Source organism: Phoenix dactylifera, chromosome 7, assembly GCF_051530095.1.
Source record: "Phoenix dactylifera cultivar Ajwa chromosome 7, Ajwa_hap1_PhDact_Kaust_v1.1, whole genome shotgun sequence".
Lineage (NCBI taxonomy): Eukaryota > Viridiplantae > Streptophyta > Magnoliopsida > Arecales > Arecaceae > Phoenix > Phoenix dactylifera.
In genome coordinates, this window is record NC_143196.1 from 8,450,758 (window position 1) to 8,575,700 (window position 124,943).

The 124,943-nt window shown below is 38.6% G+C and overlaps 3 protein-coding genes and 2 non-coding genes across 8 annotated transcripts; 2 read left to right on the forward strand and 3 right to left on the reverse strand.

Moving 5' to 3' along the window:
• Positions 1–23,602: 23,602 nt before the first annotated feature.
• LOC103715914 (1-acyl-sn-glycerol-3-phosphate acyltransferase PLS1) lies at positions 23,603–41,715 on the reverse strand. The gene is made up of 11 exons (XM_008803708.6): positions 41,276–41,715; positions 40,697–40,819; positions 40,280–40,319; positions 40,078–40,151; positions 39,920–39,979; positions 31,254–31,331; positions 30,988–31,146; positions 29,488–29,613; positions 25,102–25,194; positions 24,644–24,727; positions 23,603–24,132 (listed from the first exon to the last, which is right to left on the reverse strand). Exons 1-11 carry the CDS (start codon positions 41,354–41,356, stop codon positions 23,926–23,928), a joined length of 1,125 nt encoding a protein of 374 aa, XP_008801930.3. The 5' UTR covers positions 41,357–41,715; the 3' UTR covers positions 23,603–23,925.
• A 20,916-nt stretch (positions 41,716–62,631) lies between these two features.
• LOC148702674 (small nucleolar RNA R71) lies at positions 62,632–62,740 on the forward strand. Its single transcript, XR_015968496.1, has one exon. It is a non-coding gene; the product is annotated as a small nucleolar RNA R71 (small nucleolar RNA).
• An 11,569-nt stretch (positions 62,741–74,309) lies between these two features.
• Positions 74,310–76,519, forward strand: LOC103715933 (uncharacterized). The gene is made up of 6 exons (XM_017844907.4): positions 74,310–74,674; positions 74,767–74,822; positions 74,913–74,974; positions 75,086–75,577; positions 75,680–75,911; positions 76,188–76,519. Exons 1-6 carry the CDS (start codon positions 74,527–74,529, stop codon positions 76,344–76,346), a joined length of 1,149 nt encoding a protein of 382 aa, XP_017700396.3. The 5' UTR covers positions 74,310–74,526; the 3' UTR covers positions 76,347–76,519.
• Positions 76,520–80,346: 3,827 nt separating this feature from the next.
• On the reverse strand, positions 80,347–103,820 carry LOC103715915 (origin of replication complex subunit 1-like). Of its 4 annotated transcripts, none has more exons than XM_088701185.2 (17): positions 102,946–103,820; positions 102,614–102,749; positions 98,442–98,594; positions 98,212–98,352; positions 97,982–98,130; positions 97,797–97,896; positions 97,512–97,634; positions 97,262–97,423; positions 97,056–97,113; positions 96,791–96,969; positions 87,842–87,974; positions 87,555–87,625; positions 87,317–87,412; positions 86,585–86,661; positions 85,914–85,997; positions 81,793–81,934; positions 80,347–80,801 (listed from the first exon to the last, which is right to left on the reverse strand). In XM_088701185.2, exons 1-16 carry the CDS (start codon positions 103,674–103,676, stop codon positions 81,871–81,873), a joined length of 2,457 nt encoding a protein of 818 aa, XP_088557311.2. In that variant the 5' UTR covers positions 103,677–103,820; the 3' UTR covers positions 80,347–80,801; positions 81,793–81,870. The 4 variants fall into 4 exon arrangements, with proteins under 4 accessions (XP_088557311.2, XP_088557312.2, XP_089780395.1 ...); XM_088701186.2 differs by having other exon boundaries at positions 80,456–80,801; positions 96,791–96,942; positions 102,946–103,819; XM_089924269.1 differs by having other exon boundaries at positions 80,456–80,801; positions 96,791–96,942; positions 97,982–98,148; positions 102,946–103,819.
• On the reverse strand, positions 98,457–98,534 carry LOC113463304 (small nucleolar RNA snoR28). Its single transcript, XR_003387331.1, has one exon. It is a non-coding gene; the product is annotated as a small nucleolar RNA snoR28 (small nucleolar RNA).
• Positions 103,821–124,943: the final 21,123 nt, after the last annotated feature.

Consider the following 124,943-nt stretch of genomic DNA (forward strand, 5'->3'; position numbering starts at 1 on the left):
TGAAAAACTATGATTAAGAAATTGAGTTCTATAAATATATATACCTCAATGATCATCTATATGTTTTTCTCCCCTACATTATTAAAAAACTTCCATCAATAGAGTGAATGATCTTAAAACTAGAAATATTTCAGCTCACTCAAATAATTCTAAAAGAAAGAAAATGTAAATGCGGTTGAAAGAAACTAAGCTTCAAATGAATCATTTTCTGATTGATATTTCTATACATTTTCTCTAAGATTAAGAGAAAGCATAACTTGTTCGTAAAGGATTAGAAAGAGTAATTACTACAAATTTTGAAATAATACTAGATTACTCTACATTCTCGATATTACAGGATTTCAGTGTTATTCACGTTTATCACTATAATCTGAAATTCAACAATTTAAAATGATTAAAGAAGAATGCATCTTTTGAGGGGGAGCTTTAGATATTCAGTATCCTATCCCAAAGACACTTTATTTTGATGCATGCTTTGAATTTTATGGATTGATTTTGATGAACCTCCTTATATTGCAAGACATGCTTTAATTACCTTAAGATGAGTTCTATAAAGGTTGTCTTATCTCAAACCTTGAGTCTTATGAAAATAAGCTGAAACTTATAGAAAATATATTTTTGAGATTGACAATTTTGTTGAACATTATCTTAGGATTCTAAACTCTTAAATGGAATGATCAATTGAGGGGGAGAAAGAAAATTTCAGAAGGAGAGGTCTTATGGAACTTAATTACATGAATCTATAGGAGAGGAAAAGAATACTAAATGAAAAGTGATCCTAATACTCTCCAATATGTATCATCTGAAATTTAAATCTGAAAATCTTTATGATACACCTTGAGGCGTGTTATTTGGTTAGTATATCTTATGCATCACTCATGAACCAAATTACAAATCTTAAGAGCCTCTAATTTAATAAAACAGGGGGAGAACAATGTATTAAATTTTCTTGAGTATCTCTTAGAAAATCTATTTTGAACTACACTAATGAGTTTTAATTGGCTTGCTCTCTAGAACTTCTATTTTGTGCCAATTCATTATTTTATGTATCAAATTGTGCTTATTTTCTAAAGGAATAAAAGAAAGTCTTTAAAAGAGCTCAAAGATGTATCAAAAATTGCATAAACTCATATTTTGGTATTTGTGCCCCCAATGCTCTTATTATCATAGAAGAACTTTGAAGTCATTAAGAATTAATGATCCAACATGATGATATGTTTTTCCAAATATATAAGTTTTGATCTTTTACTCTGAAAATTAATTAAATTGCTCTCATGTTGATAAAATACTTAATAGATTGGGCAAAAGGTCTTAAATGAACAAGCTTTCATACTTAGTGAAGAGAGGTTAGATTTCCACTCATATTTTTCCTTGAATATCATTTGTGGTACTTCTTGAATTAACCTAAGGAAGATTCCACCTACACTTGATTAGAAAACTATCTGTGGTATCAAATTAAAAAAAACCTCTTGAATTCACACTCGATGTGTTCTGCTCTGATCTTTGTACTTAATGTTTCACTATCTTTTTGATGATGTCAAAAAGGGGAAGAAATATCTAAGTATATGCTATATACTCAGAATGCTTTATTACTTTGAATTGAATACAAATCAGCTTAAAATTTAAATATGTTGATTGTGTTAAGCTGATTAAATCTAAAGCATTATCATGAAGTATGTTTTTAAATATATATGTTTTCTACTTCATGCAACTTAGCTATGTATTACTTCTAGAAATCAATATCTTTTATATTGCATATACTCCAAGTTTTGTCATCATCAAAAAGGGGGAGATTGATGACCCAAAGATTGATTCATAGATTGATTTTGATGATCACAAAACCTTGAAGTATAGATACTAATGTTTATGTTGCAAGGAGAAAGATATTTATTTTGCAAGGAACATAGCAAGTTGGGAGAACACAAGAAGGCCTCCAAAGCTCTCAAGTTGGAAGAAAGCTACAATTTATTGGCCCAAGCTTAAAGTTCAAAGGATTCAATTTGGAAGAGTAAAATCAAAGAAAAAATTCAAAAGAATAGTCTTCGAGTCGACTCCTGAGGATTTCGAGTCGACTCCAATGTTCAACGAGTCGACTCCAGGGTAGTAAGAGTCGACTCCAAGAGGTACACAAAGAAAAGTCAGAGAGCAGTTTTTCGGGTCTGAGATTCGAGTCGCCTCCAGTGGAACACGAGTCGACTCCGATGGTTGGCAGGTCGACTCTAAAGAAAGCAAGAGTCGACTCTCAGCGGAACACAAGAAAAAAGTCAGAGAGCATTTTTGGGACTCTGAGATTCGAGTCGACTCCCGCATTGCACGAGTCGACTCCGAGACTCCGCGACCATCAACAGACAGAAAACCAAGTTACTCCCTCTGAGATTCGAGTCGGCTCCCAGACAGTTCGAGTCGACTCCAAGGCAGCGCGACCCCAAAAATGCAGAGGATCAGTTTTCGGGCTCTGAGAGCCGAGTCGACTCCAAGAGAATCCGAGTCGACTCGAGGAAGAAAATCAGAAAGTATGTCCTCTGGATTCATGGGATGAGCCGACTCCGAAGATGCCAAGTCAGCTCCAGATGTTGGCGAGTCGACTCCGGGTTAAGTCGAGTCGACTCCCAGTCAAGGCATGCACTTTAATTCAAATTTGGAACAGTAGCCGAGTCGTCTCCAGTAAAGCACGAGCCGACTCCTGCAACAGGCGAGTCGACTCCTGATCGCGCGAGTCGACTCCGATCCCAACGGTAATATTGTCAGAAAGTGCAGACTGTGTCCAACGGCTCTTTTTCTTGTCTCTAACGGCTATATTCTTGTTTCCACGCCATCTAAAGCTATAAAAACAAGAAGAGAGCTAGGGGAGAAGTCATGGAAGTGGGAGAAAACATTTAGGGAAGAGATTTGGAAGAGATTACAAGGGAAATCTCCCATAAGCACAAAAGGGCCATTCAAAGTAAAATAGAGAGAAGAAGAACATCCAAGTGAATCCCAAAGCTTCCTCTCCATCCGTGTGCTGCCTCGGAGATCCTCTACTTCGTGCAAAATCAAAAGAGGGGCAAGTGAAGAAGAAGCCGAGTTCCTCCATCTACAAATTAGTTTGAGGGCTTCTTCTCTTTTCTTTACTTATTTACATTTGCTATATTTGCTTATTTGAGAAGCTTGTATTTGATTTAAACTCTTGTTCTAATATCTTGTAACTTGATTCAATCAAGGGATTGAATCAAGGGGATAAGGTTTGTTGGTGAGCCAAAGGGAAAAACCAACGTTGTAAGGTTGTGGTTGGTGAGCCTTTGGGGAAAACCAACTGGGTTGATTGTGAACCCGGAAAACAATCATTGTAAGGTTGTGGTTGGTGAGCCTTTGGGAAAACCAACTGGGTTGGATTGTGAGCCCGTGAAAACAATCGGTTGGTTCTAGTCGGTGAGCCTGTGAAAACCGACCGAGTTCGTTGTGATCTCGCAAAACAACAAGTTGGGTTGTGAGCTTGTAAAACAACCGACTGTAATCTAAGGGATTATAGTAAAATTCCCAAGAGGTCTTGGGGAGTGGATGTAGGTGCTGGGGTGCACCGAACCACTATACATCTTTGTGTTTGTGATGCCTTATCTCTTGTATTTCATGCCTTCCATTCATGCTTGAGTGTGTAACATCTCTAGCTTTGTTTTCTATAGAGTTATAAGTGATTTGCCTAGCTTCCACTCCATTCTCACCATACACATAGATTAAATTTGATCATACAACTATAAGTTAATTTTAGATCAATTGCACCCTAAAGCCATAGTATAATTGCTCTAGCTTAATCTTCTACTGTTTTACTTGTAATTGCCTAGAGCTTAAGTAAATAACATCTTATTATTCCGCTGCATTCTATTCAAAGTAAAAATTAGGAAACATAATTTTTGGAAAACCCAATTCACCCCCCCTCTTGGGTTGTCACCTTGGGCAACAGAGGCAGACTTCGCCTTCTACTAAGACTGGGCGAGATGGGGGAGGGAGGATGGATGTTTGGTTAGATGTCACAAAGCTCTATTTAAAATTCTCTAATTTTCTTTATACCCTAGCCTTCTGTTAACCATTTGCTATCAGCTGTCACTGCCTATTGGCCGGTCATAACCATTAGTACCACCACTAGCCACCGCCAGTCCTCTTCCTTTTCCCTTTTTTTTTGGTGAACCGGTTTCTTACTACACTCGGCCGTGAGAGAGCCTAGACCCATCACAAGACAAAAAATGATCTAATGCCAGCGGCACACGATCGAAAGCCCCTTATGTGGAGTGATTGATTAAAACCCCGTTTGATTTTGATGAGCTCAAAGCATTTGAGTATATCGTGTGATTACTAATGAATTCAATTGAGTGTTTCAGTGAAAATCCTGCTCAAGTGTTTCTAGACATGGTTTACAGTATTTTGGATAAGTTAAGAAGTCTGCTGAACCAATGTCTGAGACTCGAGTCGACTCCCGAGTTTCACGAGTCGACTCCAAGCGTATCAAGGTCACTGGCACGAGCTCGAGTCGACTCCTAATCAGTATGAGTCGACTCCGACTGAAAACAGACAGAAGGATAGAAGAGCAGTCTTTCAGATCTGAGATTCGAGTCGACTCCAGTGGAACGCGAGTCGACTCCCAGCGGTGCACAAAGAAAAAGTCAGAGAGTGTTTTATGGACTCTGAGATTCGAGTCGACTCCAGTGGAACGCGAGTCGACTCCCAGCGGTACACAAAGAAAGAGTCAGAGAGTATTTTATGGACTCTGAGATTCGAGTCGACTCCAGTGGAACGCGAGTCGACTCCCACCGGTGCACAAAGAAAAAGTCAGAGAGTGTTTTATGGACTCTGAGATTCGAGTCGACTCCCGCATTACGCGAGTCGACTCCAAGATTGTGCGACCATCAACAGAGAAAACCATGATACTGCCACTGAGATTCGAGTCGACTCCCAGACAGCTCGAGTCGACACCAAGACAAGCTTCACGTCAAAAGGCAGAAGACCAACTTTCGGAAACTGAGAGCCGAGTCGACTCCAAGGAAGTTCGAGTCGACTCCAAGACTGGATGAGCCAAAAGACAGAGAATCGGGAGTTCGGGCTCTGAGATTCGAGTCGACTCCCAGGACAGTCGAGTCGACTCGAGAGGGCAAAATTCAAATTTGTATCCACGGTCTACAGAGGAAAAGCCGACTCCAAAATTGCCAGGTCAGCGCCAGAAGTTGGCGAGTCGACTCCGGGCCAAGACGAGTCGACTCCCAGTCGTGACGGCAACTTTAATTCAAACTTGGAACAGTTGCCGAGTCGACTCCTGAAAAGCTTGAGTCGACTCCCGCTACAGCCGAGTCGACTCCTGATCGCGCGAGTCGACTCCAACCCACCAACGGTCACATTGTCAGGCTGCGCAGAGTGTGCAGAACGGCCAGAAAAAGTGGAGTAACGGCTAGTTTCCGTGGGGGTTGGCTTAAATAGCCACAGAAGACTGTAGCAAAATAGAGAACATACATTCCACTCCAAGCATTCAAGTCTTCAAGCTTTGCAAGTGCTCTTCAACGAGAAAAAGGGGAGATCAGCATTTACTGCGCCACCAACTTCTCCCCAGCATTCAAAGCTTCCTCCTCCTACATTCAAGTCGATCACTCATCCAAGAGGAGACCAGAGTCAAGAAGCCATTCCTCTACTTAAGCTTAAAAGCGTTTGAGGGCTTCTAAACTCATCCTTGAATATATTGTTTCATACCTGCTTTTGAGAAGCTTATTTTCTGTTTTCTTTCTACTACGTGTATTTACTTGGTTCAATCGGGGGATTGAATCAAGGGGATAAAGGTTAGTTGGTGAGCCAGTTTTAAAACCAACGTGTGAAAGGGTTTGATTGTGAGCCCGGGAAAACAATCGGGGTTGGTTCTAGTCGGTGAGCCTGGGAAAACCGACCGAGTTCGTTGTTAGCTCGTAAAACAACAAGTTTGGTTGTGAGCTTGCAAAACAACCGGCTGTAATCCAAGGGGGTTATAGTGTATTCCCAAGAGAAACTTGGGGAGTGGACGTAGGAGCAAGGGATAGCTCCGAACCACTATAAAACTTGTGTTTGTGATTGATTGTCTCTTCCTCTTCTCATTTCATATTGCTCACAGCACATAGTAATTAATTAAATAACTTGGCATAGTTTTTAATTAATCATCCATAACGTTTTAAATTATCCAAATTGTTTTAAAACCCAATTCACCCCCCCCTCTTGGGTTGTCTATCTGGGCAACAGGTGGTATCAGAGCCAAAAACTCTTCCACTCAAGAGTTAAAAGATCAAAATGACAACCCCATTTGGATCTTCTCACATTGAGGGTCAGTCCACCCAAAGACCCCCTTTCTTCAATGGATCCGACTACTCATACTGGAAGGCTAGGATGAAAATATTCATCCAAGCCCAAGACTATGAGATGTGGACCATTGTTGTAAATGGCCCATACATCCCATCCATATATATAGATGGTGTCAAGGTACCCAAACTAGAAACGGATTGGGATGAACATGACATGAGGAAGGCACAATTAAACTCTAAAGCAATGAATGTCTTCTATTGTGCCTTAGACCGTAATGAATTCAATAGGATTTCAACTTGTAATTCAGCAAAAGAAATTTGGGACAGACTTGAAGTGACCCATGAGGGCACGAATCAAGTCAAGGAATCCAAAATAAACATCTTGGTTCATAAATATGAACTATTTAAAATGGATTCAAATGAAACTATCACATCCATGTTCACTAGGTTTACTGATATTGTCAATGGCCTAAAAAGCCTTGGCAAGAACTATACTAACAGTGAGCTTGTCAGGAAAATCCTTCGATGTCTACCGAGGTTGTGGGAAGCTAAAGTGACAGCGATCCAAGAAGCTAAAGACTTGAACAAGCTTCCACTTGAGGAGCTCCTTGGATCCCTGATGACTCACGAACTCACCATGAAACAACACGAGGAAGAGTCTTCCCATAAGAAAAAGGTAATAGCTTTAAAATCTACTTCTTCTAACAAGGACTTATCTTGCAGCAGCAGCAGTGAAGAAGAAGAAGATGAGGAAGATGGTGGTGAGGCTCTTCTTGTGCGCAAATTCAAGAAATTCATCAACCACAAGAAGTCCTATCATCAAAGGAGAGGGCCCTCAAATTTCTACCGGAAGGACAAAGGTAAGGAAAGAGAAAACGAGGGGATTGGATGTTACGAGTGCAAGAAGCCGGGTCACATAAGAGCTGAATGCCCCTTACTGAAGAAGGGGAGTAAGTACAAGAAGAAGAAAGCTCTTGTCACTACACTATCCGACTCCGACTCATCATCCTCCTCTTCTGACGAGGAACAAGAAGAAAAGGCCAATTTCTGCTTCATGGCCAACGAAGACGAGGTAACTTCCGATACGCATCCTGATTTTTCTTTTGATGAACTTTATGATGCGTTCAATGAATTAATGATTGAGTATAAGAATATAAATGTTAAAAACAGAGAACTAAAAGTAACTAATCAAACTTATATTCATAAGCATGATTCATTAATTAAGGATAAAGATAATCTTACCAAAGAAAATCTAGAACTTAAGACAAGCAATCAACTTTTAATTAAGAAGACTAACACCTTAACTAAAGATAATGAAAAACTAACTAAGGAACTTTCAAACCATAAACAAGTCTTAAACAAGGATCTAACAAAAGAACTAAATGATTTAAAAACAGAAAATCAAACATTAACTAAAGAACTTAACAAATACAAACCCTTAGTTGAAAAATTTACATATAGTTCAGAAAAGTTAAACATGATACTAAATAGTCAACGTGCAGTATTTAATAAAGCAGGCTTAGGGTACAAACCAAGGAATAAGCAAAAACTTCTTAGTAATTTCTTTGTTAAAGCTGGGGAAACAAAAACTAAGAAAATCACCTGTTTCTGTTGTGGAAATATAGGACATAAAGCAAATACATGTGACTATAGGAAAAGGAAAACTAAAAGAAAAATTAAAAGGGTATGGGTTCCAAAAGGAACCAACTTGACTAACCATGAAGGACCCAAGAAAACTTGGGTACCTAAGATGACATGATTTGCTTGTGTAGGAGTGTCTTGCAGCCAAGGTCAACAAAAATTGCTGGTATTTGGATAGTGGCTGCTCAAGGCACATGACGGGTGATAAAGACCAATTTTTCACCCTTGAAGCTAAGAAGGGAGGTGTTGTGACGTTTGGAGACAACAACCAAGGTCACATCATTGGCATTGGTAAAGTTCAAATCACCCCTTCTACTTTTATAGATAATGTTAGATATGTTGATGGTCTTAAACATAACTTGTTAAGTATTAGTCAATTATGTGATAAAGGATATGATGTTATGTTTAAACCATCACTATGTATTGTAACAAATCCTAATGATAATAGTTTGGTCTTTAAAGGGATTAGACGTGGAAATGTATATGTTGTAGACCTAGAAGATCTTGCAAAACATAACCAATGTCTAGTTGTAAATGAAACCAAAGAAAATGATGCTAGTTGGTTATGGCACCGTAAGTTAGGTCATGCAAGCATGGACACAATAACTAAACTAGTTAAAAGAGACTCCGTGATAGGTTTGCCAAAATTAAAATTTGAAAAGAACAAAATCTGTGAAGCATGTCAATTTGGCAAACAATCTAGGAATTCTTTTAAATCCATAAAATGTGTCTCTACCTCTAGGCCTCTAGAATTATTACATATGGACTTATTTGGTCCTACTAGAACAACAAGCCTAGGTGGAAATAAATATGGTCTAGTTATAGTAGATGATTACTCTAGGTACACATGGGTCATGTTTCTAGCGCATAAGGATCAAGCATTTTCTATGTTTAAGAAGTTCCACAAGGAAGTAACAAATGCTAGAGAATCCTCAGTTATAGCTATTAGAAGTGACCATGGTACCGAATTCGAAAATCAATTATTTGATGAATTTTGTAGCAAAAAGGGGATAACCCATAATTTCTCAGCACCTAGGACACCACAGCAAAATGGAGTTGTTGAAAGGAAAAATAGAACACTAGAGGAAATGGCTAGAACGATGTTATGTGAAAGTAACCTCCCTAAGTATTTTTGGGGAGAAGCCATTAATACTTCTTGCCATATATTAAATAGAGTTCTATTAAGACCCATCATAAAGAAAACACCATATGAACTGTGGAAAAACAGAAAACCAAAGGTTAACTATTTTCATGTTTTTGGATGTAGGTGTTTTGTACATAATAATGGGAAAGATAATCTAGGGAAATTTGACCCTAAATCTGATGAAGGAATATTCCTAGGTTATTCTACAACTAGTAAAGCCTATAGAATCTTTAATAAAAGAACTCTAGTTATAGAAGAATCCATACATGTTGTTTTTGATGACTCTAGTGACATCTCATCTAGTAAGAAGGTTAATTTTGATGATGATATTGAAATACTTGAAGAAAAGATAGATGAGATGGGATTACGAGATGATAATCAAAAGTTGATTGAAGGAGAATCATCAAACCAAGAGCCTATAGTGGATCATGGGCTAACTAAAGCTTGGAGGTATGCTCACGGGCATCCTAAGGAACTAATTCTAGATGATCCATCACAACCGGTTAGGACTAGAGCATCCCTTAGGAATATGAATAATCATCTAGCCTTTGTTTCACACTTTGAGCCCAAACATATAGAAGAAGCCGAAAATGATGTAAATTGGATAAATGCAATGCAAGAAGAACTAAACCAATTTACTAGAAACAAAGTGTGGGATCTAGTAGAGAGACCTTCTGAATATCCAATTATTGGTACAAAATGGATATATAAAAATAAGCTAGATGAAAATGGAATTGTTATACGGAATAAGGGTAGACTAGTAGCAAAGGGTTATAATCAAGAAGAAGGTATAGACTTTGATGAAACCTTTGCTCCCGTAGCTAGACTTGAGGCTATTAGACTATTATTAGCATATGCATGCTCTAAAGATTTCAAACTATTTCAAATGGATGTAAAGAGTGCATTTTTAAATGGGTATATTAATGAGGAGGTGTATGTAGAACAACCTCCTGGTTTCGAAAATCATCAATACCCTAATCATGTGTATAAACTAAACAAAGCACTTTATGGGTTAAAACAAGCACCTAGAGCATGGTATGAGAGACTTAGTAAATTCCTATTAGAACATGAATTCTCTAGGGGAAATGTAGACACAACATTATTTCTGAAAAGACAAAATAAGGATATGTTGTTAGTACAGATTTATGTTGATGATATCATTTTCGGTGCCACTAACAATCGCCTCTGCGAAGAATTTGCTGATTTGATGCAGAGTGAGTTTGAAATGAGCATGATGGGAGAACTGAACTACTTCCTCGGGCTTCAAATCAAACAATCTGAAGAAGGCATCTTCATCAATCAAGTAAAATATATCAAGGAGATGCTCAAGAAGTTTGATATGGAGGGAAACAAATCAATCAGCACCCCCATGAGCTCATCATGTAAGTTAGACCAAGATGAATCAGGTAAATCCGTCGATCAAAAACTTTATAGAGGTATGATAGGTTCTTTACTGTATCTTACTGCAAGTAGACCTGATATTATGTTTAGTGTGTGCATGTGTGCTAGATATCAGGCTAATCCTAAAGAATCACACCTAGCTGCAGTTAAAAGAATCTTTAAATACTTAATAGGAACTAAGAACATAGGACTGTGGTACTCTAAAGAATCTAGCCTAAACTTAATAGGGTACACAGATTCAGACTTCGCTGGATGTAAACTTGATAGAAAAAGTACCAGCGGGTCTTGTCAATTTCTAGGAGAAAACCTAATCTCATGGTTTAGCAAGAAACAAAACTCGGTTGCATTATCCACTGCAGAAGCTGAATATGTTGCAGCCGGGAGTTGTTGTGCTCAAATCTTATGGATTAAACAACAATTAGAAGATTATGGCATTAAACAAGATGAAATCCCCATTAATTGTGATAACACAAGTGCCATAAATCTAACTAAAAATCCAATTCAACACTCAAGAACTAAACACATTGAGATAAGACATCACTTCATAAGAGATCATGTATTGAATGGTGATGTGTCACTCCACTTTGTGTGTACTGATAATCAATTAGCAGATATTTTCACAAAACCCCTAAGTGAAGAGAGATTTAGTGTGCTTAGAAGGGGATTAGGAGTGATTGATCCATCCTAGTGGGAGTTACCACTAGATTAATTGATTTTGATGATGAGAATGAGGTTAAAAGAGAGTTTCTATTCAATGATCATCATATCAGTCCTTAATTAGGTGATTTTCCCTCATTTGGCGCGATTATAGCAAGAGTTTTAAGTGCGTGCCAAGGTTAGAGACGACTCGAGTAAGTTTCAGAGCCGGCTCCTAAGGGGGAGTCGACTCGCGCATTTGCGGGAGTCGACTCGCAAAGCTGGCAGCAAAAGGGGAGTCGACTCGCGCATATTCTGGAGTCGACTCGAGGTCGAGTCGACTCGCGACTCAGGGGAGTCGACTCGCAGTCGGGATCCGACTTTTTAACCCTAGGTTTGTCGTTTCGCAAACACTTTTCCTCAAGCCGCCACTGTTCACAAAGCCCTAGAGCCGACTCCTAGGTCATCCCCGATCGTCTCCAAGCCTTTTTCCCGTCGATTCTTCGCCGGACATTGAGTTTCCATCCGTTCCTAGGTCATTTCCGGTCCGTCCCGAGCTTCCTCTGTCCGTCCTTCATCGTCCTCAAGGTATTTTTATTCCCGTTTAGGTCAAGATGCCTCGTAAGGCCGTCGTTAGGAAGAGGTCCCGTCCCGCGGCCGTTCCCGAGCGGCGCTCCAAGGCGCGGCATGATCCCGCGAGGCAACCACCTCCGGATCGTTCCCCGCCTAGGGAGGTTCATGTTAGGCCATTGGCCGGGAAGGCCGTCTCCACCGGGAGGTATGTCGATTTTGACTTCCTCTCCCGGGAAGGGTTCACCATAGGCGATAGGCTTAGAGCCCAGGGTCTAGAGTACTTCCTCACCTTGGACCTTCCCACCTATCCTGGCCTAGTTCAAGAGTTCTATAGTACCGTCCATCGGGGAGATGGAGGTATTGAGGGCACGGTATTAGGTGTCCCATTACGTGTCACGGAGGATCTCGTTGCCCATATCCTCCACCTCCCACTGGTAGGGGTAGCTCCTGCACATCCTGAGGATAGATTTGAGGCCCTTACGATCGTCTTAGGGCAGCCACCTCAGTCCCCCCTAGATGAGGTATCTGCTAGCTCACTTCCTATTGAAGTGAGAATCCTCTTGAGCATTCTATCCAGGTCCATCTTCCCTAAGACAGGAAGATTTGATTTTGTGAATGAGAGGGACCTAGCTATTATGTCTTACATTCTTCAGGACACCCCGGTCAACTTCCCCAAGCTGATTTATAGGTATATGTGTGAGCCTTTAGATAGACCTAGGCTCTCCCTCCCATACGGGATGATATTCACTCTCCTGTTTAGGCAGTACGAAATTTCCATTCCTGAGAGGGAACCCTCTCGTGCCTTGCGATGGACTGATCGCTTGGGTACGGGGACCATGCACAGGATGGAATTTCGGAAGAAAGACGGGATCTGGGTTAGGAAGTCCACTCTCACTGCTCAGACCACCAGACCATCACCCAGTCCTGAGCCAGACTCTGATTACCCAGACTCTCCACATCATCCAGACCTTCCATCCACTCCTCCTGCTCCTACCACCTCTGCCGGACCTTCCTCCTCAGCTCCACCATCTATGGAGGTCCGTATTGATCCAGAGCAGCTCCGAGAGCTGCGGCAGGAGATCGTCCGAGATTTGAGGGACGAGCTGCTCCGGGAGCTCCGAGGTTCCGTGCCAGCTGCCACTCCTGCACCCACTCCTGCACCCACTCCATCCTCCGCATTGGTGCCATCCTTGACAGCCGTGACAGACATGACGGCTAAAGTGCGGGAAGAGATATATAATATCAGGGATTTGATGCAGGCCCAGTTCCGCAACATGAGGGAGATCAAGAGCACCACTCGACAGTTTCGAGAGGAGATAGGCCGTGACATGCACACCACTACCGAGGGGGCCGAGCGCTTGTCGAATGTGATTGTCGGCAAGCTGGACGCACTTCAGACCTCAGTGACTGGGCTTCAGACGTCGGTGACTGAGCTCTCCACTATGCACAGCAGAGCCACCTCGTCTATCATCACACAGCTTAGCCATGTCACAGAGGCAGTCGCCCTCCTCATGGAGCGGAGCAGATTGGGAGGAGGAGCCACATCCTCCAGAGGAGGAGACGCATCCTCGAGAGGAGGAGCTACATCCTCGAGAGGAGGAGCTACATCCTCGAGAGGGGGAGCTACATCCTCGAGGAGGACATAGATGATTTTGAGTTGTGTTTTATCTTCTTTTGTATTGTTTTTGCCTTACTTATAGTATGCTCAAATGTATTCACCTTCATATCAATACAATGAGTAGACATCTTATCTTTATTTCTGTGCCAATTGACTGTGCCATTTGATGTTTGATTGTGCCATTTGTGCCATTGATTGTGTGTGTGATTACCTCCTTTTTGATATGATGACAAAAAGGGGGAGAAATATGTATAAAATATGTAATAAGGGGAGAAATATGGTTAAAATATGTAAAAGAACTCTTAAAAACACACACAAATTTGTTCTAAGTGGATTCGGTACCTCGAGGCTCATTATCTCTCTTTTGGGGCTCCTAATGGAGTAATCTCCAGAATCTATTCAAGGGATATTCGGAGATTAGCTTAATCGTACTCAAGAACAAATTGACAGATTTTCCCTCTAAAAACAAAAAATTCAGTTCAAAAATTTCAAAGCATTAAAAGGAAATTCAGAAAACTAAAACTAGTTGAATGCATATGTTGAGGGGGAGAATCTGAATTTTAATCAAGATAAATCATTGATAACATATAAGCCAAACAATTGATTGCATAATATGGAGGCTTATATAATTCCAAATGAAAGGGGGAGCTTTAACTCCGAAATTTAAATGTTTCACACCTTTCAAACTTGGATAAATTAAATTTTCAGACATTTGAATTCACTTGTGAATTTTATTTCATTATTTATTGAGCAATTCATTTTACGTATACTCAAAGTTTTGTCATCATCAAAAAGGGGGAGATTGTGGAGTGATTGATTAAAACCCCGTTTGATTTTGATGAGCTCAAAGCATTTGAGTATATCGTGTGATTACTAATGAATTCAATTGAGTGTTTCAGTGAAAATCCTGCTCAAGTGTTTCTAGACATGGTTTACAGTATTTTGGATAAGTTAAGAAGTCTGCTGAACCAATGTCTGAGACTCGAGTCGACTCCCGAGTTTCACGAGTCGACTCCAAGCGTATCAAGGTCACTGGCACGAGCTCGAGTCGACTCCTAATCAGTATGAGTCGACTCCGACTGAAAACAGACAGAAGGATAGAAGAGCAGTCTTTCAGATCTGAGATTCGAGTCGACTCCAGTGGAACGCGAGTCGACTCCCAGCGGTGCACAAAGAAAAAGTCAGAGAGTGTTTTATGGACTCTGAGATTCGAGTCGACTCCAGTGGAACGCGAGTCGACTCCCAGCGGTACACAAAGAAAGAGTCAGAGAGTATTTTATGGACTCTGAGATTCGAGTCGACTCCAGTGGAACGCGAGTCGACTCCCACCGGTGCACAAAGAAAAAGTCAGAGAGTGTTTTATGGACTCTGAGATTCGAGTCGACTCCCGCATTACGCGAGTCGACTCCAAGATTGTGCGACCATCAACAGAGAAAACCATGTTACTGCCACTGAGATTCGAGTCGACTCCCAGACAGCTCGAGTCGACACCAAGACAAGCTTCACGTCAAAAGGCAGAAGACCAACTTTCGGAAACTGAGAGCCGAGTCGACTCCAAGGAAGTTCGAGTCGACTCCAAGACTGGATGAGCCAAAAGACAGAGAATCGGGAGTTCGGGCTCTGAGATTCGAGTCGACTCCCAGGACAGTCGAGTCGACTCGAGAGGGCAAAATTCAAATTTGTATCCACGGTCTACAGAGGAAAAGCCGACTCCAAAATTGCCAGGTCAGCGCCAGAAGTTGGCGAGTCGACTCCGGGCCAAGACGAGTCGACTCCCAGTCGTGACGGCAACTTTAATTCAAACTTGGAACAGTTGCCGAGTCGACTCCTGAAAAGCTTGAGTCGACTCCCGCTACAGCCGAGTCGACTCCTGATCGCGCGAGTCGACTCCAACCCACCAACGGTCACATTGTCAGGCTGCGCAGAGTGTGCAGAACGGCCAGAAAAAGTGGAGTAACGGCTAGTTTCCGTGGGGGTTGGCTTAAATAGCCACAGAAGACTGTAGCAAAATAGAGAACATACATTCCACTCCAAGCATTCAAGTCTTCAAGCTTTGCAAGTGCTCTTCAACGAGAAAAAGGGGAGATCAGCATTTACTGCGCCACCAACTTCTCCCCAGCATTCAAAGCTTCCTCCTCCTACATTCAAGTCGATCACTCATCCAAGAGGAGACCAGAGTCAAGAAGCCATTCCTCTACTTAAGCTTAAAAGCGTTTGAGGGCTTCTAAACTCATCCTTGAATATATTGTTTCATACCTGCTTTTGAGAAGCTTATTTTCTGTTTTCTTTCTACTACGTGTATTTACTTGGTTCAATCGGGGGATTGAATCAAGGGGATAAAGGTTAGTTGGTGAGCCAGTTTTAAAACCAACGTGTGAAAGGGTTTGATTGTGAGCCCGGGAAAACAATCGGGGTTGGTTCTAGTCGGTGAGCCTGGGAAAACCGACCGAGTTCGTTGTTAGCTCGTAAAACAACAAGTTTGGTTGTGAGCTTGCAAAACAACCGGCTGTAATCCAAGGGGGTTATAGTGTATTCCCAAGAGAAACTTGGGGAGTGGACGTAGGAGCAAGGGATAGCTCCGAACCACTATAAAACTTGTGTTTGTGATTGATTGTCTCTTCCTCTTCTCATTTCATATTGCTCACAGCACATAGTAATTAATTAAATAACTTGGCATAGTTTTTAATTAATCATCCATAACGTTTTAAATTATCCAAATTGTTTTAAAACCCAATTCACCCCCCCCTCTTGGGTTGTCTATCTGGGCAACACCTTATAATACAAATCCGGAGTGGTGGGCTGCAAAGGAGGCGACCCAGTCTGCAACACTGTTCGCCTTCGGAAACACATATGAGATCCGAAATGAATCTAGCTCCTCCACAGGCGCTAAATGTCCCGAAGTAGTGGATGTGAATCTAAACTGGCCTGCCGGCCTCGGATCCAGCCGATCACTGTGGTAGAGTCGCCCTCAAGGAATATCTGTCAAACACCCAAGTGTACTCCAGCATGAACGAGGCCCTCCCATGCTGCGTGCAACTCCGCCACAAGAACGGAACCACCAAATATACGCTGACCTCCAGCCACAATCAATCTGAAGTATTGGTCCTGATCACAAAACCCAAGCCACTTCTGCTACCGCCCTCCGATACACTGCCGTCGAAATTCACCTTGAGAAAACCAAGGAGTGGGGGCACTCAGGATACCATCAGTATCATCGCATGCCCAGGCGCTATTGGAGCCAAAGAGGAACCCTAGGTGTCCCTGTAATCTTCAGGCGAAATGTCAACTACAGTGCTCACTAGCTCGGTTGCATGTGCAAGAGCTCTATCGGCCACTGATCTCGGATAAAATCCTCTACCCTCAAAGATCCTCGCATTCCTGTCTAGCCAGATATGATATGCCACATAAGCCCATACTACTCCCCTATCTGCCATGTCAAGTCTCCGAGCTGAGTCCCTTAACTGCCGCAGAAAACACTCCATCAAAGTGAAGTTCTGTCAGTAAGTAGATGCAAGGCCCCAAACCTGAAGCGCCCGCGGACATGTAAACAGAACGTGACTGACGGTCTCCTCCTCCCCAGGGCATCTCTCGCAGTCGACTAGTATCCGAAGCCCCCTCCTGGACCAACTCTGGTCGGTAGAATGCCCCTTGCCACCCTCCACAAGAACATAGCCACACGTGGATGTACTCGTAACCGCCAAATCCAGCAGCCCTCCAGCCGGCATGCCATCCCTGGGTCCACTATCTCCTGGAGATCACTGATTGTAACTCTTATCCTCCCTGTCGAGCTCCATACCCTCCTATCTACCATCTCCTCGAGGGGTAAAGGTGTGGCCAGCACCCTCTCAGCTAAATCATTGCTGAAAAGCAGATGAATCCGATCAATATCCCATCTGGTCTCTCCCAAAACAAGAAGGTCGTTCACTCTGCTCCCAAACGTCGCAATTGGACCGAACATGGTAGGCCATCTGGATAGCGACAATCCGGCCATCCAACTATCCTCAACAACATCAATACTATAACCATCCCTCACTGCCTAGGAGATGTAAGGAGGTACCTAAGGAGCTCGAATGCACATCTCACGCCAAATGTAGGAGCACTAACGCCCTGGTCTGAAGGAGTCCCCGGCGCACCGCTCCCCGTACTTGGCTTTCATCAGGATGCTCCAAAGCCCATCCGGCTCCAGAAAGAATTTGACCACATGCCTCGATGCCAATGCCTCCCGCCTAGTGATAAGGGAATGAATACCTAGACCCTCGGTGCTCGTCGACTGACAAAGGATCTCCCAAGCAAGCAAGTGGATACCGGCCCCACGTGCTTGCCTACCCCAAACAAAGCTCCGAATCAATTGCTCTAATTGTCTTAGAAATGCAATCGGAACGGTAGTATTAGAAAGCATATAGAATGGTATAGAACTCAACATTGACCTAACCAAGATCACCCTGCCCATCATGGAAAGAGTGCTTGCCTGCCACCCCTCTAAGCGCTGTCAGAAACTCATCTCCACCCTAGAGCAGTCTACCCTACGTAGTCGCCGACCGGTGATAGGCACCCCCACGTACCGTATGGTACCATCCTACTCATCAATCCCCAAGATCTCCGAGATGGCACCTCTCTCCCGAGCATCAATCTTCGGGTTGAAGAAAACGGCTGATTTGGCCAAATTGACCCGCTGCCCGGATGCACTGCAGTACTCCACAAGTATCTTCCGAAGAGTCTATGCCGACCTCCTACTCGCGCATGCCATCAAAAAGCAGTCATCAGTAAACAATAAATGGAATATCGGGATGGTACCTAACCTCGGTGTATAGGGCTCCAGCTCATGAGTCTCAGTGGCACATCGAAGAGCTCGAGATAGAGCATTCAAGCAAAGGATGAATAACAAAGATGACAACGGGCAGCCCTGCCGTAGACCCACTAAGGGTTCGAAGAACCTTGTAGGTGTGTTGTTCACTAGGATAGCAAAGGATGGAGCCCGGATACAACTTAATACCCATCTGATCTACTGATGATGGAAACCAAATCTCTCCAAGGATTGTGCTACAAAGTGCCAGTCCAATCTATCATATATTCTCTCCATATCCAACTTGATGCCTATCAAGCCCCGCCTACGTCAAGCCTGCCTTAGCTCACACATGAACTCCGGGTAATCAATACATTATCAAAATACATTGGCCCTCATTTCACCCTCTCTCCTCTTCTTTCTTTCTCTCTCTCTCTCCTCTTCTCTCTCTTGTGATTGGTAGACCCATTAGTGGATCCCTCCCATTCTCACTTCCTCTTTTTGTCCTTAGATCAATCCTAGTAAAGGTTCCTAAGTTGATCTTGTGCCCGCGCAGCATGTCAGCTCTCATGACAGCCCTCGTTGGGCATTACTAGACTTTATCATCATCGATCTCTCTGTAGTATTATCATTACCCAGATCTGATTCTCGTTTTATGAATTGACCAGCTAGATTACCCAATTACATCGACCTAGGTCACTGATGCCGCCACTCAACCAGCCCCATTTGTGGGAGGAAAGTATCCCGTGAGTTTCCAATAGTTGCCATTGAGTATTTGGGAGGCCTACGACTACCGATGCTAATCGTCTTGGCATAATAAAAGCGGGATGATTGCATCGGTGCACCTCCCAATTAAGATTAAGGCCGGACAGCAGGATGGCCTACGTTCCTGGGTTTCGGATTCTTGCCCCCGTTCAAGTTCCCATTATCTAATAGGAACAAGTCAGGTCGGTTGGGACACCAACCTTTGCTTTGAAATAACCCTAACGTGCACAGTCTGCAGGTTCACGTGCTGAAAAAAAAAACTCCAGCTTCAGAGGAGACCTTTGGCGTGAGAATCGAGAAACCTAAATTCTTACATTAGTAAAATATATAAACTTCACCATCTCAATCTACTGGAACCTTAACTGTGGACATCGAATGCGTTTGAGGAAAGAGAAGAGAGAAGTTGTATTAAAGAAATAGGTATAGATAAATTTATTCATGGAAGAGGTTCCATCTGATTGGGAAAGAATGAAAGAGGGTATCCGGTAGTCTGGGTGTCGGAATTTAGAGTTCTGATTGGAAGGAAATAGCACATTAAAAAAAGACACAAGCAAAAGAGAATATTCCCGTCAATTTTGTATGTAGTATAGGTATTGAATCTGCTGCCAGCTCCTGTTTTTTAATTTCGAGTAATTGCACGTAGATGAAAATCCAAGCATTCTACAATCAACTATAATCTACTGTGCATTTAGTATAGGAACTGTTAGGGGAAAAACCAAATCACCCTAGAACAACCCGAAGGCGCCCAACTAGCAGGCGCCCGACCAGCGGACGTCCGACCAGAGGGCGCCCGACTAGAAGGCGCTCGATCAGCGAATGCTTAACCCGAAGGCGCCCGACCACCGGGCGCCCGACCAGAAGGTGCTCGATCAGCGAACGCTTAGCCCAAAGGCGCCCGGCCTGAAGGCAACTAGCCCGGCTCGGCGTCCGACCAGATGCCAGTTTTCGAGACGCCCCATCAAAGCAGCCGATCACAACCAAATCTCCTTCGGGAGTTCAACTCTTAAAACCCGATCTCTCCACTCGCCTACTATCGTCACATCCCTCCGTAACTCGGTCAGGGCCATACCCTACTTCGCCGCCTACAATTAATGCGTATGATCTCTGTTGATCTCCGGCTCACTCAACCATTAAAGCGTATGGTCTCTGCTGATCTCCGGTTCACTCAACAATCAATGCTCGTGTCATCTACGGACCTCAGCGCCTCCACGGCAGGCAGTTGAACCACTCCACCACGTTTGATCAGCCATGACGACTCACTGGCTCCGGTCTGACTCCAGTTTGATCTCCCACGACACCATTAATGCGTATGATCGTGTTCAATTATGACAAAAAGGATAATCTGCCCCATCACTTCACAGGTAATACAATGCCCCTCTATAATAGGGGAACCCCTCCACCTTGGAGGAGGGGGGACTCTGAAACCCAGGAAACACATCTCCTCCCTCCTTCTACATATTAGCCCCCTCTGACTTATCGGAGGGCCGATGCCGGAAACCCCGGCCACCGGCTTCTTGCAGGTCTTCTGGAGGACGCCGCCCGCCAACCGACCGCCGCCCCCCGTCCGAAGCACCGGAGCTCCTCTTCCTCAGCCGACGGCCGCCCTCGGGTCTAATTTCCAGCAACAAGAACAGATATTGCTTGGCTGCTGTACTCCATTATTTTGCTCCTGCAAAGACATGCACGAGGTAACAGAAACTCAAGAAAAGAATAAGCGCAGATCCTCATCTAGAATTGTGTGCAGGATGGTGCACATAATGTAATGAGAGCCGAACAGCCGAAAAGTTTTGTTCTCATGTCCTGCATTTGTAGTAATTGCACATGGATGAAAATCCAGAGGAAACTTCAAACAACTATAATCTACTTTATATTTGATATTGGAACAAAACTTGGCTGTTCTACTGCATCATCTTTCTCCGACGCAGCTGGAGAAGCGCATGAGTTAGCAGACAGACAAAAGAACAGTATGGGAAAAGGTCTTCCCATCTAGATTTATGTCACGCCCCAGCTCGAGATCACGAGCCAGGGGTCCGCATAGGGGTGGCAAAATATGACCCGACCCGCCAATCCGACCCGTATTCGACCCGCCATAAACAGGTTTGGGTTTGGCCTAAACAGGTTCGGGTCGTAAACAGGTCGACCCGTTTAACCTGTTTATTAATTGGGTCGGATACGGGTTTTAGATGTCTGACCCGTTTAACTGTTGGGCAGGTCAAACAGGTCTAAACAGGTTAAACGGGTTAAACAGGTCTAAACAGGTCGGGTTGGGCAGGTTAAACAGGTTGGGTTGGACAGATTAAACAGGTCTAAACAGGTTAAACGGGTCAGGTTGGACAAACAGGTTAAACAGGTCGGGTCAGGTTGGGTAAACAGGTTACCTGTTTATTAAACAGGTTAAACGGATTGGGTTGGGTTACCTGTTTAATAAACAGGTCAGGTTCAGGTTTGTAATTCCTGACCCGTTTAATAAACAGGTCGGGTTCAGATCTATAGTTTTCTGACCCGACCTGTTTATGCCTGATCCGACCTGATTGCCACCCCTAGGTCCGCGCCAACCGCCGCACATCCGTAGAAAATTCTCCTCACGAGCATGCAAGGCATCTTAACCAAATCTAAAAAAATGTAACTAAAATAATTCAGCTGAAATAAATGCAATCTTATTCCATTGACTGACACAAATTATAAAGTCTCACAATTCTCAATATGCAGCGGAACAATAAAGATAGAACATTGATTTAAATAAAACCTAATCTAAGATAACTTGTGTCATAATTCTTTTATTCGCTCTCCCATATTGTAAAACCCCGGATCGAGCTAATTCTTTGGATTTGTAAAAACAGTAAGAAATCGTCTAATAAGCTAGACAGCCCAGTAAATAATAAACACCTTAACTAATCAATTCATATAATAACATAAAATATGAATACAAATTAGGATGGATCAGCATAATAACATAATCAATTCATTTTCAAATACAAATTCATTGAAATCTGTATCTTTCAAATATCCATATACATAATCGTAAATCTGATTCGAAACAAATCACATTCATCTCAACAGCCTTTAGCTACGACCACACTTATACCCTGTGGCTAGGCTAGAAACAGAACCGCACTTATACCCTGCGGTGTGGGCCAGAATACCGCACTTATATATCCAAAAATCATATTTTTCTTTTAAAATTAATCACAATATATATAAAACTTAAATTTTAACATTCTCCTAGGGCTGACCCTGCCAAGGTGTCTAGCACCCCGGTTTCGGATTCGGATTCGGGTTCATACCCGTAGACCACCCTCTTCCCTTTATTTTATTATTATTATTACTATTATTTTCTTTTCTTTTCTTTTCTTTCCTTCTCTTTTCTTTTTTTTTCTTTTTCTTTTCTATTCTTTTCTTCTCTTCTCTTCTTCTCCCGAAGCTTCCTCTCCTTTCTTTCTTTTTCTTCTTCTTCTCTTCTCCTCTCTTTTCTTTGGCAGAACAGGGGACCCATACCCCCATTTCCTTCCTTCTCCGTCAGATTCAAGGGTGACCGCGGTGGCCAACCCCGTTGGCGGCAAGGGGTGGCGAAGCAAAGTGCGACCACCCCCAACGGCTGGCGGCGGCGCACAAGGCCGGCGGCAAGAGGACATGCCCGAACAGGGCTCTTCTATTTTTGGGTAAAAATCCCAACGATGGCTAGCTCAAAACCATGACAAATCATGGCTAAATATCACGGAAGGAAGGGAGGAAAGCTAGGAGTCCTTACCTCGACCCCGACGATGGTCCGATGGCTTCTTTCTGGCGGCAAACGGAAGAGGAAAAGACCACCCGTGCGGCCGTGCCAAAGCTATCCCGGTTCTCTCCCCCTCTCTCTCTCTCTCCCTCCCTCCCTCCCTCTTGGGCGGCTGCACGAGGAAGAAGAGGAGACTCGGGGTTTGCGGCTACCCTTCATCTAGCCTCAACGAGAAGGAGAAGAAGCCCCAAAACAGGGCTTCCTTCTTCTTCGGGATGGATCCTTCCATCCCAGTGCACGTGAGGCCGAAACCTGGGACTGGGCCGGTCAAATGGGCCGGGCCCAGTTCCAGGGTCTCACAATTTATATGCAGGATTCTGCAGAAAATACAATGACAGAGAATATTTTAAACCAACATCAGTGCAGACAAAACCGCCCTGAAAAAATCGAGGTCAGCACCTATTTGACTGCATTCATGGATGACATCCCCCATACAAGTTTTGAAGTAATAAACCTCATTCTTCAGGTTCTTTGCCTACAGTGGTTTAGTTTGGCATTGCCTGCAAGTCTTAAATAGCAAATGAGTCTTTTATTGATTGCAGAACAAATGCCCTTCAACAAGTTTCGATAGGCACATCCAGCAAGATCATGATATAATGAAATGCTTCTGTTGATACTCGGCTAGCTAGAGGCACAATCCAAGGGTTCGATTACAGAAGTCTTCTGCAGAAATATAAAATCATGCATCCTGATATTGTAAGGTAGGCAGCGCTTGTCATAAAACATTTACATGTTAATACTCAGCCCACTAGGGTAAAATTCAAAGGGTCGGACAGATGGGAGTTTTCTGAAAAAAGTACAAAGGATATTTACAGGAAGCGTATTGTGGGTAGGACTGCATCATAGTAATGTGGGTAGGACAGCATCATAGCAATGTACAATTTAGAGCAATCACTAGGTAAGCAGGCCATAATTCAAAAATTACCTCTTGCAAAACTCAAGTAAAGCTGGCAACCATCATGCTGAAGTTATCCACATGCAGTTCAAGGGTAATAGATGACCGTGTTATTCGATAATTACACCATAAAAATGTAATCAAGACCCAATTCATGGCAAAGAAAGTAAAGAATTGATACACATGTGAACCATATCCTGCTACAAATGCTTCTCCCAATAACAAAATATAGAAAATAAATGAAGCTTGCCAATTTGCAATTCCCTACATTCCTATGATAGTGTACTTCCAAGAATGCACACTTGATTGGTAGCAGATACATGGCTCTTGTTTTGCTGATGACCACACAGTACATCAATTTGCAATTCCCTACGGGACTGACTAAATCCACTGTAAGATCTGTTGACCCTCTAATCTCTATTTGTTTGTCTGCGTGCTGCTCTGGCCATGCTTGAACGTTCAGCCTGAGAAAATAGAATAAATACGTGCATGACTATTGTGACCAGTAACAGTCCCGCTGTTGAGAATGCAACTCCTTTCCATGTTGACAAGAGCGCAGACCATTTGAAGAATCTGAATACAACATATGATAGCAGAGATGACCAAAATGCAACCACCTGTCCCGATAAACTGATTAGATGTAGAAAAGGATGAAAGAGCACAGAATAGAAAATCAGGGTAAACCCAGCATATGCTTGGAAAAATCAAATATATCATTTCAAGTGTGCACTTACTCTGAAAAAGAATGGGAATTAGACCTTTTATTATTGATTTTACATGAAAAATCCTGCTGGACCCTAGATTACCTTGAAATGATTAACAAATGTTACTGCAGTCATATTATAGCAAGTCATGATTTGTAATTGAGACTTCAGTAAGTAGTCATTTTCGCTTCCAATATTTTCTTCTAGGTTTCCTTTATTAAAAATGCTGCATGTGAAGTTGGTTTCCAATGCAGCTTTTGGAAACAAATTTCAATATAAAAATAGGCAGTCAAAAAAAAGAAGAAAACAATGACTATACATATTAGAAACATCAAATTACACATGTTAGCTTCCTTGCAATCCAAAAAATTGTTTTTTTATCATAAATTTGTTTTCCATGTTTTTTCAGTAAGTAAAATCTTACCAGCAAAGACTTAATTGGCCGACCAATTGGTCTTAGTTCATCACCAAAAGTGCCCTCAGCAATATGTTTATCTAGTAAAGCATCCTGTCCAGCAGACACACAAAATTAAATAAGTTCATGGACTAAATTTGGAAAGTAAGACAATACAGATATAGTAGTGACATGAGGATGAGTCTTGGCACAACAGTAAGGTTGCCCATTGTGACTTGGAGGTCACAAGTTTAAAACATGGAAACAACCTTTCTGCATATGAAGGCAAGGCTCATGCACTAGGCTTGCCCAGACCCTGCAATGGCAGAAGCCTCATGCACTAAGCCAACCTTTTACAGATAAACCAGTGACACGCATAGCAATGAAAAAGATTGCCCAATTACATCGCACATTTTAGTATAAGGCACAACAGAAACAGAAGCTCCTCATAAACTCTAATTCGGCATTGTAACAGTACAGTAGCATGCCTTTGCAACAAATATGTCTCTACACCACTGCGCTACTCCATCATCTGTTTGAGGCAAATCCTTCATCGAATGTCGTTTCATGTGTACATGTACCTGTGTACAAAGGAAATCTTAGAAGAAAATAAAAATTCAATATAAAATGTAAAATACAATAACTCTATTTATTTGTTGTATGAATACATTGAACAATAGTTAGCTTCTTTTTTTTTAGTGGGGGTGGGGGGTCATGTGAGAATATTATGGTAGACATTCACCAAGGAATTAGTGAAGTCCAATGAAACTTCTTCATTATCACATCAATAAATATGCAAAAACATTAAGCAGAACCCAAATTCAATAGAACTTAGCCTTCAAAAATAATCTCATAATAAACTGTGATAATGAATGACAGAAATAACAAAAGTGTGCATATTCTTTGCACAAAAGAACGCAATTTAAGAAAAAAAAGTCCATGCATATAACAATATAGTAGCTAGTCTCTAAATGTTCAGACTCAAAAAGCAACGTCACCAGACAAATGAAGTGAACCAACACAAAGGCTTAAAATGTTCACCCTGGTGAGCCGACTAAATAAGCATCAATAAGATTTTAATCGTCCAGAATGTTAATTGTATGATCCTTCCCAAATGCAAGCAAACTTGTCCCAACGTCTCACATACAGAAAATTATATCTTATACACACTGCAATTTTAGACCCTGTGGAGGCTGATAACATCTTAGGCAAAGGGGAGGGACTGCTGCCATTGTCCAAAGGAGGACGATTGAGGTGCTGGCGAAGAATGGTGAAGATGCTGCTAGCTGATCAGAGATGGCTGGAGGTCCAGGCATCACAATGAAGCCCACAGGGAGGATTCAGGGCTGCCAATGGTGGGGTGAACCTGACAACTGAGCAAGATCGCACAGGTAAGAGTGGTTCGGGAAAGGAAGAGCAATGCAAAGGGAGAGTCCGACCAAGGGAGAGGAAAAAATGCAGGGTACTTTATTGTCAAAAGAAAAGATTGTTTGCATGTATCTTAAAGCCTATTCGTATGGAAGAAGAATTAGGAGTATTTGAGGCAAATCAGTAGGAAGCAAGAGTAGCAGCGGGAGCTAGATACCAAAGCAGGCATAACACCCTAGGTGGAAATTTCAGGTACTGAGGCCAGGACTTCCATTCACGATGATTGTGTGCCTTTAATGTCGATGTAAGAAGAAAGGCATGACAAAGTAAATGTTTGATGCAAAACATCGATCAACCATTAATTTAATCAACTTGGAAACATCAAAACTAGCAAACACCTGGCTAGGAGCCCCAGGTGCCAATACCAATGGGAAGATGCCATGATGATAATGGAGAATCCTTGAATCATCAATCAAAGACCAGAATCAAACTGTTAAGTACCATAGGAAGATATCATAGGAATACCAACCATAGTCCTTTTGAATGAGAGAGGGACTGTCATCCAAGAAAGCCTTTGACAACAAAAAATATACTAGGGCAAATGAGCAGAAAGTACAAGGGGGAAAAAGAGAGAGGCTTTTGTCGGGCAACTTAAATAGTTGTTACTTAACCCGTGGGGAAAAATGGTTGTTTGCCACTTCGATAAGTAGCTAACTTAAATTTGGTTCTAGTTCCCGCCAATAGTTGGGTTTATGTGAACAATGACAGAACCAAAGTATACCATCTCAGTACCAGACTCTGTACCAGTACCACATTATCACTATGTCGGTACGGTATGGGGCCGGCTCAGCATACCGAGTGTCAATACGCTCTTCGTACTGTATACCGGTACCGAATCAATACAGTACGACACGCCCCATACCCTCTAGTTTGGTATGGTATGGTGAACCTCGAATAGAACCATTGATTCAAAAACTACCAAAACAGAACAGTATGATCAACTGATATCATACCAACACCAAGAATGTATGATGCAAGTTTACAATAACAAAGTAATAATTCAAAATTCCATCCAAATTAGGTGGACATTATACATATGAGGTTAACAACAAGAAATAACAACATAAAGCATAAGATAATCCACACAAAGAACTAGCTCTATCCCACCTTTATAGTTTTTAGAAAACTACAGCTGATATAACCAAATGACTCAAAACATAGAAAACATAAATGATAAACCTAATCCCATCAGTTTGAATCAGCTTCATGAAGTACATCATGACTGCCAAAAAAACGACCATAGGATCTGATAAAACTTGACAATAATGATATTATCTGGACTTTTCTACTTAAATGATGTATTACTGTTGGTCAAGTATCAAGAGTCATGGATACAAACATAAACTACTTCAAATTCTTCTAAACAAAGAATCTGATAGGAAAGAAACTCAGGATCCTATAGACCAAATAAAAGTACATATGGTAGCTTTTGATATTCTTTTGCCACCACTAAATTCATTAGTAATGCAGGATCGCCTAAAGGAGGAATTAGGATCAAGAGCATCATCTTGCTGTCCTATTGTAGGAAAGGGAAAGAACACATTTTTGGCACTTATGTAAATTAAAAGGGTAAAAAATCCTGTTTTAGGCATGGTCTGCCATACTAGTTGGTACCGATGCATATCAACCATACCGTACCTATACCAAACTAGTATGCAGTACAGTGGGCGTACCGAGTGTCGATAACGCCAAACCGGCTTCCGTACCGGACAATTTGACACAGTAATAGGATGGTACAAGCAAGGTATGTCGTACCGGACCGATACGGTTTCGGTTCGAACCAGCTTGAAGCGATACCGACAGAGCTAAGTGCGTGCACGGAAAAAAGCCGCGAATACCACTCTATGGCATTAAACCTCCTGCACAGGCACGGGGAACCACGCGCGGGCACAGTTCCCAGCACGGGAAACCACGTGGGCGCCCTGCCCCGCATGCGGGCCGATATGAACCGGTCTAGTTCGCACCGATATGCAGCGGAGACCGGTCACTTCCGGCTCCATAGAGGCCAAAACCGTTTTCCATGCTGAACCGTACCGGTTGGTGCTGGTACCGTACGGTACATGCTGAACCGGCCGGTAGGGGCCGGTTCAGCAGACCATGAGTACAAGTATACGGTCTGGTACCAAGACGGCAAACCTACTTTTCGGTTTGTACAGAAAGTATGAGTCCCAAGCAAAAGAATTTAGGGTAGATTAGAAGATTAATGATCATCAATAGTGAAAATTTTAATCAAAACTCAGGTCATAGGAGATTGATTTCAGTATAAATGGCATTAAACTGATGTACAGATAAATCTAAAGAGCTATAAGTAATAGGTGTTGGATTGTCTCCTAGAGTGACAATAGGCACTGATGAAGGCTTATGATTAAGGTTCTAACTAAGCCGAGGCAGATCTATGTTTAGATAATTAGATTTCTACTAAATAATAAATACACAACAGCAAGTGAAAAATAAGAAAAAACTTCAAATATATAGATAGATAATAGCATAAGTTTTAAGAGACAGACGGGAGGACGAGATTGGAGATAGGAAGCAAAAGTGGAACTAACAATTAACTAATTCCTATTGACTTACGGCTCCCAGCCAATTAATACTAAAGTTGGACCATTGTACACTGGTCCTACTCAAGATAGGGAACATCAACGCCATATAAAGAAGAAAAATAAAACTAAAATAAAATCTAAAAGTAAACAAATTTCTTTTTTCATCTCCACCAACTAGGTTTTCCAAAAACATAATTAACAGATGTTAATAATATAGCTAGGAGATCACCTTATCTTTGGGTCCAAATGGATATATATGGATGTACATGCGTGTGTGTGTGTGTGTGTATGCACACACACAGAGAGAGAGAGGCCATACATAGCTGATGGTTATTGGAAATTTCATGATTAACTAAAACTTACACAGATTCTTTGGGTTTTTCTTTGAGTTTATTGTGGCAGGATGAAGAAGAGACAAATAGAAAGAAAGAGGAGGGAGAAAGAAATGAACAGGGTTTTGGAAGAAGCGGAAGTCAAGGTCAGCTTCAAGTGCTGCAAAGTGTTGTATTTCCAATGCAGTGGCCCTTCCTCCAACCATTCTTGACTCTCACTAGGGTCATTGAGTTGATTGATATGCATGCGGAGAGAGAAAGAGAGAGGAGAGATGTTAAGTTTAGCAGAGTCTTGTTGTTGTGTTATGAGGTGAATGTAATACACTTGCAGGCATGGTAGAGTTGAGCTGATTGATTGTTTTATAAAATTCATAACAAGATTCAATTCTTCTGGAGAAACCATCATAACAATCTGAGATACCATATTAGTGCGGACGGTAATTACATACATACGCTTCAAGATTAGTAAACTAAATGCCATGATATAAGGATACTTTGGCAATAAATTATGGATGCCAAACATAGATGAGGGAGAGAAAAAACTTAGCAACAATGTATCTGCAGGGCTTACAACTGAAGATTGCCCTTTCAAAATTCTAAGCATCGTAGGTGAAGGTTGATCTTTAGGAATAGCTACAGTTACATCATATACAGCTGGGACGAAAGAGCGCATGACATTTACAGCTGAAACAAAACCCTGAAATCAGGAATAAAATTGTCAATATAACACTAAAGAACTCAGTTTAAATTATAAGAAAAAAAAATTAAGTGCAAAAGAAACAATTAGAAAGAGATTATTGTGGAATGTTCTGCATTATTTTGTCATTCAAATTTATAACCATAATTATTTTATCTAATAATTGTGACAGACAGTAAAAAGCAAGTTAGATATATGGAAGATTTAAAAGAAAAAACTCAAAATGCTGAAGAGTTTATCATGTCTAAAGCTACCATCCAATTCTTATTCTTCGCCAATGATGAACTCAATGATAATCGTATCATTCTATCCAAATAGATGAGGTTGCATAAACATCTAAGATTTACACAATAGGGCAATCATGTAAAACAGCTGGGCATCTACAAATGGTAGACAAGTTTAGCCCCGCCACTGGGTCCGATAACGTGTAGAATGTATATCATGTCATTTTGCACATTAATATGTAGTCCAAAATTGTTGTTCAGGAGAAATAACTACCAAGTGGGGTACTTCATCGAGATGCCAAGCAAGGTTCGTCGTACCCACCATACTGACATATCGGTGCGGTCTGGTACCGATACCGAACCGAGCCGAACCAGTACCATACCGAAAATGCCACACACGCTGTCTCCCGTGAAGAACACCCCGTATCGGTACGAACCAAGCCGGTTCGCACCGATACAAGCCATGAACCGATCGATTCCAACCCAGATTGGGTCGGAACCAATTTCAATGTAGGCATTGGTACGGTACGGACTGAACCGACCGGTTCAGCAGACAACGATGCCAAGTACTAGTTAAAGAACCCTTTTCTTTTTATGAATGCAGCAGTATTCTGCTTAATAATCAAATGCCTGAACTAATGTTAATAATGCTCTACGACATTACATGAAAATGTTGATCTTAACATGCTCCTATTTCAAGACATCTCATTGTATCATGTGTTCACTTCATTACAAAAATAAGTTCTATTTTTCTCCTTTTTTCTTGAGCATGGCATAAGGACTAGTTTTATTTTCGTTACTTATCATACACATGAATGACCATACATCAATATTTATATACACCCCCTTACCATTTTAAATGTGATGTTTGACACCCCTATACATTTGTCATCATGCAACGCCCATATCCAAGTCAACCATATAATTGAGTTCCAAAGCATTCAGCAGATATAATTAGATAAGCCTCTTGAGAAAGCCATACAATTAATTTACGGCAAGGTATACAAAACAACTTGGGAAAGTCATCAAGCAAGTTCAAGTTTCTTAAACAAGCAGATGAACTTAGCAGAAGAAAAAAGGAAGCAAGAAACAATATGCTTAACTAAATAAACTTTTTTTAAAAAAGGAGCAAAGTTGTGAACTTTTAAACCTTGGTACGAGGGATTAGAACATTTCTCGGGGTAGGCAAACCCTGTGAAGCTGCATATTCTTGTGCTGCTAAAAGCTTTGCTGGAGTAAAGCGAGTACCCTCAACAAAAAGAGCCAGCCAAAATGGCCTGGGGAAGTCCCTGAACCGTTGCAGACCTAACTGCAAGATACAATCATGTACACAAAATCAAGAGGAAAAAGGTGGAAAAAAAAAATCACCACAGAGGCTCAGACACAGACTTAGACTCATCAGCAAGTAAATAATACCTTTAGCGTGTTCTCATCCTTGGCCCAGCTTCTTTCCAGGAAGAGATATTCAGCAAACCACATTGACCAACCAATAACCTGCACTCAAGTGATCCCATATCCAAGTTATGAAAACCAGCAAACAGAGCTTTACATCTCATACACTAAATACAGTCTCATATTAAAATATGAATGAATTGAGTAAGAGTCAGATCATAAAAATAGTAAGCCGTGCAACCATGGCCAAACAGCTTCTAAAGAAGCAAGGTAGCATGAACAAAGAACATCATCCCTATGTAACAAATCAGTAAAGATAACAGCTTGCAAGTAAACATGTTTAAATTTCAGATACAATGAAGAATGAACAAGACCAGTACAAATTGGGGGATGGGGGGTGGAGGTTGTCTTAAAAGAAGATTAACTGATGATTACAAATTTGGCGGACAAAGCAGAATTAGATTGTATCCTCAAAAATTATTCAATTATATGGTTTTACCAAAACAAGACAATTAATAGAGAAGAATAAATTGGACTGCATTCTGAAGTGGCAAGAAATTAAGTTGATCTTAAAAACAGTCTGCCACTCCTGAAAATTTGATAATGCGAACTTAGAGCCCTTTTTCGCCCATTAAATATAATTGCATCCAGTTAGCCATTGAACACATCAGTTCTTCTGTCATACCTAGTGAATGCCTCATGTAATAAATCACGGGGTAGGACAAATTCTTTTAATCTGCTAGAACTCAGGAAATACTTTTTAATGATCATCCCAATGATGTCATCAACTTGTCAGAATAATCAGTTGTCATTTGCTCCTATCAATCTGAATTGGTTGTAGTTGAAAGGTTGTACACAAAACTGGCCATCAGTGGTTGGTAATTAATTCCAACACACAGGACCTCTTGCTCCAACAGCTCACTTCCTAATTATGTTCCTATTTCTACAGCCACCAGTGTGTTGAATCACGCTTATACCATAGTTCACAAGCTTAATCCCTTATAGACAAACCATAAAAGTTTTTGAACCATTAATCATATTCCTCTTTCTAGCATAACCTAAGCCCTTTGTATCTCAAGTAAATACAAGAAAAAACCTTAACTGACTGAGAGAGGAGGGGTGATGGTGTTGAAGATGTCCACACAAACCTCAAAAATATACGTTTCAAATTTTTTTCATATCTATAAACTGCAGCATCAAAGACCTGAAGAGTAAGAGTATTTCCTACCATGCGAATTACAAAAAAAAACTCATAATCTTCCCCAGCCACCTCTAGGACATTCTTCTGCTAAACCTTCACAGCATCTAGAGTGCAGCCTACCCGGCAAAGAAAAACAAATTCCATGCCAAGCCTATCCAGTACAACTCACTCACCAGAATGCAATTAAAATTACAAAACCAGTATCATGACCAGGGGAAGAGAGACTGCGGTCAAAAGAAGAGAATGAGAACCTGGTGGCTGGATGGAAGGGCTATATTATTACATCCCTTGATTAAGCAAGCCACAATTTCTTGCACAAATACATTGAGAGTATCAAACATGCTACTAGGATAATTCGGGATACCTAGATGCAACCATATTTATTCTTAAATTCCCTCGGTTTCCTAGGTTGGATTATATGTAGAGAATATGAACAATCCAAGTAGTCAAAAGGGGATGGAGGGTAAACCATAACTCCCTTACCAAGAAAATGACATAACTAATTAGCATTTGTATGTGAATATTGCCCATTTTAAACTGTTGATACAAGATTTCTAATTGGTAAATATTTCATATTTAAATTTAATTTATTATCCAGCTATCAAAAGACCCACACCATTGGGTCAGTCACTTGCTCCTGAACCTGGGACAAGGTTTTTCTCTTTAATAGTCAAGGGGTAAATCCCCTAGACCCATCACACTTCACTGTTCTTTGCAGAACCTGGACCTTGCACATCCTATCCAAGCCTTGCTTAATCATTGGACCCTTCAGTCCATGGACGCAACTAATTAGCATCCACCAAACAGGATACCAATCTCACTACAAAGCAAAGTTACTTAAGAATATAGGATACTCGTGATGTTGCTGATTCGATCATGAAACGAAGGTCTAACCATGGTAAGGCATGATCAAGATCAGAACAAAGAGTCAATTTTTTGTATTATCAACTTCCACAGCCTCTCAAGTCACGAGAAGGTTAAGTTGTAAATTACATAAAGATATAATGTAATGCATGAAGGCCTTTATTACCACCAAAAACAATGAGTCAACTTTCTGAACCACTTCAAAGGAAGAGAGAGTTGATTAGAAAATCACTTTAAGGACTCCTCTCGGCTCCACCTCATCTGCATTAGACAGTTTCTCATTATCAAAAACCAAGCAAAGAGTTGAACAGCAGTAAGACTTCCCCAATGACTCCTCTGAGAAGTTATTACTGGCAGCATTAGCACCAAGATATAGGCTACCAATCAGCTTAACAATCCCAACATGCTATCAGTTGAGTCCGCATATGACAACTTGTACCTGAAGACCCAGCCTTTGACGTGCCATATACCCTCATAACAGAGTTGAACTTTTGTTATACTTGAAGGAGGCCATGCTTTCAGAATGAATAACCACACAAAGTTCTGTGAAACCAACAAGTGAGAATTATTGCAAAAAAATCCCAGAATGCCAATGAATGTTCTACTGTAGACCCTATTAAGTAACTTCAATTACCTCTCCTAGAAATGCCTCATTCATCATCTCCATCTTAAGAGGTACCCTCTTCATTGGTTCAGATGCAAGCATCTTGTCCTATAGCTTCAAAAATGAAATTTTTCCAACAACTTCAAACCCATATCTGTCCTTTGTTCTTTTATCATCATAACATAAGTTCCTCTTGAAGTACATTGCTTCTTCCTAAACTCAGTAAGGGGTTCATGATAATAAATTTATCTCTACCACAATAATATGTTCATTTAGATTTCCAGGAAGGATATTCTAGAGCACCAATTAAGCAGCAGCATTATTGGGCAATCCCTACCATGTCAATATAATGTTCATGCTCCTAGGAAGCCCTTCAATTCTAAAACGAGGCCAACTGAACAAGAGATCTCATTAAAGAGGCAATGATGACTAACCCAAACTAGTCTCAGCCACCATGCTTGTCATGAAAACTAAGATTATCATTCCTTATTATGGATATAAGAAACATATTCAATGTGGATATATGCTCAGGTTTCATCTTATCTATTCTACTATATAACCCAAAATTGAGAATGAACCGTTAGCGAACTTCCACATTTTCATGCGTGCATCACAGTATCATATCCATTCTACTGTATGACCCAAACTCCAGGAAGAGCATCAATGAAGCTCCACATTTTCATGACATTCCATCACGTGCATTGCATGTGCTGTACTCTACTTCTAGTATACTTTATTAGAATATATAGCAATCAGAGGACAAATAAGCTTGAGATGTGACATTATAACAGTACAATCCAACTATTGTGCTTTCCTCATAAATGCATGATTATTTTGGAGTACTCCACACAGGTATCAAGAATTTGCACCAAGTATCTACATGCAATATTCTTCAATAGGTCAATTTTCTCCAAGCATCTTCCTTTCTTCTCTTTGACTGCTATGGCACCTGACTTCAATAAGGAAGCTTGTGGAAAGAATAGCATCCCCATATTTCTTATTGACCTATGGACTCATTTGATTGCTAAGGAACAAAGAAAAGAGAAAATTTTAAAAATGCTGCTTAATAAATTTTTGATTTTTGGTCATATTTATATGGAGTGTGCATAGAGAACACGGTTTAGAATCTCGTCAGAAGAACACATTTCAGCAAACAGTTCCTAAGTTTTTATCTTTTACATCTGATGAACAAACATAAGTCCACTATGTATATCTACCAATTTCCATTATAAATACATGAATGTTAGTCAAACCAACACGATTTCATCCCGAATATACAGACATACCCTATGGCTGGTATCGATTAAGCCTTGACACGTTATCATATACTATCTAGTAACACATATTTACTAATATACCTATGTTTAATTAATTGCAATTATTTTAGCATCTCAGCATTTATTACTTCATGAAAATGTTGATTTCCCAATCTAGAACACAATGGTATGTCAATTTTAAAAGTTATACAAATTGTGCTCAAGAAAATGCCTTGTACATTCCTACGTTTTCCTTTTTTATATATCATTTACTGTACTCCTCGTCTTCTATTTAATGAACTTTTTTCCCAGTGATTTGGCTTGTTTGAATGAAACCCTCCCAAAAATCGAAAATCATCCAAAACATATTGGTCTCGTAATTCGGCCAACGTCTCATGTAAATGTAAAAATCTAAATCTTATTGAAGAATACGATGGCAGCTTGTGCTTGACAATTTTGTCCACTAGTAAAGAGACATAGCTCCCCTATTTCATTGCAGTTGAATCTCATAGCATGCAGGTTCAAGTTTATTGTCTTGGTGAGCATGTTGAACAAATTTCTAATATAAAGAAAAGAGTGATAGAAACCGAATCAACCACCAATGGACTAACACCTTCCATTACGATAAAGTTATTTTGTTAGACTGAGTAAAGATTTTGTCTCCAGACTAGGCATATTAAAAGAGAAGCCCAATGAACTAAACCTTGTGGATCAACATAGTTTATGATATTGAACTTTCCTTAACTAACCTAAAATTTCCATTTGAACATCGGATCAAGATTAGGAAACCAACATAGCAACACAACATTTCAAAAAGCAAAGCAGGCATCATTGGCCCATTCCAAGTGCCAAAAACGAATGTAATCTATACAAGCAAATAAGGATGAAAATAGGTCATCTTGTGGGCCCTTTTTCTTATATTTATCAGGCCAGGTACTTGGGATGACCCATTGTAAATTTTCAAAATTTTGGCCCAGGCTCAGCCAATTTGCAACCCTATAAACAAACCAGCAATAGATAGTACACATATATATAGACTAGTAATGTACCTGCATCATGCAATTTCATAAAATCTCTTGCATGTATTTCTTAACAGTTAACACAACTAAAATTAATGATTTGATTTTTATGTAACAAATATGTACATTAAAATTTTATATTTTACAATATTTAAATTCCACTTTATTGAAGTTTATAAGAAATATAAAAAAAAAAATAAGAAATTTAATATCTTCTACTTCTTCGGTTCCATGAGGGTTCATTCCAACAGCATCCTTGCAAGTGAATGCAATATATTCAGTAGGCAATCATAAGTTTATCATATTTGTTGCAAGCAAACTGAAGCAATATAAATCATATCAACAAACATCTTAAGATATTCAATGATCTTATAAAACTAGTACTTTAGCATGTTGCACGTTTAGGGGAAAATAGTGATTTATGAAAAACTTGACTAGGTTTGGAGGGATAAATTTTGAACTGAGATAAAGTAGGAAGAGAGGGGCAGACTAGCATGAAAAAGGTCATTTAGAGAAGTTCTTAGAGAGGAAAAGAGACATACAAGCTAAACTGTCCCAACACAAATTTGAAATCAATATGATTCTTATCTAATAACAGATGCATGTATTGTCCCCAATTTACATATGGACACAATCCACATAATATAATTTTTAAGCAAGAGTATTTTCCAATTTGTAAAATTTGATAAATCCATAGATCTCTGCTCACTCTTTTAACATGGTATAGATTAATAGATGTTGAAGAATGTACTTAAATATAAAATGCACTGAACTAAAGTGAAAATTAGAGTTACAAACGTAAAACAAAGGAAAATAGGTTTTGTTCATCTTAGATACATTTTGCAAAGCCCACACGTATCTTGACTTTATTCTGATATTTAAAGATGCCCATAAAATTTATGCAAGGGCCAATTGCAAAGACCAACCTAGGATAGTATGCAGGAAGCAGGTACATTGTAGAGAGATAGAGAGGCATGAGACTTGGAACAGACTAGAGAGTTCAAGAAAGAGAGTTAAGATGTCACATGATCAACTAAGGTTATTTTTAATAGTTAATAGGTGTAAGGAGAGCTCCAATAAGAGAGAAAAGAGGCTGCAGGAAGACTTTCAATACAGCGAACAGGACAGACAAAGGCATTAAATTAGCCATGATTTTCAAATGGAATGAAAATAGGATCCATAGGGGCACTATTATCAGAATGAGTTGTAATCATGAGCCTATCAAATCTTCTGAGCATGTAAGGAGACCGGAAGTTAATCATTTTCACAAGGGAAAGAGGACAAGGGATTAAAAAAATGATGTGGAGATCAATGAACAATAAATTTTACTTGCTACATGATGACTTGGCATTCAATGATTGGAAGGTTGCAATCTTGGGCCACCACATCCAAATATAGTGTAAGCACTTAAATATGTAAGTATATATGTAAATATGTACATATACATATATATGTATATATCTATGTATATGTATATGTATATCTATATACATGTATATATACATATATATATATATATGATATATATGTATATGTATATCTATACATATGTGTATGTATATGTGTGTGTATGTGTATGTATACGTATGTATATATGTATGTGTATGTATATGTATATGTATGTGTGTGTGTGTATATACAAATATGTACAGATATCTATATATGTATGTACATATACACAGATATGTATACATATACACATATATGTATACATACACACATACACATAAATATAAACATATATAACCATGTATGTACGTACATCTATCTATGTGCATGCATACACATACACACACACACATATATATATATAGATATGCTATTGTATGCTCAAATGGACTGAGAAATCAGTCCACCCACCTTCAAAATCAGTGATAGGCTATCCAGATTCAAAATCTAAGCTGTTGAACATAATCTACACTATAAAAGAGACCTAGAAATCAAAATTCACATTTTGATACATCACTAACCTACACATCAAGTTGGTACTAAAATAGATAGTATAAAACATATAAATTGAAAATCCACTTTATAGATCATGATCTACACATCTTGAAATATGGGCAGATTTACATTCACTAGATTTTGATGATTAGATCATAATAAAACATAGTATCATGCCATTAAAAATGTTTATTTTGACAACAATTTGAAATTATTTAGAGACGACCAAAGAACATGAATTTTTTTTTTGTTTTAGGCCTTTTATAGTATAAATCATATTCATCAAGTTGGTACTAAAATAAATAGTATAAAACATATAAATTGAAAATCCACTTTATAGATCATGATCTACACATCTTGAAATATGGGCAGATTTACATTCACTAGATTTTGATGATTAGATCATAATAAAACATAGTATCATGCTATTAAAAATGTTTATTTTGACAACAATTTGAAATTATTTAGAGATGACCAAAGAACATGATTTTTTTTTTGTTTTAGGCCTTTTATAGTATAAATCATATTCAACAATTTGGATCTCAAATTTTTGGATGGCCTGTCTTGGTTCTGAAGGTGACTAGACCAATTTTTTGGTATATCTATACATATATGTATATGTATGTATATATATACAAATTATATGTCCATATATATGTTTATATTATATTATATATACGCGTGTGTGTGTATATATATGTATGTATGTATGTATGTATATATACATATATAGATATATAGATATATATACATAGTTGTGTTTATGTTTGTGTATATGCATATGAGACTGTCATAAAAGGAATGGGAGAATCAAGGCATGAGAAAGGTAAATGAATAATTTAAAACAAATGTTGGATGCATTTGGTAGCTTGTGTTTGGTAGACTAATGATATACTAAATATCAAAAGGTAGTAATGTATGCATAAAAAAGATAGTGGATAAAACATTTAAGGATGGCCAAATAACGATCAAGGAAAAAGAGTGGGGTTGAGTTGCACCAAAATGAAAACAGAAATTCACAGCATATGTTTATTAGCAAAATGGGATATTAGGAATATTAAAAATGTACAAGAAAGCTAATAAATAAGACATGGTTTGCTACGAAACATTAGGAAGACGTGTGTGCGTGTTTGTGTGTGTATGAGAGAGAGAGAGAGATTCTGAACGGGAACCATTGGAACTCCCTTTTCAGGGAAGAAGTTAATTAGATGCCTAGTTGGTTAGGATATGTATGAAGGAGCTTCACTTTGGGAGATGGATTGTAAGTCCGAAACATTCAGAGTCCAGTTCTCTTAAGAAAGAGATATATTCATCAGCAAAATTCCTTAATTAGTCTGATCAGATTCACAAGAGACATGAGGTAGGCAGTTAATCAAGTGCATAAGAAAGAGATTATTCATAGAAAAAAATATATAATATAATAGAAGACTTGTCATTATTTCACATAAAGAACTCCATGAAATTGAGCCTAATTATTTTAAAACAAGAATTCACTAATTGAATATCCGTAAAATATTTCTAAAACTCAAATTTTCTTTTTATAATATAGTACAGACTATAGACAATATATTGATGCATTATAAATACATAAATGTTTAGCTGCAAAAATAGCAAAATAGCTCTCCACTCTGTAGGCTGATCTAATGTGAAAAACATAAAAACTAGAATACTAAATGACAAAGAAATTATATGATTATTGAAATGACTCATCTTTTCCAATCTTTAACCCAGTAATTTTAAAATAAAAAATGGTGGATGTACCAGAAGAAACATAATAATGGTATGGCGCATAAAAGACTTACTGGCAGGAATTTTGATGTCTTTTTCATGACAGCTATCGCGCTACCAAGGCAACCAGAGCGCTGGGGTAGGAAAGTTGAAAAATCAGGTAAGTAAAGAAAAATATGCATGAGTCAACTACATTTCAGAACATAAGCTAATGCTCATTTCCAGTACACACCTGAGCTAAAATCCATCCAACAAGCCAGTCAATGTCACTTCTATGATTGCAAATGACCAGTGCATGTTCTTTACCTATAAAAGTCTCCATATAAGCTCAAATTGCAAACTGAATATGTTCAAAGGTCAGCTTGATTAACAATATCACCCCTATCAAATCACATTTAGTTCGCACAATCAAAGTTAAAAATTTTGGTCCTTACCCAGCGATGCATATGTTTCAGAATCAGCATATAACTGTACCTGTAACCAGGAGCAGCAGCATATTAATCTTCAAATTCTTGGTGAAATATATAGTATCAGTAGACATCTTGTCACGTTCCAGTAACTTTTAAAACATTTTCTAAGTCGATAAATCCACTATACACAATTTGGAGCATGTAATTCTAGCGGTGGAAACGAGAACCAGAATATTAATAATAGTGCTGCTTGTGTTAGACACTGCATATCAACCAAATCAAGAAGTGGCTCTAAATTGGTGGTTTGCAGTGATAGTTACTAGGTCATACAGAAAAACTGACAATCTATAGAGATCAGAAAGGACATAAAATTAACAAGTTCCGCAAGAGCTAAAGCAGGAATTAGTACAATGATTAATTTTTCTTTACTAAGAGATTTACCTTAACACCTGCCCACCAATCAAGAAGCCAAACGAGCTGGAGCCACAACAATTCAGCCACGACTCTGTTGATCTTCCTATAGAGATTCTTTGACAAAGGCCTTATCATAACAAAACAAGTAGCCTGTAGCAAAACAAAAATAAAAAATTTATTATGCCAGGAAAATGCCTAACAGCCAAAAATCAGATCTTTCCAGAAATTACACAAGGGTGGATCAATATTAGACGATGAACCAAAAAATCAAAATCAAAATCATAACTTGAGCAAGCGCTAAGATACCAAGATAACAGCACAGGAAAATACTGACTCAAGAATCAAAAATGAGAAACAAAAAGGGAAAATATAACCAGAAAATGGCAAATCTTAGCACAAAAATTGGACATCCCAGTGCCGACAATCAAAACCTAACAATAGAAACAGTTGATATCGAGAAATCACTACAAATTCGAAATATCCATCGATCCAAGAAACCACCAAGTTCCCAAAAACCTCAAGTAGCATGAGAACCAACAAAACGAGGTCAAACAACCAAATCCACATCTAATACAGAATGGGCCTCCTTTTCGCTCCATATCCTACCTGAATTAGGTTTACGACCAAACCCGACAAGAGGAAGAGAAGGCCAATAGGAACCACCACCAACGCCGCCACGATCGCCATGGCCGAGAGAGAGGAGAAGGAGGAGAAAGAGGGAATTTGTTGGGAGAAAATCAGAAAATGGACAAAAACGGATAAAAATTTGGCTTCTTTTTCCCCCTATTTCGAGAAGGGCTTTTTATCGAATTTCGGGAGGTTCTCAGGGCCTGCGTCCGCTAGCAACGCGGTCGCCGCTCCCAAGCCAAAATATGCTATTTATGGCGCCCGAATAGGTTGGCAGGAGATTTATGAGACAACGGAAAGGGAGGCGGGCCTTTTTCCGGAAGAGTTCTTGTGGTACAGTGACTCGCGAAGCACGGTGGCTGTGCGGATTGTGCCACCGCATGGTGATTGGGACGACAATTAAACCAAAAGGGGAGGACAATAATAGTGGTGGCTTTCGGTAAGCAAATCATAGTGGTGGTTGAGATTATGGGCAGAACTACCTGCCTACCTTTGAAGTAAGATTGCATTAATAGTCTAAAACCCTAGCACCTGCTTTGCAGGTTGGTTGTTGAAGGATGGGCAATTTGATGGATAGTTTCATTCTACGAGCCAACAAAATTTAATTGAAGGCTAGTGCCGGAGACATCGAATCATCAAAGTTTTAAGAAATATACTTGATTTTGGTATTTTTTTAATGAAAAATAGAATTTATTTTTGCTACAGAAAGGATATGCATAAAAGACCTTATGAGCAGGTGACAATTGGTGCATAGTTAAAAGTTGCGACTTATAGAAAAAGACCAAGCAGTTTATTTAATATAAATAGAAGGGAAAATTATATTTTTGTACTAATGAACTTTTAACGTATTAGCAACTGAGTCAATGAAGTTCGAACAGTTGTAATTTGGTCAATAATATGGAGAAATCATGTAAAATCAGAAAATTGGATGACTATACGTGAGTTGTAAAAAAGCTAATATAGCAAATTAAAGAGTAAAAACATTGAGATTAAATTGCTAACATGGCATCTTATAGACTATAACTAATGTTAATTTGGAATGCAGGAATTTCTTTGCTCCTTTTATAATTCTCGCCTAGGAATTTAAGAGGAAAGGAAGAGAAATACAGATAGAGAGGGGACGACATAGGAGAAGCATATCATTCTAGGCATGAAAAGAAAATTTCATTCTTTATTATGATTTTGTTTATCGAGTTGTAGTTCGGGCTCTTCATCAACAAGCTATATTCCATCTCCATTTCAGTGCTATACGCCATTCAAGATGAGTAAAGTTCCTCATCTAAAATGCTAATGTGATATTTATGCTCGATAAGGGATCTCATGATAATCCTGATAGGAGGTTTGTAGGCTGCCCCGGCTACCATGTAAGTATGATTTAGTAGACCTCAAGAATCTATTTGTCAAATAATCAGCCTCATTCAATTATTGAATGGATTGATTGTGTAGGATGAGGAATAATATTGTGGGTATTTTGATTGCATAGATCCTCATATGTGTGCTCGATCGATGGTGGTGATCCTTGAATTACATGATGAAGTGCAAAGGTTAAGGAGACAAAATGTAAGTTTGCAAGCTTCTGCTTGTGAGACAAAGCTTATTGCAGGCAATAATAAAGCAAATAGATTTCGTCAAATTGATCAGGACCTGATTCAAATGTTGCAGAAATTAGAGGCTTAGTATAGGAGGTTCAGAAAAATGTCTGTACTTGCAGTATTTTTGTTATGGGCTGTATTTTTTTTGTGATAGTCCTGATTTGGAATGATGATGGCAGTATGATGGTGTAATTCATGAACTTAAGGATGTGTAGAGGTTGGGTTGTTGTCAATCGTCAAGAGACAGATCTTACTAATTATTATCTTATGAAAAAAATGTTAATGTTGTAGCTAACCTTCTTCTGAGCTTAATTTGTGCATTCATTTTTTTAAATTTTGTTACAATAACTCTTAAGTGAAAATCTTATATGTATGACTGATCAAACAGACTCTAGCACTAGCCATACAGCCTATATGTACAACTTCACTAAGTTCAGAATAAAGTATTCAAGTTGCTAAAGATATATTATAGTTCATATTTTCATTTATTAATTATTTTGTTCTTCCTATTTATTAATATTTATTTTGTTTATTTATTTTAGCTAATTTTTGGTATTTTTTTGAGATTTTTTATCTTTTCTATTCAATAATATTTTACAATTTATATTTTGATCTTTAACATGCATTTAATAATGTCCATTTTCTATTATATGATACATAATAAACCTTTAAGGAGTAGTTGATATAATATAGCAATGCATGCTACTTGATATTTTCTCTTTTATAATAAAATAATACTTTATTCTCTATTATATATCATAATTATCAATAATTAATTCATATAAATTTAAATCATTTGTTACTATTTTATACTAAAAATATTGTTTATAAGTTTATTACTAAAAATATCATTTACTTTTATGGGAGTGATTGTTCCTTCCATGTATAAGTGGCACTATCATTCTGTCAAATAAAGAATCATGATTCCAAAAGAATTATAGTTTTATCCTTACCACATATGGGATGAGGGCAAAATTGGAATCCCAATTCTACTTCAACACTTATTCCATGAACCAACTGTAGCTTTCCTACATCAAACATTCTTAATCAAGGAAGTACTTCAAGTCTTTACGTTTCAAAATATTCTTGTTCACTATCTTCTATTTATAATATACATTGTAGCTATGCCCTTTAAGCCTCTCCTGTAGGATGAATTTGACTTGATCAATCATAGAATTAGTGGTGAATCCCTTATCTCTTCAGAGATGTACCAAATCTATCTTTGGAAAAGATTTGTAACCCACACACTCATTAGTCGATCTTTCTTTGGTGTATGTTATTTCCTTTAATGATCAAAAAAGGGATGATCAATATGTGCTTGTTTTTATTAAAGTTGTAATTATTTTACTCTTACAATATTTGAAATGGCTTGAAATTATTTTATGGACAAAGAATATAGCTACTTTGATTGGTGTAATATATCGGATGGTCCATGATTTATTTGAACAACCATTTAGTGAGCATGGACCTTTTGATCGTGTTACATTTAGAATGTTGGTTACTATTTTTTGATAACCAGTATGGCGAGCATGAGTATGAAGTAATTGCTAGATTTTGGTATAGAGCACATCCTAATATCCCTATCTGACTTAAATATTAAAAATAACTTGCTTATTTTTGGCATATTTGGCACTACTTTACTAGACTCTTTTTATTGGATGGCTAGATAGTGCATATTGATTAATATCTTTGGTTTCCTAGCAAAAATATTAGCATTTATCAAAATAATTTGTTTTCTCTGTGCTACCATCATTTCAAATTTAGTTGTATATCTTTAATGATTTAGTTTTTTAGATGATGAGCATTATAGTTTAGTTAGTATTGTCAACGCAAATTGAATGGCTTAAAATTTTCACAAGCAACTACATATAGATGTTAAGCATTTGAACAGAATTAGAAGCTCAGTGAAGCAATGAATATAAATATAATATGATCATATTTCTTTTAATCTTTTCTTTTGTTGTTCTATTTATTTTATTTTATTTTATTCTTTTCAAAGGTTAAATCATGAACTTAATTATATACAATCTACCTATCAATCTACCTATAGATACATACACATGCACATACATATACATACATACATATATGTGTGTGTGTGTGTGTGTAATTTAACAAAGACGAGAGATGTATGAAAACAATGTAAAAACAATGGTTGCACTTTCTTTTTCCTCTCCTTTTGAGACCCAAATTTGAACTGTTTTGTTGTCCTCTATTTTTTGAACAAAGATTCTCTCTCCATTCAAAAAAGTGAAAAAAGTAGAGGGAAAAATGAGAAAGAGATGATATAGGGTAAAGAAAAGATAAACCACAAAACCCATTCATGTATGTATCACCTAATGCAGCTAATAAGAAACTGGGCCTAGTCCACTTAACCGACCCTACTATAAAAGTTGGAGTAGGAGAACAAAGAAAAAAGGATAAAGCCCTATTCGGCTTGAAGTAGGAGATAGACTTCTTCTCCATCCCAATTTCTTACAAGAGCTAGAAAATCTAGGCTCCAACGGCTAGTTGAAGATCCCGACACTCCCTTTCACCTCACTGCTGATAGATTTTATCGATCATCACCGCTAAACCACTGTTAGTTTTTTTCTCCTTCTCCTCTTGGCATCCAGCAGCCTTAGCTCACAGTGCTCATCAGAAATTTTAATTAAGCACTCGCCGAAGTCTTAAGTTCTGAAAGAGATTTTTGAAATTATTTATATCTGTAGTTTGGTTTCGCTCACAAAATAAGTAATATGACCTTATTTTTTAGATCTATCAGCAAGTAATAAAATTATTATATAATAAATTTGAATCATTATTATTCATGATGCATAAATTTGATGAACGGTAATTTATTACTGAATATGCTTTATTTTTAAATATTATGATGATGCATCGTTGGAAATATTGAACTCGTTCGATTAATTTTGATATCGCATGATTTTTTATATTTTTGTTAACTGAGATATGAACTACATAATTATTTTGAACTCTCAACCTGACTATATTGAAAATTCTACTGATAGGGGCTAATACATTGGTACTTGATGTCCTAAAAGATTTATATCGCAAGAAGATACACGATATATTGCAAGTAGATACGCGGTCCTGAAGGACTTTACTGCAAGATGATGCACGGCATACTGCAAGATGACGCACAGCATATTGCAAGATGACGCAAGAAGATTTGCGGTATTTGACCCTACTATAGAAAAAAATATGATCATAGCTCATGGTCGACGAGATTAACTTGACGATTTGAAAGAATTTGGACCTATGAACAAAATTTGACTTTGAGAAATATTGGATTTAGCATGCGCAATATTTTGATAATAGTGCATACTAGGATTTGGTTTTAAATTTATGAAGTCCATATGCTTATTTTTTATAAATACTTATTTAATTTATTGCATGATTAATCTAGTAAAAGTTTTTATTGCTTACTAGTTTGTTTAGCTCATTATTATATATCTTACTATTTTTACAAATTTTAAGAACTAAGACGGCATGGGGTTATGATCGGAAGAGTGATTAGAGGCCGAATTTGATATATTTAATTTAGATCAAAATTTGACTAGAGTTTAAAATAAGATTTTTCAAATATTGTTGGTTATGAGAGATATTAAAATTTAATTCTAACTATTTAAATTAAAGTTTGAACATTAGTTATTTAAATTTATTCTACTGTTTGTTTATAAAATCATGATGAGACGTCTTCCTTGCTTGTAGGAAGAGTTTTCTATGAGTTAGCGATAGTTGTCGTGACCCTGAGCTCACGATCTTAGGTCGGGGGCGCGACAATGTATTTATACATAAGGTTGAGTGAAGCTTGGGGACAACCAGAAGAATCCCTTGTAGCATGTACATGTCATAAGAAAGGTAGGCCCTGGTTTCCTAGTTGACATCAAGGTGTTAAACAGCTTCTGATGTTGTCATTCTTGTGCCTTTAAACTCTTGATGGGTCTAGAGGAAATGCTTAACCAAGGTGACACAATGGACCGGTTCTATTAGCTAGCGCTAACCCAGGCAAATATCAAAGCATTTTGTTTGATGCAGTCACTCATCATAATGCGAATAATTTGTGAAGAAACTAATTGATGCAAAAGGTTTTAGCTGATAAGGAAAGAGTCAAGGATAACAAGGAAGCAGCAATAAGGAATCTGGACTCACCTCATTGAGGAAGATGTCAACATTTTTTTTGGATCAATCTTGCTTTGTGCATTGTTAGTATAATTTTAGCAAACATGTAACAACCTGTATGAGCCCATATATTTTTTCTTATTACCGTGATCCTATATCAGCTTGTATTATTTTTATTTGTTAGCATAATTTTCTTAGAGTGATTTTATAGATCACGTAATAACTTGGGTCACCCAGTAATATTTTTCTTTATTAGCGTGATCCTATATCGGCCTATATTATTTTTTTGTATGGAGTTTGTACACTAGTAAATATAACTTTTGAGATATACCAAATATGATCAAACATAAATATAAAATTCTTTCTCTCTCTCTCTCTTTCTTTTGTTTTTCTTTTCTTTACAAATATTTAAATATGATATTAGAGCCAGTAATTCTTTTCTTTGCCAAACATATCAGTTCGATGCATTAGCTTTTTGATCTACTGCATCGGTTTTTAAGCCGCTATGTCAACTTCTATTCTATCATGTCAAATTCTATATTATCACATCAGTCTGCCATATCGACTTTTGAGTTGCTATGTCAACTTCTAATCTGCTACATCAGCTTTTGAAATACTATAATAGGTCTTGATCTGTCACATCAGACTCTATACTGCCACGTCGGCTCTTGATCTATCACTTCACCCTCTAAGCTGCCACGTCAGCTCCTAGTCTATGACTACATTAGCTTCTAAGCTACTATGTCAGCTCCTAGTCTATCACGTCAGCTTCTAAGCTACTACTTCAACTCTTGATCCGATACATTAGTTTTTAGGTACATTAATGATCTAGTTTTCAAATTTAAGTTGGCACCTATGGTACCATCTTGAGTTTGAAAAAGGATGTTAGCATAATTTTAGAAATCACCTAACAACCTGTATCAGCCTATAATATATTTTTTTTATTAGCATGAACCTGTATTGGCCTGTATTATTTTTCTTTGACAGCATGATCCTGTTAGAGAAATTTTAGGAATCACATAAAAACTTATATTAGCCAGTAATATTCTTCTTTGTTAACATGATCCTATATTGGCCTATATTACCTTTTTTATATGGAGTCTATACACTAGTATATATAACTCTTGAGATGTACTAAATATGATGGAATAGAGATATAAATTTTTTTTATCTCTTTCTTTGTTTTTCTCTTCTTTTGCAAATATTTTAACATGCACCCTTATCTTGCTAGAGTGGAATTTTGGACAATATAGGCAAAGCCCATGGCTGTAACTGTTGCCGCCATATTCGGACCAAGATAGGAGTGCAGCTTGGACAGACCGAAGGTCAATTGGAGATGGGCTAAGAAGGTTGGTTGAGGCGTTGGGCACTGAACTCCTCCGTTAGGTGGTCTGCAAGAAGTCTACTTGCTAGATAATTTCCGACGGAGGATCCTCCGATGCCTAAGTCAGAACAAAGAGGCAACAATATAGATGAGAGAGATTTTAAGGGCTTTATGAGAAGGGTAGCATATTACCTTTCTGAGGTCCGTCGGGGTGCTTTTCTTATATAGGAAAATCAATTTATCGTTACCTAGGCCGACATAGAGTACAATGATAGCCAAAAAATTACGGTGGTACCGCTGCAATGTGGGTGCCCACGTGGGTTGGCAGAGTGTGCTAGCAAGGCACACGATGAGATGCCATCACGACTATAGACTGCTAGGATTGTCGGTTGTTGGGAATGTTAACCCTTATCAATGCATGCCGATTGTTCTATGTGACCGGAGACTCCTCGATTAGAGCTGAAATCGTTTGCCTCGGTTTACATCCGAGGATAGACAGGTCAACCAAGCCTAAGGTTAGGGTGTCCAGTATTTTCTCCATCACTTGCCTCCCACTTTCGAGGCCAAACAGTACTCTAGTTCTGTCAATAAAAGTTGAGCAGTTACCTCGATCGAGGGCGAGACCTTCGTGTAGTCCTTCACTTTGATTACCGACTCTTATTCCCCTTTTCGGCATGCCCATATGGTCAGCAAGACAGAGGGGCTAGTCGAGAGATCCACGAAGCATATTTCGACACTCGAGGGGAAATGAAAAGTGGCCTTTGAGCGAGCCAAGTTGTGCGAGGCGAAGATCGTGGCAGCTGAGACGAATGCCATGTTGGTCGAGGATGAATCCAAGTTGGCAAAAACCCATGCTTCAATGTGAACCTAGGCGGGGGTGAACGAGGCCCAACTGTCTGTGACTGGGAAGGCCCTCAAAACTATCGATCAGAGAGTGGCAGACCTTTCCGTAGGGTTGGCCCAAGCCGAACAGGGGGGCCAAGAGGCTGAATGGCAGGCCGCTGAAGCCGAGCAATGGGCTGGCGAGGCCGGGTAGAGGGTTGAGGAGGCCAAGCGGCGGGTCAATGAGGTTGACTGACGTGTTGCCAAGGCCAGGAAGAAGGCCTTTTGTGCCAAGGCGAAGGTCATGAGAGCGGTTGAAGAGTACCACGTCTCAGACGAGTTTTGAGAGGAGGCCTTAAAGACTACGATTGACGCCTTTGGAAAGGGCTTCGAAGCATGTCAAGCTCAGGCTCAGCGGCCTTTTTTGTGGATGAACTTCTCCATCCTCAATGTCAATGATGGCAACATTGGTGAAGGTGGTGACCCTGAAGGCACCAATGGGGGCGAGGGAAAAGAATGAAGTCTTCCACCTTATTATTTTTGTTTACTTTCTTTTTGCTCGAGTGAGCTGTGCCTGATGTGCCTTCTTTTTATTTGGCCTTTGCTAGGGTTAGTGTAAAAGGATACAAAGCAAGAAGTTTTCTAAGTACCTGACTTCGGTCCTAATTCACGCAATGTTATTATTTGCTCTTTTTTGAGCCCATATCATTGTCCCAAGCTTCAACCTTTTGTTGCAACTATTTTTGCTCGATTGCTATCAAAATTATTGTACGTATCAAAAGATAATAAAAACAGAGAAATCTTTTGAAGTGCCTGGCTTGGGTTTTTACTTATCTTTGAGCCTTCAGCATAATGGCCGGTTCTCCTACTCAGGCCATTGCCGACCTGAAGAGGCCGATAAACTCGCCGAGCCTTCAACACTGCAATCGGTTCTCTTGCTTGGGTTATTATGAATCTAAAGAGGTCACTGACTCACTGAGCCTTCGGTGCAATAGCCAGTTTTTCTGCCCAGGCTATTATGAACTTAAAGAGATCGCTTGACTCGCTGAGCCTTTGGCATGGCGACCGGTTCTCCCCGAGTCATCATGGGGTTGGCAAAAAAATTCGAGTGGGCTAGGTCTTCGAAAGATCGCGCCTCCTTTTCTCTCTGGATTGGGGTCTCGGAGGGATCCCAAGAGAGCTCAGTTTAGGGATTCCCCAAGCGTCCCCAAGCTGTCTCCTTTATCGGGGCCCGTGCATCCTTGGAGTGTCCTAAGTCGAATATAATTGGTGCAGTCATCCGATATAAAAGACAAACACAATGAGAGGATTTTTATTGAAAATAAGTTCGAACTTTAATGAACCTTACTAATGATAGGCGTGGTGGTTGTCGTAGTCCTAAGCTCGTAGGAACAAGGCGCTGTCAAGATCCCCCGACATGTATACTGAAGATCCTCAATTGTCGGATTCCAAGATTCTTCAAAGGCTTGAGTCAGGTGATGAGCGCCTTGCACTTAGCTTCGCTACTCGGAGGAGGATTCGAATCGGGGGGAGTACTCCACTAGGGTCGGTAAGCATGGGACTGGCTTTTCTACCCCCCGAGCTCGATGACCTATCCATGTGCATGATTTATGGCGGCTCTATGGTCATCTTTTATGAAGAGTTCGGCTATCCGAGAGACTTGGGGGGCTCAGCAAGCCCACCTGCGATGGTTTTGATGGCGCTCGCTGTCGGACAATTGTCGATCAACTCTAAAGGTGGCAGACCATAAGAAAAAGTTGGCGCTTCTCGGTCATACTAAGCATGGACATACCGACCCAACCGCCAATGTTGAATGAGCACCTCAATCTTATCTTTGATATGGAGACACTCCTCCGTCATTACCGTGGTTCTAGTGGAAATGACAGCACTTCTTTTTGTTGAACGCCCCGACCTTCATCCGACGAGAGGGGTGTAGGTAGCCTCGACCTTCAATTTTCATGAGGACCTAGGTCCTCGGGGCGGTGAGAGGGGTGTACTTCTCGAACTTTTGAGAAGGGCTCTTGAGCCATTGTGGGCCCCTCTTACGTCGAGGTGAGACACTCCTTGGCTCTCTTCGCTCCTCACATCTCCTCTTGGTTCCTTGAGGGAGTCTTCCATCAGCAGATCGTAGTGAGAGGCCATGGCTTCCTTAACGTTGACATACTTGTCGACTCGTGCCAACATTTCGATGAAGTTGATGGTGAAGCACTTCTCGGGGGAGAAGGGGAAGCTCGATGGCTACAGACAACTGTTCGTCCTTTCCTGTTTAACTAAAAATACGCTAAACAGATCGTTGTTAGAACCGACGAACAAAAGTTAAATTTAATTCTTTACTCTTACCTTTCCTACTCGAAGAATAGCGGTTGTAAGAGGTCGATCCACAGGGAGGCGATTGGAGTTGCATAAAAATGAGAACGTTCACTCGGATTTGAACTCGATTTTTGAATGATAAAAGGAAAACATTATTTTGAGGATGTTGAATGTTCTCTAATTGAAATTAACTAAAAGACAAGTACTTAGATTCGAAAAGCATTTATTTAATTAATCAAAATAAAGAGCTTTGGCATAAATTAAAATAGACGACACTAAGAAGATTGAAGCCTGAAACATAAATTTCATAAAAGAAAATTAAATATATTGCATCAAAGAAAAATTAAAAGATTTCATAAAAAAATAGAAATTAATTTGAATCTAGAACAGGGATTGCATGAAAGAAAATTGATGGATTTCATAAAAATAAATTGATTACAAAGGTAGAAATGAAGATTGGTGCTTGATGCTGCCTTTCTTCTGCAAATAAAATAAAAAAAAGAAATAACAAAAAAAATCAAAAAAAACACTTCTCCCTTTCTCTCCCACGGTAGAACAACATAAAATATTATTTTTTTCTTTCTTTCTTCTCCAAAAGAACAGAGCAATGCTCTGTTTCTTTTTTTCTCTCTCCCAAGCCGATGGCCTCCCTCCTCCCTGGTTCTTAGCCTCCACCGAGCACACCGCTCTCCTCTTCCTCCTTCTCCTTTTATAGCTGCGGACGGGCGCTTGATGCGGAAGGGAGATGGCAGACGCGGTGAGGATGCGGGTAGGAGTCAATCACGGGATGCTTGCAGTCGGACGCGGGCGTTGCTGGCATGTGGTGGAGACGCGGTGGCGACACGGTGCAGACGCGGTGCGGGATCGCCGGATGAACGCGGATGGGTGCTTGAATTACGGAGGGGGCGCGGACGGTGTAGCTGGCTTCACGGGCTGAGGCGTTGAAGACGGGAGGAGGCATTCACGGGATCACGGGCGGCTGGGACGCGGAAGAGGCGGACTTGGACGGGCGCGAGCTTCGTGGGATGCGGAGGAGACGGATGCGGCTGCTCGCTGGCACGGTGGCTGGCACGACGCGGATGGAAGGTGGGATTTGCTGATGGGCGTTATCCGTGGACGATGGGATTCCGGGAGGTGGGGACGCGCGGGATGATGCCGTTGAAGATGCGGACGCGCTGCTGGCACGCGGTGCTGAGGATCCGACGGAGGAGGTGCTGGCGTTGAAGATGCGCCGTGGAAGATGGATACGGACGGGAGATGGGATGCTAAAAATGGACGCCAGGGGACTCTTGGGCTGCTGGGATTTGGATCACGGGTCACCTGTTCTGACTGGAGGTCAATTGCAAGTTTCAAGTCATGGGTCACCCGACCTCATAGTTATGATATGACCGAATTAGATTTGCCCAAAAATTCTTTTCCAAAAGCACAAATAAAATGGACCCGATTCGGACCCGAACCTGACTCGGACCCCACTCGATCTTCAACCGGGTCGAATCTGGGAAGGGATCCTTCTTTAGTCAAATTTGAACTCAATGTGCATTTTATTTCTAATTTATGAAAATATGTGCGAAACCCAAATATAATATTAATCCAGTGAATTTATCATTATCGGTTAGCAATAATACTAATTTAGGTGACATGTGGGTCGCACTTTTGTGCTCTCATCACACCCCCCAACTAGCTTATTGCTAGTCTCTAGCAATTCAGTGCGAAAATGATAAAATGAGAGAGCAAAAGTGTTATTTATTATATAAATATCCTAAGATAAATACTCACTTTCGTAGAGCATTACGATTGCACTTAGCATGTGCAACAAGCCGTTAAACCCCTAGGTTACCCTAGTGGACGAGTGTTGTCTCGTGAGGGTTTGCAGTGAAGTTACCCACAAACTTCATCAGTTAGGGAATTCCAAATTTTAACTCGAAATTTGAACAAGTATTACTGTATGAAACTAGAATTGCAAGGACAATAGAGACTTGTTGTTATTATATTTAAACAGACTCTAACTCAAGTTTCATTACACCCCATCTATCTGCTAACAAGTCAAGACTGTAGTGAGGTGCAAGATAGTATCATATAAATGAGTGGCTTTCACTTACTTCCAACATGATCACTCCAATTTTCAAGACTTTCTAGAGTTAAATGGTAATGAACACCCCGGATTTATTTATTCATTTTTTCAGACTGAGTGCTAAGAAGAATGACTTGTGCAATATCTAGCCTTATTAAGCTTTCTAGCTAACCCATGTAGCGAGTGTTAGGCCAATGACTCCCGATCCAGATGGCTCAGGGCACTAGGTGTAGAGACACCCTAACAGGCTTAATAACTCAGGTTAACTAGGCTTCAAGGCCAAATTAGTCACTCAGAGTTTAATCTCAATCATCCTCACCTTTTTACGCGAACACTCGTTGCTTGCCAGGCAAGAGGCCCGATTACTCAGTGAGAAGACTTAAATTAAACTCATTATTTTATTTTATTTTATCTCTTTTTTTTTTTTTTTTGGTTAGGCTAGGGTGTTCATCACACATATAACTCTAAATTATCCCAAAAATTAAAAGTATTCATATTAGTCGTAAGTTTACATACCCCACTATTCATGTGCTTACGTGTAGGTGCTAACTCATCTTGTATCATGTTAGCAGAAGATAGGTGGGATGAAAACTTAAGCTAGAACTGCTATCATATTTCTTAACTCAAAGCTATTGTCAGAGCAATTCCTAGTTTGTACAGCCAAAAAGATTAGAATTTGAGTTAAAAATTTGAAATCCCCCTTTTTTATTTTTTTTTGAAATTTTAATATTTTTTTCCTTTTTTAATAATTTTTTTTTTTAAAAAAAAAATCAAAAATATTCTCTCCCTTTTTTTTTTAGAAAAATCAAAAATATTCTCACCCCCATACCTAAATCTAACATTGTCCTCAATGTTAAAGAAAATTTAAAGCAGTAAGAGGACAGAGGAGAAGGTACCTGATATGGGCGGGTAAATTGGGGTAAAATACCCCCAAACCTGCATTTTTTTTTTTTTGAGAATATTTACATGTTGGGTTGCCTCCCAAGAGCGCTAAGTTTTATGTCTTCAGCCAGACAAAATGTAAATCCCCATTTTTTTCAACCATTATCTAAGAATGGTTTTGGAAGAGTCCAAGGAAGAACAGTTGGCTGGTTGATGCAAAAATAAAACTGTTCTCCCAAGTGCAGGAGAATCGCACAAGTAGTATAACTCGGAAGTCCGAGGTCGATTCCTCAGGGAACGAAATATGGATTATTAGTTTAATTTCAGATTAATTGATTCAATGAACTTGTGGATTAAGATGATGGTTTGCAAATAGAAAATAAACTAGTAAATAGAGAGTCGAAGTTTGGATATATTAAAAATGGTGTAGGGATCCAGAATCTCCTTTAATAATATCAAGTTCATGCAATAAATTCTATGATTCTTTTGTTTTCTTTTAAAAAGTATAAGCAGATAAAATTTAATTATTGAGTATGTTCTTGATAACATGAATTCTCTTTTTAAGCATTCAACGTGCCTTAGAACGTCAACGATGAATCAAATAATTGAGGAAGACATGTATCAATAAGCATAAATCATAAAAGAATTTTCAACATATGAGAATCATAACATAATCAAAAGATAAATCGTATAAAACAAAGGATTAGAATTTACATCATGAACTCGGTACACCAAAGGATCCTCCTTCACCCACCACCAAGGATTTTAGCTCATCATCTTCCTCTCTCTTTCTCACTCTTTTTTTTTTTTTTTTTAATAACAGAAACAGGGCATCCCCTGTTTCTATTTTTTTTTTCTTCTTTTTCTTGCTACTGCAGCAGCCCGGCTCTCCTTTTTTTCTTTCGAATGAGCGCTCCCCTGTTCTTCCTCCCCCTCCCCTTCTTATAGATCGCCGGAGCATGGCGTGGAGGAGAAGCGGGTGCGGAAGGAAAGAGGCGCGGGCTGAGGCGGAGGAGGAAGACAGCTGCGGTTGGATCGCGATCTCTTCCGGATGGCCGCTGGGAAGCTTGTGAATGGCTGGGAGGTGAAGCGGAATCAGTGGAGGAGCGTTGCAGATCTGGAGGACGCCCGGAAGGGAGAACGGCTGGGTGATCGCCGAGATAATCATGAACGGCTGCTGGCGGCATCAACGGGATGCTGAGGTCTTAATACGGGAGCTGGGATCATGGAAGAATCAGTGGAGGAGCATTGCAGATGCGTGGGAGATTTGGGAGAGGCGGATCCCGGCTGGGCGCGGGTTGCTCGGATGCTGGGATTGTGCACGGGAGTGGAAGCCGCGGACGGATGCTGGGCGTTGATCACGGTTGCTGCGACGTTGGAGCTGAAACGGGTCCGGAAGAAGGGATGGACGCGTGAGCCGGTGGGAGACTCGGATGGATCGCGGACGGCAGGGGCGTGGACGAGTGAATTGCGAACGTCAAGGATCGCTGGGACTCAATTTCCGGAAGCTGGGATTACGGGGGAAAGAAGATCATGTGGGAGAAGCTTCACGGGCTCGGGCAGGATCAGAACGGAACTCATCACGGGTGTGGACGACCTGGAGGGGACTCGTTGATCACGGGATGATCGCTGATGTGGCCATTTCGGATGTCCCATTGCGTGTTGTCTTAGGATGGCTGGCATATACCCCTCGAGTGCAAGTGTGCTTGAAGATTGGTGGGTTTGATCACCATGACCAGGTTGGGCGTATGTGGTCTAAGTTATGCATTTGTCTAGGCCCAATTTATTCTAAATACGCATTGTAACTTTGATTTCTGATCACCTGCACCCAATCAAAAATATAATATTAAATTAGTGATAATATCGTTATCCGTTGGCAATAATACTAATTTAAGTAGTATGTAGATCGTACTTTTGTACTCTCATCACACCCCCCAACTAGCTTATTGCTAGTCTCTAGCAATTCAGAGTAACCAATAACATGAGATTACAAAAAGTGTTGATCAATCCTTTGACTTTTTATTAAGGCTAAAGACATAAAACTAAGATATGTACCCACTTTCGTAGGGTATCACGATTGCACTTAGCACGTGCAACAAGCCGTTAAACCCCTAGGTTACCCTAGTGGACGAGTGTTGTCTCGTGAGGGTTTTCAGTAATGTTACCCACAAACATCATTCATAAAATGATATACAATGAAATCTAAGTCAATACACATGTGATATATATATTTTTCTAAAGCTTGGCAACTATCAAAGCAAGGGGAATACTAAAGTGTAGTATGCATAAACAGAATGACTTTCTTAGAGCACTAATACCTCCACCACAACATGGTACCGCTTGAATTTTAGGTGCATACTCAAGTTCGCAAGTGTTTACTACAGTTTATTAGAACCTGATCTATCAAATTTTCAGAATATCATATGTTGTCTACATTTGTCAAGAATGGTTCGTATGTAAAGAAAGAGCTATCAATCCCAACTAAATATCCAAAGTACACAAAGGTCCAATACAATGGAGTCAAACCAGCCATTACCACATGTCACTGGGTTCAGCCCAACCAACCCTATTCATGCTTTTTTTTTTTTTTTTTTTTAGCATAAATATTGGAAACACATATGGTGGTTACAATAGTCCAACCCCCTTAGGCTCTAGCAAGGTCCATGTAGCGAGTTTTCGGCCAATGACTCTTGATCCAGTTGGCTCAAGGCATTAGGTGAAAACACCCCTCGGGCTTAATTACTCGAACCAAACTACACCACGAGGTTAGACTTGTCATCTCCTCATTTATTTATTTATTTATTTATTTATTTTATTTTTTTTTTTTCAAAATAGAGAAGGTAAACTGAACCATATAACATGACTGCATCGTGACTATAGGTCAACCAAGGTCGGAACATAAGGCACTTAGGTGATCTAGCCAGGGTATTCAACCTCTATCTTTATGTGAAAACCAAATCATGAACCTTATAGTACGGACAAGGATACTCGTACTTCTTTTACAGATACGGCTTAATAAAAATGCATTAAACAAATATGAACTCCTGAGGCCTTCCTATAATCATTAAATACATGTGCGGGGATCTAATAATAGGTCTCTGATCAGTCATAATATGCATGTGTTCCTTGCCGTAATAGTTGCACAAACTCAATATGAAAATACATGTGCATTTGCTTAGAAAAGAATGCAATTTTTTTTTTTTTTTAAATCAAAATACTTCCCTCCCCCCAACTTAAACATTGCATTGTCCTCAATGTAATAGATACAAGAAAGCTATAATGAAAGACAGTAGAGAAAATAATATTGAAGAGAAGAGGAATACCTTGAGCTGTTGATATCCAGAAAATAAAACCTACAAAACTAGAAAAATAATCCTAACTAATATACACGTACCTTTGCCTTCATGCTCAGTCATAAGAAGGCTCCCCCAAGAAAAAGGAGTCCTCTTCATCTGCAAAATTCTCAAGAAAAGGTTTTAACCTGTGTCCATTTACCTTAAAAATTTTACCATCTCGTGGATTCTCAATCTCAACCGCCCCATGTGGAAAAACAGTTTTTATAATGTAAGGACCTGTCCATCTCGATCGCAACTTACCAGGAAACAGATGTAAGCGGGAATCATATAAAAGAACTTTTTGCAAAGGTTCAAAAGATTTTTTTAAAATTGATTTATCATGTAAGATCTTCATTCGTTCTTTGCAACTTTTAGCGTTGTCATAAGCATCTCTGCGAATCTCATTAAGCTCGTTTAATTGCAATTTTCTAGCTAGACCGGCATCTTGTAAATCAAAATTTAATTTTCTAATTGCCCAATACGATTTATGCTCTATTTCTACAGGCAGATGACATGCTTTTCCGTAAACTAGCCGGTAGGAAGACATACCAAGAATGGTTTTGTATGCAGTCCGATAGGCCCATAATGCATCTGATAGTTTCAAGGACCAATCTTTCCGTGATGGGTTCACCGTTTTCTCTAAAATATGTTTGATCTCTCGATTGGCTAACTCTACCTGGCCACTGGTTTGCGGATGATATGGGGTAGCAATTCTATGGGTGACACCATATTTTTTCAATAAGGTTTCGAAAGGTTTATTACAAAAGTGTTTTCCACCGTCACTAATTATGATTTTAGGCATCCCAAATCGTGAAAAAATATTTTCTTTTAAAAACTTCAGGACAGGTTTGTGATCATTGGTCTTACAAGCAACAGCTTCTACCCATTTGGACACATATTCGACACCGACTAAAATGTACTCATATCCAAAAGATGGTGGGAATGGGCCCATAAAATCGATGCCCCAACAATCGAAAATTTCGATAATAGTAATGGGTTGAAGAGGCATCATTTGCCTACGAGTTAGACTTCCAATACGTTGACATGGATCACATGTCCTGCAGAACTCATGGGCATCTTTGAACATAGTGGGCCAATAGAAACCACATTGCAAAACTTTTGCAACAGTTTTCTTAGAGGCAAAGTGTCCACCGCAAGCATCAGTGTGGCAGAAAGAAAGTACGCTTTGTATATCACGATCCGGTATGCATCGTCTAAAGATTTGATCGTTGCAATATTTAAATAAATAGGGATCGTCATAGTAATAATTTTTTACTTCGCGCAAGAAAATTTTTCTATCTGTCGACCCCCAATGCTCTGGCATCCGGTTTGTAACAAGAAAATTTACAATATCTGCATACCATGGTATACTAGAAAGTGCAAACAACTGCTCTTCAGGGAATGAGTCCTTGATGGAAAACTGTGGCACTGAATCATGAAAAACTAATCGTGATAAATGGTCAGCAACCACATTTTCTACTCCTTTTTTATCTTTGATAGTGATGTCAAATTCTTGGAGTAGAAGTATCCATCGTATTAAGCGTGGTTTGGCCTCTTTCTTATCCAACAAATATTTTAGTGCCGCATGGTCCGTGAAGATAACAATAGGAGCACCAAGGATATAAGAGCGAAATTTATCTAAGGCAAATACTACTGCAAGCAATTCCTTCTCGGTGGTGGTGTAATTTATTTGAGCATCGTTTAAGGTTTTGCTTGCATAGTAAATGACATATGGCTTATTATCCTTGCGTTGTCCTAAGACAGCTCCTATTGCATAGTCGCTAGCATCGCACATAATCTCAAAAGGTAATGACCAATCGGGTGGTCGAACGATGGGTGCAGTGCTAAGCATAGACTTTAACTTCTCGAATGCCTCCTGACAGGTTTCAGTCCAATTGAACGGTGTATCAAGGGATAGGAGGTTACATAATGGTCGAGCTATGACACTAAAGTCCTTGATGAACCTCCTATAGAATCCGGCATGACCCAAAAATGATCTAACATCTCTAACCGTCTTGGGTGCAGGTAGCTTAGCAATTAAATCAGTCTTAGCTCTATCTACTTCCATTCCTTTTGATGAAACAATGTGTCCTAGGACAATTCCCTTTGGCACCATGAAGTGACATTTCTCCCAATTCAGTATCAAATTCTTTTCTATACATCGAGCTAAGACTGCTTGTAAATGTGACAGGCAATCATCAAATGAGTCGCCAAAAACGGAGAAATCGTCCATGAACACTTCCAAAAATTTCTCGTTCATGTCTTCAAAGATGCTGAGCATGCATCTTTGGAATGTTGCAGGTGCATTACACAACCCAAATGGCATTCGTCGAAAAGCAAATGTGCCAAAAGGACAAGTGAAGGTAGTCTTCTCTTGATCTTCTGGTGAAATTTTAATTTGATAATATCCCGAATAGCCATCGAGAAAACAATAGAAATCATGCCCTGCAACCCTCTCCAATACTTGGTCTAGGAAGGGTAGAGGAAAGTGATCCTTTCGTGTGACCAAATTCAGCTTTCGGTAGTCAACACACATGCGCCAACTCGTCGGGACACGAGTTGGAACTAGTTCACCTTGTTCATTTTCTACTACCGTCAAACCCGACTTCTTAGGAACAACTTGAATAGGGCTTACCCACTTGCTATCGGAAATTGGGTAAATAATACCCACGTCAAGCAACTTGAGGACTTCTGCCTTAACCACATCTCTCATTGTAGGATTTAACCTTCGTTGCATTTGCCTTGTGGTTTTGGCATTGTCCTCCAAATATATCCGGTGCGTGCAAATTAAGGGGCTAATTTCCTTCAAATCGGCAATAGACCACCCTAAGGCTCCTTTATGATTCTTTAAAACATCAATTAATTTTCTTTCTTGGGTATGATCAAGTCCAGACGAGATGATTACAGGAAAAGTATCTTCGGGTCCAAGAAAAGCATACTTAAGTTCCTTTGGTAAGAGTTTCAATTCGAGCTTGGGTGCTTGCTCATGGGATGGTACTATTTTCACCTCTCGAGGTGACAATCTCTCAAATTCTTCTTCTTTTGGTCTCCACCCATTGACCATCTTGATATCTAAATTATCCACAATAGGTGTGACTGACAAATCATCATCATTGGTTCCATTAGGACACCAATCAATTAAACTATCATTGAATGGGTCGTTAATTGCTTTAGCTAACAAATAATCTTCTGCGATGGTTTCAACCCAATCAACCTCTTTACTCTCTTCGAAATCATTGGGTTGTTTGCACACATTAAAAATGTTCAGTTCTAAGGTCATGTTACCAAAAGAAAGCTTCATGACGCCATTCCTACAATTAATCAATGCATTAGAAGTTGCAAGGAATGGACGTCCTAAAATGACCGGAATCTGAGATTGTGAGTTCGAAGCCGGATGTGTGTCCAATACAATAAAATCGACAGGAAAGTAGAACTTGTCTACTTGGACTAATACATCCTCGATAATCCCCCTTGGAATTTTAACTGATCTGTCAGCTAATTGCAAAGTGACGGAGGTTGGCTTCAACTCACCTAAACCAAGTTGCTCATAGACAGAATATGGCAACAAATTCACACTCGCCCCTAAATCTAACAATGCTCGCTCTATCCTAAAGTCGCCTATGATGCATGAGATGGTTGGGCAACCTGGATCTTTATACTTAGGGAGAATGTTATGCTGCAATATAGCACTCACATTTTCAGTTAAAAATGCCTTCTTCTTAACATTTAATCGGCGTTTGACAGTACACAAGTCCTTCAAAAATTTGGCATATGAAGGTACTTGTTTGATTGCATCAAGAAGAGGTATGTTGATTTTTACTTGCTTAAAAAGCTCAAAAATTTCAGAATTAGGTTCGAGCTTTTGCAACGGCTTTAATCGTTGTGGAAAAGGTGGAGAAAAAGGGCATTCAACTTTCTCGGTAGAAGTTGGGACCTCAACTTCATCTTTGTCCCTTTCATTGACTTTAGGAGCATCAGAATTAAAAGTAACTTGCGGTTTCAATTGGACGGTTTGATCAATGACTTTCCCATTACGCAAAGTCATAATGCTCTTTGCATGCTCTGTATGTGAACTAGAAGGAGCCGTATTATTACTACCGTGCACTTGTGGGTTAGGTTGGGGTTGAGCTGGAAGCTTACCCTTCTCTTGGGTACTTAGGACGGTAGTCAACATTGACAATTGGTTCCTTATGTCTTCAAAATTTCGAGTATTTTGAGCATTGATATTAGCTTGACCTTGTAGAAAAGTTTGTATGGATTGCAAGGTATCCTCGATATTTGGCTTTTGAGAGGGTGGTGATGCAAAAGTAGGATGTGCAGGTGGAGGAGCTGAATGGTGTGACTGTTGAGGATGATCGTTTCTCCACCTAAAGTTTGGATGATTCTTCCAACCAGGGTTATAGGTATTTGAGTATGGATCGTTATAAGGCTTTTGGTAGGAGTTCATAGCATTTGCTTGATCGTGCAAGACTTCTTTGAATGCCGGTATGGTGGGACAATCTGTAGTGGTATGACCCGACATATCGCAGATACCACAACACTCATTTCTAAGCTCTATTGTCTTGACAGGCTCAACTTTCCTAAGCTCAATTTCTTCTACCTTCCTAGTGAGGGCTGCCATTTTAGCATGAAGATCATCCTCAGTTCTGAGGTTGTAAAGGCCTCCCTGTACAGAGCTAGTAGGCTTAGGCAAAGACTTGTTGTTTCTATCCCCGTTATCCCAAAGTTGGGCAGTCTCAGCAAGGGAATCCAAATACTCCCATGCCTCATCAGGGTGTTTTTCTAAAAATCTACCATTGCACATGGTCTCTACAAACTGTTTCAACTGTGGAGATAAACCTTCATAAAAGAAGCTAATGGTTCTCCAAGTTTCGAACCCGTGATGAGGGCATGAGAGAAGAAGGTCTTTAAATCTTTCCCAACATTCATAAAATGTTTCATTATCTTTTTGTTGGAAATTGCTGATATGTCTCTTCAAAAAGTTGGTCCTTTGTGTGGGGAAGAACTTCTTTAAAAATTCTCTCTGCATATCTTGCCAATTTCTTATTGATCTAGGTCGCAAAGAGTTTAGCCATGTTTTGGCCTTATCCTTTAGAGAGAAAGGGAACAATGTCAATTTGAGGACATCCTCGGTGACGTTTGGCACTCTAAATGTAATACTCAATTCTTCAAAATCTTTTAAATGAAGATACGGACTCTCGGATTCTAACCCGTGAAACTTGGGCAGTAATTGAATTATCCCGGGTTTGATGTCAAAATGTCCTACATTATCAGGAAAAATTATGCATGATGGTTGACTAGTCCTAGCCGGTTGTAGGTATTGTCTTAGAGTCATAACATGGGGTTCTCGTTCTCGATTGTGGTGACTCCCCGCATCTTCATTTAGATCAGCCATCTCACAAGGTGTGAGATATTGTGAAGGAATTTCAGAGGTATGTCCTAAGGGATGATCTAAAGTTGTACGACTTAATCGACCGGTGTCGTCCCTATTCCACTTTAACATGCAAAATATTTCCCTCTCTTTTTTTTTCTTTCTTTTTTTTAAAAAAAAAATAAAATAAATAAATAAATATAAGTACCAACTAAAGATACCCTAAAACGACATCCTAAAACAAAAATCCTATTCACAATCAAACATGCAACAAAACATTACACCTCGATTTCTAATGTTTTTCATAAATTTCTAGACAGCTCCTAACTGGTTTGAAGAGGACACCTAAGCCTCCAATCCGGTCCAATGAACCGAGTTGACCAGGTAAGCTCCCAGGTAAGTGGAGGGGTCACGATGCGTTCGCAAAGGTCCCACTTAAAACCCACTTGCCTCGAACAGATGAACTGTCTCCCTTATAGGGACAAAGCTTGCCTAGACATCAACTAAGCCACAGAGCGAAATTGGTGCAACTTTCGGTGGTCTTCGTCCTATTGAGCTCGAATGTCCTTAGGGGCCAACGTCTAGTTGATTTTAGTTAAGCTTAGGATATTTATGCACTGGGGTGATTTTTGTGCTAAGGACGAGTGATGAAATCCCGACCTTATCTTTTTAAATGGGTTCAGCCCTTAGAATATTTTATGCTGATGCCTTATACTATATGCAACAATCAGGAGATTTTTTTTTTTAATGTTTTATGACATGACATTAAATTTCATTGAATAGGTGATCAAGCAAATTATTTATTTATTTATTTATTTTTAAATTTTATGAGTTGAAGTCTGAAATTTGAAATTTAAAATTTAAAATTTTAGGTTTTCCCTCTTTTTTTTATTTTTTTGAATAATCACCCTTGATCTTTTCTTAAAGTTTTTTTTTCTTAAATTTTCAATTAGCAACAAGGGTTAATGAGATATGATAACAATAAAATTCTGATTCTAAAAATTTAAACACAGAAAATTTAAAACAGAAATCAGCAAGGTTTCGTATTAATCTGATGGTCTTAAAAATATCAGAATGTCAATCCGACCGTTCAGATTATCTAACAATGTGTCTTACACTCGCTGACCAAATTTGAGTCAAATCAGACGGCTAATTTATATGATATCAGAGTTTGATGCAAACTGTGCAGGGAATTAAAAATAGTAGTAAAGATGCAAATTTTTTTTTTTCAAAAGAAAAATACTAACTACTAAAGTAAAAAAATTAAATCTAAAATTATGCTAATAACTCAGCCGTTCCCCGGCAACGGCGCCAAAAACTTGATGCAAAAATAAAACTGTTCTCCCAAGTGCAGGAGAATCGCACAAGTAGTATAACTCGGAAGTCCGAGGTCGATTCCTCAGGGAACGAAATATGGATTATTAGTTTAATTTCAGATTAATTGATTCAATGAACTTGTGGATTAAGATGATGGTTTGCAAATAGAAAATAAACTAGTAAATAGAGAGTCGAAGTTTGGATATATTAAAAATGGTGTAGGGATCCAGAATCTCCTTTAATAATATCAAGTTCATGCAATAAATTCTATGATTCTTTTGTTTTCTTTTAAAAAGTATAAGCAGATAAAATTTAATTATTGAGTATGTTCTTGATAACATGAATTCTCTTTTTAAGCATTCAACGTGCCTTAGAACGTCAACGATGAATCAAATAATTGAGGAAGACATGTATCAATAAGCATAAATCATAAAAGAATTTTCAACATATGAGAATCATAACATAATCAAAAGATAAATCGTATAAAACAAAGGATTAGAATTTACATCATGAACTCGGTACACCAAAGGATCCTCCTTCACCCATCACCAAGGATTTTAGCTCATCATCTTCCTCTCTCTTTCTCACTCTTTTTTTTTTTTTTTTTTTAATAACAGAAACAGGGCATCCCCTGTTTCTATTTTTTTTTTTCTTCTTTTTCTTGCTACTGCAGCAGCCCGGCTCTCCTTTTTTTCTTTCGAATGAGCGCTCCCCTGTTCTTCCTCCCCCTCCCCTTCTTATAGATCGCCGGAGCATGGCGTGGAGGAGAAGCGGGTGCGGAAGGAAAGAGGCGCGGGCTGAGGCGGAGGAGGAAGACAGCTGCGGTTGGATCGCGATCTCTCCGGATGGCCGCTGGGAAGCTTGTGAATGGCTGGGAGGTGAAGCGGAATCAGTGGAGGAGCGTTGCAGATCTGGAGGACGCCCGGAAGGGAGAACGGCTGGGTGATCGCCGAGATAATCATGAACGGCTGCTGGCGGCATCAACGGGATGCTGAGGTCTTAATACGGGAGCTGGGATCATGGAAGAATCAGTGGAGGAGCATTGCAGATGCGTGGGAGATTTGGGAGAGGCGGATCCCGGCTGGGCGCGGGTTGCTCGGATGCTGGGATTGTGCACGGGAGTGGAAGCCGCGGACGGATGCTGGGCGTTGATCACGGTTGCTGCGACGTTGGAGCTGAAACGGGTCCGGAAGAAGGGATGGACGCGTGAGCCGGTGGGAGACTCGGATGGATCGCGGACGGCAGGGGCGTGGACGAGTGAATTGCGAACGTCAAGGATCGCTGGGACTCAATTTCCGGAAGCTGGGATTACGGGGAAAAGAAGATCATGTGGGAGAAGCTTCACGGGCTCGGGCAGGATCAGAACGGAACTCATCACGGGTGTGGACGACCTGGAGGGGACTCGTTGATCACGGGATGATCGCTGATGTGGCCATTTCGGATGTCCCATTGCGTGTTGTCTTAGGATGGCTGGCATATACCCCTCGAGTGCAAGTGTGCTTGAAGATTGGTGGGTTTGATCACCATGACCAGGTTGGGCGTATGTGGTCTAAGTTATGCATTTGTCTAGGCCCAATTTATTCTAAATACGCATTGTAACTTTGATTTCTGATCACCTGCACCCAATCAAAAATATAATATTAAATTAGTGATAATATCGTTATCCGTTGGCAATAATACTAATTTAAGTAGTATGTAGATCGTACTTTTGTACTCTCATCACACCCCCCAACTAGCTTATTGCTAGTCTCTAGCAATTCAGAGTAACCAATAACATGAGATTACAAAAAGTGTTGATCAATCCTTTGACTTTTTATTAAGGCTAAAGACATAAAACTAAGATATGTACCCACTTTCGTAGGGTATCACGATTGCACTTAGCACGTGCAACAAGCCGTTAAACCCCTAGGTTACCTAGTGGACGAGTGTTGTCTCGTGAGGGTTTTCAGTAATGTTACCCACAAACATCATTCATAAAATGATATACAATGAAATCTAAGTCAATACACATGTGATATATATATTTTTCTAAAGCTTGGCAACTATCAAAGCAAGGGGAATACTAAAGTGTAGTATGCATAAACAGAATGACTTTCTTAGAGCACTAATACCTCCACCACAACATGGTACCGCTTGAATTTTAGGTGCATACTCAAGTTCGCAAGTGTTTACTACAGTTTATTAGAACCTGATCTATCAAATTTTCAGAATATCATATGTTGTCTACATTTGTCAAGAATGGTTCGTATGTAAAGAAAGAGCTATCAATCCCAACTAAATATCCAAAGTACACAAAGGTCCAATACAATGGAGTCAAACCAGCCATTACCACATGTCACTGGGTTCAGCCCAACCAACCCTATTCATGCTTTTTTTTTTTTTTTTTTTAGCATAAATATTGGAAACACATATGGTGGTTACAATAGTCCAACCCCCTTAGGCTCTAGCAAGGTCCATGTAGCGAGTTTTCGGCCAATGACTCTTGATCCAGTTGGCTCAAGGCATTAGGTGAAAACACCCCTCGGGCTTAATTACTCGAACCAAACTACACCACGAGGTTAGACTTGTCATCTCCTCATTTATTTATTTATTTATTTATTTATTTTATTTTATTTTTTTCCAAAATAGAGAAGGTAAACTGAACCATATAACATGACTGCATCGTGACTATAGGTCAACCAAGGTCGGAACATAAGGCACTTAGGTGATCTAGCCAGGGTATTCAACCTCTATCTTTATGTGAAAACCAAATCAAGAATGAGAGATGAGGCTTGTGCAGCCATAACAGCTTGCCTAGGAATGCTGGTTTTTCTTTTAACCGTGGTAAGATCTTTCAAGAATTTTGTATAGGAGGGAATTTGTCTTATGGCATCGAGAAAAGGTATATTTATTTGAACAGTTTTAAAGACTTTCATTATTTCATCAAAGTTAGATTGTTTCTTTGAGTCCTGAAGTCTACTGGGAAAGGGAGCCTTGGGTGTGTATGTCTCTATTGGTTTCTCCTCTATTCCTTGTGTTTTCTGTTCTTGTGCCTTTTTCTGAGTGGGATTCGGTTCATGCTTTTCTTCTTTTTCTTGTATAGAAAGTTGAACCTTATTGTCCACTTGCTTGCCAGACCGTAAAGTAGTAATTGCTTGGACTTCATGGTTCTGGTTTCCATTAGAATCAATCTGATACTGACCTATCTGACCTTGATTTTGTTGTCTACTAGGGTTAGGCACTGGTTGACTAGGTAGTTCACCTTTCTTCCTATCCCCTAGAGAGTTAGCTATTTGGCTCAGACTAACCTCAAGTTTTGCAATTGCTTGCGCATGGAATTGGTTAGTCTGGGCTTGGGCTGTATTGGTCTGTTGTTGTTGCTTGATAAAATCTTGTTGTCGTTTCATCATATTAGCCATCATGGTTTCTAATTGTGAAGGTTGCTGTGGGATAGGGGCATTATAAGGCGGTACAGATGGAACCAAAGGTTGGTTCATTTGTGATGGACCTATCCTGGGGAAGTTGTTCTGAAAACCTGGTGGACCACCTTGATGCTGAATAGGTTCATTTTGCTTGTATGAGAAATTTGGGTGGAACCTATTATCAGGGTGGTAAACTGGGCTGAACGAGTTGGGAGTGGGCTTCTTGAAGGCACTATATGAATTTAGAGCATTTGCTTGCTCGGCCTTTATGTTGGGTAAACTAGGACAACACTCCACTAGATGCTCAGAACTGTTACACAAGATACATAAACTATTTGACTCGTGATCCACTTTCATGATTGGATTTAACTCTTTATATGAACTCGAGCTAGTGGAAACAGTGAAAGCATCAAACTTTTTGCTTAAGTTGTTCATTCCAGTCATCAGATTGGACATAACATTTTTGAGATCTGGTTCTGCTTTCATTTCATAATTACTTGATTTTCTAGACCCGAACTCATCTCTATTTACTTCCTCACCATAGCTACTCCAATTTTGGGCGTTTTCAGCTAAGTCAACAAGAAATTCATAGGCTTGATCTGGGGTTTGGTTCATGAACCTACCCTTGTGCATGGACTCAATCATGTTTCTATGTGCCGGAGGTAGTCCTTTATAAAAGAAGTGGACCAGATCAGCCTTATCAAGCCCATGGTGCGGGCACTTGACCAAAAGATCATGGAATCTTTCCCAAAGTTGGAAAAATTCCTCCTCAGATTTTCCTCTAAAAGTTCTTATGGCATCCTTAATTTTTTCAGTTTTTACCATAGGATAGAACTTAGCCATGAACTTCCTAGATAGTTGTTCCCATGATGTGATGGAATTTGAAGCTAGGGAATACAGCCATGCAGCAGCACGATCCTCTAAAGTCATGGGAAAAAACCTTAATTTAATACCCTCTTCATCTAAATTTTGATTTCTAAATGTTTGACAGATTGTCAAAAATTTGTTTAGATGAATATAGGGTTGTTCACTCTCGAACCCATGAAACTTGGGTAACATATTTATTGTTGCAGCCCGAATTTCAAATTGGGCTGCATTATTTATTGGTAATACTATGCAGGTAGGGGGACTAGCGGATGCGGGTGCAAACAATTCATTTAGGGTTCTAATATGTTCACCCATTGTAGAGATCGACGGTTGGTTTACAATTCGCAGGTTGTGATGAAAAGTTCTGTCAATCTCAGGATCAAATGGGGTTAACTTATCCCTTAATGACCTTCTACCATGCATACATTTTCCACAACTTAATTAGACTCGACTCCTAAACGAAATCCTAAAAGAAGAGAAGGGCTAGACACAGATGACCACAATCAACACCACACAACAATTTGACCCTATTAGTCTTAGAATTAAGTGAGGTTTAGTAGCTTTTTAAATCTAGTTGCACAGAGATTTATCAGGTTAAAAAGTTCTTGAAATTCTCTCCTAGATTAGACAGCTCCTAATCTCCCTTTCAGATTAAGCTTGAACTTACCAGTTAAGCGATCCAATAATCAGTGACCAGGAAAGTCCCGGGGTGTGTGGTGGTGCCAGAAGGGATACACCAATACCACAATACCCGTAACAGTTCTCACTGTTGTAAAACTTTCCTAGATATCACCAATTACTAAATCCTCACTGGAGTGGCTTTCAGCCGCTTCTTTCCAAGAGCCTAATTGAGCTCGAAAACCCTAAGGCCTACGTCTAATTTGATTTTAATTTAATTTGGCTTAGGATAAGTATGCAAGGTGGTGATTTTTGGGCTAAGGACAGGTAATGACTTTCCGACCTTATCTTTTTAGTGGGTTTTGCCCTTAAATTATTTTATGCAAATGCTTGATGCAACAAATAATCAATAATTTTTTTAAAGTTTATGCAATGTCATTAGGTTGTATTGATTAAATGAGCAAGCAAAATATATTTTTTTTTACTTTTATTTTTTTTTTATTTTTATTATTTTTATTTTTTTTAATTTTTTTTTATTTTTTTTTAGCAATAACTTGAATGTAAACTAAAACTAATCCTTATGCGTCACTCAATCTCCGAATGCCCGTTGAATAAGCTCTGGAGATTACTCCGTGAGAAGCCCCAATAGAGGTATGATCACCTCGGGAGATTGCACCTTATTAACTACTACCAAAAATAATATTTTTTTTTTGAAATTTTTTTTAATTTTTTTTGAATATTTTTTATATTTTTTAAAAAAAATTTAAATTTAAATTTCAAATTTCGAATTTCAAAATTCAAATTTTGAATTTAAATTTTTGAATTTTTGAATTTTGAAATATTTTTTATATTTATTTTTTTTTGAAAATTTTTTTTTTCGAATTTCAAATTTCAGAATTTAATAACTACGAAATTATTAACTGAAAATAATCAAAATAATAAAAATAAAAACTTACTACCGGAGTGCGTTCACTCCGGGCATCCAAAATCCAATTTGATCTTCGTGATCGTTCTTGCTTCTCGATTTGCCTCCTCGGCAACGGCGCCAAAATTCTGTTCGTCCTTTCCTGTTTAACTAAAAATACGCTAAACAGATCGTTGTTAGAACCGACGAACAAAAGTTAAATTTAATTATTTACTCTTACCTTTCCTACTCGAAGAATAGCGGTTGTAAGAGGTCGATCCACAGGGAGGCGATTGGAGTTGCATAAAAATGAGAACGTTCACTCGGATTTGAACTCGATTTTTGAATGATAAAAGGAAAACATTATTTTGAGGATGTTGAATGTTCTCTAATTGAAATTAACTAAAAGACAAGTACTTAGATTCGGAAAGCATTTATTTAATTAATCAAAATAAAGAGCTTTGGCATAAATTAAAATAGACGACACTAAGAAGATTGAAGCCTGAAACATAAATTTCATAAAAGAAAATTAAATATATTGCATCAAAGAAAAAATAAAAGATTTCATAAAAAAATAGATATTAATTTGAATCTAGAACAGGGATTGCATGAAAGAAAATTGATGGATTTCATAAAAATAAATTGATTACAAAGGTAGAAATGAAGATTGGTGCTTGATGCTGCCTTTCTTCTGCAAATAAAATAAAGAAAAGAAATAACAAAAAAAAATCAAAAAAAACACTTCTCCCTTTCTCTCCCACGGTAGAACAACATAAAATATTATTTTTTTCTTTCTTTCTTCTCCAAAAGAACAGAGCAATGCTCTGTTTCTTTTTTTCTTTCTCTCCCAAGCCGATGGCCTCCCTCCTCCCTGGTTCTTAGCCTCCACCGAGCACACCGCTCTCCTCTTCCTCCTTCTCCTTTTATAGCTGCGGACGGGCGCTTGATGCGGAAGGGAGATGGCAGACGCGGTGAGGACGCGGGTAGGAGTCAATCACGGGATGCTTGCAGTCGGACGCGGGCGTTGCTGGCATGTGGTGGAGACGCGGTGGCGACACGGTGCAGACGCGGTGCGGGATCGCCGGATGAACGCGGATGGGTGCTTGAATTACGGAGGGGGCGCGGACGGTGTAGCTGGCTTCACGGGCTGAGGCGTTGAAGACGGGAGGAGGCATTCACGGGATCACGGGCGGCTGGGACGCGGAAGAGGCGGACTTGGACGGGCGCGAGCTTCGTGGGATGCGGAGGAGACGGATGCGGCTGCTCGCTGGCACGGTGGCTGGCACGACGCGGATGGAAGGTGGGATTTGCTGATGGGCGTTATCCGTGGACGATGGGATTCCGGGAGGTGGGGACGCGCGGGATGATGCCGTTGAAGATGCGGACGCGCTGCTGGCACGCGGTGCTGAGGATCCGATGGAGGAGGTGCTGGCGTTGAAGATGCGCCGTGGAAGATGGATACGGACGGGAGATGGGATGCTAAAAATGGACGCCAGGGGACGCTTGGGCTGCTGGGATTTGGATCACGGGTCACCTGTTCTGACTGGAGGTCAATTGCAAGTTTCGAGTCATGGGTCACCCGACCTCATAGTTATGATATGACCGAATTAGATTTGCCCAAAAATTCTTTTCCAAAAGCACAAATAAAATAGACCCGATTCGGACCCGAACCTGACTCGGACCCCACTCGATCTTCAACCGGGTTGAATCTGGGAAGGGATCCTTCTTTAATCAAATTTGAACTCAATGTGCATTTTATTTCTAATTTATGAAAATATGTGCGAAACCCAAATATAATATTAATCCAGTGAATTTATCATTATCGGTTAGCAATAATACTAATTTAGGTGACATGTGGGTCGCACTTTTATGCTCTCATCAACAACTCTCGATTGTAGATGTCATGACCGACTGATCTAGATCGCAGACCTCCAGCGTCATCGTATTAAAGCGGCTAACATATCTCTAAGGGTTTTCCTCTCTCTTTACCTGATGTCGAGCAGCGTGTCCGAGCCACGGTGCTGTCTTTAGCTGAAGATGAAGTACGCCACGAAGAGATGGGTGAGCTGCCTGAAGGAGTGGATAGGCTTGGGCCGAATCTCAGAGAACTAGAACTGAGCCGTCTTATGAAGGATCACAAGGTATGCCTTGTAAAGCACGACGTTGGTGGCTCCGTCCAACATCATATGAGCTTTGGAGCTCTCAAGGTGGTCCAAGAGATCCAAGGTGTTGTCGTATGGCTCCACTTAGGGAATCCTGAACCGATGTGGGATCGATTCCTCTATGATCAGCTGGGAGAACAGAGGCTTCAAGGAGAAGTTGAGGTCATTTCTTGCCCTCGAAGCCCGCCCTTTGAGCACTTGAATTTTGTGGCCCATTTCCTTGATCCTCCTATCAAGGTCGACACCCCGCTAAGGCGGGGGCTCTATGGGACGGACAGGCGAGAGGAACTAGATGGAGTCACTGCTAGAATGGGGGCTTCGAGTGCGTCGTCTCCCATTCCAGATAGGGTCGCTCCGTCGGATGTGCCGATACTGACACGACCGCTCGAGATCCCAACCGAGAGCGGTGGTTGTCTTGAAGCATGTGGTCTGCGAGTGACTGAGAATGGGGCTATGTTAGCCAGGTTTCGGTTGGGCTGGCCATGCCATTACTACTGTAGGCCCTGGAGCGCCACGGTCAATGCCCGCACCTATTAAGTGAGCAGGTTGAACTGTTCATTATCTACACGCATGGCGGGCCACTCCAGTGGAGCAGGTTTGGGACTCTGCAATGACCCTTAGGAGGTCAGAGCACAACATTGCAAAGCACACGTTGCGGGTTCCTTGCGACTTCATGATGATCATCTCTCCATTTGAATGAGATTGATGTAGCTGGGGGCTGGGCCCTTCCTCTAGCGCCAATCTATTACCATCGTATCCGGGCCGAGGTAGGATCGCAGCTTGGATTGCCTTGAGGTAGGCTGGAGACGAGCTGAGCAAGTTGGTTGAGGCGTTGGGCGCTGGACTCCTCTAATAGGTGGCCTGCAAAAAGTTCACTTACTAGAGGGTTTCCGACGGAAAACTCTCCGTTGCCTAAGTTGGAATAACAGGAACAATATGGAAGAGAAAGAATTTAGCGGAGTGAGGGCTTTATAAGAAGGGTAGCGTATTGCATATATATTTCCTCCTTGAGGTCCCCCAGGTTGCTCCCTTTGGCTTACATGGCATGCGTTAATGGCCTGATAGTGACCGGTGGTACGGTTGCGGCATGGATGTCAGTCCATATGGGCGGCAGAGTGCGCTAGTAGAGCGTAGGATGTGAAGCTACCGCAATTGCAGACTACCGGGGCTATCGGTTGTTGGGATTGTCAGTCCTTATCGATGCGTGCCGATTATTACCGCAGCTTGCGACTCCTCGGTAGGAGTCGAAGTCATTCTTCTCGGTTTACGTTTGAGGATAGAGAGGTCGATCAAGCCCGAGGTCGGAGTATCCAGTATTTTTTCCATCACCAACCTTACAAGTTGTAACCTTGTTTCACATAGGTTGTCACTGGCGGCTTTGCTTTTCCCCTTCCACTTACCTTTTCCTTTTTTGTAAAAATCTATCTTATTTTATATTTTATTTAAGAGTATATTTAAAAAATTCAATAGAGTTAGGCTAAATTTTCAATAGAAATTTGGCATGTTGGCCTATCCAGCCATATTCTTCTGCATTGCCAACTTAATTCTGGCCTAAATCCTATCCGCCAGTTTGTTGGTCTGTACAGTAAAAAAAAAATTAGATTTTTTTTGCCCAAAAAATTTGGGCTAAGGAGCTCGGAATGCATTAGATTGATATGGATCTACTCAAATAAATTTGCCTACACATTGAATCTAATAAAAAATTTGCTCCAATCTTGCTGAATTTTCTAAACAGATCTGTAACGGGGTAAAAAAAGTAATGGTCAGTTCCTCCCGGTATTGTTTGATCCCAGGCAAGGTTGACTTGGAAGCTTAAAAACAAACCGGAGGCAAGGAGGCGGAAAAAAAAACTGCTCGAAAAGCGAAGCGGAAAAATAAACCTGAAGATTTGCGAGAGAGCCCAACCTAATCTCCAACGGTCAAAAAATAGACAAGCTAACGTTAAGAAGAAGACCTTTCAAGATGCCTCCAAGGTCCCCTTAAAAACTCCCACCAACGTCTCTTTCTCTCTCCCCTCGTCTCTCTTTACTCTCCTATTTGGTCTCTTTCCATCCTCTTCTTCCTCTCCATTTCTGGTTCAGATAGATCTCTTCCTTCCTTTTCCCACTGCCGACTGGAAACAGCAGCAGATGGAGCCAGCCAACATCGACTGGAAGACCATCGAATCCAAGTGCGTGAGGGATGACATCTACGAGCACATCAATGCTCCAAAATGGATGGATCTCGCCAACCTCGACGCTTCTCCGGTCGACGACGAAGCCTGGTTCTGCCGCCCCGGTACAACCCAATTCTTCAGAATTCCTCATTCCTGCACATCAAGAATTAAATGTCTTTTTTTTTAATTTATTGCTCTGCGTTCTTCTTCCCAGATTGCAGACATCCAAAGACTGTAGAAGATTTCCAGAGATGGACTCCTAGTCCCAAGGTTCCACGGCTCTCAAAGTCTCTGTCTCTTTCAGCTATCTTTCCCACTTTCTTTCTTGATTTTAATTGATTTCCTTTCATGTGAAAATAGGTGAAACACGCGAGATCGAGCTCGGAAATGCTGCCGCTGGGAGAGCGGAATGGCAATCAGAGGTACAAGACACCTTGAACGGAAAACAAGATGAGATCTTGTTTTGGAATTTGTTTTTCTCTTTTGAGATTATGAATTAATTTTGCTTCATTTCTTGGTTTCCGGTTCCATAGAGAGGCAAATAATTTGAAAAGGAGAGGGATCGCGGCATTCTTCCCTTCGTCTCCTCTCCGCGAGCCATCAAAACCCAAAGCAGCTGCTCCCAAGAAGTTTAGAGATGATGCTGAGAACCAGAACCCCAATCTTTCGACGACTCCTACTAGCAGGCAATTTGGTGCTCCCAAAGGGGGCAAGACTACCAAGGACATGATCAAGTCAAGCGCAGAAAAGAAGGTGGAGGAGGAGAGGGAGGAGTGGCAGCAGCAGAAGAAGCCTCAGCCGCGGCTCAAGAGTACGCTCTCCGCAAGAAATCTATTCTCCGGGAAGGACATCTTGAGCCAGCTCTCCGAGTTCTGCCAAGAACTCAAGAAGCTGGCTTCCAGAAGTGAGAGACCTGCCGCCCAAGAAGAGGCTGATGAGGAGGTGAAGAAGGTTTCAGAGGCAGCTCCCGAGGAGGAGGCGGAGAAGAGGGACCAGGGGAAGACCGATCGGGATCTGAATTCCAAGTATATATACAAAAAATCAAAACTTTTGATGACTGGATTGATGCAATTCAACTGGAGTAATAGCTTAACACCATTCTTCTTTTCTGGTAAAATGGTTTGCAGGAACAATGATGTACCAGAGAAAAAGAGTGGCAAAAGGCCAATGAGGATTGAGGTAGAAGAGCACAAATATAAGAAGGGTCTTGATGAGAACTCGTCTGTGCTGAGCGAGGTAAGAGCTTGTCCTCCCACGCCTCAGCGCATTCCTTCCCCTTCAAGTCGGCGCCTCAGGATCCCCAAGGCCACCACAACAACCAGCTCTCCTCTCAATAAGCCTCCTAGATCGACACCTCCGGTGAGTTACGAACATTCTTCATAAGTTTATTTTAATCTCAATGAATATGTATTCAGTGTTTCTGCAATGAGAAACTATGCCAAATCGATTTGATAATTACAATTTGAAGCAAATGATATTCTTCAGTGATGTCTGATAAATTGAAATTCTGCAAAAGAATTACATCTCTGTGGTTAATTATGTTGATGTTGGTTTAGTATATAAATTAAAGCATAAATTTTCCTCATGGTGAGAGAAATGCTATTGATCATGGTTTGGTAATGATGTAACTAACAGAGGGGAATACTTCGGGAGTTGGAGAAGAGTAGAGAGGAGAAAACAGAATTGGCTGCAAACAGTGAAGACAGCAACAGCGCTTCTGTTGCTTCTGATAATGAAAGAAGTTCAATGAATATGTTTTGGTTCTTGAAGCCTTGTACTTACCTGGTAAAGTAGGTTACAGGTTTTAGACATACTGCCAAGTCACTGATCTTTATTTTGTTTAATTCTTATTTGATTCATTTGTTTAAAGGATGAGATGAATTGTATCCATCTGTTGAGAAAATAAGCATGCGTAAGTATACTTGGATGTGTTTCATGTTTTGTTTTATGCATAAATATTTTTTCAGTCACATCTATATCAGGTGGTCATATTGCTCACCAATGTTTAGCTTATAAACATGCTGAGGAAATTTCATATAAACACTCCATAGTGATGTAAGCTTGCTTGCATATCTGTTGGCTCTCATCTTCGGGGAAATAAAATAACCTCAAATATTTGTTAATTAGAATAATCATAGTTCCTGTTATGAAGAAAATATATAAGGGGCTTCATTCGTCGCAACTAGACCATGGACATGAACCGACGCCAGGTTAACTATTACCACAGCAGCCACAATATTTAGATGTAGTTTACCTTCAAATCCTGCGGATCTGCATGAGGACTCATGGCACAAGACTAGAGAAGGGAAATCAAATGCATATAGACTTGCAGGTTCGCTATTGTTGGGAAAATCTGTCAGTAGAATAAACATACTTTCTCCTTGTGACTCTAAAATGAGGATCATCAATCGCAGCATGCAAATGAAGACAAACCTCAAGCTAAACTACTTGACTTTGCTTTTCCTGCTTGTGTTCATTTCTGAATGGCAAGTTCGAGCATTACATGACATTCTTATGATCTTCATTTTGATCCCTCCAAGAAAAGAAAGGTCCATCTTTATCCATAATCCAAGACTCTTTGCTTATGATACAAGAAAACTAGCCTCTTCTATATCTTATTGTGATTGATATATTGATTAGACTTGAGTAACCAAAACATTTGATTGACTCAAGGGAATTTCTATTTCAGCTAAGCACTAAATTTAAAAAGAAACTATAAATTATATCAGCTGATGGTAGCCCGTGCATCTGAAATGTTGAAGAAGGAAAGGATTCAGTGACCATTCAGTGACAAGGAGTTTATTTGAAGATATAACATTTACGAGAAAAACACTGAATTCTAATTATTTATTGCTACTGACTCACTGAAATATAACAGCATAAATCAATCCAATCAGAATTTTTTTGTTAGAGCTTGTATTACATAACCAATGCTTGTGACATATGGGTGGTTTTATGATCCCAAAGCATCTTGCTTATCCAGACATGGAACAGAGGCCTAGATTCCACATCCGAGCAACCTGCTTATTCCAGACATCTCTGTTTATTGATATTGAACCCCTGTTTTTGATGCACAGATTTTCAGAAGGTAGTTGGTCCGTTCAGTTGGAGGCATTTTGATTTAATGGGTAAAGTTCTATGGAAATGGTTACAAAGAAGGAGCAGATGGTTGCATTGGAAAAGCTTTTATCAATACACATTTGATCGAATGGTACCATTGCTTATATGGGCAGAGGTTTCGGAAGTTCTGCTTGTCTTTATAACATTGAGGACATCAAGTGAGTTGATTATATTGGTGCTCCAACCTGGGGACAAAGACGAAGAATTCATAAATTAGGTAAAGCTTTAAACATGTCAGGAAAAGAGAGAAATAAATATCTATAAAACCAAGACTAGCAGATAGGTGAAGGCTTGTCGGTTGTGGTTATAGTTTCTTGCTTTTGTTTGGTACATTGTTATGTGGAATTTAACTTACATTCTTGAGCCTAGGAGGATTGACTACACTTCCTAACCTTCAAAGTAGTGAAGACAATGCTATGACTAAGCTAAAGTAATTAACATAATAATATGAACATGGCCTATCAAATATCCGTTTTCCAACTACCACTATCAATCAGTTCTCACCAGATGTTTCCATGAGCTCTCAGCTCTTGTATATAAGGAGTAAGCAGATGAGAAACAGATGACAAGAAGTTCTGGTATTTGAAGGGTTCGCCAAACTATTTCGGTCACCTTTCTCCCAAGGTTCGTTCTCTTGCTGCTAGGAGCTTAATGAAAACTAAACCAAACTTATTAATGCCACTCTTTTGGTCTTATCTGATCACTAAAGTAATGTTCATTATTACGATCAGTGAAGGTACATGCATTGATCTTCCCTTGGGAATTGATAGTGAGAATCCAGATGTGTCAACCTTGGCTTAGTAAAATTCACCCAGTGAAATGCTTATTGTGTTGATCTTCCTGGGAATTATAGACTTACTGGAAAGCTAAGTCGAGGTAAGCAAGTCCATTAGCAGCATCAATAATAATTCTTAGCCAATTGTCCCATGGAATCTGGTGTGAGGGGTCCATAATACGGATGTAGTCGTAAAGCCTTCTGTTGGATACAAACTCATGAAGCAAAATGGGAACTTTGATCTTCCCTTGGGAATTGATAGTGAGAATCCAAATGTGTCAACCTTGGTTGAGTAAAATTCATTCGGAAAATTGCTCATTGAGTTTATCTTCCTGTGAATTATAGACTTCTGGTGAGACTAGTGCAGGTAAGCAGTCCATTAGCAACATCAATAATAATTCTTAGCCGGTTGTCCCACGAATCCAGCAAAATGGGAACTTTGGTCCCTGTGTGTCATCCCAAAAGCTTCACCACATTCTTATGATTGATTTCGGAGGGGCTGACCGTCTCACTTATAAACATGCCAAAGGCTCCACCAATATACTTCTTAACAGCAACTTTACCGCCCTCATGGGTTCCTTTTTTAAGTCAAAAGACACACCATTATCCAATAACTTGTGCTCATCAGAGTTCTTCTAAAAGGTTGTCATGAGTGGCTGATACTCTTTGATCTCCATCCTGTAACCTGCAGCCAACTCTAGCTCCAAAGTTCAAAGATGATGATCTGTCATCCAACTACTTGTTTTGAAAGAACTTGAAATTTAGATATTGAACAAAAAGCTGTCAGGGCAAGATTCTTTGATCAGTGTTAAGTTAGGGCAAGCACTGGCTGGACACAGCTAATCATAATAATTGGCCATGAAGTTGATATCTGATAGATTATTAAAGCATAGCGCTTGTTAGACCAGTTACATAGTGCATCAAGTGAACAGATTATCTGATGCAAAGATCTTCAAAAATGCTGCATATGTAATTGCTTTATCTGTACTGTGCATATGCATTCATCTACACCATGTATCTTTCAAATTTCATCGGCAAACTATTATTTTAAGAAAATAAGCAATAAGCCCTATTCATTTTGATGGAATGATAGGAATTATTTATATTTGGTTTTGTATTCACCAGCATGTGTCCAATCTTTAAACAACGTAGCTGCAATTCTGCTACCAAATACAGATCATCAAGGAAACTAATTTCCTAGTATGATTACGGAGTAGAGTATTCTTGGAATGGATATTGCATTATAAATTGCATAATGATCCTTGGAGGCAACTTTTCTCTCAGCAAAAGGAGCCTGGGTTGCCAAAGGCTTGTTTGAGGACTCACTAGGTGTTTTAAAGAACAGATGCCCGTTGCACAAGGATCATATATTTGTTGCCTCAAACAAAAGGCAGGGCAGTGGAGTTCAAATTTTTCCTTCCAATATCACGGTGACTTGGAAGATCTCACTCCCAGATGCAATTTTTTGATGAGTCGCAATGACTAATTTGGCACTGCCGAGGTGAGCAATCAGCTCTGGTTTTTGTAGATATAAAGTTGCTGAGCAGAATAGAAGGTATAGAAAGACAAGGAACAAAGTTCCTGTCCCAACACATTAGATGGTACCCCATCAAGGTGCCACATAGGACATCCCACCGTGACTTGAATCCATGGTGCAGACCGACATACTCTGATGGATCTATCGATGTTTATGTGGGGTAGGAGCAGCAGCAGGATAGCAGTGAGCATACTCCAGCATGCCCATTATGTGCTGGATACTTTATAAGCAGTCAGGCAGTGGCCAATGCCTTTAGGCAGTGGGTGACTTGAGCCAATTCCTAACTGCCATACGTATAAAAGAAAATTGCACCGTTTTGGGGATTCCAAAATTCTTGCCCAGCAACCCAGAAAGCCTGCAGGTGGAAATGAATGCCTATCAGTTCATTAGATCCTCATATTAGCATATATCCAATGTGTCAAAATACATGACCACCTATGAGACCACTACTCTTGAAAAAGCACATTGCAATTTTTGAGGAATTGAAATTTGTTAACCTTAATTGCTTTTCAAAAACTTCCACAACCACCTGCCGTAAATATATGTGCCTAAGTACAAATTCAATGCCTTTCAAAACCAAACTAAGGGTCAAAAGGAAAGAAAAGAACTTCATTATCTGTGAAAAATGCTCCGGCAGATTCGCTTCATGGAGCAGAGTGATTACATAACTGCATCCATTGGGATTTGAGAATGGCATGGCAATCAGCAAACGTTGCAGCAGTTTCCAGCAGGTAGGATTTTACAAATCTAGATAAACAATGTGACATCAATTTCACCTCAATCCAGCATTCATCTAGTTCAAACTCCATCTTCCTGCCTGCAGCAAACAATATGAGAACTGATTTACTTGAAGAGTTTCTTTCATATAAAAGTCCTATCATTTTCTTGCATTGGATCAGATCAGTGCATGTCAGACAACACAATATAAGTGGATATAAACATTGAAAAGGGTAATGCAATCTACTAACGCCCAGTCAATTCTATATTTGGTGAATAAGACATTGGAATGGAAACGTGCATATTGTTGAGATCCACTACCACTAACATCCATTTAGAACAAACAAGACATTGAGCACAAGCAACACGAATGTTCCTCGTAAAGTGGAATGCAGATAATATGCACCTTTTAGTAGAGATTCATTTGTCACATTATTTGCGGATACGAGTTTCACATCAAGGAATATATGTTCCCGTAAAGCAGAATGCAGATAATCTGCACCTTTTAGTACAGATATTTGCCTCCATATCTGTAGTTACGAGTTTCTTAAAACCATAAATAATTGTATGCCCAGTGTCAAAATGCATAGCACGTCATTCAAATTGGAATTCACAATGCCCAGTAAAATTTTGATATAAAGAAGCATAATATGTTTCAACATCATAATTTCCTTAGCGGCGACCTGACACAGTACAAGGTTTTTTTTTTTTGAGGAGAGAGGTAGTAAAAGCTAATGCTTTTATTACTTATGAGCTGACATAGTACAAGCTTTTTTTTTGGAGGAGAGAGAGTAAAAGCTATTGCCATAAAAGGGAGCCCTGTGCATGAGGATCCCGCCATTGCACGGTTTAGGCATATCAGATGTACACAGCCTTACTCCTGCATGCAGAGAGGTTGTTTTCTTGTTTAGACCCATGACCTCAGGGTCACAACAGAGCAACCTAATCATTGAGCCTAAGCTCACCCTCAATAAAAGCTATTGGTTTGCACAAAATTATTTTGCAACTAGCATCAATATCATTATGAACAAAGTCTCAAGCCTCGGATGTTAACATCATATACCAAGTAAAAGAGAGCAACATTAACTCACCATGAGAACACCCCAACCTTGTGAATGTTCTGAAAAGAAGGAATTAAAGAATACAGCATCATTCCACCATGCCAGTAACTACAGATACTTAGACAACCAAGGGACTTCTGAGCAATCCTTCAATGCAAAAGCTACATCATCACTGACATATAAAATTGCAAACAATTAATATCAGTTTGTGACAATGACAGAGGTGCATTTAAAAATATCACTATTTTAGAATTGCAGATAAATTTCCATCTAGAATAATATTAAACTAGGCAGCTCCAGATATGTTTGTTGATCCAAGCACCAATATCATTCGACACAAGGAAGAACAACAAGGACGTGAATGCTGTTCTCTGTCAGTTTCTAGTTGTATCACTTAAATATAGGTTTCAAGTGTCTGGCCAGTTTAAGCTCTTTTGCTTATTATATAAAGTCCCATCGTGTTCTAACTTTTTATTTTTTTGCATGTGACCAACAATTGTTGTTAATTTTCCAAGGCTCACCAATTTCAATTTAGTAGTCTTTTAAGTGGCCAGCAACTCTTGCTAGTTTTCCACAATGTGAGAACCACTAGTGTCAAGTTAGTAGTCCTTTCATTCTCAACTATCCAAAAGAAAAACAAGAAAGAAGCCTAAGGTTTTAGGCAGACCCACAAAACATTAAAGCATATTTTCATGTAACTATCTATAATCACAAGGGAATTCTTGTAAAATAGCTTTTGTTTTACAAGGTATATTGAAGCTGAACAATCCTCAGAACCGTTTAGGTAGGGCTAGAAATGGCTTGAGCCAGCCCAAAGCCCATCAAACTGCCGAATTTGTGTTGGACTTTGGACCTGGTCCAAGTTAGTTTGGGTCAGGCTTGGACCTCATGTATAGAGCATGAAGAAATTTCATGTCAGGTTTGAGCAAACCTTGGCCCAGCATGAAGCCCAAACCAAGTAACTTTAAAATGGGCATAGGGTTTGCCAAATGCCCCCAATGCCATTTCGCTTGACCCCATCTAGCAGAAGAGCTGCCACCCCACCCCCACCCCCCCCCAAAAAAAAAACTCAAGCACCTCCCTCGCCTCCTTCCTTAGCAAGTGCCTGCCTTCCACCACCCAACCTCCATAACCACTTACGTTATTGGATCCTACTCCACCTTGCCTGCTATCACCAATCCCCATGAAAACCAAACAAACTATCGCTTTCTGTCCCTCTTTAAGCTAGATTGGATTGGTTTGGTTCAGGCCCATTTGTGCTTTGGGCAGGGCTTGGTTTCAAGCTCAGGACAGATATTGTATTAACCTTTTGGGTTCAGGCCCGATAGGGAACCCAAAAAGTTTTTCAGACCAAGCTCGGGCAAGGAGGTGGCTTGACACAATCGGACTCATTTCCAGCCCTACATTTAGGTAGTGATACAAGGGTCAATTGCAGTGATATCACTCGGTTAATCTCCTAATTTCCTTATATATCATAACCATATGTATAAATTTTTGTAAGATATGTGTCAACCTTCTTATGGATCTAAAACCATTTATAGGTACTTTGTCAAAGAGCATGATGAAAATTTGAAATTGCTTCCGACTGAGTGTCTTCTACTTGCATCTATTCACACAGTCATTTTAAGAAAAAAAACTTTACACACTAAATATTCTTGTGAAACAGAAGTTTTACTTGCACCAGTTTTGCTGAATATTTAATGCGAAAAGTTCAAACAAAGATCAGCTTGTATAAACAAATGCAAGCGAAGTAACAGGGCAGCCACTGATTATATTCATCAAATACATAAAAAGACCATTATGCAATGGCCATATTAACCGCTATATGGGATAAGGATATGACATGATGCAAGATCAAATCCATAAAATTCTGAAAAAATAGAATAAGATATGGCTGGGATTCTATAATAAATGAATCTAATATTCTTTTAAATATATGTGAAAAAATCATTTGCACAGGCTAACAGGTTATTGTAGTAACATAGCCTGCATTTCATACACCAATATAAACAAACCCTATTTAGTCATCATTCAAATCCATACACCACAATCCACACCACCACCTACAACAACATCATCACCACAAGCAACAAAAAAGAAAGCTCAACACCCCCCCCCAAAAAAAAAAGGGAAAAAATCCTCAATGGTACAGAGGAAGTATTCTAGGCATATGTTCAAAGTTTCCACAATCTTTGTTTTTAATAGCATACTCAATATGTATTTGAGACTCACACTTCCTGTATTGACAAGAAACAATATAAGATGCATATTGGATTAGGATATAGCATGCAATACAAAATTTCGAGCTTACCATAACAGAAATGACTACACTAATGAAACCTAGCCCCACATCACATATTATGTAAAAAACCGATCATTATTAATATATGTTATCAATATTCTATAATTTCATCATACCATATGTTCAACCTTGAAACTTTTATATGAGAACCACCTCACAACCCTTGATGGAACAAAATAAGACAACAAGTATTCTTACATTTACACAAGCAATGGAGCCATCTATATCAGGTTATTGGAATGCATCATCTAATATATGAACATCGTAGAGCTTACAAATCGTGTTACTCAAAGTTGCAGTATTGGACAAGATTACCGCTTGAATGCCTAATGGATTGTTCTCAAGTTTAAGGTTATAAAAAAATTATGTAAGGAAGCTGAATATGAATGGCATTCTGATGTTTTTTCGTTATGTAAAGTTCAAGCAGAGAAATAGATGAAGACAGCAACAGGAGAAGTGAAGGAAAGATCATAATAGGTTGTTCTCAAGCTTAAGGTTATAAAAAATTATGTAAGGAAGCTGAATATGAATGGCATTCTGGTGTTTTTTCTTTATGTAAAGTTCAAGCAGAGAAATAAAGATGAAGATGGCAACAGGAGAATTGAAAGAAAGACAATAATGGAGGACGCTGAGGCAAAACCACGAGTCAAGCCATTGTATTGGTCTTTCAGATTTTGGCTGCATAGAAATATATCAATCACATACAAAATTCGCAACAGTGAAGAGGAGTTAAGGAAGTTGAGCTAGCCATATGAATATACTCCCAAAATCTTAGAATTCCTAAACGACCAATAACTCAAGTCTGCATGGCCAATAAGACCGGTTCCTATCTGTTGGTACCCCACTTGTGCATGACACTGGGGTCGCAGGTTCAGGTTCAGAAGATGAAACCCTCACCTTGTTTCTCCACAGAGAGAGAGAGAGGAGAAGAACACAAGCAGGAAAAAAGAAACAGCATGAGTCAGTGTAAATAAGTCAAACTATACACTTATCATTATCCTTGCTGCAGCAAAGTGAAGTTAAACTCTTGAGACATTGTTATAAAGCAAAAAAGGAGTTTAAACGCTAAGAGCAAGAGAAGACAGTAGACCTTTTAAGTAATATACTCTTAAGAACAAATCTTTAATATCTTATACTATAAGGAACCAAGTTATTTCCATAATGAACTAATACTTATGGAGGACTCGAACCCAGTCCTTCTACTTAGCAAATAATATATTAATAAACAGTTTCTAATAAAAGAAAAGTATAACAGATCATGACCTGACACATAGCATATGAGTTGACTTTTTCAATATGGTCATACATCATTCAAGGGAATCAAGTGACACCTCAGGAATTTCATAATATCTGGTTGTCAAAAAGGGTATCCTTACTCTTTTCGTAATTTTGGAAAATATTCTGCAATTATCACTTTCTTTGAACTAGCCCCATCTACTTCAAGATGGATCTTACACATTGAAAAGACCCCTTTTGAAAATCTCGTTCTTTTGAGAAAACCCCTTTTGAAAATCTGTCAACTCCCAACAAACCTTCTTCAACCTTTAAAAATTTCCATCTCGTTCTTTTTTGTATCACTAGCCATACATTATTATAACCTTTCATGGCAAATCCCAACTACCCTTCATTAGAAATGATAGCGGATCAAGATTCTGATTTTAACAGTTAACTGGACCAGAAATAGTGGCTATTGAGCTCAAACATAAAAAGAAAAGAGAAGGAAAGAGAAAAAAAAAAGGAGCATGGTTTGGCACATAAGTCCAGTTTTCCTGAAAGTTTTTGTTCATAATTTAGTGAAACAATTGTTAAGTAATTCATGGTCACGGACTTCATAACTAGCAAAACTAACCTGGGGAAGTTGAGCTGCAATTTCTGCAACCTATGCTTTGTGCCTTCCTCACAAAGAATTATTCTGCTCTCACCAAGTTTACAGCTGCAACAAGATCCGGCAAAATTCAAACACATTAGTTTCTTCAATCATGATAAAGGAAGAGGTCTGCATAATCTACAACCTGGGAAACTATATTATTATCATTACTGCATTCTGATAAATTAAAATGCTTTAACAATATCAAGCAATGATATGAATGATAACTCCGTATCCAGCATGAGAGAAAGGTTAAATGCTATAGCAGAAACCCAGCATTTTCCAAGCCTGGCAAGACTAGGCTAACAACACCAGAAACCAGAGCCGACTAACTTAAGCAAAGTCTGTGAGATGGCAGGCATGAAATTTCTGTAGTGAGATATTAAAAAAATAAAATTCTTTAATCCTCTGGAAGGGATTGTACTGTTTATGGTTTTTCGCATTTACTGTTTTCACGGCAGCACTGCAGCAGCAGTAAGAACCGATGGTTTTTGTTTTCTTCTCTTTTTCCATTTTCCCTACTTTCAAAGACAACATTTCATAATTTTTTTTCAAACGGAAATGAATATGAAAATTAATAAACTCTGATTAGAAGATCTATACACAGATGTCATTGTACAAAATGAGTAGATAAATCATGTCGAACTTCTTACCCAATTTTCAAGAGCGTGTCCCATCCAGGAAAAGCTTCTCCATTGCTTGAGCATAAAGAGTGAACAGTTGTTGCCAACTATAACATAAGAATTTACAAAAGCCAAAAAATTTATAAGAAATGGAATCAATAACTGAAAAAGTTCACCTGTGTTAACAAATAACTACAAATTGCATTCAAAGTACTTTCTCAAAATCCAGATCGTATACCATCAAAATGAGATCAACTACTTATATTGCTTCCTAATTCCATATATAAATAATACTGAAAATCAATCGCCAGCAGAAACTTGAATAGCTGACATATGCTTATGTTGATACTAGACAATTATTTTGTCAGAAGTTCTTACTCAAGAGAACTAGTAGAATTAACAGGTCACCAAAAAATAAGTGAGGTTCAAATAAAGTTCAAACATAAAACGAACTGGCTTGGAAGTGAAGTGCCTTCAATGATGCAATCCTAGAATGCTGCACATTGAAGGGAAATATTGATGTATCCACCACCAGATCATTGAGAAATCATTAATTTTTGCCTATTAGTTGTTGATAAATCATGTTATGGATCAGGTGAAGAAAAAATTGATTGCTTGTATTTGATTATAACATTGCAGTCATGTTGTACAAGTACATATTGTTCTCCGAAAAGAATAATTGGGCCATATCCCAAATAATGCAGATGATAGAAGGAAGAAATCTTAACCACAATATAGGGAGTTAAAAGGAAAGAAAGTAACCCTTTCAAAGGTTATTTCGCCCAATCCACTTCGGTAGAGTTCATGCACCATAGCCACCAACATAATTTTGCTCAGTTTTGAACAATTTTTCATTATCTGTAAAGACAAAATATAATAAAAACTGGGTAGACATGAGACTATAATATAACTTTAAATATTATTGATAAATCTTTTACTTACTGTGTAGACATAAGACTATAATATAACTTTAAATATTATTGATAAATCTTTTACTTACTCGAATATGCGGTGCCTGAAACACTTCCTGTATAGCAGCTTCAATGTCCACCATGCCAACTAGGTGTTTTCCTGAGAAGATCAGTCTGATCAGCTGCCAAAGATTTAATGAAAAATGTACAACAGCAAGCTGTAAAATGACCATAAGAAATCAAGAATTCATCTATGTCCATCAGTCATTGAACAAACTACCACAGCTAATTTAAGCTCAACCAAGTTTTCCATGCATAGCCTACTACACACTAAGCTGAGGGTACATTCCATTTGCTATTTATTTATGTTGCATACCTTTAGAAGAACTATCAACAGGGAAAGATGACTGTTCGGACCGTGACGTTTGCTTGAGCCGATAATCTGCCAACTCTGCTGCACGCCTACATATTTCCAGCGCACGCCTAGCATCACCAGACATAGCTGCAACCTGATTGAACATGAATATGAAATGAAGACATAGTGCTGACAAACAAATTTTTAGCATAGCTGTAACTTATTCATATGAGCAATGTAATACGAAGTGGACACACAGTGCAGGCAAACTATTTCATACATAAGAACAGGTAAACATCCATTAAACTATAACTTATAAGCATGCATTTGCAAAGACCTGCATCTAATGCATGTCTGAATCTAAATGAATGACTTACTTGACCCAAAAAAAAATCCTATGAATCAAATAAAAATTGACATTCACATGTTCAATAGCTGACACAACTAGAAGAATTTTCCATCAGGGCAGCTTATATGGGCAAGCATGAATTTACATCAGAGCTACAGTGTTGTACATGGGGGATTTCAGCCCAATTACTAAAAAAGTTCAAAGTTATCCCCTAACATAAACGTTCATCAACAACATAAGCAAATGATGGGACTCCACAAATCCCTATATCAACAAATTTGATATGAAACATATAACGACCCAAGACCTAGCCCAAAAGGGCAAGCCAAGCAGATGTGGATTTCTTGGCCCTGTGTAAGTACCCAAAATCTTACCAATGCCCAAACGGGTATTCACACCCCCCCCCCCCGGCTCTCTTCTTCAAGCCCTAGCATCCTCACTCGGGTAATGGTCCAAATCCAATCATAAACACCACAATCAGCTCTTAGTCAACTATAAAAGAGCCCATGCTACAGAGTCCTCAGTTCACATGGTTCATGGGACAAGTGCGCTCTAATACCATTTGTAATCATCTAAAGACCTCATCTAAAAAATTTAGGCAAGAAGGTATTAGTTGGATTCCTTAACTATATAAGTACCTAACAACTAATGTGGGACTACACACATGCTCGCACAGATCTTCATCAATACGTAAGGTCACCGATTTTTCCACCATTTTTTGACATATAACTAACAACTTTGGGCAATGCATAGTCAGAAATAAAATCTAATGAATCAGTGATAGCCCTTATATAAAATGCTATTGATAGGCTTTGGACCCAAATGCTTCAATGCAGTATCAATGATGAACCTTTCAACATGGAAATTCAGAAGGTTGATCACAATTTACATGTTTAAATTGCCAAGGGATCAAAGCGTTATAATCAAAGCGTTATATGCTTTAAGCGTCTCTTACTTATACATCAACTGGGCACAAAATGGATGATCATGGGTACAATTAGTAAGATAAACAATATTTGTGCCACAAAATTTGAGAATTCAAACATTTGGTTTTGTCTAAACATCTTAAAACACCTAAAAATCAAAATCAACTAAATTGGACACTTCTGAACTATAGATCGAAGTAAAACATGATACATACACTTAAAGAGTTTTCTGTGTTTTTGTTCAATTGATGCAGAGGTAAGAAATGTCCAGAACACATGCTTTCATTTTTATTGGCAATTTAAATATTGTAGATCGTGATAAACAGTGCCAATTTTCATTTTAAAAGGGCTAACATTGATTTTGCAAGGAAAGCATATAAGGACAAATACTCTCTCAAAAGCATTATAGCTTTACTCTCCCTCCTCTCTTTCCACACATGTATGCACACAATCACAAACATACACACACACACAAAGGTTTATGGACATGCAGTGTACTGTTTTCTTTTATTCATGCCATATCGAAGCTCTCAGATTTTCTACTTGAAAGGTCAACCTAGCAGTGTCAACAGGTTAAGCTCGAGGGTGAGTAGAAACCAATAAATTAGCAAAAATGATGAACAAAAATTACAGATAAGAATTCATTAAGCAGAATGAGAAGCAAATAGGGTTTTTGTGAGAAATGGTGACTCTAGAACAAGATGAAGAAAGAAGCTATGTCATTTGATTTGATTGTGAGGGAACTAGATTGAGATCCACATCAAGGGAAATGCACATATAATACAGAGATGGTTTAACTAAAATATAGAAAGGTTTAAGAATTTGAAATAATAGATCATTAAACCTGAGAATCAAAAAAAGGATAGAAATTTATTTTACTTGGCCTCAAAAATTTGGAGGAATCAAGATCCTAGTAATCAATATAAAAGAATATAATACCATCTATCAAGTTTATTCTATAAATCTGTCAACATTCAAATCAACAACTCTATATTACCCAGCCCAACTAATAAGAAACTAGACCTAGTCCACTTGACCGACTCAGAGCCTTATTCGACTTGGAGTAGGGATGGCAAAAAAAAGGATAGAGCCTTGTTCAACCTGAAATAGGAGATGAAAAAAAAAAATAGAGCCCTATTCAACTTGGAGTAAGAAACAAACTCCTTTTACATCCTGATTTCCTACAAAAGGAGATTTAGCCTCCAATGGCTATTTAAAGACTCCCACATCCCTTTTCACCTCACCATCGACAGATTTTGCCGATCATTATCGCTAGACCATCGTTCCCTTCCCCTTCTTCTCTTGACTTCCAACTGTCTTGGCTCATGATGCTCATCAGAAATTTTAGTTGAGCGTTCGCCGAAATCCTAGATTCTAAGTGGAATTATCGAAATTATTTGGACCTATAGTTTGGTTTCGCTCGCAAGGTAAGTTATGTTCTACCTTTTCTAGATTTTTCATTGGAATAATATTATTTTCAACATCAAATAAATTGTTAATCAATTTATACTTGATTTATGAATTTTATGAGGTTTCATTTGTTGAAAAATAGATATATAATTTCGAAATAATATTTTTCGGATTATTATTATATTGTTTATTGATCTTATATCGTATATGCATATTTTGGTTGGAATATGGTCTATATGTTATTCTGTAAAAAAAAAAAAAGAATTACGATATGTAAACTCTCAGCCTGACTATGTTTTGAACCCCCAATTGGGGGTTATGCATTGGCACTCTAGCTATTATTGAGCTCATCGATTCTGCTTCTAGCCCTACCACCGGGTACAAATATGATATTCTGGCCCACTCTGCAAAGTATAAGTGCGGTATCCTGGCCCATTCTGGAAGGTATAAGTGCGGTTCTATTTCTAGCCTAGCCCAACGTCGGCAGAACCTATCCGAACTGACTGGCTCCGCCCATTTCGAACTGTATCGGTGGCTCACCCATACAGTTCGGGCTCAAAAAATGGGGCGCATCCCCGAAACTGGAGAAGGAGAAGGAAAGAGAGAGCGAGGTAGGGAGAGGGAGAGGATGCCGGTGAAGCCCGACGAAGGTCGCGAGAGGGCCGGCGTCGGGGAACAAGGGTCGCTTAAGCTGCCAACCCCTGGAAGAGATAGAACAAGAGGGGAAAAGAGAGAGAACCGGGGGGAGGGACGCCGGCAGAGCCCGCGAGGGGGCCAACGAAGCCTGGTGGAGCCTGCGAGGGGCCCAACAGAGCCCGCAAAGGGGCCGGCACCGGGGAAGAAGGCCGCTTAAAGCAAAATTGGTCATGTATTTTCACTAATTCGTGATAATTTGTATTTTACTATTGTATCTTATATTATTACATGAATTATCTAGTTAGGGTATTTATTACTTACTTGGATGTCTAGCTCATTATACGGCTTCTTTTTTTATATATAGATTCAAGAGAACTAGTCTAAGCGGGGTTCCAATATAAGCTAGTAAAACTTTGGCACAAATTATCTTGGATTGGTGTTTATTTAAATTGATATATTACTTTAAAATATTGTTAGAATTGTGAAACATTTAAATTTTGGAGTTAGTTATTAAATGAAGTTTAAATATTATTATTTAAAGTTATTCTGTTGCATGTTTATGAAATCGTGATGAGATGCCTTGCATACTTGTAGAGAGAGTTTCCTATAAGTATGCGGCGGTTGCCACGACCCCTATCTCGTGTTCTCAAGTTGGAGGCATAACAAACTCCATCTCCTATCACTTTGCTTTCAGGAATTGTATGTGAAGAGACTAATTACCGCAACATGAGGCATCACTAGATATCAAGAAGAAACAAAGAAAACAAAATAGTAAATTGAATTCCATCATGGTTTTGTGGCAATCACTTTCCCTTAAAAAAAATAAAGAATAGGTAAAGAATTTTACCTTTCATTTTTGAGAGAAAGAGGGGGAGGCCCCCCTACACAATAACTACCCAAGCTCAGATACTTGGTTATATACCAGCCAAGACACGAATTACAAAACCTCTAGTTGCTAAGCAGAGGCGCTTGCTAAGATAGTCAGAGAAATGATTGGCTACCAAAAAAACAATACTAGACATTAATTCCTTTATCTAAGTATTGGAAAACCAACCTAACCAGCACGATCTACATGACCACAGTCGGTTCCCCATAAGCTTAAATTTTCCCAAGCAATCCATCTCTCTGTAGCAGGTCTCAAGAATGATATTCTTAACTTCAGTAAATCGCATGGGAAGCATCAAGGAAGAGATCAAAGGCCAGTTGATCTTACTGAATAGTAATTCTCGGACCAGTCCTCTACTTTGTCCAAATTCTAAAACTATGGAGAAATGAATTATGAAAATCCATGATCTCTTGACAGCTCAACAAAACTGCCAGCAAACAAAATCTGCATGTGGTGAATCACAAGTAGCAAGTTGGACATTTCAAGTCCATGTGGCAGCAATTGAAAGTTTAATTTAGAACAAGAGAGAGTCCCTCACAACTTCACTGAAAAGTAGAGTATTTTGATAAGCCTGAATATATAGGTAATCAAAGCATACCAACATTATAACCTTTGGAGACACAAGGACTCTGGAATATGATCTCCTTATGCAATGCTTAGGGTGTTGAATTCAAAGCTTGACTTATTTACTCAGCTTGGATTGTACATTCTTCTCTTTGTATCAACTCACCAGATATTCAATCAGAAACAATAAAATTAAAGGAACCCACTCGTTCACTGTAGATACGTTAAAGAATACCCATCTCACCAGTAGGGAAGAAGGTCCCACCTTGATTGTAGATCAAGAGTCATCCATAGTTGGTTCATTCCCACCAACCACTTAAAACATACTTATTCTCATCACTGATTCAGTTCTCTGGGTCACCCAAGAAAGAAAAACAGGGATCTTTGACAACTGATACAATAGCAGCACAGAAGATCAGGGATCCTTGACAACTGATATGGTAGCAGCACCATAATGCAAAGGTTTCAGATCCTTAATTTAGCCTAACATGATCAACTTCTGAAATAAGGCCGATGAAGAACTGCCAATTTGCCTGAATAAGCAATTATATTCCATACAAGCACGTTACTCCAAAAGCTTGGATATTTAGTATGAAAGGTACCTAAAGAACTCCCGAATAATCCATGTTTTTGAGGTGCTTCTTATTTATGATTTGGATCATCTTTCAAAGAAAAGTGTCAGAGAGCAAGCCCTGCCCATTGAACACTAAAGTAGCAAGAATGCCTGAACTTTGAGGCAATAAATGTGGTTAATTTAGCAATTGGTGTTATAAGGTTGCTCCATTATGACATGGAGGTTTCAGGTTCAAAACACAGAAACAGCCTCTCTACATATGGGTTAAGACTGCAAACATTTGACCCTGCCCAAACGCTGCAACAGCGGGAGACTTATGCATTGGGTTACCCTTTAAATTTAGCAGGCGGTGTGATTGGAGAAGATTTGTTCATTCATCAATTTGCTCATGCTACTTTTTGATAAGCAAAGAGAGAGGAAAGAGGAAATAACACTCAGCTAATTCAGCTAAAAGCCTACAAGAATTTAGCAGTATAGCATCGACACATAGTTTGGTTCTCCATTGGCCATTCAAATACAGAGGAGATTTTATTTATATGATCAGGTGCCTATACCAGTTGCTATCATATAGTTGGGGTGACCATAGCACAATGATAGGTCTTTCATGCATGAAACTTGCCCAGATATCTAACCTACAATGATAAGACGATATCATTGCAATTGATCCATCCTAAAATCAATCAAAGGAGGTTAGCGGTGCTTATAAAAACATTGCCAAACATGACATAAAATGGAAATCATGCACTTGGCCCATGGTGGGATGGGGAAATAGCAACCACTGTAAGCAAGGTCAAGGACAACCTTGGCATGGTAGCGGTGATTAACATTTTATGATGCCTCAAGACTTGACTCCATTAACTAAATTATTGAGAGAAAAAATATGAAGATGACAGCATCATGGATGTGCATCTACAACAAGCAATTGACAAGGGTGACTGTAAATCAAAAAATGCGAACAAAACAAGCAATTAACAACAGTGACTATAAATCAGAAAATGTTAATATTACCAGCAAAGGGTGACTATAAATCAGAAAATGTTAACATACCAACAAAGTTATCAGAAAATGTTAACATACGAAGAAGAAAAGAAGAAGAAGAAGTACCAGCAGAGGGTGACTATAAATCAAAAAATGTTACATACCAGCAAAGTTGTCAAAGGGAAGAAGACATGTTACGCCTAAGTCACCTTGCACTGGTGCACCTTGTGCGAAGCTCACTTTTTTGGACATGGGCTTCACTTCAAAGTACAGAAAAGGCATGCATTTTTTATGCCCAAGTCACCTTGCGCTGGTGCACCTTGCACCTTAGGCATGCCTTTGACAACTATGCACACCAAATAACAAGAAATATTCTAATAAACATATGATAATGCAACTTGTTTATACCCCAAAAACATGAAGAAGAAGAAGAACTTTTAGTGCTGCTCTATCTCCTTCTGTCCACTTATGGCTAAGAACAAAAATAACAGAGGTTGCTTTTTTTGCACTTGGGTTTCACTTCAAAGTATAGAAAAGGCACGTACTTTATACACCTAAGTCACCAAGCATGGTGTGCCTTGCACCTTAGGCACACCTTTGACAACCATGAATACCAAATGACAAGAAATATTCTTATAAAGATACGTCAAGGCAACTTGTTTATAAACCAAAAACATGGATTTAATTAATAATAAATATATAAATATTTTAATGCATAAGAATAAAAATTAATAATAAATCAATTTTCATGATTTTTCTAAAAATCTGATCCTTGCATTTTGGAAAAAACAAATTCTCGCATGTATATATGTTATAATCTACATAGTTTCAAGAAAATCAATAAAAATGAAAAATAACAACTAAAATTTAATTTTGTTACAAATTTAAAAAAATATGTTTCTTAAATTTGAAAGTTTCAGTAAATTCTAGCAAGTCTAGCCTATATTGCATAAATGAACCACTTTTCTTAAGCTTCTTAGAGCTCAACACCCAGTCTTTAGTATATCCAAAAAAGTGGATTTCGAGTTACATCACACAAAACTGGTTCCTAGAAGTACAATGTAATACCCATGAGCAAACATTCCTGTCAATTTAAAAGAGATAAGGAATGGAGGGTCCAAAAATGAGACTAAATGACTAACGAGCCTTAGATAAGTACATTTCAAGCAAAATTGGCGGGTTTCACTAAAACCAACTTAAGCCCAAAAACTGATGTTAGTTTTGGCCAGGTGAAAATTAAAGTTGATCAATTCCAACTAAAAGCATTCTTTTTAACAAACACTCGACGGAAATCAAATGTAATTGCTTTTAGCTACCTTCCTAATGAAGTGCTGAAGGGGTAGCCAACCAGTGTTGAGGTGGCAGTTTGAATTTGACAATAACATCAGGATGCTTCCACTCTCTCTCTCATAGTCCTCTTCTCTTTTCTTCTTTTTTCTTCTTCTTTTTTCTTCTTCGTATATTGCTTCCCTCTTCTATCCTCTTTCATATATCTGACACTGTTGTTTACAATTATGCCACCAAAAATACTGCAAAAACATAAAAGTAGTCCTAGATGTTCTTCTCCCTCCATTATATGCTCCCATATTTTTTTCACGCATGGTCTGCAGCAGATCCTACCAAAATATCGTCGTAATAATCATCCTAAACCTCCCCAAATCCAAGTTTTAACCCCTATATCCTATCCATTTACCCAAACAAAACCAATTCAAGTCTAGAACTATAAATTTAAACCATGCAAACCCCTCTTTCATCACTCTGCAACCAATTTCTGATTTTTGCCATCAACTCTGACAAGAACACTAGAATTACATCAAAACACCTTACTTTACAGAAGTAGCATAGTCCAACACTCCAATACAAACCTAAACAACTCTATTTAAAATTATTTACTGATACTTTGTAATCCTTAACACAAATCCATCTCGAGTTGCTATAGAACAGTGTATTATATTTGTAGTATTAGTTTGTTTTACATAACTGTACATCATAACCAATACAGACTATGTAGGACAGAGTAAAATATAATCTAGTTATTAGATTTAATCTAGTTAGATGACTCCTTTATATAATTTACTCCGCCAAGTCAACCTGACCCAATCGGTGCTAGGTCAAAGAATGTTGAGTTGGATTATGTTTGAGCAAGTGTTGAAAAACCAACCTGCAGTACAACTGTCTCTGTACCCAGGAATATTGAGGGAATACAATAGTCTTCGTAACCAAACATCTTGATAAACTATACGTAGATACAGAAGTGTATAGCAGTTCCTACAGTACTAAGACATGACCACAAAGACCCCGGACCATGATATTTCAACTTTGTTAACAGTCGAGCCTATGATAAGGTTTGGTTGAAATTGGGTTGGATCTTTCAATACGGGCCTGGGTTCATTCAAACCCATTGTGGCACACTCATGTTGTACCATAATTATGATTAGACCAAATCATCAGTAAATACACAGCTCAATTAATTGATCTGTCAACCCTACAATGCACAATCCAGACCAACTTGACCCAATCAAACAACAAAATTGATGCAAAAATGGATCTTTTGAAACAGTGCAACACATTTTACTTCTCAGGAATGTAAGATTTATATGATATATACGAGTCAATTTAAATGATAAAATAATACCATATCACCTACCTTTCTGGAAGCAAATTCAATAGCTTGCTCTTGAAATGCTTCAAGACCTCTAAGACGACTTGATATGATTTCTTGCAACTGTTGATAATTGTAAGGGCCAAAACATAGTCTCTGAATCCCCATTCGGCTTGATATTCGTGGGAGTAACTTTTCTGGAAGATCCATAGTGTTTGATATTCCTGCATATCAATACATCAAAAACAAAAAATAAAGGACATAAACAATCAAGAAATAGGATAAAAGGAACAAAACTGTAAGTTGATACCTATGACAACAAGTTTCGAATGAGGTTTAGTGGGCCAATCAAGAATATTGTAAAGCACCTGAACAGAAAGAAGATTCCAAACATCAGTATACTTTAGTTTCATGAAATGAATTAACTATGAGATACTGCAAGACTTCTTCGATAAGTAATATCAGTCACATGCTTTATAATCATATAACTGATACATCACAAACAACAAGAATTACCGATTGATTTCTGGTCAAAAGAAGATCAAGTTCATCTATAAGCAGAACACAGGGTTTGTTCTCTTCTTTGCCAACTTTAGTGCCATCTGAAAATCGCTCAATGAGATAGTGAAGAGCTTTTTTCCATCCAACCCTGCGACCGCTTAATGATTCATAAATAACCTGCACGCTTTCAAGATTATATTTCACCATAATATTAACCAAACAAGAAATTTATATGGCAGAGAAGACAAGGTTGATGATTCTATACCCTGTAAATATTCTCCGGAGAAGAAAGCTTCAGACCATTGATATCTATAAAGCAATAGGGTCTCATAGTTCCTGCATCAACTTCAGACCTAAGACTCCTCATCACTGCAAGTACACTCATAGTCTGCAGTTCGATACAGATAAATTGTACAAAAGAAGATGAGACTTAAGCAAATTTATGTATTTAAAGCAACAGTTACAAATAATTAAAGCCATCTGATGTTGCTAAAATATCAAACGTAACAACAGAGATAAGAATAAACACCATCAGAGAAGTATTTCTTACCTTGCCAGTTCCCGGGACACCATGAATATAAAGGCAGCGGCCTAAACATTGATCATCACAAATGGCGCCTTTGATAAATGCAGCTATTTCCTCCATTTCCCTGGAAGAAGCTCATAATAAGCAAAAACGACTAAAATAAGGCCATTAAGCACACATAATAGTGAAATCTTATAACTTATATGTACTTATTTCTGCAAGGCAATGATTTCGGCAAAGTTGCTAACAGCAGCGTTGCTTTTGCCTTTTCCAGATCAGTCTGCTTAGACCTCACGTGTTCTGGAATTTTTTTTATTCCAATTCTTTGAAGACCAAATATCCTTCCCTTGTGTGAGTTCTGAAAGAGGTATATTAACTGAAACATGTTGATGAAAATGAACAATTACAGCTGATATACAAGATAGATAGTGAAGCATACCGCAGCCAATTCATGAGTTAGATTCTTCTGATCAGCGTAATCGATGGTTGTATGTTCTTCATATTCTGAATCTTCATCTATATCACTGTGCAAATCCTTAGGAAACTTCCACTCCTCGTCATTTCCAGCTTCTTCATCATTCTAATATGAGGTAAGTGGAAGATGCTCAACTGTGACAGAATAACTTCTCTCCATCAAACATATTTCAAGTGCAAGTTCTAGAAAGTTACCTCGTCATCATTATCAATATCTGTGATACGCTTGAAATTGTGCCAATGGACATCATACTCATATTCACAATAAAATACATCATCTCCCTCATTGTCAGCTTCTCTAAAGTCCTTAGGGCTCATAACGTAGCAATGCCTAAGGGCAGATTCCATCTGGACACATAATTAGGAATGAAGTGCCAAAATCAATTGATGCATGACACCAGCTGAAGCAAATTTCAAATCAAAGCAGACCAAAGGGAACCAAAGGGTAGATTGTTAAACAAAAAGGATGGTATTAATAGTGCATATTAAAATCATAAAAACAAAGCCAGTGTTGTGATAGAAAGCATCGTGCAATTTACTGTTATCTAGCAAGTAATGTGGAAACATGAACAATAAATCCACATGCGAGCAGAAAAAACATAAGAGGTGGTGTCTTAAGAACTGCTCGGTTTTACCTAGAGATTTTATACAAATGATTATGTACAATTTACTACAAATTGAAGAAGAGGCCTTCACTTGGAACATCTACTCTCCTAGCAATTCTTTTTTCATTTTTTCCAAAGGAAAAGACCTACATTGCATAGCTTTCTCCAAATAGTGAAGAATATGAAGGAAGAGAAGCAACATGACTATGATCACAACTCTGTTTTCATCTTTCAAAATTTGGCTTTAAGAATTCTGTTTTCCATTCAATACTTCCTACTGGTTTAGAGAGTACAGCAGCCTATCCTGGTGTATGTGTAATGCTAAGACAATTTTTAGCAAGTATATGTTATTCTGCTGTGCTGTACATTGTCAATTTTTACATTAGATCTTTACATATGCCACCCCTAATGTGGGGCCTTTCTCAAATTTTTAGAACCAAAATAAGCAAGTAATAATAAAACATTCATAGTCTCTTCTTCATCTTGCAAACGTTAGACCAAATAACAAGCATGGAATAAGGAAAGTATTGGAAAAGCCAGAATAATTTAACATTGAAAGTCCAAAAACTCTCTCTCTCTCCATGAGATCTTAGAATATGTCTCCCATAGATATTGAAGCATGAATTTGCCAAAGGTTCAGAAAAACAGATATTTTAATATGAAATAATAAGAAAAAACATGTAAATCTAAAAATGTTCTTAATATGTACAAAGAACATGGAGAATCTGGAAGAATAAAAATAGCCAAAACACAACCATCACCAACAATAAATAAAATTATTAATTTGTAATCTAAGCAAGGTTCACCGAACCAGTATCAGGGGTCATCCCAACCAGCTACTAGTTCGATACGTTATGGGTATACACTGTATCATCCCAAGGTGTATCAGAATCAAGGAAGGGAGAGGAGGGCGAGGAAGAAGAAGAGGAAGGAGGGGGAGAGAAAAAGAGAGAGACATGCATACCTCCGATGCCGCTATCATCATCATCGATGGCATGGTGAGAAGAGAGAGAGGAGAGACGATGGTCACAACATGCAAGAGGTGAGGAGGATCCGAAGAGAGGGGAGGGGGGAGAGAAAGAAGGATCAGGAGAGAAGCAAGGTCGGGGGAACCAATACCGGACCCCGTACGGTTCTTCGACGGGGCGGCTCGATACGGGTTGGGTCGTGCCTGTACCGACACAACAAACATTCATAGTCTCTTCTTCCCCGACGCTGGCCCCCTCGCGGCCTCCGCCAGGCTCCGCCAGCTCTCCTCCTGCGTGCTCTCCCTCCCCCGCTCTCTCTCTCTCTCTTTTCCTCTCTCATTCTGTCTCTCCCAGAGGTCGGCCACTTAAGCGGCCCTTCTTCTCCGGCGTCGGCCCCCTCGCGGGCTCTGCCGGCGTCCTCTCCCTCTCCCTCTTCCGCCCTCCCCGCTCACTCTCTTTTCTTTTTCTTCTCCAACTTCAGGAACGCGGCCCATTTTCTGAGACCGAACCGTACCGATGAGCCACCGGTACGGTTCAAAGCTGGCGGAGCAGGACGGTTCAGGTCAGTTCCACCGACGTTGGAGAGGAGAGAGGGGAGAGGGGAGGGTGAGAAGAAGATCAAGAGAGAAGAGAGAGGAAGATCGCGAGAGAGGGAAACAGGAGGTGAGGAGGATTTGGATAGAGGATAGAGGATCAGGGCTAGAGAGGAGATAAAAGATTATAAAGCTCCAAACTGCCAGGTTCGGTTTGGAATAGCCCAAAACCACAGTTTAGCCAATTTTGGCCTTGGACCGAATCAAGTAGCCAAACTATCTCGGATCCTAACCAGTCCGATTCGATACGCACCAAACCACCCGATTTAGGATGATTTGGTCTATTCTATACCCAAGACCTAAGTCAGTCGTATATATTTTGTGAATAAATTGCCAAGCTCAAAAATAATACAGATGATTATTAAGCAAAGAGAAAAAAGGTCAATAATTCAAGAATTTCTCGATAATCGGGTCATATTGTTTTGGTTGTCTATTTACAAAGAGTACTCATAGAGAGAATCTTGGTAAAACAAGTTTAGACGAAAATGGACTTCATGTCATGCGTAGAATGGAAATGCCACAATCATTCAATTAGCACTCATGCCATGAATTAAATGGTGGTGATTCCGAGATTCACACAATTTCATATTTCTTGTTGCTTCAAGCATATCTTCCTCACGTGAATTGACAAGAGCAAATTACCCCTTCACATTGTTTGTCATGATACTTCAAAGTAACAAGACAAACAACATAAACTAAAATCATGAAGGGTATGTCATATTCTCAACGCTAATTTCTTGCTCTGGTGCTACTAAAGTCAGATGCATTCTATTCAACTTAGTTTCCACTCACTCTTATGAATTCCCAAACAATCAACCTCTATAATGGGAATAAAAGATAGCATCCAATGTTTCTCCCGTTACGTGATTAACTACCAGATGCAGAGCTATTCCTCAAGAAATTCTCATTGTATCTAGCAATTCCAACATGTTGTTAGATGATATAGTTTAACCTCATATATGTCATTCAAGAATTGATACCTAATTGGTATATTATGTAATGCCTATATAAAGAACCATGTCATAGAAAAAAATTCCCATCTCATTGGAAGTAGGTTTCTTCTCCATGAATGCGAAGATTGAATGTATTAAAAGAATGGCAATATATCAAATAGTTTAAAGTCCCATTGAAAGGATTTTGACATGTTAGTCCTCTTTTTCAAAGGGAGAGAATATTGATTGTAGAGAGCAATAGTTGAAGAATGGAAGAACGGATCCAGATTCATTTTAACAAACAAGTGAAAGTATAAATTCAATGTCATATTTTGCCTCTAAAGGAAGTTGCATGAAATAGCAATTTTCCAAAGTTCATGAGAACAAAAAGGTTGTCATATCTAGTTAGCATCCAATAAATTCACATGGGCAAATATAAGGATGAATAAGTGATTAAAGAGGACAAAAATCTGGTGAAAATATGATACCCCGTACCAAGATAGCTTCCAACCCTTTTTTCTTACTATTTATCGTGATACTACCCAAAAATGGATGGTACAAGTTGGCACAATACAGTACACATCCCAATTTAGGATGATATCAAGCAGTATGGGGCACTTATGCTCGGTTCGGACTGGTATGAAACGGTTCAACACATATACTGAACCAAACCTCAGTAGCTTACCCCGGTATTGCAGGTCAACATGGACCTTGATCATGGGAGATCTAAAGGGAGACATCTCGAAGACAAAGATCTAGGATAACTTAGCTAAATAAAGAGGATAGGAAGTACAAACACCAAGAATTTTTTAAGGTCTGAATTGTGAGTCAAATGTGTGGAGAAGAAAGCGTCATTTCGATTTTTTAATGCTTAGCTTCAAGAGCATCAAGCAAAATCTTGAAACTGAAATAATGGTACCAAATAATTAAGTAATGCAAATTTAGAAGAGTCAGTTTTAATTCAAGTCCTAAGTCAGATCTATTGTTTACTGAACTCAAGCATAGCCACTTAAAAACTTGTTTTTGCATTGTCTTATGCCTCAAAGTTCATTAATTTGATCAGTGATTACCGTCAAATGTAGAAAACCTTCATATATAAAGGAATGTTTTCAACTGTCAAAAAATGTTCCCAACATTTGGTCTAGGAATGATGCATTGGAGAAACTACAACATCTACAGAGAGAAAATCATAAAGTTATTACTAGGAAAATCACAACTCAGATTACATGATACCGGGAGCAAATTAATAGAACTAGTATCATAAGTCACCTTGACATCACAAAAATCATTTGTGCGGTAGAGCTCCCTCCGCAAATTATGAGGTTGCCTCCCAACTGCAGTCTCTTCAGGGATTATGTACCATCGGCACTTCATCCAGTAGATCCCATCAGATTCTTTCCATAAACTGCCCAAATTTCAACAAATAGAGGTTAACAAGCATTTAATGGAATTTCTTTTTACGAAAAACAACCTTTAAACAGAACAGTCCAATTGGTTGATGACAAATTTTATTAAAAAAGCACCCCAATTAGAATTATCTCATGCTTGGCTTTCAAGAATTCAATTTACACAGGACAATTTCCCACCCCGAATTTTCTTACCTTTCTATCCGGACCGCCCACAAGTCGCTAGAAAGGAGTTTCTCCTTTGCCGTCCTGCTCAGCTTCTTCCCTTCTGGGGGCTTCGGGAGCACGACCTCCTTCCCCATTTTTCGAGCCTCACAAAACCCACAAATCCATTCCCCCTCCGGAATTTTTTTCAGTGGAGGCTTCAGGCACTTGAGATGGAACCCCCCCAAGCAATCATCGCACTCTATCATCATTGACCCTCTGGACTGGAAACAAGTCCGGCAAGCCTCCACCTCCGGGTCCTCGTCATCGGACTCCGCCCCCTCCCTCCTCTTTACATACACATCATCCCCCACCGCAAACTCCCCGCCATCGAACACGACCTTCTTATAGTACACCCGCCTCTTTGGAGTCCTCGAAGCTCTCGGCTTCGGCACTGGAGGTTCGGACCGTTTCCTCTTCTTTGATTCTGGGGGGTTGGGAGTGACCGGAGAGAAGGTTGCGACTTTGGACGGCGTCTTCTCGGAACAAAGCAGAGATCGCCTGGATTTCCTGGCGGATCGGGGTGTTTCCAGGCGATCGGCGGCGAGGAACTTGGCCGCGCTGGGGATCGGCGTCTGAGGGGATTTGGGTTCAGAAATGGAGGAGATCCGGCGGAGGGAGCGGCGGGGAGTGGCAGATTCCGGCGTCGGAGGGACCTCCGGCGAGGTTTTGGGCCTCCCAGCGGTTGATTTGGGTCTTGATTTTTTGGGGGTTCCGTCCATTTCCGGTGCCAATCGCTGCGAGAGAGGGACGCCGGGGGGGGGGGGAGGGGAGAGGTGTTAGGGTTTTTTTGGCGGTGAGAGAAAACCCAGCTAGTTTTTTGAAAACTACGAAAAGCCGAATCGCCAAGGGACGCCAGCGGGCCGACCGGGCTGACATTTCCCATACGTTATTATAACGGTCTCCCCCTACATGATAGAAATTGAAATTGGTCATGCCTGATGCATTTTCCTTTTTTTTTTTAAGGAAAAAGAGCTGGGCGGGAAATGAGCTCGGGCCAACCCAATGCCCATCGGGCCGGACCAACATCAGACCAAGCTTCTGGCTAAGCCGGGATGAGTTCAAACTAGGTTTGGGCTTAAATATAGAGCCTATTTATTTTCTAGGCGGGGCCAGTGACATGTAACGGTCTCCCCCTACACAATAGAAATTGATATTGGAAATACATGATGCATTTCCCTTTTTTTTTAAGAAAGAAGAGGTGGGTCGGAAATGGGCCCGGGCCGACTTCAGGCCAGAGCTTCGGACTAAGTCGGAAAGAGTTCAAACTGGGTTTAAAATTAAATATAAAACTCATTTATTTTTCAGGTTGGGCTCAGCTTTGTCACTAGCTTGGCATGAGCCCAAGCCTGAATAAGGTCCAAAACACATTAAAATGGATTTAGCTAAGAATAATGTATCATGCATCATTTACTTGTAATGTAGAAAAGAGCCTAATTTTTAACTAACTCATTTTTTTTTAAAGTAATATTATGAAATATTAAGCTTCAATTGGATTCAAGCCAGACCTATTTATGGTCCGAATGGGTAATTTGGGCTGGCTCCACCGGACTCGAGCCTAGAATATCCAAAAAAATTTGGGCCTCAGCCCAGCTTGAAGCCCGAAAAAACATTCAGGCCAAGTTTGAATGAGGGCATAGCCCGGCCTAGCCCACTTCCAACTATAAAAACGAGTTGTGAACCCAACTATATGCTTTTTTTTTTTTTGAGGGTATAAAGAGGTCAGAATCGAAATGGTGTTTCCTTTCCATTGAGCTAGTAAACCATTAACCTGCCATTGCTCTGAAAGGATCACAACAGAATTTGAACCATGGCTAGATTTGTTAGATCCCTCACTGGAAGTAATACTAGGTATGATAGCCAAGAAAAACTCTCATCTATTAGAAATATGCTGGTAAAAAACTCTTCTACTGTATATTTCGAACGGCTAGAACAAAGTATTGAAAACTCCAATAAGATAAATTTATCACCAAGGATCTTTTCTATTCAAACCTAATCACTATATATAAACGATAGAAAAGATTCTATTTATTGATTTAACCCACAGGACAATTCAACTATTATGAGAGAAGGATCTAAACGAGATCCAATCTAGGACAGAATACAATTACTTTCACGCAGAACTAGTTTAGGAGGCTATAAGACCTCTAACCAGAAAAGGCCTAAACATTGCTATCTTTGCATCTCTAAGAGATTGTACAAATATAAAATTTTCTAACTCTCTTTTAGGCTTAATAGAGGCAAGCCTAAGTGATGGGCCGATATTGTTTAATACCTTCCAGAATTTTTCAGTCTATTTGATAGACCCCAATGTCCTAAAATGCCTAACCTTCAACCTGCAAATCTCAGGTTATAAAGTGAATCCAGGAATAGAAAATATTGCCAAATCTCAGGTTATAAAGTGAATCCAGGGACAGAAAATATTGCTATAACTTATAGGGCTCGTTTGGTTCTCGGGAAGCATTTTTCCTCGTATAAATATAATTTCTGAAAAGCAGATTCTTAAAAAAAGGACGTCTGAAAAAGTAACAGATTTTTGGTTGACCATCCACTTTCCTAGAAAAGTTATGTGTAATTCTTATTATACCTTAATAAAAATTAAGTCTTTAATGCTCGGTGATCGCCGAAGGGCTTTTTTGGAAAAAATAAAAAAAGTTTTGATTTTCGGTTCACAGAAAAGTAACTTTTCTATATTTCTCATGGAAAAGACTTTTCCATAAAATATGAGAATCATATTTCCACGGAAATACAACTTTTCTTTCTTTCTTTTTTGAAAAATCTAACCAAACAAGAAGCATCTCTTTACTTTTTCGTTGACCACACTTTTTCTCTTTTTTTTTCCAGCGAACCAAACAAGCTCATAGACTAATGACAACCATTGCCTCAAGGGCAAAAAGAGCCACTCCTAAAAGATTAACTATACTTTTTCTTGCTAATCTCAAGAACAAACTTATCACCCCAATTTAAAGCAGCTTAAATGGGAGGAAATTACTTATTCCAAAAAAATGGAATTTGTCTCAAGTTATAGAACCAAAAAAGGTTCAAGAAAGTGAGGTTGAGAAAATTTTAGAAATCTTGGATGGGGATGTAGGGATACACTTCGCGGCCACTAGAAAAATCATTTAGATGGACAATTCTCTACCTCTTCAATATCTATTACTGAAAAAGAATGGAAACAACCTAGATCCACAAATATCACCTATGCTACCTATCTAGATGGCTATGAACCTTCTATTACGCACTTTGAAATAAATGCGATTGAATTAGAGGAAGAGTTGCTAAGGAAAAACTTCAACTCCGAAAACAATAAAGAAAAGAGGAAATGGTTCTTCATGACTTATGATGTGAATAAACATTTATCAAAGAAATATGGTATAGGCAGATGACAACAGAAAAGAAAAACATCTTTTTTTCCAACCGGTATAACTTATGAGAATCATTATCAAGGAGATCTTGAAAGTATTCCAAATATCTTTCAAATACATGGGAAATAGCTAGAGGAGCTAAAATAGACTTTATACATCCACACTTTGAAACCATACAAGTAGAGGGTGGAGTGCAAGCTAGTCCCTTTGAAGTTATTCTCAAAAAAATTTAATAAACATGCTAAAGTTGAACATCTTGAGCAACTTTTAGAACAACAAAGTTTTACAAACATAGCCCTTTGGTCATTAGAAAAATAAATAGAAAAGATAAGAACCATCCTCCTAGAGAAAAATGAAAAAGATAGAGTAGTAAGCCACAAAATTTCAGACAACAAGAAAATATCCCAAGTTAAGCAAATTAAAGTACCACAAAATAATAGTAAAGCCTCTTCATCAAAAAATGTTCCTCCAGTGCTTGCATGTCAAGAGCTAGACCTAGAAGTTAAATTCAAAACATCCTTTTCAGATAAACTAGTTAATGAACTCATTATTGAGATATCATCCTTAAAAATTAAGGATCCTATAAGCTATTGGTCCTAAGAAAATTCTGAAAATGAGGAAGAGGATGCGTTAGGCAGGGTGTTTTGCTTAACTGGGACCGGGCATTGATGCTTGTCTTATATAGTCTTGTTCTGGGTTAAGCTAGGAGTACTCGAAAAAAAGGAGAATGATAGCAATATTTAGTGATGAAATAAATAAAATTTCAGCCTATAAATAAATAGTTCAAGCCACTAGCATTAAAAACTATTATCCTAAATCAACCCATGCAAACCTGCAATTTCAAGAAAGCCTTGACAATGGAAGAACCTAGTAAAATGGAACCTAGATAGACTTACAAAGTACCAAATATTCACTATGTGTCATAGAATTGGAAGATTTCTCTTATCAATTTGAATTTCAATTAAATAAGCCTTATTATAAAAAATCCAGAAAAACCAAAAATATATAAAAAGAAATATTTTGGAAGAATGAGATTGAAGAACCATAAAAAGAAATATGAAAGAAAGAAAATAAAAGGAAACAAGAAGACAACAAAAACTTCAACTTCTTTCAAAATGAAAATAAAAAGAATATTATGCTAATAAATACTACCGAAAAGATGTTAGAACAAAAATTCAAGAAATAGCCAAAGAAAAAGATTTGGATGAAATGAAAGAAATTCTAGAAAAACTCATTAATAATCTAAAAGCTGAAATAGAAGATGAATCAAGCATGATAGAAGGATGCTCGTGTTTTGATGAGTACTCTAGTGTAGAACAATCAAGTGATAGCTAAATTCTGGCATTATCCAATGAAGAGCAATTCATAGACATGATTGATTCTTTGAGAGATTCAAAAGAAAAAGAAACAAGTTACCAAATTCCTTACTCTAGCAAAAAATCAAGAGGTAAAAATTTCTCAAAAAATTGAAAAAAAATGCAAGATTTCAACTCTCTTGATGAAGTTTTCCAAGGACTAAGATAAGTTAAACAAAACAGCAAAAAAGCAAGCTTTGAAGATCCATTAAGAGAAGAAAGTCATATGAAAAAGGAAATGCAAATATTAAAGGAAAAGGCAAGGCTTTTAGAAATAAAGGATTAAGGCCAAAAAGAAGAGGAAGATATGGATGAGCTCTTAGAAATAAAAGGAAAAATCCTACCGAATAAAGAAGAAGAGCCATTAGAATTCATAAATTTGATAGAAAGATTTGTAAAGCAAAAATAGTATTCTGAGATTCAATATAAAATAAAGGAAGGATATAAGTTCAAGCATAGAACTTTAATTTATTCACGGGTTGATGTGAATCGTCAAAGAGAAGGGTTAATTTTCTTTAAATACTTTGAGAAATCAACATACAAAATTCATGCAGCTAATGAGGGAAAGCTTAAGGTAAGCTATAAGATTCCAGAGGTTCAAGTATGTATAGGAAACGCCCGTATGAAAACATCATTCTGCTAGTCAAAAACCTAAGAGAGGTAGTTATTCCTGGAAATTTATTTTTTTCTTCAATAAGACCCTTTACTATCATTGAAGAAAGGATTGTAACCGAAATCAAAGGCAAGAAGGATATGCTTGAATTTTTGCACAATGCCTGACTTAGCTAAAAGAAGCAATAGAATACAATGAAAGATTTATAAGAGAATTATTATAATAAATACATATTTCAAGAATAGATATGACTTTATCTAATCCTAAATTTAAGGACAGGGTAAAAACCTTACAAAACAAACTTGAAGAAGATATATGTTCATAACTACCCTCAGCTTGTTGGTATTGAAAAAAGCATCAAGTCAACCTACCCTACATTTCCGACTTTGATTAACAAAAAATCTCTACTAAAGCTAGGCTTATTCAGATGAGTAAAAAATTGTTAGAACTATGTAAGGAAGAAATCAAATTCTTACTCAAAAGAAAACTAATTAGGAGAAGTTTCTCTCCATGAAGTTATGCTGCCTTTTAGGTAGAAATATAATGGAAAGGGAAAAAGAGATCCCTAGGCAAATAATAAACTATAAAACTCTCAAACAAGTACTATAGTGGATTAAATTTCCAATTTCTAATAAGCAAAACTTAATCGGAAGGATTTATTCAAAGTTTGATATGAAATCTGGATTCCGGCAAATTCGATAAAAAAAGGTAGATACAAAACTATCTTCACTACCCCCCTTGGACACTGTGAATGGAATGTAATTTCCTTTGGTTCAAAAAATATACTATTTGAATTTTGAAAAATCATGTACTATTAGAACCAATTAATCCCAAAAATTCTTCTTAGAGCCTAACATCCAAAAATTATATTTTTTTCTTAAAATTTCATCATAATTATTACAAAAAAAACTTAAATTCCAACAACCTCATAAAGCTGATCAAGTTAAATACCTGATACCCCGCTTGGCCCAACCAAAGTGAAATTTATCGAATCATGCTCGAAATAGAGCACACATGGTTCAACAAAGATCGGGATGATCAAATCTAACAGTGTTTGGCATGGGCCAAGGTGGGACTGACATGCCACCCGATGATCTCTGATCAGGATCCTTCACCAGGGTCAATTCAAAATAACTATAAAGGGTTCCTATTGAATCCAACTACTCTAGAAAGAGTAAAAAAAGAAAGTCTAGGTAGATAGAGAAAAATAAGAGAGAGAAAGCATGGGAAAGAGAGAGAAAAGAAGAGAAAAAAAGAGAACAAGCTTCTCTCTCTAACCAAAAAAGATGAAGGAAAGGGGGTGGCTACAGATGGTGCCCAGGGTCACGGACCTACAGCCGCCCACTATGGACGAACAACCGACGGCAATCGGTGGCCGGCGGCGAGGAAAAATTCTCCCAAAATAGGGGTTCGATGCTCTTAACCCATGAAATCAAGCATCTCAATGGCCGGAGCTCCGGCCATGGTCTCCTGCCCCTATAAGGGATTAGAGAAAGAGCCCGGCGATGAACACCCACGGCCACAATAGTTGAATTGAAGAAAGACATGGGTCGGTCCTCCAAAATAGAGAAAAATAGGTCTTGTCCTTTTCGGCTAAATTCTGACGATCACCGGATGGGATCAAAGATCCAAACAATCCAGAAGAAGGAGGAGATGAGTAAATCAACGATGTATGGGGCCTTACCTAGTTTCCGACGGCGTTTAGACATGGCGGTGGCACGACACAGTCGACGATCGCAGAGGAATTCAAGAAAAAAATCCGGTGACAGGCTTTGATTAGGGCTAGCTTTTCGGTGGGGGAGGATGGGGAGGAGCTCATATAGAGCGGAGACTAGGGTTCTTAGCCTCCGGCAAAGTTAGAGGAGGGGGAGGACTTGTCCTCCTCTGTCATGCTCAACTAGGGCTCTGCCCTGGTTCTGGTTCGAACGGACCTTCGGGCTACATTCGAACGCTGGGTTGGGCCAACAGACCAGCCTAATGAGGCTGGGCCTCACATCTCCCCTTCTTTAAAAAATTTATCCTTAATTTTTTTCTCTTGCCCTTTCCAAAAGTTAGAGATACATATTCTAATCTCGTCCTCAAGTTTTCAATAATTTTACTTATTAATACAATTTTATCATTAGATCTTATTAGAAGAATAAGGTCCAATACCTCCACACTTGATTTCTTTTGTAGATGATGTAAATCAAACCTCTTTCTTATAGATGAAAAACAACATCTTAATTCTAAATAAGAACATTAAGTTTTTTTTGTCAAAATATCAACTACTCTTAATTAATCGATCTATCATAAGATTAGATCATAAACAACTCCAAGCCACCCCCAGTAGAATATTCATCAAGGTTGATAGATAACCTCGATCTCTTTCAATCAAATAGAGGGTTGATATTAAATAAAAAAGTACAAACTTCAGATTTAGGAGGAAAGAGGTCTATACCAAAATATTCTAGATCCAAGATTAAAAATCGATGATCCATTAATTCTAGTTTCAAGTTGTTAAGCATTTTCTTAGCATGACATAAAATTGGAAAACCTAAATTAGTGCAGCAATATCCAAAAATTAAAATATTTTCCTTTCGTTTATTAAGGAAATCTTATTACACAAAAAAACATATCAAGTTTTTGTTATTAAAACTTGCCGAATCAAAGAGATAATACTTCTGACCAACTTAGAAAAATATTTCAGACCACTACATTTTTATAGCGCACTATGATTCAAACCATCTAAATTCTTTGAATTTACTAATAATTTTTTATCAACATACTAGTTTTTGTATTATGAACTAAAGAGATCCAAAATTTTAATTTTCAGATAAAGTCCAAAAAGGAACCTTTGATTCTTGTTCCCTAATTTACCTCGAGCACATCCATCTATATTAATTCTCGAGTCAATTGATACATTCAAAACCATCATATAAGCTAGTTACTATAATTCAAAATGAATTGAATCTTAAAATTCAACTAAAGAATTTCAAGTCAAACTCCTACAAATAAAAGCAACGAGAAGAATTTTCTTAATGCTCCACCAAGTTAGAAGGCTTTAAATCAATACAAATGAGTAAAACCGACTTAATCATCTCTTCTAAAGTTTTCTTGATCGAAATTTTTAGTATTTACCAAAAATCTTCTATGATATCATGTAAGCCTTAAAAATTCAAATTCTTCTTACAGAACTAGATTTCATCAGCAACTTCAACAACATTGGCAGAAGATCCCTAGATCAACTTATAAGCCCAAATTTTGAATTGAAGTTTATTACACACCACAGTCTCCGATAGACATAAATAAGATTTATTATTTGGACCCAAATAAGGTGATAAAACATTATTAATAATTTCACTAAGATGAATACTTCACGATTCCAACATAAAATCAATTCTTCAATAAGAAAATAATCTTTTTGCAGTATCACCCATTATATTTTTCTTCTATATACGAGTTTTATTCATAATCTACATATAGATTCAAACCTTGAAGAATATTCCAATCGGGTACCATAAAAATTTTTCATTGTCCCAAATCTTAAATAACTTTGTGTAAATAAATCCTATGTTGCCACTAAAAAATTAATATCAAAATTAAGCAATATTAGAATATACCTCCATATCAATTTTTAAGTTTCCAAATTCAGTTAAATAACAAATAATCACAATGCATGGTATTATTCCATAGTCAATCCTCTTGCACTTAATTTCAATCCAGATCTAACTAATTATAACTTGCTTCCTAGATTGCCCAACATTCCACCATGTATCAAACCTTATAAATAAACTTTACCATAAATCCTTGGTAACTTTTTCATACATAATAATAAAGGCTTAACAAAAAATCTTTAAAATAGCTTACAATGCAATCAACATAGATGTGTGTCCTAATATCCTAGTATCTACCCATCCACACTCATCCTATGTCAGATTTTCTTATCTTAGAATTTATCCACTTATGCTCTAATACCATAATAATTGTCACACCCCTGACCCGAGTTCACAAATCGGGGGTCGCATCAACTGCCGCATACTCATAAAAAACTCTTCCAACAAGCACATAATACATCTCAACATGGTATCATAAATATGCAGCGGAACAATTTAACTAATAATATACAAACTTTATTTCATTAACTAACTCAACTACAGTGTCTCATAATTCTAACATTAGTCTAAGGTAAAACATTAATATAAATAAGCTCTAATCTAAGATAACATATGCCATAATTCTTTTAGTCACTCTTCCATATTGAAAATCCTGATAAGCTAGTTCTCTGAATCTCCAAAAAAAATAAAAAATCGTATAATGAGCTAAACAACCCAGTAAGCAACGATTGATTTAGCTAAACAAATCAGGCAATCAGATAAATAATAATTTATAGAAAATAAGTATATATGCAATACCAATATACAAATCACATTCTTCTTAAAATTTTAAAAATTCTATTCATGAATTCAAATTCTTTCAAATATTTATTTCATCTTATCGATCCTAAGCTATGACTATATCATTCTATGGAAGGGTTATAATACCGATTAATCATCTTGCGGTTAGCTGCACATCATCTTGTAGCAAAGTCCTTCAAGATCATTGGTATGCTAGCGGATGTTACTAATCATCTTGGATACAATCTTCAGAATAAATTATATGCCAACATATTGGCCCCCATTGGCAGGGTCCTCAACATAGCCAAGTCAAAATTCAAATAGTTTTAGGTTTCATATGCCAGTTCTAAAATCATGAAGTATCAAAATAAATCAATCATATCCATCATTAGATTATATATCGTCATAATATTTCAAAATAATATGTTACATAGTAAATACTATCTATCAAATTCATGCATCATGAATAATACCACTCAAAGTCATGAATATAATAATTTAATGATTGATGATAAATTTATTAAAAGGTAAAATATTACTTACCATGCAAACACAATCCAACTAATAGATTCAATTAATCCCAAAATTTCTTCTCAAAGCCTAATATTCAAAAATTATATTTTTTTTAAAAAAATTATCATAATTATTATAAAAAAATTAAATTCTAACATCCTCATAGGGCTAACCAAGCAAGAGTGCTCGACATCCCGATTGGCCCGATCAAAGTGAAATTCATCAAATCATGCTCGAAATAGGGCACAAATGGTTCAACAAAGATCACGATGATCAAATCTAATAGTGTTTGACATGAGCTAAGGTGGAAGCTGACACATCGTCCGACGATCCTAGATTAGAACTCTTCACCAACTATTCAAAATCAAAATCACTCAAAAGATTTCCTACTGGATCCAACTATTCTAGAGAGAGCAGATAGATCCAAGTAGAGAGAGAAAGCATGGAAAAGAGAGAGAAAAGAAAAGAGAGAAAAGAGAACAAACTTCTCTTTCTCTAATCAAGGAAGAGGGAGGGAAGGGGGTGGCTGTTGGTGATGCTTGGGGTCAAGGACCCACGGCTGCCCATTGTGGATGGTGGCCGACGGCAACCAACGGTCGACAGCAAGACAAAACCCTCCCAAAATTGGGGTTTTGCTTTCTTAACCCATAAAATCAAACATCCCAATGGCTGAAGCTCTGGCCATGGTCTCCTACCACTACAGGAGATTGGAGGAAGAGCTCAACGACGAGCATCGGTGGTCGAAATAGCCGAATTGAAGAAAGATATGGGTCGGTCTACTGAAATAGAGGAAAACAGGGCGTTACCCCTCTCGGCCAAATTTCTGCGATCGCTAGCCAGAATCAAAGATCCAAATAGTTCGGAAAAAGGATGAGATGAGTAAATCGAAGATGGTTGGGCCCTTACCTGGTTTCCAATGGCATTTAGACACGGCGACAGCGCGGCACGATCGACGATCACAAAGGAATTCAAGAAAAAATTTGGTGAGAGACTTCAATTAGGGTTGGCTTTTTGGTGGGGGGGATGGAGAGGATGGGGTGGAGCTCATATAGAGCGGAGACTGGGGTTTCCTAGTCTCTAGCAGAGTCCGAGGAGGAGGAGGACTTATCCTTTTCTGCCGTGCTTAGCTAGGGCTCTGTCCTAGTTCTAGTTCAGATGGGCGTTCGAGCTGCATTTGAATGCTGGGCTGGGCCAACAAGCCAGCCTAATAAGGCTGGGCCTCACAAGTAGTCTGTGTAAGAAAAAAAAAATTATTTCAAATAGAGATTCAATTCTTAGAATGTAAGATGAAATACGATCAAATATCTTCAATTAACAGAGTTATCCCATTCGTTGATAAATTTTCTGATGAAATTAAAGATAAAAAATAATTACAAAATTTTTTGGGATGTCTCAACTATATATCAAATTTCTACAAGTCTTTTGCAAAGTATAGAAAAGTCTTAAAGGACATACTAAAGAAGAATCCGCCAGCATGGACAGAATAACATACTGAAGCGATAATAAAAATCAAAATGCCCTCCATAGTCAAGTTCTTTCAAGAAGTTTTAGACAAAGACTTCAAGATATTATTTATGAAATGGCAACATAACCACCAAAAATGCTAGATTTATTGAAAAGGGAGATTCTTGCCATCATCAAAAAAACTTCAAAACTGCAAGAAGATTTATTAGCCTCTAGGAAAATGTTCAAGAGGGAAAATCCCCCCAAGGAGATTGCAACTCAAGAAAATCTCTCTCCAATACCATCTCCAACTCGATGCCCGAAAACTCCTATACCTATGACACCATCCACACCAATGATCAAAGAACCACCTTGCCCCTACATATCCAAAGCTAAAGAAAAATTCTCCCCTTTGAAGTTACATGATCTAAACTCCACTATCAAAGACTTCCTAATATACGTACCGAAAGGAAGCCTTTATGTTCCTAAAATAAGAAGAAAATCAGGCTTTCTATGAGTTAATTCTAACTCAAACTCGAAGTGCCAGCATCCATCATAATTATAGCTGTCCTCATGAGTATGCATTTTTCAAACTCTCCATAAAGAGGATATATTCCTTAAATGATGGGGATCCTTTTCTTAATCCCAACTCCACTAAAAATATAGTGGTCAAAAATCATAGGATTGAAACATTTAATCATTGGGATTATCAAGACACCTAGATAAATATTTTTTATATCTAAACTTCTGACTTTAAGCATTCATGATTCGTAAAATTCTCAAACCATATCAGCCTCTTACCCGTATGGTTCTACCAGAACTGGTAGTTGAAATTCGGGGCCACACCAGATATGCTCTCAAACAAAATAAAAGAGGTAGTATGCAAAGTATACTCTACTCTCGATGAGTTTAGCCTCATGAGATTTTGTGCTGAGACAAGCCAGCCTTAGATACTCAAGTGGGAGTTTAACATAAAAATTGATCAATTTTCAATTTTTTCATTTAAGAAACATATGTCAAGAAATGGAATCTATTCATTGAAAAACTAATTATTCAAGGGTATCTACTAGAAAGAACTCTAAAAAAAACACCATAATTTATACATGGTTGAGTTACAAGTTAGTTATGACTTGAAAAACAAAAAGTTTAACTTATCCAAAAAAGATCTCCAAATTGAAATCCATAGAATCATGTTTAAGATAGTTCGGCAATCCCCTCATCCTCTTAATAAGATGTACGGGGACATGTTTATCAAGCCTCTACATCGGCCATGTCCTCAGGACAACAAATCTTGCTAGGACAATTAGCATCTCCAAGTGGGGTGACATACCATTCATCCCTCAAATACGAAGAAAACGAAGGCATTACAAACTTGTTCGATCACTCAAGATATGACCTGAGAGGCTGAGACTAAGAGACTAAAAGGAGTAAAATCCAAGCAACGAAGATATAAAATAAATTTCACCAAAAAACTCCAAACAAAATATAGACAAAAGAACCAAATAAAAACCTCCCCCAGCCTCCAAATAGAAGCATGATTAACAAAGAAAAAGACACCATATAGGATGTGATGGAAGCACAATCGGATTCCTCTACAGCGACAAAGATAAGACACTGATGTAATGGCTACACGGTAAGATTCCAAAAAAGGATAAAGATGTAATGGCCACACAATTAGATTTCAAAATAGGATGAAGATGTGATTGCTACACAATAAGATTCCAAGATAGAGTGTGTTGTTGATGTGATAGCCATAACAAAATTTCCTCCAAACTTCGAACCATTTCAATTCCATGGCAACTTGATGCACGACCTCCACCTCTATAAAAAGAGGAAAGGGGGAGGCATCAGGCATCGATCCTTGACTCCCATTGGTCCTCAACCAGACCAACCTTTCACTAGCCTCTCCATTACTACTACCACTCCTTCAGTGCTACTCCATTCCCTCCATCATCCTTTTACTCTACCACCTTCTTGTCCACTACTATTATATATTTCTATCTAGTATTTGAGTGTAATATTCTAGGTGCTCTACTAGTGGATGTGTGAAATCAAAGTTTGCTTGAGCTGTACATCAATATCTATAAGGGATTCGATGTGCTACATCATCTAGTAAGTTTCCTTTTCAGTTAATGACATTTTCCACTTAAATCTATATTTTAATCTTCTCTTTCGATATTTTATAGATTTTCACTGTAGTAGCACTGTAGCAATACTGTAGCAGTACTATAGCAATAGTACTATAGCAGTATTGTAGCACAACCCTATATAAAAAAAGTAACTTTACTATGACAAATAGTGAAATTACTATTTAAAATAAATAGTTCATTCTAGTATTTGAGTATTCTTTAGAGCATTCTAGTATCTGAACCTTCTTTGAAGCGCTTAGGAAAAGCATACCATAACACCACTAGATTGATATTATTTGCAACTAATTGATCTTCGAATTGTCAAAGTGCCTCAAAGTATACCAGCATTGCTGTAAGTTTGGTGTATATATATATAATATACATATTTTAAGTAGATAAATTAGGTAATAAGATATATAATAATTTTACTAAAAATAAGTATATGGAATACATCAATTCAAAACCAGATCTAGATATGCAACATTATCAAAACATCAAACATGTAAATCCTATCTTTCTTAAAATTTAAGCTTGAATTCATAAATCCATATTTTTTTGGCAATAATCAAGTTTATCTCATCGGCCATAAACTACACCGATATTATTCCTATGGCAAAATTCTTTTCATGATACCGACCATCTTCTTGCAGCGTGCCAACATATAACCTCTGTTGACAGGGTATTGATATGCCAATGTACAGACTCCATTTGCAGGGTATCTATGTGCCAACATATAATCTTTACCGACAGCATATCGATATGCCCGCATATAACCTCCACTAGGAGAGTGTCTATATACCAACATATAACTCTCACTAGTACGATATCGATATGTCAATATAACACCCATTGGAAAGATAACGATATGTCAACATATAACCTCCACTAGCAAGATATCCATAGTAGTCAACCTGTAAGTCCAAAACCAACTCGAATCAAAGCTCTTTTTCACACAAAAAAAAAAAAAAAAGTTTCATGTTCCAAATCAAAAGATATATAAAATTATGTAATATCAAAATCAATCAAACTAAATTCATAACAAATTTAATACTTTCAATCTTACATCAAATAATATTCTGGGGTAAAACAAATTCTATAATAAAATACTATGTATTGAGTTCATAAAATGAACAACTAGCAGCAAAGCCATGCTACGCTACATTATTCTAACGGATTAAAAAACTAGTAATATTTAGTTGATGGCTACCCATATATATATATATGCACTCACAAAAGGAAAAGATAACACCAAAAAATAGGAGAAGTGAGAGCCTAAATCGACAATGTGTAGCAACACTTCGTGATTCTACTTTGATTAGCCTAGCTCGATGCCAAATTCTGCATGAGCATTATACATTCTCTAATAGTCATTCATCATTTTTTCTATATTTTGTTGGATGAGCTGGAAAGAAAAAAAATAAGAAAATATTTAGGAACCAAAGGGAAGCCATGTTTACGATATAACATCTATGCATGCTAGGTTACCTCGTACATATTCTTTCTTTTGAAGGGAGCTCAGCTAGGTTCCTACATTTTTAATAAAAAAGGGGAACAATGACAATTCAAGAAGCTTCAAGAAAGCTAAATTTACAATAACTACAGTTACTGCAATACAAAATGATTGGTGTCAAAGATATATTACTTATTCACATGCAAGGTTTTTTTTTGGGGAGTTTCATTTTTGAAAAGTTCAGTACGAATTTATTTTTCAAGAATTGAGGTAATAGTTCCCTCTAGAAGCTGAGAGGAAGAAGAGCCAGCATTGAAAGTCTGTTGCAGATCAGGTGCTTACAATTCCCTTCTTAAAATTTTTTTGTCACTTTAAAACTAACTGCATTGGTATCAAAATTTTGCAATTCAAATGTAATCTGAAATATATAGGTGAGAGTGAGTATCATTTCAATAACATGAGGAAGGATGAATCTATCAAATCTTCTGTCAGTAGCAAGGTTAATCACCGGCACACCGATTAATTATTGAGCTAATTTTCCTAATATTACGAAATTGACAATGCCAGTTTTATCTTCAATATTTACATCCAACTTATACTTTTACAAATGTTAATAAAATATTATTTTAATGTTGAACTATGATTATTTTTTTTAAAAAAAAAGAAAAGGCAGAAGCAACATAATTTTACCATGGTATGGGAGGCTGATTGTTTCTTCCACACTCATTACACCATAAATTGTCTCCATAAATTTTTATAGCAGCTTTGTAGTCATAGCACGCTTTATGCAGCCACTATAGGAACTGTTGATCATCTTTAAAATAGCCCTACATGTAAATTAAATCCTTGCAAAAATAAAGTGTTCAACAAAAAGTCTAATACTCGGGTTGTATCCTCAAATACATTCCATATCAACCTATGCTACATATTTTATAATCTAAATGCTGGAGCATTTGCAATATTTTTTGTGGCTTCATAATGTATGTGAAATTTGTTTGGATCCAGTTCCAATAAATCCTTGATTTCTTTTCTATTAGCTGCTGCTTCCTAATAGGGATCATAAGTGACCTCTCCATCATATGCCATGAATACAATCGAAGCATTTTGTATTTCCAATCTGTGCATTAACAGATGTACATATTTAAGCAACAACGCATGACTTTTATATAGATTGAATAGAAGGCAAAACTATTTCATAGTAACCTATTCTAATAGTTGATATTTTTTTTAATCTATAAATTCATGTAATATTTTGATTCAGAGGTAGTGGATGGACAGTTTTTTTTTCTAAACATAAAGAAAATTCTTGGAAACCCAACTGTTAACATACTTAAGGCTATTTTTTTTTTAGAAAAAAAGAAGAAAGCTTCCTATGTATGTTTTTACGATTATCCAGTCTAGATTACTACAACTAGCCCTCCTCATTCATTTTTGCAGTTAATAGTTTCATCAAATTATTAAGCTAATTTACCCCAGAGTGATAGCTAGCACTTCGTTTCTACCACCCAAATGAAATTTGATGGTGCAAGGTTAAAAAAGAAAGAAAAAAAATATAAATATTTTTGCAAAGAACAAAAGTTAAATTGGCTCACTTTAAGTTTTCTATTTCCAAATTTCTTTTGTAAACTAATTTTTCTCTGATATACAACTGATCAAGTGGACCAATTGCTACAAAATGGCCAATAGCATCTGCATGACCCAAAAAAAAAGTATTATATAATTGTACTGCTATCGATATTTATTTGGAATAAGGCAATAATTTTGTAGGCATACTTGTCGAATAAATATTATTATGCTTTCTTGAGTGGACTTTACTGAAATTAATAAATTGAACTTGTGCAGAGCTATAGCGCCAATGCTACTGTCCGTATATTGTATAATTATCCATCATGTAGATCATAAATTGATGAACAGTTGCTTTCTTTTTTTTCTATTTTGCGCTATATTAAATTTTTCTAAATAATACATATTCTCTTTGGTAAGAAGGCTTCTGCACTGACTAGCATTCTCTTTTCATATGGATGCTTAAATATAAGTTCCCAACATATACAAGAGATATATCATCTATATACACATGCTAGTTTAGCAAGGAAAACATATAATCAAGAAAACAAGTAGACAATTTATAAGCTTCCTTGTCAAGAAATATACAATCAACACTTGTCAATTGATTTTTCATATTCAGGTTTATGGAATCCCACATACTCGAAAGCATTATTTTTATTTTCCAATCACATTTTTCAACATCAATGTAGATAACAAACTATACTTCATTTCTTTTGTTAACCTGTTTTTATAAAAGATGGTAGTTAATCAAACAACAATAAAAACATAACAAAAAAAATTATTTTGTTTATAACTAATGAAGAATCATTTTCTTTATAAAAAAATTGTATGTGAAGGTAGATCACCGAGAGTTTCTTATAAACAATGCTCCTTATATAATTATCCAAAACCGCAGAATCTTTTTTGATCAAAATTTGAGATGTGAAGTTATTATGGAAATAATAGTATAATTGCCCATGAGAGAACATAAGCTTACGTAAGTAAATTCTGATATGTTTTAAAGTTTGTCCTCAACTTTTGTTAATTGTTATTGCGTAACAAATTTCACCAAGAATTATCTCCTTTAAAGAAAAATAGAAACCTGCATCACAACTCTCACGCCCCCAATCTAAGTTCACGAATCGAGGGTCGCAGCAACCGCCGCATACTCATAGAAAACTCTTTCTACAAGCATGTAAGACATCCCATCATAATATTATAAACATGCAGTAGAATAACTTTAAATAATAATATTCAAACTTTATTTCAATAACTAACTCAAATTTTAAATGTTTCATAATTCTAACAATATTCTAAGATAATACATCAATTTAAATATAATCTAATCTAAGATAATCTGTGCCAAAGTTCTGCTAGTCGCTCTTCTATATTGGAAACTCCGATTGAACTATTTCTCTGAATCTGTAAAAATAAAAAATCATATAATAAGTTAGACAATCTAGTAAGCAATGATTTTTTTAGCTAAATAAATCAAACAATCAAATAGATAATAATTTGCAGAATAAACATATATGTAATACTATCATGCGAATCAAATCTTTCAAAAACTAAATTTTTTGTTCATGAATTTTAATTCTTTTAATTATTCGCTTCATTTTATCAATTCTGGGTTATGACCACATATTTTCTATAACAGGGCTATAATATTGCACATCTTCTTGCGGTGAGCTACACATCATCTTGCAGCAAAGCCCTTCAAAATTGTGTATTTACTTGCGGTATGTCGTGCATCATCTTGCGATATAACCTTTAGGACAAAATATCTGCCAATATATTAAACCACATTGGTGGGGTCCTAAATACACTCAGGTCAAAATTTAAATATATCTAGATTTCATATTTCAGTTCTAAAATTATGTGGTATCTAAATCAATTAAGCATATCCATAATAAGATTATATATTGTCATAATATTCCAAAATAACATATTCAGTAATAACATGCTATACATCAAATTCATCCATGATGCATAATTTCACTCAAAAGTTATGAATATAATAATTTCACATCCATAATTTTGCTTGGTTTCTCTCTTATCTCTTAGAAAAGTAAGAAACAGACGGTAGTCTCTCGTTCTAGTACGGAGGCTGAGTATCGTGCATTGGTAGATAATATCTCTAAGTTTTTATGGCTTCGATAGCTACTACATGACATGGGTGTTCCTTTGACTAGCAGTTTCTCTCTTCATCGTGATAATATAAGTGCCATGCAAATTGCTCATAATAATGTATTTCATGAGTGGAAAAAGCATATTGGGATAGATTTTCATTTTATTCGGCATCATATCAAGTAGAACACTATTCGGTTGATACATGTTGCTTATGCAGATCAGCTTGCAGATATTTTTACGAAGACCCATCTACTGGGGCGTCATCGTGAGTTGGTTAGCAAACTCAAGTTGGCTTTCTCATCACCATTTTGAGTTTGAGGGAGGATGTTGGTGTATATGAACCATCAATTGACTGTTTACCATTCTTGTATAGTCACCGTCAATTGACATCGTCAATTGATTGTTTACCATTCTTGTATGGCCACCGTCAATTATAAATAGGTGGGCTCTCTTGCACTTGTTGGAATATACAAAAATATTCTCAAAGATTCTTCTCTCTTCCCTCTCTACGTTTTTATAGTGCCATAATTTCAATTTTGAATGGTGGGTAAGCTTAGCTCATCCTCCTCCTAGGGCCTCTATAATAGTCCTTTACTCCTTCCATCTCGATAGAGAAAAAAATAAAAGAATGTTCAATCCCTTGCATGTCAGTCTGACTCTTAAATGAGGGAGGGCTTCCAGAAAGTCATGTTGTGTTGCGAGGAGGCAGTGGAGCTAGAAGAGCTATGCATTGTGAAGGCTCTCAAGGATTCTACAAGATACAACATTCACACCACATTCTCTCTATCACTGTTCTTTTACTCCCTCCCTCTTCTTTTCAATCTTTTTTATACACATGCTTTGCCAATGCCTCCCATGCATGCATTAGGATATGACATTTGACTTGCCTATTATCTATTTAGATGTTTTCCATTAGGGGGAAGAGAAAGTATCTCATACTCCATTCCTCCCACACCACCCCCCCAAGTATATATTGATAAATAATGGTTATTATTTTTCACACAAGCGGTGACCATTTCATTATACCTTTTCAGTCTAATCCCGAAATGCCTTTGTTTTGTGGTCATCCCCACGAAGACTCCTAAGCTGAGCATGCTCTAATCAAGGGAGGAAGAACTTGTTTTTGCAACTCCGATAGTCAAGGGAGACATGTCGGTGGCTAACAATCAAGTGGCGATCATACAATTTTAGTAGAGGAATAGGACTTTGCACTGGAGCCGGACTTTCACATAAGTGACAACCATCTATCTCGAGTCATGAACAAGCTATATCTTATAATTCAATCCCCATTATTCCAATATCCTCACACAACTATTGATTAATGCATTGTTAAACTTTTAGTCATACGTTATTATGGTCACTAGAACTCCGAACTATGTTAGACATTTTTTTTGAGAAAATTGTTCGTACAAAATCTTTTGATATTAATTAATTAATTAATAATAGTTTTATAAAAATAATTATATCTAAAATTCTTTCAAGTTACAGCTTGGGCACCGAGTCTTACATGTCTGACCATATCTATTTCTAATATAAATAGTACATCATTATGATGGTTTCCATGTTTGACAATTAGAGCTTCACTTGCATGTGGACCAATAAACATGTTTCTATCAAGGAGATAGTTCAAGATATCATTGTTGATAGATGGATTTGGATGCAAACTTGCCGACTTCTAGAATATAGTAAGATGTCCTATCCTTCAGATCAGGAAACTATTTGCAGGCCATGCACCTGTAAAGACCTGAAATTGGGCCCGTCCTTGGGCCCAATGAACTGAAGTAGGCAATGGATGCCGACTTCAGTCTATTCATCGTGGTCTTCCCACGATGACCACGCCGGCCGAACGGCCAGCAGATTTCCCCCCCCCTCCCCCGCAAATCAATCTCTCTCTCTCTCCCTCTTTCTCTTCTCTGAGAACCCCATCCCAGCCCATCCCTTTCCCCCCATCCCTCTAAAAAAAAAAAAAAAAATCCAACCTTTCCTCCCCTCCTCTTTCCCCTTCCTTGAGAGGATTGTCGGAGCCACTGTCGCCGACGGAGCCGCCATCGCCGCCGGGAACCCACTCGTTGACGACCAGAGGTGAGGAAGACAACCTATCTAATTTTTTTTATGGATTTAAGGGGAGAGAAAAGATGGGGAGTCATTCGGTTTTACCTTCCCCTGTTTCGGAAGATTTTTTTGTGAAGTTTGGCCGGCCGATGGTGGCCGACTGGGGTCAATCTGGCCAAAACGAGTTCGGCCGGAGGTGGGTGAACGGGGGCCGGGCTTCCCAGCCCCGGTCTCTCTCTTCCTCCCTTTCTTCGTCTCCTTCTCCTCTTCTTCTTCTTCTCTTCCGCCGCTCGTGACGGTGGGGTAGCCGACGGCGGCTAGCCGAGCGCCGCCTCCGAGGGCCACGGTCGACCGCCGAGGGCCGACCGGAACCACCAGCCACCCCCCTTCTTCCTTTCCTCCCCTTCTTCTTCTTTCTTCTTCTTCTTCTTCTTCTCTTCCTCTTTCTTCTTCTCTTCCTTCTTCTTCTTCTTCCTTATCCGGTCTGGGTTTTTCCTTGCTTTGAAATCCGTGCCTTAATTGTGAACCAGACTTTGAACCGGGTCTAAACTGTGAACCGGTTCCACCCATTCCGTGAATGGGTTTTGATTAGGGTCTGAATCTGAGTCAAGAATTTGGATTGGGGGTCTGTGTTGGGCTGAGTTGGATCTCATTGGATCTGTGGGCTGGGTTGGTTTGGGCCTGAGATCTGATCTGGACCTGTAATCTGATTTGGTTCATTTGGGCCTAATCTGTGTTGGGCCACAATTGGTTTGGGTTTAAAGAATTCTGATTTTTGGGATTTAGTTTACTTATTCTTAGGGTCTATGTTTGATATTGGGGGCCCATTCTGGGATTTATGAACTTAGGAGTTTAAGGGGTTGGAATTAGTTTAAATTATGTTTCTTAATTAATTAAATAATTAATATTTATGTTTAATCAGGGGTTCGTGATATCTGTGGCAGGGATTTTTAAGCGAGCCCAGGTAGGTGATCTATTGCTTTAAAGTAGAATTTTAACATGTATCTTGCATATGTTGATG

Coding starts and splice junctions, on each gene's coding strand:
- LOC103715914 (XM_008803708.6), bottom strand. CDS start 41,356: ATGGCGATCGTGGCGGCGTTGGTGGTGGTTCCTATTGGCCTTCTCTTC. Junction 40,320..40,696: donor ATTGGTGGGCAGGTGTTAAG/GTAAATCTCTTA, acceptor TCCTGGTTACAG/GTACAGTTATATGCTGATTC. Junction 25,195..29,487: donor TGAAAGGGCAATCTTCAGTT/GTAAGCCCTGCA, acceptor CTTTGTACACAG/GTACATGTACACATGAAACG.
- LOC103715933 (XM_017844907.4), top strand. CDS start 74,527: ATGGAGCCAGCCAACATCGACTGGAAGACCATCGAATCCAAGTGCGTG. Junction 74,675..74,766: donor AGCCTGGTTCTGCCGCCCCG/GTACAACCCAAT, acceptor TCTTCTTCCCAG/ATTGCAGACATCCAAAGACT. Junction 74,823..74,912: donor GATGGACTCCTAGTCCCAAG/GTTCCACGGCTC, acceptor ATGTGAAAATAG/GTGAAACACGCGAGATCGAG.
- LOC103715915 (XM_088701184.2), bottom strand. CDS start 103,676: ATGGACGGAACCCCCAAAAAATCAAGACCCAAATCAACCGCTGGGAGG. Junction 98,595..102,613: donor ATGATTTTTGTGATGTCAAG/GTGACTTATGAT, acceptor TTATGTGTCCAG/ATGGAATCTGCCCTTAGGCA. Junction 97,897..97,981: donor TCATTGCCTTGCAGAAATAA/GTACATATAAGT, acceptor AGCTTCTTCCAG/GGAAATGGAGGAAATAGCTG.